We start from the raw sequence: 142,734 nt of genomic DNA, 5'->3' as shown, positions 1-142,734 counted from the left end.
AGTCTCACATGGCTCCCTTTCTGATGTGGTCTTTAGGGGCATTTTGTTTCCCTGACTGGAAAATTCCAAGTATTAGTTGACTATTAATACTTTAGTTTTTGCTTTGAGCATACTGATAATATAACCTCATGGCTTTCTGATAACACCAGTGAGCTCTGATGTCACTTCACAGGAAAAAAATATTGCAAAGTTTGTTGTGCTGGATGCAATCCTATCCTATGTTTTCCTTGAACCACAGATGCAATGCTAAGAACATTGAACAACATAGGTGTCATTAAACTGGCAAAAAGGAAACAGCTGCCTAATGCTATTAATTATCCTTTTCCCTTGTCTTAGGCTAATATTTGATAACTTGTCTTGACTGAAGTCCCCAATAATCTACCTTTTTCCTCGCCTCTAAATCTCCTTTGCTGCTTTAATTGTGTAGGGAGAATATGGGGAGAATTCTATGAATCAGCCCTACTTTATTTTCTTGAGCAGAGTGAAAGCAAAGATAAAAGTTAAGTGGCTCAAGAGAAATATTTATCTGCAACAATTTAGCATGCACTGGGAAGACATCTTTTAGACAGGGAAAATTGAAACAATTTTGAGGGACATACATGAAAGAGTTTCAGACACACTTGTGTGTACCTCATTTAATAAAAATCTTCTGGTAAAAACATCCATGCTGCAGTTGTTTGGAGAAGCTGTTGAGCAGAAAATTTCAGATACATGGCATGGCTTCCCACAAAATTTTTGGTTTATTGCTATAAATATGTACACATAGCATGACAAGAAGAAAGAAGCACTCCCTTGGCTCATTCGTTTTTATGACAAAGCCAAATACTGCAATGTTTAAGCCCAGTAAGTACAAAATTTCAAAAAGTTGCATGTGTTTATATATTGGAAAATAAGTGTAAATTCAACTATTATCACTTCTTTATCTTAGTTATGCTGCTTTATGAAGGCCTCTCTACAAGATAAAAGAAAGCTTCCAAGACAGCATGGGACAACATGGAGTTTCATATTAGGCTTTTTCACCTCCAAATTAACTACAGATTGACAAAAGTGAAAGGGGAAAAGAGTTTGTCCAACTTTTTGTAACATAATCATCAATGTGTTTTACATTGATTATGTTTTGTCACTCATCACAAATACCAGCTCATTTAGGGGAAAGAATAGAGTGCTAGGAAGGAAATAACATTAGTACTTACTGTTCCTCATCCCCAGTATGGATTTTAGGATTCATTTATGACAGAAAAGCCTTAAGAGGTATCATAGGAAGAGAACATAAGTGTAAGAGGAGCAACAACCAAAATGAACCAATGCGCATGCGAAACTCATTTGCCATGGGAGTTTCACAAAGCCTGCATCTGTCCTCCCCTAGTTTAATGAGCCAAGGTTCTACAAGTGCCGCCATTCAACCAAACTGCCTCATTTATCTAACACAACTCTGAGTTCTTGTAGACACACTTGAAGAATTTGAATTCATGTGACCTAACCCAATTAATTATAGTAAACACCATGAATATCTGTAATTTTACTCCAAATATGTACCAAAACCACTTTGGTTTTAGTTATGAGAAGTGATGCAGTATTTTTGGGCTCTAGGTATCAGCCACAGCGTCCCCTCCAGGCTGCTGCTGCTGGAAGCACCTCACTTTCATGGTGTGCCTCTTTGTCCCCTTATCCTTGTGCTGTGCTCATATTGGTGTGTGGGTTGTAAGGTAATTGTGTGAAACTGTAAAAAATATTCATGGGGACAAGGTGAGAAAACAGCCACTCCTGTCCTTTAGTCACCAGAATCTGTCCCTGCCTCACAGGTCATCAGGTTGGTCAGATCAAACTGCCTTTAGTTAAGGAAATTAGGATGTTCCCAATCTTCTTGTACTTGTACATGACTTCCAGGAAGTTTTTCTCTATAACCTTCCTTTGGACCAGAACCCCTCTGTAGCTCCCTGCAGCATCATAAAAGGATAGAGTCCTTTTCCTGCTCATAAGGAACAAAGGAAACTTCAGCAATTATTCACCCACTACCCCAGCAACAAACACATCAGGAATGGGGGTCTGAGCAGCCTGCTCTAGTAAAGGTGCCCCTTTGGAACTGGATGATCTGTAAGGTCTTGTGCTGCTGTAGAGCCTTGATTGGTTGCTCTAAATGTATGGGTGAATGCTCAATTGTGCTCCCTTGCTGCTGTCTTGTTGTTCTCCTTTTTTTCTGTAGCAGCGTTGTCACAGAACAAGATGCCTTGCCTGTCTCTGAAACTCCACCTTACACATGCAGCAGCTCCTCCTGCCAGAGCCACAGGGCCACTCTCAGTTGCATCAGAGGTGGTTTCAAATAAACCAGTCACCTTCAGCTTCTGACCCTGAAGCACTTAAATTTGTCCGTTCTTTAAAAATTGTGATTAATGAAGTAAATTACGGCTTGTTATAAGCACGGGGTGTAAAGCCATCTCTCACCAGATAATCCTCATCTTTTGGAAATAGTTTAGGGATCTGAAACTCTTGGACTTTTGAAACTGGGCTCATCTTTCTCCTCATGACTTTGAACAAGTTCCTAATGCCTTGTATCCTCCTCCTTGCAGTTCAGTGCTGTGGTAGGCATTCAAGAGGATTTGGAGAGGGAAATTGGGCCTTTCAGTCATTTTTCCAAAAATAATGAAGAATTATTCAGCTCCAGGCAGCTGAAGTTACAGGGGAAGTATTTTAAATTATTCTGAACACATTTTCCTTTTTCTTTCAGAAACAAGGTTGAGAGAGATTATTGATTGAATAAATCATTCTTTACTCATCCTTGAAGTAGTCGCAGGTCATCATGACAGGAACTCAACTGAGTTCAGAGAACAGAGAAAGAGGAAGAGAAACAAGTAGAAAGGAGAAAAACTTGCTAAGATTTCACCATGGTAATTTCACAATTGCTGCTTTACAATTCATCTATTGTCCCCAAAATAACTTCCATGTATTTTGCAGTTCACACAGCAAGCGGGGCAAAAATATAATTCCATTGTGATTACTTCCCTTAATCACAATGGAATGAATTGCTGGCTTCTAGATTAAAAGAAAAAGAAACTACAGACTCTAAAACACACTTGGGAAGGAAGTGACCTTCAGGAATACTGGAGATGGCATTCAAGTAATATGTTACATTTAATCAAGTAAGATCCAAATGTTCCAATCAAACTCAAGTCTTTTTTGTGTAAAGAGCTGAGAAAATGCAGACAAAGAGACAGGGCATGGTCTCAGTGGAACACACAGAGGCAGCTCTCATGGGGCTCTGATGCACCAGAGGCAGTGTTGTGAGCCAAGTAATGCACATGGAACTCAGGAAACTGCAGTACGCAAGAGACCATGAATGCAGCAGGAAGTGTCATTGGAAACAACCCATCCATGTTCCCAGCCCATCCCATGATCTTGTGCTCCCTCTGATGGCATTTGTAGTCACACTAAGCCTCATGCCATACCAGTGATCTCCAAAACATGATGCTGCTGCCTACAGACATTTACAGATACCATCTTTTGCAGTTGCCACCCAGCATCAGCTTCTGAAGATTTATATCTTTAGTTTCAGCTGCAGCTACAGGGTAATACACTTCTTTTTTTCAAAAAGAGTACCTAACACTTTTATTGTGTCATGGTTTGACTTTTTGGAGTCTAAGAGAATGCCAAATACAGGATTTCTGATTAAATGGAGGATTAGCAACACAAATACTAAAATAAAAAAGCTTTTCTTTGTACCTCAGTTTATGCATCAGCTGGCACAGTTAATATTTGCTCAAATATTTAAGTTTTCTCATTGCTCAGGGCTGCAATTAAACGTGTTTTAACTATCATTAGCTTAATAACACCTTTCTGCTCTCCAGCCCAAGACAGAACAGACATTAATGTCTCCCTAGAATGGAGTAATAGATGCATAGTATTACATGTCTTTTTACATGGCCTTTTAATACAAATAAGGCATTTTAATACAAATGTTTTTTCTATTTTAGTTTTGTTTGGAAATTAATTTTTTTAAAGCAAATTCTGAATGGGTGCTAAGAGAATTCGGGTACAAGCTGCATGTTAGCACTGAAGTAATGCTAATGAATATTTACTCCTTAAGTAGTAAAATAAAGAAACTCAGCTGGAAAAAACCCAATCTGTATGGAGACAAAACAGCTGTTATACATCCATAAGATACTGTGGGACTACTGCCATCTTCTGGAACATGAAACAAAGGCATGGGAACACTAACTGAAATATTTCTGCGAACCAATGAGGTTTAGGGCTTGAGATACAGAACAAACAAAAATTCTTCAGGGATGATTCATTTGCCTGTTGTTTTTTTTACATATCATATTCCAGTTCTTCACCACTTACATATTTGACTTCTAAAAAGCAGGTCAATATCATTTTATAAGCACAGCAATATAATACTCCTTTAATATAAGTTGTGAGGAAGAGAGATATAAACATTTGTTTTATTCTACTTCCAAGAAGTCTCACAGAATGATCATGGTGGAATAATGCAATTTTTTTCATTTATATCATACTGATTGATATGTCTTGACATGGTTTACTATTAGGGCTTACTGAAGTTATTTTATGCTAACCTATAATTCAGAACATCTATGTTTGTGTGATGCATTTTGTGGTAACCTTCTTGCACATTTCAGGCTTTTTCTTCTTTGGCAATGACGCGAAACCCTGGGAGAGCTGAAGTCATCACAGAGCATCAGACTTCCCAGAGACAGGTTAGACTTTAGGGTCACTGAAAATAAACCATTAATGATAAATAAACAATAAATTAAAATGTAAATAAATAAATAAGACTCTTTATTCTCCCTGACTGGTATAATATATAATATAATGGTTCCTTTCCAAGAAACAGCAACTCCCACTCAACCTTAAAATCTTGAAGAGCCACCTACTGGTAGAGACTTTTGAATGCATACATCTGATTCAGGGAATCCACTTCTCTCTAACCACTGCCTGTGGCATAATTAATCTTAGGGTGTTTTCATTTTTTTTACCAGTTTCTCCCAGTCTCCATCTTATTTCGTGTTGGATGTCTTCCAGCCCAGAATTACGATTGACTCCCGGCTGGTTTTCCACAAAAAAACTTAAACAAACAAACACAAAACATAACCTGCCGGAGACCACTGGCCAATGGGGATGTGTGGCAGGAGCAAAACTGCAGCTCTCTGTCCAGGGAGACACGAGAGATCTCAGGTGGCCTTTGGGACAGGGCTGCCAAACGCCACCGTGTGAGCTCTGCATCCCTGGGCACCCTGCCTTGGCTTTATCTTGGCTGTTAATTCCAGCCATCAATCTTGCTCCTCCCAAGGCTGGCTGCTCAGGAAGGAAACTGCTTTACTTCTTCCCACTCATTGCCACCCACTCATAAAAGACAATTTTCTGCTCTTGGCACAGCTAAGACTACCAGATTCTTGGCTCAGCAGAAATAAGCTCATGCCATGAAAAGGTCCTTCAGGCTTAGGTGAGACCATGGAAGAAAGATGCTGCAGAGTCCTCAGGTAATCTGGACATGAGTTCATGAAAAATGGTAAGTGAAATATGCCACTTTTAAATGACAATTAAAATAAAAATCTTGGACAAGACCTGTGTAACATTTAACTGTTATTAAGATCCAATTTTGTGAAAAATCCTGATAGGTTTCTTCATTTTATCATGTTAATCAAAATGAGATACCACTAGGAAATTCTGAGTGAGTTTATTAGTTACCTAATACTGGTTTTATAATGTGAAATTCATTTATGTTCTTATGTTTTTATGTTCTGGGCTTGCACTGTTCTTTATGAGAAGAATGTAAACATTTATTTACTAGGAAATCAAGAATGAAATGAGATCTGTGTTCCATCTTTTGGCTGGCACCTGATTGAGTATAAATTTGTATAATATTATAATACTGAATTTATGTTACTTGCTCCATTTTTAACTGTGTTGAGTTGGAGTGTTTTAACATGAGAACCTTGGCAAAAGAGGAAAGAAATGTTTTCATCAGTTTTTATCATAAGTACTGGTTTTGCTAGTAGTGAACAGTATTTTGCAGAGCATAGGTTGCATAAAGCTATGAAGACAATCTGTCATCTGTCAGTAAGTGTTATCCAAGTTATGTTGTGTCCCTAGGAAACACAAAATAGTGCTTAAATAAGCATGACAGTGTAAATTAGTGATTGACTCCTTACCCTTGGATCTTATGCAAGACTGTTCTCTACATTCTAGTATTAATGTTTTGAACAGCTACTACGATGTTGGCACCAATGCTGCTTGCAGGGAGGTGGGGGATTTATTGCTTCAGGCTTCTCTTGCCTTTGCAAAGCAAAGTTATTTCTCACTGTGCCTCTGTTTTCAAATGAAGTTGTGCAGTCTCTCAGACCATGCAGACATGACCTTTGAGCTTTTCGTAGGCATGCAGTGCTCAGCACATGTATGCATGAAAATATGCCAGGTCCTGGAAAGTTTCCCGTGTTCCAAAAAATGCTGAGATGCACATTTAATGCACAAGCAGAGAAATGTGTGTGGTCTTCCTTTTATTCACTTTTGTGTAACTGAAAAAAACACTGGAACTGGTAAGTTAAATAATTAAAATTTACTGAATAACTAGCAGTAGCCCAGAAGCAGCAAATCCTCAGGGTGCCTCCCTCTGGTTGTCTGCTGCCCTACAAAAGCAGCTTTACTCGACAAGGATGATCCATGGGATGGAGCCTGGGCTGCTCTTCCAGGAGCGTTTCCCAACAGAGACCCTCCTTGTCACTACTGTACATCCAAGATGGGTCATGCTCAGGGAACACTTTAAGATCTTCACCCACAAATATTGAAGGCAGTGTTCTGTAAACAACTCCTACTTGGTCTACCTGCTTGAAAAAAACAAAAACAAAAACAAAAAGAAAACGAAACCAAAACCAAAAACCCAAAACCAAAAACCAAAACAAAACAAAAAAAAGACAAAAAACAAAAACCCGAATATAAAACCAAAAATTAAAAATAAAAATAAAAATGAAACAAAAAAACCAAAAGCAAACCCAAAAACAAAATCAAAAACAAAACAAAACAAAAAAACCACCAAAAACTAAACCAAATAAAAGTGGAGTGCGGTGGGTAATGAATATAATGGCATTTTTTTCAGATTTGCATACCTGTTAAGCTTAAATGTAAGGTATTTATTTATTAAATGTGGAATATTTTAACTAAATATTACCTAAAGAAGTTCTTTGTAAATTTTGACAATTTCAAAATAAACCTTAATTTAACTTCAGTGTAGTACATTTTTTTAAGTGAAGGAAATTTTGACAACCTCTAATTTCATACTTCTGGGGGAAAAACTTTAATGAGAGTTCATATTCATAAGCCACTGTAAAAATTATCAAAATATAAATGCACTGCCTATTAGATAAGGTGGTAAAAGCTAAAGTGCACATCCACAAAGGAGCATGGAAAAACAACAGCAGCAGCAGGAGGACCCTGAATAATAACTTGCCCTGGCTGGTCCCAGGCCCTTTGCAGAGGCTCTCTTGAAAACATTTTGGGTGATTTGTTTAGAGCACAGATTGTTTACCAGATTGGTTTAACAAATTAAACTCAGTTTTGTGGCTTCCAAGGGCATTGAATGAAGCCATGCTGCTCTTTCTTCAGCAGAGTTCCTCAGCAAGTACCAGGAGGCCTCTCACCCCAAGAACACATTCTTTATTATTAGCAGATCCTGGTTGCACTCCTTTTGTATCCTGCTCATTTCAGCGAAGTTATTGGTGACTGACCCAAACAGGATTTACTGGGACATCTCCCTTTCTTGACCTGTGCAACTGCCTGCACTTGTGTGACTTGCTTGATGACTTCTAGTCATCAATCCTTCCAGTATGGTAGAGAAGAAATCCATTGTCTTTCACTTGCCTGCAAAGACCATAACAGAAAATGACATATAATTTCTGGAGCTGTTGAAGTCTTACCTTTAGTAAATGTATAAATACTACTTACACATTCTGGAAAGTTTAAGTATAATTTGTTATCACAAAGACTGATAACAAAAGAGTGATATCACAAGAGTTGGGAAATGCAGCTGGAGTCTTGTGCCAGAAAGGCTTTTGGCTCGCAGGGAAACTCATTCTGAGCATGTGTCAGGACCCAGGACATTCCTCTGACTGCCCTGGATGATTTGAAACCCTGGCAAGGGGCTCAGAGACCTTGGCACAGAGTCAAAAAGGCATCTCTGCCTTCAATTTTGGCCCATGGAAAAAATTACCAACTTTGTTTGAAGATTTACAAGCCACAAGAGTTAGAGTGGAATAATAGTTAATTTGTCACAGGGTGAAAAAGTAGTATTTTGGGGTTTTAGAATGGGAGTTCAAGAAGCAAGATGGAGGAATCTGGGGGTATCCTGTCTTTCTTCTCCTTCTCCTTCTCCTTCTCCTTCTCCTTCTCCTTCTCCTTCTCCTTCTTCTTCTTCTTCTTGTCCTCGATCTTCTGCTGTGATGGTGGCACTTTTGGGTTGGTTTAGAGTAGAGACAGACTGTCTAACATAGGTGATAGGTATTGGAAAATTATTGTAAATAAAGTACACGTAGTTCTCAGTATGAAAAGCTAACACCACCCCAGGGGCAGGCACTGTGCCACAACCCAACCTGCCGGACAGATCCCCGCAGGTCAGAGAAAGAATGAAATAAATAAGAGAAAATAAACAACCTTAAAAAGCAGAACCGACAAATTTTCAACTTCTTCAGTCATGCGACTGGGAAAAAAGACTTTCTAATACCTCGGGGGTCATCTCAAACACAGAAACCCGAGGAGTATGAACTCATAAGGTCCCTTGGGACATCCACTGGGCTGAAAGAGCTCGATGGAATATGGGAATATTAGGTCCTGGGGAAGTCCAGTGACTGCCACTGTACACCCAGAACAGTCTGACTAGTAAAATCCTAGCCTAGAGGATGGGGATACATTGACATTTGCCCCAGTTGGCAAATTTCTAGCTTTAATATTGTTATAAGTGTATGAAATAGTAATTATGAGCATTTTAGAGTGATCATCAAGAGAAATCTGACCACTGCTTATTGACAGTACATTTATTCATATACGGCATAAACCAATAAATGACACCTATTGCTGCCTTCAAAATCAAGCTGAGCCACACTGAATTGAATACAACTGCAAACACAACTAAAAGAGTAAGTCATGTTACTACTAAATGATCAGGCACTTCATGGTCTGATTCAGAAAGGTATTTAAATCTAATTCTAACTAAAAGCGGCTGCCTTGTTCTATTGCAAACTTACAGATTGTAGTAAAATAGAAGTAAATGAGGCTTTAAAATTACTCTGAAATGAAGTCATTCAGCTGTATTTATGCTCTTGAATATGTAGCCAGTTTTGCAAATAATAGAAAATTGCTCTGAAGATATGGAAGTTGTGTTACATCAATCTGCTAATTTTAAAATACTTTATTTAGAAGAATTATGCAATATCTGATGCAATAAAATCCTCCTGTGGCAATATGCAGCACTTCTCCATTTAAACGATGTATTTTCATATTAACCTTTATATTTGCATGCACCTCATCTTTGTTTTCATTTACAAAGTTTGGCAATTTCTGTCAGGACAGAAAAGGAATTCTTTAAATTTAGCAACAGAAAACTCATTTCTCATTTTTCTAGTGTCGAGCAGCTGCTACAAAATTAGCTAAACCACTATATCACAATTCTTCACCATTGTGATTCTTTAGGTCACCCTCATGGGTCTTCAATTTTATTATGTTCAGAGCTTGGCACCTGGTAATTTTCAGAATCAGAAAATAGAAGGAAGCAATATATTTTTATATCTTCTCTTCTGAGAAGGATTTTTCTTTATTTAAGAAGACAAAGTATCAGTCATCAATTGAAAATATTAAAAACTAGAATAATAGCCACAGCAAGGTCAATGCTGAATTTGTTTATCAAACTTTGGAATGAAAATGTTCTGCATGACAAAGAAACCTTGCCTAACCCTGAGAGAAATTGCCCATGTGCAGGGAAATTTGAATTCCTTGTTCAATAGCCAAAGGAGTTTAAGAAAAAGTTATGATAAGACACCCAGGATTATTGTTCCTTAAAAAGTTCTTACTGCTGCCAGCTTCCATGGGCTTCCATGTTGGCTAAAATGAGAAAAATATTATGTAATTGTCTCTCTATATAAAATGGTTATATAACTTGTGCACCAGTATTAGTGCTATCATCTATCATCTGCTGTTACCTTCCCAGAAAAATCAGATATTCAGAGGAATATTTGTATTAGGAAGCTGGAACAATGCCACCTACAAGCATCATACAGCATAACAAGTCTAAGACTATGTAGGGCAGGGCTGATCTCCTTCAAATTCAAAGCAGATTTAGAATTTTCACACTGTAATAGATTTATGAGTATAAGCTATTTTTTAAAAAAAATGATTCTGTGTTTAGGTTTTGTGCTGATATGAATGGGTGGGCTTCAGTCCTGAATCAGGGATATGATTTCTTAACATGGTTTGAAGAGATTTTCTTAACCCTTCTGGATATTCCCTGTGTCTTTGAGAACCACTCATGTTGGTGTTTGCCTGCAACATACACACACACAGACATTAAACCCCAGCAGTTACTAGTTTGGCACAAAAACAGCACAAAAAGCTGCATGTTATTAGCAGGGTTTTTCAAAGTTGAAATCTGGAAGAAGAAATCCAATCTGTCAGGGGCTAATAGCATGAACTACAGAGATATTCTCCCATTGCAGTTACAATGCTGAATAACTGATTTTCACCACTCTGGGATGTAATAAACCAAGCTTTCAGAATAATTTGTAATTAAGTCTTTATAAAAGAGCTGTCAGTGTGTTTCAAAGATGCTGCTATGTTGACCAGATTTGTAGTCCAAGGGGAAGCTTTAGGAGTAAATATAGCAGGATCTTAATGGCCATTCTGCCAGAAATGTGTAAGTAGTCATTAATGTCAGCAAAACACAGGCTGGGAGATGGCATGGCTGTAGAGAAATGTAGCCATGATCACTACTTCTATGCAACATTTAATTTCAAGAGCCTTGATTTGAAAATCAAGCTGTTAAAAGGCTGCTGTTATTTTGGGTGTCATCTCAGCAAAAGCCCAAGATTTATAGCAAGGCATACCTGCCCCCTTCTTCACTATTCTGCAAGAAATCCTGTAGCTGGTTAGCTGGCTGTCTCAGCTGTGCAAGGGCACAGCTCATGTAAATACCTATCAGATCACTAGATGTCCTCCTCCCACAAAACTTCTTGTCTTTCTCAGCCAGCAAACATTTTCTCTTAGAAAGGACCTACAACCTTGCGCAGCACTAACAGATTGCCGGTGAAATTTTGTGTATTCACAAAAGACCTGAGCCCAGAAAGCAGCCTCAGGGCAGGTCAGAGCCTTCAAGCCCAAAGGCAGGAGCACTGCCCTGGCTGGGAATGGGAAATGGTGCTCACCAGGCCTTCCAGGCAGACTCATGCTTTACCACACCTCTCTTATCATCATTATTTTCAGTGTGTTAAAACAGTGATGGATCTCAAAGGCCCAAGATTGGAATCACCTGTATGCTAGCTATGTAAATGATGAGAATTTTTGACCGGAAAATGTGGAGCAGACCATAAATTTCAATGTGGAAAGTGAAAGTATCAAGATGCATCATTATACCAACAATTAAAGTTTGCATGGTCAAAATTCTGAGTAGCAGAGCCTGGTGTCTTTTCTAGCCTGAGAAATTATGCAATGTGTTAAGCAGAGTGAAGGGTGTACTTTGACATTAGCTGACTATATATTTCACTTTATTGGCTTGCTAGAAGAAAAGCTGTTTTACTTACAGGTCAAAGCTTGCCCTTAATTTTTCCTTTTATTACTATCTACTTCAATGGATGACTGCATCTATGGCAAATGTTGACTCCCTGCCTTGCCTAAAAATCTGAGCTTATTATTAGGTTGTGGGGTTTTTTTCCCTACAAAGCATGATTTCCTTATTTAAACAACTGAGAATGGATGTGATATGAGAACAAGAATATTTGGACTAAATTTTACTGCAATCTTGCAAAGGCATTTGATTCTTTGAAGAATCAAAAAAGTTTTGGCAAGGATGTGGATTTTTCAGTGTATTTTTTTGTTCCGATTTCAGGCTTACAGAAATGCAAAATGTCAGGTTTCTTTCACCCATGGCTGTCAGCATTCCATTCTAAACATTAGGCAACAACTAACACATTGTCTTGAGGCCACTGGGAATATTTTGTTCTGCAGTTTCTGCTACCACAAATCACAGTATCATGAAATGCCAAGGACTGTTTGTGGGTCAAGGTTGGACAAGAGAAATGACTGGGAAGAAGGTAAGTCTCATGGAGCAGTCAGAGAAATCACCCTGAAGAAAGGAACTGAAAACCTTATAAACTGTAATGATCATGTTTAATGAAACAGTCCCACTTCTAATCAAGTAGACTTTCTATTAATGCTTATTAATTGATAAAAATGCAATCCTGTCTTCTCTCCTTTTACTTGCAGATATCTTACACAGCAGGACCACTTTGATCAAATAGCTCCTTTTGCACCTGCACTTGCACAACCAGGAATCATATCACAGAGAGACTGCATAAGGTCTGCCTCATTTTCACTTCAGAATACAGCAATTCAGGGTGTAATTGTCACTTCTCATTGTATTCACCCACATGAAATTGCCATTTGAAACACCAGGGGAGGAACTCAATGACACCAAGGCCATGTTTGCCTCCTTAGTGCACTTTTGTGGATATTGGTGTCCTGCTGGTAAATCTGACCTTGTGAGAAAAAACATTGTTAGAGAAAGACAAACATAAATGTTTCCTTGTAGCATCTTTCCAAAACAGACTAAAGGGGTTAACCTGTGAGAGATAAAGTACCCTTGATTGGGCCATCTGCACAAATAGAGTTTGAATGTTGTTGTCATTTTGCATCTTTCACACTAAACAAAGTTAAATGGAAACATTGTCCTTATTGCTTGCTTCTTCTACAGTCTTTTTCCCCCGTAGCAGCTTTCCCTTCTAATTATAGTAAGTCATGTGCAAATCACAATTCAGCAATATGGTTTTTTAAGCAGCTATTCTGGAGACATTTATGCTTCAGATGTAGGCAATCAGTTCATGAAGCACCTCACAGGTTCGTGGTTTTTTGCTTATCCTAGGCACTAAAGGGCAAAAAGCATAAAAGTAACTTAGATATGCGTTCATTTTTCTGACTTTGTGATTGATTGTATTACAAGGTCTAGGAGCAATACAGAGCTGAATTAGTACCCCCAGTATCTTCTCCTAAATGGACTTGGATGGTGCTTTGTGTGGGATAAAAGTTTACTCCCTTCTCACGTACCAAAAAGAAGAAAATTATGTATATATTGGGCACAGTGAACTACATTTTTAGATGGTTATGAGGTTAACATTGTGTGTGAAAGTGAAGTTGTATCAAACCAAGCATAATCTTCTTTAGGACAGGAGCAGGTACTTCAGACACTTTGACAACTGCCTCGTGAAGGGGCTGTGACACCGAGCTCCCCATGCAGCCTCCCTGCTGCCATGAGAAACCTGAAAAGGAGCTGCAACAGCGCCAATTGGTTCTGAGCTGTTGATAAGAAAACAGTTTTTGAGTTCAGCTGGTCCTGTCATAACACATAAAGGTGCTGCAGCTCACAAAATACAGCACAGGGGACCGTGGCTTTGAAGTCTCACAGCATTTTAGAAGGGTGCTATTTTGCTCTTTCAATATGCATGTAAACTTCAGGTGACAGCTTTCCTTCCAAGCTGACCCAAGTGTGCTCAGAAAAAGCCATGTTGCAGTACAGGTATGAGGAGACAAGGCTGTGGTGAGAATATGAAAGCACTTTTCCAAAAAGCTTTAATTCTCCCGCCTTTTACACTGGCGTCACACCGGCTTCCCCTGAGCATTACAGTGCATTTACACTCGGCCTAGACAAGAGCTCCAGCTGATCCATAGTGGTGCTACATAATTTGTATTATGCATTAAATAATTATGTATTTACCTTCTAAATTTCCAAAACTTTGGCTGAGAAAGTGGTCAAATTAATGGGGACCTCACACAAAAAGTGTTTAATCAAATTTAAGTACAAAACAGGCAGTGGTCATAATTAGATGGTAGAAATCAAAAAAGGTAAAGTTAAACTTACTTCTACTCACCCTCATTTCTTCTCTGTTTAATCACTGATCCCAACGTAATTTTGGGTCAAGATTGTAGCAAGAGGGTTTTTTTTATTTCTAGATTATGCTGTGATAAAAAATCTTAGGTTTTGCTTTCTGGTCAGATAAAAATATGGTGATCAGATAAAAATATATAAAAATATGGGCTGACACTCCTGCTGCACTGTAGGTGAAGTAAAAGCCTATTTTTTTTGGGTTTTTTTTTTTTTTTTTTGGAGCTTGCAGCATCAGCAGTTTCAGGATGAGATGTTTCCTGTCCTGTTAAATGGAAGCCAGTGGTATAAAAATAGACAGTGCTATATATTGAAAGCCTAAGCCTACTGAAGTTTTACAGATTTAGAAAGTTCACTAATCATTACCAATTAAAAGGCTGCTTCATTCTGCATAAATTAATCATAATGATGCACTTAACTGCAGGGCCTGCTGAAAATATTTATTTTGAAAAAGTGGTACCAAATTTAATTCAGAAGTAGTGCTTATAGTAACAGTCAAAGCTTTTAAACTGCTACAATTACAAGTTTTTTTCTGAATACTATATAATTCAGCAAGTCTGTGCTTCCAGTGTCTTTGCATCTGGTAACTATCAAGCAGGTTCTGAAAGGCAAGAACAGAAAAGCAGTACTTACTTTGAGTGTCTGGAGGACTGAGGGTATGTACAGTGTTCCCATTTGACTTTCTTACAGTCAAGATTATGGCTGAGAACAAAAGGATTGATTTCACATTAGTGCGAGAGAGAGTAGCACAGTTCTTACCCACTATCTTCTTCCTGCAAATGCTTGGATATTAGAAGCATACCCTGGGTTAAATTCCCTCTAGGTCTATGCCAGTAGCAAGGATTCTGTTATGTGCTATCGGGTTTATACATACTGTAGTGCTACCATCCAGAATGTTTTCAGGAAGAGAAGTGTCCTTCAGCTCCGTACCAGCAGCAGAAGTTTCACACAGAGCCCTCAAGGTGTGCAGCTCCCTCTTTAAACCTGCAATGTCTGACTCCATGGGTTCCCAAAAACCATTACTGCAAAAGCTTCTTAAAGAGTGTTGGAGGCAGGAGGGTCTGCGTGGTCATCATAGCACGCAGAGTTAAAGCAGAGACAGTGCACAGAGACCTACAAGCTGATCCGGGAAGTCAGAACTCATTAACTTTTACTGGATTTATGACAAAAAATCATCACTCTCTAAAAAAACAGCAACCAGCTGACAAATGGTTGAGAATGAGTTCCCGGGAAGCACAACATGAACAGATGGAATTGTTTTATTCAGTGCAAAATAATACAAACAAATGAAAATATGTGACATACCATGAATATAGCGTGGAATTACTATTATAATAAAATTGATATTTTTATTTCACGAAAAGTATCTTTCCTAGCAATTGTGATAATGAAGCACATGTGGCACATGTTTCTCACTAGCTAAATGTTAAACTAACCATTGTTAAATCATCATTTTTACTCATAAACATTTATTAAGTTTGTAAGTATGTTGTTCTCACTATTCAAATAACCAGTAATCAGTCATCAGCTGGATAGAGTTTCAAGTGGAAGCACCTCAAATCTCTAAGGTCTTCAGCTTTTGTGATATCTCCAAGGTGTACCAAGGGGCAGACAATACTGATGACCTTCCACACATGACAGTGACTAGACAACATCTCATTTTAAAAATTCAGCGCTGTTTCAATGATGTTTTCTTGTAGGCAGTACAACAAAAAATGTATTGAATACTTTCAGTTTATCTGTTTGCACTGTGCCTCATATAAATATGTCGGTAAGTGATGTAAAAATTCTTCTTTTTCTCTCAAATTGCTTTTCTTCAATTCTTTGTAATGAGCATAAAGGTTCTATCAAAGCATAAAGATTCTATCAAGCCAAGTCAAATTAAAAACTCTTATTATGTTTCCATCTTAGCAAAACACACATGCAAGGAAAAGCACCTGCTTACTGACTGAGTCTGGAGCTAGGAAACTTCTGCCTTTATTAGAATGAGGATTTCTCTGTATTAGTCCCACAACATGTGCCATCACTTGCTTATGGTTTTCATAAAATCAAAAGGCAGATCCCACTATCCTTGCATTAGAAGCATTTCCTTGGTTTTCAGTTTAAAGTTTTGCTTTGAGACATATGAAATATCATGAAGAAATATCATGAAGAAATATCATGAAGAAATATCATGTTTGCTGTCAAATGTTTTTATATTCTGTGAAGCTTGTGGATAGCTGGTTTAAGTACACTAAAATAGCTTTTCTTTTCAGTGAGACTCAGAGAAAGCATGTTATTCTCCCATATATTTGAACTGCCTTCCTTGAAATCCATAGACAAAACTGCCTTTAATTTTTTGTCATCAACACCATAAACCAGGTGCTAACCTTAGCAATTGTGCCAAATTAGTAGTGAAGATAAATATTTTGCAATTTTCACCTGAACAGTATAGTATTGTAGCACTTATATGGGATTTGAAAGTACTACTGCACACAGAAATGATACTGTGTTCTGCCCTCTTGTACTGTATGTTGTATTTTATCAAGAGGAACAGAACAAATCAGTACAGGAGAAGACAGGACCACAGCAATTCATTCTAGATTTAGAACAACTTCTACCTCTCTGAGGCAGAAATATGGGTTACTGATTCCATGGTGCTCCATATCTGCAGTGAGATTAATAATTACTGACAGCTGTACCCAGCTGGAAGTTTGTTCAAAGCTACTGGATCCTTTCACTTGAAATGCTCCAGCCAGGGAGTTTTGTGTCCTTTGATGGAGCATGCATTAGAGCATCTCTGCATGTCTAGGGGCTCTTTCCCAATGATCCCACCACAGAATTGATCTCCATTCCCAAATGGCTGCTCTGAGCTGAAGAGCACCAGATTTGTGAATGTGCCGGCCCTGGCTGAGCTGGGGCTCATTTCCCCACAGCAGCCCCACAGAGCTCTGCTGGGCAAGGTGTTGGTAACCCACGTGGGCTTTGGGTGCTGCTGAGCAGGGCTGGCGCAGCATCACCCCTGTCCCTCAACATTCCCACTCACCAGTGGGCTGGGAACAGACCCAAACTGACCAAAAGGATATTCCATACCAAATTAATCCGGTTTGCAAATAAAACAAAGGGTGAGGGTGGGGAGAAGAGAGGGGCATTTGTTATTACAACATTTGTTTTTCAGATCACTATGAGTGCTAAAGCCCTACTCCTTGGGAAGGAGGTAGGCATGACCTGCTGATAGGAAGTAGAGAATAAATCTCTTGTTTTCCTTTGCTTCTGTATGACCTTCATTAAATTGCCTTTATGTTACCCCGCAAGTTTTTTCCCTCTTAGTTTCTCCCCCCACCCCTTGTCCTGCTGAGAACAGGAGTGATAGAGCAGTGTGGTGGGTGCATGGCATCCAGCCCAAGTTGCCCATCACAATTAAAAACTGTATTCCTCAAATTGTCACAGGAAATGACCTGAAAAGTTTACCCAGATACTCTGTGGAAATCCTTCTTCAGTGCACTCTGGTGTCTTAATCTTCTCTCACTCTCACAATTCAACTCCAGAGACTTCAGCTTTGAATCAACCTGCCTGGGTGCATTGTGGATGCACAGTATCCACTAACATACAGTTATCTTTTAACACTATTAACATAAAGGATGTCATTCTGAATATTTGTTTTAAATCCAAATATTAAAAACGCATCATTAATTTTATTCAGGCAAATTGAATTAATTAAACCCACTGACATTGAATTGATAAAAAATACATTGATTTACAGGTTTTCTGACTATCTGGAAATTCACTAAAAGCATTGTATGATCCCCTGTATAACTGATTTATGTAGTCTTTTATTCAATACAATAAATTAGGTACAGATTATTGATAGCTTCCAGCATAAAATAGTGCACACTGGTGCTTTCATTCAATATTGCAGACTACATACCCACTAAGTGCAAAAAGGGATGGTTTCTTCCTAGCAAAATAAGTCAGAAACTGATTTATAGAAATAATACAGAGTAATAAATATTTACATTTTAGTATTTTTACTTAAGATGCTTATTTGTGAAAATCAATTATTCAAAAGACACTCTTTATACACAAAAAGACGTCCATAAAAAAGACATTGTATCTGAAGTATCATGGGTTCATACAGATAACACATTTTTATTTAATGCTTATTTGTAAAATTGACTACAGAAAAGACACTCACTATAAAAAAGACACTGGATCTGAAATATTTTGGGCTCATACAGATAATACATGTAATGAATATTAGTGTCAAAGTTGGTGTTATATTGTTTCTTTCTCTTACTGCACAAAATACCTTAGCACAAATATTTAGTGCAAGACACCAAATTTCTCCAACCACTTATGAAATATTTATGAAAGATTTTTACCACATTAACTGTGCCTTAGAATGATACCTGTATCATAGATGTGAACAGGTTTGGGGCAGCTCTTGAGTAGTCTCAAAACTCACCATCCAATTCTTCTTTCTTTTACCATCCACTCTTTGAAAAGTTAATTAGAACATCACTTGCTGCTATTAAAGGAGAAGGTCATGCCTTTATTTCTATAGTCTAATGATAAAGTAGTAACCTAGCTTTAATTATAAGCCATATAGTAAAATTACAAAAAATAGCAATACCCTGAAGTATTTATCACTAAATAACAGCAGCCCACATAAAATAAGACATTATCTAATTGCATCTGTCAGAACTCTCACACCAAATGACTTTCAGTCTTTCTGCTCCTTGGATCCACTGTTCCACTTCCTCTTTGCTCTTATTCAGTGGCCTGTTTTAAGTTCTGACATTTAATCTCTTTAGGACTATTTAAAAACAAAACGACTAAACAACAAAAAACCCAACAACCAAAAAACCCCCCTATCTGGTATCTCTGCTTGGAGCTTATACCTAGTTTAATAACAATAAACACAAAAACTTCTGTTTCTCTGGGCCAACTTTTCTGAAGAATGCATTGTGGTTAAATAAACAGATAATTTTCGTTCACTAAAAGTGAAATATTAACATGTTAAAAGGGATATTGATACCTGTGGCTTCTCAACACTTTTCATTTCTTACGTAGTTTTTGATTGTCATATGCTTTCAATTTGTACTTATTTAAAAGCTTGCCTCTGTTTGCAACAGAATGAATTTTGGCTTCACTGATTGCCTCAATGTTATCAGTGCTGCCCAGATTTTTCTTTCCAAAACCCACACACTGTTGGTGCTCTTTTATTTCTCTTGGGCTCAGAAAAATAACCAAAATTCAACTGAAAGGATCAGACTAACATCAGTCCATGTTTTTTTGAAGTTGAATGGCATATTTGTTGAAAATTATTCATTTGCTGGCAAAGCTCAACACTGCTAGAGAGACAGGAACAACTTTACTGAATCCTCAGGTCGCTTAGAAGTCTTTACAATATTGTCAAAATTAAGCTTGGAGAAAAGATAAACATGTCTTTTCAAAAATCTCAGTGTTTGCAGAAAAGTATTCTGATGACTAGAAAAGGTAGACTGTGTGTCTCCTGTTGCTGATACATTTCCTATCTGATAAAAGTGAACCTTTTTCTTACTGAAGAGAACCTTTTTCTCACTGAAAAGGGCTGGCTATGCAAGATGGCCTCATCTTATCTTTTTACAGCCATCTCATACAGGTTCTCCAGAGCAGTATCAGTCTCATTGTTACCATAAAGCTGATTGAACAATTCCTTAGGGATTAAACTCTTCTTTTTCTCTAGAAAACTGTGGTGGGAGAGAACATAATACAGAATACAATTCTCTTTTCCCTTGCCTGAGAAGAATGAATAAAAAAATTCCCCAAATGTGACTTTCAGACATTTTGTGATGTATGAGTGCCCTTCAGAGACTGGCACTACACCAGACATATATGTGCATTCTCTGGTTTATTGACAGAAACCTAATATGTTTTCTCCCTTCTACCATTTTTTTAAATAATATATTCACATTTCTTCTCTGGAGATCACTGTTGAAATTTGGACATCTTTTCTGCCTTCCAGTTACTCCTCCAGCTGCCATAAAATGTACTTTTATTTGATCTGAAGACTGTATCATTGTAATTTCAGAAGACATATAATCTGCATTACCAGTTTTGTAGTAGCCCACTGATAGATTTCTGAGCAAGCATGAAAATATTATAATCGTTTTTATGATTGGGCTGGGGGATTTGATAATGTAATTTATGTCATCATTGCATGAAGGAGTGAGGGGTTTTTTTCTCCTTCTTTAGGATATACAAGTAGTAACATTTTTAAAGTCTCTGCTCTGCTCTGCTCTGAAAACCTTTTCTTACAAGGACCATGCACCAACCAAGCCAAAATTGCTGTCTTGTGTATACAGATCCTCACCCCACGTATACTAAGTTGAAGTTACATGACTCAAAGAAAATTGAAAAGAAGAAAAATATCTCTGCTCTGCAAGTCTAAGGTGGAGAAAAATATAAGACCTTTATGTCTTATATCTGGTTTGCCATACACACAGGCTGTTATCTAGAAAGCTAACAGCTCGTAGAGACTTCTCACTTCACAGCCAGCATTGCCTTTGGTAAAATTAACTCAGAAACAAATTTTGGAAGTGCATTGTGCTCAGAGCCCATATAGGATCAGGAATTCAAAGCACCTCTAACTGACCAACATATACATTTGTCACTGGTGTGGTGCAATGAAGATGACCTGATAAAGGTCACACTACGACAAAAATGCAAAATTTTTCTTTTGCATTGGCTGCTGGACAGATAGGAACTGTTTCCTGCGGCCAACTCCCTTCTGCCAGTGATGCAGATAATGGCAATTCCACAGGCAAATCAAACCTACATTTTGTCTTCATTTTCATCTGAAATATGGGTTGGTCTGTTGTACACAAGGCACACATTTACTACTCATTTTCCTTTTTTGATGTTTAGGAGTTGAAGCATAAAGTGTTCCTCAAGTGTAAAGTGAGGCAACAGCTGCAATTGTGACCATGACTACAGCAGCACCACAACCACCTAAATCAAGGTTTCATTCATCTCTGAGCCAGCACAAAGTAGAAAGTATCCTTAAAATGGAGCTCTATTGTACTTATAGAAATGAATTGCTTTGTCTGCATGGGGACTAACGGGGACAAAAGCTGTCCTTAGCAAACAGCAACAGAACAGTAAAGTCCTTCTTACTGATTTGCATTCAAGGGCTTTTCCCCACACCATATCTTGGGAATAATTTGCAACATGGTCTTTTCTACATGCTTTTTAATATTTTTCTCACTGAATTATTACTAACAAAATAAACATAACAAGGTGCTGCTATACACAGCAAGAGGAAAGCCAAGGCACTCAATTTATTTGTAAAATGGTAAAAGACAATTGATAGTGTGGATAAGTATTTTTATATACATGTATTAATTCATAAATTACAGTATTTCTCATCTTTCAACAACAGCTGATGTCTCCATTTTCCTCGGGAAACCCCTGCAGTTCCATTATGAGAAACATAAATAATATGTTTTAATGAGATATGGATTGATAATGTTGGGAAAGCTGACATTTTTATCCATCATTCTAAATGTTGTTTAATGATGGATTACAAGCCTGCAATTCCTCTGATAGGAGATTAAATAAAACATCAGGCTGTTTCAGCAGACTAGTCCAAGGAGATGACAATAAATCTGCTCAATTATCGTATCAACAATCTGCTTTTCACTAATAAGGATATTATTATTTCATTTAGACTTGCTCAGGCATCACAGATTATTTTATTTCAGTCAGTCAATGGGAGCAAGTGCAGTATTTTATTCTCAGAGTTGCAAAGAACCAAGCTTTGAGAGAGTACAGTACATGCAGCTCAGCAGGCTTCAAGCAGACAGAAGAAAGCTACCAATCCCCTTTCAAACCAAAAATACCTTGTGGAAGAACATTTTGTTTTCAACCTAGTTAAGTAATCTGAAAGCCTCAACTGAAGGATACTGTGTGAGAAGCTGATCCATTGAAAACAGAGTTACTGGATCCTCTGTGACTTGTGCTTCATCTTGGTTCTGTTGTATATTTATAATTAAGATCATTCAGACTATCTTTTGGCCTGAAAAATTAGATTGCAAATAACTGCAACAAAAAGAATCCCTCTTTTTTTTTCTTGCTTCATGCTCATCAAGCAGAAATCATGCAAAGTTTATTAGCAGAAGCCTAACACAGAGAGGATTTTTGCCAGCCAGTCCTAATAAACTCCCCCTCCCGGCAATCTAATCAAAAATGTTACATTTCACTCAGCAGCCTTGCTCTCCTCAGAATGTTTTGTAATGGCAGATAATACTTCAATATGGAGCATGTCCAGTGCCCAGCAAGGCCACACGGACATGGGGGAACTTTAAATAGTTGAGAAAGTTTCAATTTTCTACCCCAGACTGCAAACCAGTGGAGCAGGTGGTCCATGGAAAACACATTGTGTGTATCATGTTATACATGGATGATCCTTGCTGCTTTACCAGTTACTCTTCTGAAAAATAAGATAAGATATAAGATATATTAAGATACTGGTTCCCCCACTCTCTAAACACCAGAAATGTGACAGCCTTGCAGTGGTAAGTTATAATCTGTTCCTTGCAGAAGGGAATTTTTCCAACTCTGCTCCAAAACCTATTTCCCAAGTTTTCATGGAACTGACTCCTTCCTCTGCTTGTGGGTATCCCCAGATGTCGATAAAATAGGATTTTTCTCAAAAGCAAAAGCAAAAACACAAGATCGCTTATACTCTAGTTGTGGAAACTCTATACTGAAGTTGCAGGAGTTGGACGAAGAGGAGACAGAGAATTTATTTCTTAGTATTACCACTAGGAGCCAGTGAAGAAATGAAAGCTGCTAGGATGAAATGGAAAACTTGCTCCAGTAAAAAATGTTCTCCCTGGCTCTTTCCTGGCTCATGGACCATCTGATAAGCTTTGACATGATAGACCAAAACAAGGACATGGTACAATCCACAATGGTGTCATCATGAAAGGACAACCACAAACTTCTCTGCAGTGCTGGACTAATTTAACTTTAAGGCAATATGAGGGTGATTCTCATTAGTAGTTAAAAAGGCAAAGATAAATGTAATCTCTTCAGTATACAACTGTTTTGCTTTGTCTTTTTACTTCCCCCCTGATTCCCACCTTACCAATATTTTTTTAACAGTCAGCTGTATGACTTTTCCTGAAGATAGTCAAATCTCCCTTGGTGCAAGCTCTGTAAATATAGAATATGAATCTCTGAACTGTAACTCTGAAATTGTCTGATTGCATTTAAAATAATTTTCATGCTCTGTTATGTCAATTTTTATTCCTCAGTTTCTCTGATTTCCATGGTTAGGCCACAGTTAGGGAGGCTGAACTCTGCTTATTTGATGTAAAAATAATTGTTCTAATAATAACACAAAAAAAGATCAATGAGAGCGTTGTATATTTTTTGATGTTGACCAAGACTGGTCGGTTTTGAAAAGGAAGTGTGTGTAGAGAGAGGAAGCCTGGCTATCTGTCCTTACCAAGGCAGCCCCCTTTCGCCTTCCTGTCAGCACCCAGGGGTGATGTACAGAGCCAGTGAGGGAAGATGATTGCCCTCCAATGCTTTGCATGCTCCTGAGTTCCTAATTTTACTGACTGGAAAAGCATCAGATATAGCTTCAGATTCTTCTGCAGGAAAAAATACTCACTTGGATGCTCAGAGCTAGAGCTTTCTGAGCCATCTGTGCAAGTTTGCAAAGGGCTCCTTGGTGCAGTGCAGGCTGAGGGAGATAAGCCCTCTTCTCATTCTGCCCAGAGGTACCTCCCATCACCTCAGTGAAAGCAGGGGAAAGGATGAAAGCAGCAAATGTCCCTCTTTTCTTTCTCTGCACACCAGCAGCTGGTCCAGTGCCCTTGGCTCTGTCACAAGCAGACTTTCCTTCTCCAGTGAACAAACAGGATGCAGCCAGTCCCATGCAAACACAAAGGCATCAGAGCAAACAGCTCCCAGCTGGGAACACCAGCAGCAGCTCCTGTTGCCCATTCTCTGCCTGTGAACTCCAGAAGTGCCATGAAACTGAGGAGCAGACCGAGAAAGCAGATTACTGCAGAGAGCAGAGGATAAGATGGTATTTTCCTGCTGAGCCACTTCTTGCCTTTCATAACACTGATGAGATAATAGGTTTAATGCTGGTGAACTAATAGGCTGAGTGTGATGTAAGCTATCTAAAGACCATGGAAGCTTTGAAACACAGATCAATGTTGATTCACCTCCAACTCCTTTCCACAGCAGGAGCACTCAGTTGGGCAGACACAAGCCCTGTGAAGCTGCCATGAGCCAGGAGAGGTAACTCACTGCCAGACATCCAGGGGTAGATAGGAGACCTGGCAAGCACCCATTCCATCAACATCAAATGGTCCTTCTGCCACCACTTGGTGCTGGTGGCAGGGAAGCCCTGACTCGAGGCACAGCCTTACTGGGAGGTTTCTCCCATTGCAGGGGGCTGGTGCAGCCCCCTGGGCACCCTGAACCCTGCTCTCCCTGCTCATCTGCCTTGTTCACAAGCCAGCCATCTGCTTGGAGGTGTGGAACATGCACAAGTTTGGTTACCAAACCTTGGTGAGATAGTTTTGTGCCTTTGCAGAAAGACCCTTTTGCCCCACCTTCCATCCTAAATGGAAAAATTCTGACCTGTTTCAGCCCAAGGAAGTATCTGCTAACACCGAAAAGGACAACTGCATTCACCTCCAGGGCATGATGGTTTTTCAATAGTTGGGAGAATTTTTGAAAGCCACAAGAAAGGGAGTTCCCTTTCTTGGACATGTTTGTCCAGCCTCGCCACCTATACTTGCATGCAGTATCTACTTCCAAGTCCAGGTCGAGCTTCTGCCTCAACAAATGATTAGCTCCTCTGTCCCACCAGTAACAGCATCAGGAAAAACTCTAGTGCAAAATTTTATAATGGCATGGTGTAGTCCTTCCTTTTTGTCTTTCATGCAAGTGTTATCACTGCAGAAACAGTGTAACTTTCAATTGTTGTAATGAAGCAGTGTTTCAGCCTCTTGTTTAAGCCTCCTACTTTCTCAAATGTCAGTGTTACACTGAAGACTTCTCAGTCACTGGGAGTCTCTTTCCCCTGAGCTGATGTTACACAACAAACTTGACTCCCTGTATGTTTAACATTTCCTTATTTAATTCTAGGTATATCACTTCTCTTTTAAGTAAGTTCAAGCTTTTTTCATGTAGGACTGTTTAAGACTGGCTGGGTTCTCAGAAGAAATTGCTTCTCTTGATAACTGGATCAAAGAATTAATAAAACTATGCCTCTAATTGTGCATGGTTTCCACAAGTACAGGTTACTGTTGATTATTAACTTTTTCACATTTGCATAACTCCTTTGGGCTGTATAGATGCCATAATATCATGCTACTGAATCAAGAAAATAAATCAAATTACAAATTGCAGGCCAAGAAATGTTTCGTTTGGTTTAACTTTGCTGTTTCTACCCCTTCAAGTTTTAGTTGCTGTATTCAGCAGATATTTTACCTTTTACATCACTGATTAAATTAAGAGGCAAATTAATTTAAAGACTCTGACTGCCCTTGATTGTCAGCAATTTAGATGCTTATTAAGTGGTTTAAAGTACATTTAATTAAAGATGTATTGCTTCACATCCAGTAGTCAGTGAAACATGTAGTGTTTATGTCTTTTTATAAAGTATTACCACTTCTGTAGTTCAAGAATGCTTTCAAAGGATGGATGCATAATTTCCTCATTTTAAAAGAATGACTAACCACTAATTGCACTGAATTGATTCTTCCTCTTACCTACTGTTTATAATTATAATTAAATGAATTGGCCCATACAAATGTTATGTCTTTTCTTGCTCTTATGCCCTCCCTCACTATCTATTCCAAAGGTTAGGAAAGACTGCTGATCAAAGGAGGAATCAGCCAATGCTAGAAAGGGATATGGGGTTTAGGCATCGAGATACATCACACACTACTCTGCTTTTTTTATCCCTGATTCAAAAACCTATTTCAGAACAACAGGAGTCAGCCTCTTTTATGTCTTCCAAAATAGTTCAGAAAGTGCAGCCACATAACCAAAAGCAGCCATAATACAGAAGGCCACATAATCTGGTATTTCTTGATGATGAAACATGAGTTAATTATACTTTTCCCTTCTCAAACATTTTTAGAAGTCAGACTGCCTTGACCTTCCCCGCAAATCCTTTAGCTGGAACAACCAGGGAGGGGGAGGAGGTGTAAGCCCTGACAACAAACCCCATGACATTTCTTCAGAGGCTTAGTAAGGAACAAGACTGTCATGGAGCGAGTCATAATGTGTGATCTGTGCCAGCCCCATTTTAAGCCCAGAAGGAAAAGCCTGGCAGTTGGAAAATCCTGGCAGTTTTGCCTATTTTTCCCTTTCTTATAGAACTATTTATTTTGGAATAGAAAGAAGAGATTATGGGCTCAACATGAGTTCAAAATTGTATCAGTGCTTTCTCCCTCCTTTTTTTTGCAGCTGAGTTATTATAAAATAATGGGATATGTTGAAAGCAATCAAGGATTGGACATCCTTGCCAAAACAGGCTGTTCTCTTTCACCTTTAATAAACGGAATTTGCTGTTTAAAGAAGTGAAAGCAGAACAGGAGATCTCTGCAGCTGATTTCTGTGCATATGAATTAACATCCTGAGGCTTATTTGCTTGTTTAGTAAAGTCACCTGGGGCTCCTGCTGAATGAAAGGAAAACCACATCTACCTTAGGCCTCCCTGTTCCTGTGACAAGAGGAAGAGCTGGTTAACTTATTCAGGAGAGGTTTAGACTGGACATCAGGATGGACATCTTTACTGAAAGAGTGGTCAAACACTTTTACTGGCTGTAAATTTTGTAACAATGTGTGATAATGGGTAAGGCTGGAAGTGAACACCAGCAATCATTTAGCTCCTGGCTCAAACACAGTCAGTCCACTGGAGCACATTAGTAAGGAGTGAGTTTTGAATATCCCCAGTGAGGGAAACTCCACCCCATCTCTGGGCAGCCTGATCCAGAGTCCCTAAACCAAGTCTGTTTTGCCCATGAGGATAATTGGGAAGTGTCTTCATCTCAAACCGTGAGCTTTCCTTTTTTTTTTTTAATTTTGATTTCTTCCTCCCACCTCTTTGGCAAAGGGGATTGAAAGAGTGGCTGGGTGGCAGACTGGCTACCAGGTGGAACCCAGACACCACAGTAGGGCAGCAAAGTACAAGTTGTTTGTAAGTTTTGGGCTCGAGACCAAAGAAAAACAACAACAACAAGAATTTAGGCTGTCAAACTCCATTCACTTCATGGGGTACCTCTCCTTCTTCTCCATGCCTGTGCACTGAAGTTCACATCAGAAAGTTAGGAGGCTTTCCCTATTAAATCAGCATTGCACATCTATAAAACAACAGCTTCTACAAGATTGACTACACAGTTCTTAGAGTAGGAGGCTTAGTTGATCTTCTGCAAAGAAAGTCAGCGGGGCCTTGACCTGTTCAGGTTTTGCCCAGCAGTTTATAAGAGCTCCCTAAAACACAACAAGTCTTAATCTGAACCTCATATCCAAGCTAATAAACACCAAGTAAGATGTATATCATCCCAAGTGAACAACTTCCATGCATCTGCCTATATAATTTTCTTGTCAAATAGAAGGCATATTTTTCTTAAATCTGTTCAACAGTAGTTCAGTTTCTACTTAAGAAATCCTTTAATGAGAAGCTAGTCATTCCTTCCTCAGCTCCTTTACTGTCTTGCCTGAAGGGGCATGTACATTCAACACAAACTTCAGAAGCTGACATAAAACATCCTACAAAAGACAAGGTCATAAAGGATGATGGGAATGGTTACAAAATAAACAATGAAGGCACAATAAAAATAGTCTTAAAATACAAAAAAGCAGCCTTTATTATGAGATCATAATACATGCCAAAATAAAAGTGTCTTTTAAATCACTGTGTATGCTTATGAATTGTATTTACAGGTTTTTCCCACCATTCTAAAACTAGAATTTGTTTGGTTTTGCAGATATTTTCAAAAATAAATATTATAAAACATGATTCAAGAAAAGATGCATACAATAGGAAAAGGGAAACCTGGCTTAAAACAAAGCCATTCCTGCAGAAACCAAGAACAAAGAACGGGTTGAAAACTTAAATATGCCCTACCTTAAACTGAGAGGGTAAAATTTTGTAAAAACAAGAATAAATCACCTAAAAACTGAAGATGTGAGTATTTTTTTTCCTTTTTATAATATAACATCAAAGTTACACAGAATGCCCCAGTGATCACTAGGAAACCTGCCACATTCTAGCTTTTCCAAACCAATCAAGTCCATGCTTCGTGGGATGAAATGCCCCCCTTCCACTGCAGGCCGGAAGTAAATGCGGTCAAACCTCATCTTGCACTTGTAGGCTGCGTTCAGGTTGGTGTTGGACTGCGTGTCCCAAGTGTAGCGGCAGTGCTGGGGCTTGCCCAAAAACTCCCAGGCATCCTTAATGTTGTCAGGCAGATTACCAAGTTTGGTAACCTGAAGGGAGAAGGAGGGAAAAAATTCCACAAGACAGTGAATTCACAAATTCTACCTTAGAAAAATAGAACCGAGTTGTTGCAGCATTGGATTTTTTTCTGCAAAACGTAAGTTGTTAAAAATCAAAGATCTTGGAGATGTTTCTAAACTATGGTATTTCTCCAGATACTTTAACGCACAACCATTTCCTGTAGCACTTTCTAAACCCAAAATATGTTCCAAAATAAATGATCAGCTCTGAAATGTTGAGGTATAGGGGCCAACACCATGTTTCCTAAACGAACGTCATCCCAGTTCACCCCAATGGAATTTCATGACAGGGAGAGGTGAAACTCTGACCTTCTAGTAATAATGCACAAATTTCCCTTTTAGTATCAGCAGCCAAAAACTACTTCTAATTTTGAATGTCTTCACTGCTGGAAATGAAGATCTATTTCTCCAGAGCACCCTCTTCCTTCACTGATTCTGAGAACTGGAGAGTTGAACAAGTAAAGACCAGGTTCTCAAAATGAGAAAATGTTTTTCTAGTCAAAACTTCCATCAAATCTGCCTGCATCTGCTCAGATACAAGTATTGTTCTTAAAGCACTAAGTTATTTGGAAGGGGTCTCCATATATATCACCTCAGCCAAAACAATGCTTACTTCTACTTAGTTACAATTCTACATGTTAAGAATAAGTGTTGACTATCTCTGTTCTGCCTAAGCAGGTGATTTCTCATAAAGACAACAGAAAAGCCTGAGGAGGTTTTGTCAAAATACCTTCTCTAAATAACAAAGTTGCTTATTTCTATTTACCTCGCTGTCTCTGAGGTTTGTATCCCCTCCAAATATAACAGTGGTAGACTCAGACTCCTTCTGCATTTCATTTAACACTATTTGCAGCTGCTTTATCCGTTCCTTGGAGTGATCTTTAGTGCTCTCCAGATGAGAAGTCATAAGGCACAGTTCAATACCAGATATGCTCACCTGTGTGTGAAACAAAGAGGCAGTGTTGCTATCCACATCACGATAAGAAGCTCAAAGACAAAATCTAATCACAAAGCAAGTAACTGAATGTTAGAGCTCTGGTTAATATTAGTTTTACATTGAAGAAAAGGGGCTTACACAAGGACAACAGGCTTTTAGTTTTGTTTTCAGAGGTTATGAGACTTGAAAGCAAAGTATGGTAAGTAACTTGCATACAAGATTTAAGTTTGTCAGTATCAAATGCCACCGGGTTCGTATGCTTGAAGAAGTTTTTCTGCTCTTTGAGACTGTCATACAGAAAAAGCCAGTTCAGTTTTTTCTGGGATTTTCTGTTTGGAAGGCAGAAGTACAGCTGCTCAGTACATCCTGACTCACTCACATGCACAACTAAAAGGTTCCTCTTCATGGCAGTCGTTGGAAAAGGTATTATGTCATGTTTCAGTAGCTTCACTCTCGATTTCTTTAACATTATAGCAGTGAAATACTCATCTATGTTACCTACAGAGGACCAAGCAAAGAAATGTTTGAGGACATGTTAAAGCAGTTAAGGTTCTGAAAGAGACCTTTTTACCACAACCTGAGAGAATATGTTGATTTTTAAGTCATTAGTGAAAAGTTGCATGATAATGGTCTGAATTTTCCAGATTTTTTAAATGCAAATACCTAAAAAAATTACTTATCTATAATACTTTTTGATTACCCTTGGTACCAATCTTTCAAAATGCAGAAAGAAATACAAAGGAAAAGGCCAGAAAAGCAAACTTTTCACATGCATAATTTGCATCAAGCTACACGCTGATACCAAAACACAGAAACATCAAATGCTTCCTTCTTCACTTTACTATCTATATTCTTTAAAATGGCTAGAGGTTTTGGCAAGAGAAACAGAATAAACCCAACCTTTGTTTTCTGGTTTTTGTCTTTAGCACCTGAAGGTATTTTCTTACCTGGAATAATAGTGTAATTGCCTGCTTTCATCTGGAGAAGAGGGAGATGTGGTGGGATGACCTCCTGTAAAAATACAACATCCGGACTGTATCTGAAATCAGCAAGGCAAGAAAAATTTCAATTAATAACTGAGTAGTACTGCAACACTCTGAGGCCAAATGGAACAAAGTCAGGGATTTCAGGGGCACCTTGCCCTCATTTTCCTAGGTTTTGTAAGAATCTACTCTTTAAAAAAGAAAAAGCCATCTGCACTGTGTTTAGCTGCACGTAGACACCACCCTTACTAAAAGGGAGGAAACAATTGCTGTTATGAACGTGAAACCAACACGGTAATAAAATGCATTACTTCCTTCTACCATGAATTTGCAGGTTTCATATACTACATAACATGAGGAATTAATCTTAAGCAGCTGAAAAGTAGCTTTGGGACATGTTTTCCAGAAGATTCTCATGTACTGGCTGCTATTATGAATTATGTTTGTGATGTATGGTAGCAACTTGAACAATATTGCTCATTATTAGACTTTTAAAAGTAGCCATCTGAAAACATTTAACCTCTGGGATGCTGCACAGGTTCACACCTTTTACAGTCAGTATAACAACTCTCAGCTATTTAGGGTTTATAGGGTGATTGATCTGTTGCATCTAACATTAAGATAATTGGGACATGAAGATTTGTAAATTCTTAAATCAAGAAGCCTTTTTGTCACAGTTGAGGCGGTCACGACATAAAGCAGAGACTACAAGCAGTCTCAGTTGGCAACAGTTGGTAACACTTTATTAGTGAAAATGGTTGATTTTTTATATAATTTTTAGTTGTTTTTTTTTTTACTTTAATTATTGGTTATAATAATTTAATATGTTATTGGTGAAAAGTTATTTTGATTTTACTGATTTTACTTAATTTTTTAAAAATTTTTTTTTAGTTGTAGAATTTTTTTTTTTTTTGATCTCTTTGGTTACGGCTTTGGAGAAAGCTCCTTATCAGCCTCTTCTTCTTACTTTTCGCTCTTTTAGCTAACAGGCCCGCTGCTAGCCCCTTCCACACCTTTTTATTTTTCTGCTGAATCCAGGCACCTGACAACACAAGGAGGAGGCTGTACTTACAATGCCAGGTATGTACAGATTCCTCTGGCTCGATCTTTCACATTTCCCAGGTCCAGCCCATCAATGTTCCAGGTGATCAGTGAGAAGTTGCTGTCATCTTCTTTCTGCTGCGAGTCTTCACCATTGACACCAGCAGTACTTGTAGTTGCATCTGCAGTGAGGTCAATGCTAAAAAGAGAGAGAGTATTTGTTTGTTAGCATGCTAATACTGACCTATCTGTGATTGCCTCACTTGTCTGCTAAAGCATGTGTGGCTCTCAACATCATTTAAAAGCACAGTAACTAAAACATGCAGGCACCTGGTACACAGGTGAAGTGGTTTTTTCTCCACCTATGGATGGAAGATAACATTTACCATTCTGATATGAGCTAAACAGATGGTAACCAACAAAATCCAAAGCACTTGAGTAGTTAAACTCTTTCCCCACAATCCTACTCTTTCCCCATGTACTTCAGGAACAGGCTGCTTCCAAGTGGCTCCCCATGGGGTCACAAGTCCTGCCAGCAAACCTGTTCCAACAGGGGCTCCTCTGTCCATGTGCCCACAGGTCCTGCCAGGAGCCTGCTCCAGCGTGGGCTTCCCAAGGGATCAGCCTTCTTCAGGCACCCACCTGCTGCAGTGGGGACTCCTCCCTGGGCTGCAGGTGGATCTCTGTTCCTCTGTGGTTCTCCAGTGGGCGTGCAGGAGCACAGCTGCCTCACCATGCTCTGCACTGCGTGGGGAATCTCTGTCCCTGCCCCCGGAGCACCTCCTGTCCCTCCTTCTTCGCTGACTCTTGGTGTCTGCAGGGTTGTTTTCAGCTCTCTCTTCCGCTGCAGATGCTGTGGTGCAGCAACTTTTTAAGTACATTATCCCAGAGGCACTACCACCATCACTGATGGGCACAGCATTGTTCCACAGCGGGTCTGCCTTGAAGCCAGCTGACCTGGGCTCTGTCAGACACAGAGGAAGCTTCTGGCAGCTTCTCACAAGAGCCATGCCTGTAGCCCCTCACTACCAAAACTTTGCCAAGCAAACCTGGTCAGAATAATGTTGACAACACACTGATATTTTGTTGTTGTTAACTAATGCCTACCTCAAAAGAAGGGCTTTTCAGTTTCCCATGCTCTGCCAGGTGCATAAGAAGCTGGGAAGAAACATGACCAGGCAAGCTGACCTGAACTGGCAAAAGGGATACTCCATACCATAGACCATCACGTTCAGTGAATGAACTCAGAGGGAATTGGCCAGGAGGAGCCAAGTGCTGCTTAGAGATGGGCTGGGCACCAATCAGTGAGTGGTGAGCAACTGTACTGCCTATCACTTATCTTTCTTGGCTTCCATTTCCCTCTGTCTGTTATCTCAAATTTCATTACAATTAATTTTATATTATTATAATTAATTTTATTTCTGCCGTAAAACTGTTTTTACCTCAACCCATGGGTTTTTTTGTTTTTTTGTTTTTTTGTTTTTTTTTAATACTCTTTCCCACCCCATTGAGAGGGTGGTGGTAAGTCAGGGCCTCTGAGTGAGTGGGTGCATACTACTTGGTGTCTGGGGTTAAATATGGAAAAGTTCAATTCCACATGCAGATCAATACACTCAATACCTCCTCCAGGTGTGCTATGAGATGGTGTATGTAAAACACAGATCTTATATCTTAACTTTCACAGGTACATCTAACAAGGTATGCATGTACAAGCCTATTTTATTTATAGAGATAAAAATATGCATACATCCACTATAATACAAATATGCATAATTTACACATATACAAACGCATGTATAGTAAAATCAGCATATGTATCACTGCACAACACAAGAGAAGAAAATATGCCTGTGCCTTCTCCAAAAGGTTCACAATCCACCGGTGCGGAGGATCCACAGAGGGAAAAGGCAGTCCAAAAGACTGAGAGCCTCTCCGTGGGAGAGAAACGTGGGGAAAGGGCGAGAACGGGAGCAGAAAAGGAACGGGAACCACCTGCCCCGCTGCACCTCAGCCGAGGCGCGATGCCCGGCGGGAGGGGAGCGCTGCTCCCCAGGTTACGCCTCGGCCCCGCGATGGCTCTTCTCGGGTATGGGGGCCCCAGCGCCTTCCTGCCAGGGGGAACCTGCCTGCCCCCGGGGAGGCTCCGCTCCCCGACCCGCTCCTCCTGCCGCCTCCCCCGTCCCTGTCACCTACCAGGCGCCGGTGTCCGCGCAGGCCGGGGCCGACCCGCCGGCCGCTGCCTCCGTGTCCCCCGGCGGGTCGAAGTAGGCGTTCAGCGCCCTCTGAAACACAGGGGCGGCTGGCAGCGAGGGGCCGCCGCCGGGCAGCCCCGCGGCCCAGCCGGCCCCGGCCGTACCTCCATGTGCCAGTCGCTGCTGGCCAAGAAGCGGCGCGCCACGGCCTCGTCGCTGCTGGTGATGGCGGCGAACTCGGAGCACAGCACCTTCCTCCGCTTGTCGACGTGGAGCGCCTCATCCTCATCCTCCTGCTCCCGCTTGTGCTCCGCTGGCGGCGGGCTCGGCGCCGCCTCGGCCCGCTCCTCCATGGCTGCGGCGGAAGGCGGGGAGAGGCGCCGCCCGCCGGGGTTGCCGTTCCGGGGCGCGGACGGGCGGGCGGAGGTCGGCGGAGCGGCAGCATGGGGCTCACGATGGAGAGCCTGAAGGAGGCTATGAAGTACATGGTGGAGTCGAAGGGCTTCGACCGGGTGCTCGGCAAGGTACGGGCACTTGGAGGGCAGGGCTCCGGGAGCGCGGCACCGGCGGGACAGCTCGTCTGTACGGCCTTTGTCCCGTCCCGGAATAACCAGCTGGACCAGGATCAGCCGGCGGGGGCTGCGCGGGGCCGAGCCTGGCGGGGCTGCAGGCACGCAGGAGCCCCCCGGTGCAGGCTCGACGGTGTTTCCCCGCATTCCAGGCCTCGCACCCTGGCGTGTGGCCGTGCTGCTAACACGGGGTAGAAAACACAGGTGTTATAATAAGAATAATTACTCAGTTGTTATTCAGTAACTCTCGTTGAACGCTCCCGCTGCCTCCCAGCAGCTCTCTGAAGGTGACAGTACTGAATAACCTTCAGGAGTCATTCAGCAGGTGCCAAGCTTTCCTTCGCAGTACGTGCGAAGCCACTAACTTCAGACACCGTGAAATTGTAAAATAAACTCTTCCCTGTTTAAATTAGAAAGCTGTCTCGTTATGACATCTCCTGAGCCTGAAGTCAGGCTGAAAGGACAACACACACCCCTGTGCTCTCTGAATTTCTACACAAGGCCTTACACTATACCTTCACTGCGCATTCTGGTGCAAGGAAATGTAATTGACTGGTACTGCTGCAGGGTCATGCTACATTATGCTCAAAAAAAAGTTGAAGTTACTGTAGATTTACACTGCAACTTGTGTAGCATGCAGTAGCATCGCTGCTGTGTAGGAAAGTTCTTGTTCTAGAAGCAGTTTCAGTGTTCTCATTAAATTTTCACTTTAATTTTTATTTGGTTGTGTAACTGTGACATGGAGTGATGGAGTAAATATAGCTAAGAAAATCAGCCATGCACAAATGGCTTTGCATTATAGAGGAGCAAATGTTATAATGGAAGCACTGCTTTTGTTGACAGCACCATGATCTGATACACTTAATAGAAACCAACTGTTCACAAGTAATTCTTACAGCCGTGTTTTTCCAAGACATGTTGGTGAGTATAAAGTTTTTTAAAAATGTATAAAGCTTTAAGAAGATAGTTTATATATTTATAGTCCATTTAGTTCTTAGTCACCACTTCACTGTGATAACTTTACGCTCCTTTTAAATACTGATAAGTGGTGAACAAATATTAGCATTTCAGCTTGTAAAGGTAAGTGCCTGGAAGTGAGCCTTGGGAGGCAGGTTTCCAGTCTTCCTGTGGAATTCTTTCAGATTTTTCCTGCAACCTTCTAGAATTAGGATGCTAGGAATCTGATGATAATACCAATAAAAGTACAATTTGAATTAAAAGTAACGGCTGCTTTTCTGCGAGATACCTGAAATCTCTCTTGCCGTAAGTAATGACTCAAGGTTTCTCTTATTCCAGGGAAGTCACATTTAGTCTGAAACCTTTCACCTCAAGCCTCAGACCTAGTTTCTGGTGTAAGTCCGATGTGGTATCTAGCCAGGCTCTAATGGCTGTGTGTTTAAAGCCTGGAAGCTGCAGCAGTGTGCTGTTCCCCAGGCAGACGCGTGGGAGGACAAGCACAGCAGGGCTGGGAGAAGCACACACCAGCAGCTCTAGCTGAGTAGGTCCTGGAAGCGCTCAAGTACTGAGCTATTTTTGTCAAGGAGAGCAGGCATGTCGTGCCAGATCAGAGCCATGACAAATGGGACCAGATGCTTTCCTCACCTCGCTGGTGGGGTGGAGCACCAGTCCCTGATGGGAGCGGAAGCAATCTGCTCCCAGTGTTGAGCATCAGTAAAGTCCTCCTTAGAAATTCTGTCAGAAGCTCAGGCCTCCAGTGCAGTGCAGCATGCCTGATTTAGGACTTGGGGTTTTCATTGACACCGGTGCTATTTCTGTATTAGGATATTGCCTCAGTAATTTCCTCTCTGTTTAATACCAGTTTTTTTCCATTAGAAGACTGTACTACATCATCACGGATCTTATTATCATTTGTCTGCAAAATTTAGATAGATTTTGGTTTATCAGAAAGGCTGAAACTCAGCTCTTACAATGCATTATAAATAAAGAACAATGAAACTGGAAACATTTCAACCTTAATACCTTTTAAAATTAAAAAAATATTTAATCTCAGCTGGTAACAGAATGGAAACATTCAAGTTTAAAAAAGCCCTTGTAAAAAAACCTGAAAATTAGTAAGAAGAAATATAAGAAATATGTCCACGTTTCACTTTTAAGAGTCTATAGGCAAAGTCTTAGTTATACATGTAAATATATGTGGAACTTACCCCAGTTTTGCATCTGCTTTCAGATTTTGAATATAGTGCTACTGACTGAAGAAATTTAAATAGAGATTTTAAAATACTGAGTTGCAGTAGCTTCTTGGTGTCAAAATTCCAGCTTCTTTTGTTAGTTATAGGGGGAAGCATGGTACTATAATTCTGGATTTACTACCTGTGGTCTGGAATAAAACTGTATATACAAATGATGATGCTGTAACATTGTGATACAGTCTTGGATACTTCTACTCATGAATATGAATTTCCAGTCAGAGAGGCAATCTGATTAGTATTTCCAATGCTTATTTCAAAATACTGATTTGTATTGAGGTTGCTCTTATGCAATGATTCATTAATTACTGGTGGTCTCATTACCATATTGTGAGCTAACAAATGCCTTCACAACTATGGTACACACAGATACTTAGAGCAGTTGTGTGTTCCCTCTAATCTGGTCTTTCACTCATGGCTTAAAGCAAAAGGAAAACTGAAGACAGTTTCCTCTTAAGGAATTCATGACAGCGTAACACCTATTGAAGTTCTGTTAAGCTGTCAGTTTAAATATTTGTCTGCATTAGAAGTACAGATTTTTCTAAGGCAACAGACTTCTGCTCAAAATCTCTGGAAATATCTAATGGGACAGTTGAATTACTCTATTTTCCATCTTTTAATTTGTCTCATGAGTCCAGAGTCAGAAAAAATGTACTTTCAATTTGATTGAGGGCAATATTAGGTGTTGGTACTACTGTCACTAAGCTTTTTGTTCCTTTTTTGGTTATACAGATGAAACTTCACTCTGCAACTCCTGGAAAAGTTGTTTGTGAAATGAAGGTAGAGGAGGAGCATACCAACAGAGGGGGCACATTACACGGAGGTTTGACAGCCACCCTTGTGGATGTGGTGTCAACAGCAGCATTGCTGTACACAGAGAGAGGAGCGCCTGGGGTCAGTGTGGACATGAACATCACGTAGGTATCGTCCACTGTGCTACCAAAATGTACTTTTCTTCCCCTGTGGACTCCATTGTACATCTTTGCTGTGGCACTCACTAAAAATGGGTGCTTTCTTTGGTTTCAGAAGTCCTGTTTTGATAAATTAAAGGGGTTGCATGTGTGTTTTTGGAGACTGCCATTCAGTTTCGAATGTTGAGCTGGACCTTCTTAAGCTTTTATTTGTTACATGTGTTTATGAGACAGTGCCCATTCCTTCATAGAATGTAAATGCTGATATGTCAACAATTTTACTCCTAAGAAATTGGTTTGGTTTCAGTTTTTACTTGTGCAGGTATGTTAATGTCTCCTCAAAACCCAAGCTCTAGGGTAAGCAGCTTTCTGTAAACTCTTTTTTAATATTACTCCATAAACCAGAGAAGAAGCAGAGTTTACCGCTGTTGTGTATAGAGGGTGAATTACAGATTAAATCAGAATTTCTCAGTGGAAGAAAAATCCTTTGCTTTAGGTTATTTTAAGGTAGTTTTATACTGAGAATAGTTCTTCCTGTAATGAAAATTCAAAGCACGGTGTCTTAAGAAACCAATTGTTCTGAAACTTTCTTTGATCATGCTATTGTAGCTTGTCAGCTTTGCTTCATTACTTTTAATGAAGACTTTATGACCAACTGGAACTAAAGTAATCCTACTTAGAATAACTAACACAGAGCATTAAAAATCTTAGAAAAGTAACCCCTCATCAAAACTGCCTTAAAAAAAAAAAAGCTTTAAAAGTGCGTGGAGAGTGATCTGTATCTTTATCAGGTTCCCTCCTTTCTCTCCCAGCACCTTCTGATTTCTCCACTAGGCAGATGGGGGATTAAGCATCTGTTTAAGCTTCGTGCTACCACTGTGATGACTAGGATCTCACTGGAAATTAAAACCTAAAATTCTCCTATTGTTATGGGTTTTTTCCTGCAGTAGTATAATAAGAGGCCAACATCTGAATTATTGACAGTATCAGTTATGTTCACCCAATTACATAAGGGCTGAAATCTGAAGAAAGTGCTATCTCTGGAGGTGATCCAAAATTACCTTTAGGCAATGGTACATGAAGCAATATTAATATCTTTTTTTAACTTGGACTACTGCATTCATTGAACAAGTGAGATTGGATATCAAATATTGTTACAAGAACTTTTTTCCTTTTTGGGAAGGAGCTTTTTAAAAAGTTGTCATGAGGAAGCTATTTCAGTAATGGAAAGAACAGAGAGAAACAGAGAAATTTTTTTTTGGTAACCACAAGAGGATCAGCAGTAGCTTCTGGAAATGAGACAGGGCTGAAATGCTGCCCTTGTCAAGCAGTGGAGCTGGTGCTACGTCAGCGTTAGGCGTGGCTGGCATTCTTGTGACATGGAGTCGTGTATAAAAATGGACTCGTTGATGAAATTTATATCAACAAGATTAACATCCAGCAATTCTTCATTTTCCTCTGCAGCTCTAACATTTGAACATTGTTCCCTTACCTCAGATCATGGCTGGATCATGTTCCTCCTAATTTGTTCCAGGGGAATTCTTTGTGCAGAAATTTCTTCCTATTCACTGAAGAGTGTGTTTTAAAAGCACACCCTCCTGCTCATGTAAATAAAATAAAGAGTTTTTAATGAATGGAAACAACATTTGAGGGTGCCCAGATTTCCATGACTTTCCTCTAACCAGGGTATGGGAACAGTTAACCTATGCTTACAGTTCCATACAGAAATGACCTTCTGGAGCCTTTGTGACATTGACATTTTGCAGCTGAAGCAGCCAAACTAGTTTAGAAAGGCTGTAGGAAGCCAGCAGTGGTTGGAACAGGACTTGGATCTGAACTTTTAACTGAAGTCTTGGATACCTCATTGTTTCTGTTCCAAAACAGACTTTTCCTCAGAACCAAGCCAATGGGTTTCTTTCTAGCCTCCATTTTCTCAGAGAACTCTTACACTTACTTACAACTGCCAGTAGTTAGAGGAGCTCAAATCCATTAAGTTGGGATTTGAAAGTAGACAGGCAGACAGAGATGTTGCTTTATTGCCTGCTTCTACTAATTCCTTCATGATAATATAAAATGCAGGAATATTCTTGGATTTATCCTCTCTACAATTGCTTACCTGTTCCTTTTTTTCTTCCTTGAAGATACACTTCTGCTGCTAAGATTGGAGAAGACATACTGATTACAGCTCAGATTTTGAAGCAAGGAAAAACTCTTGCATTTGCCACTGTGGATTTGACAAATAAGGCTACAGGAAAGTTAATTGCACAAGGTAGACATACAAAGTTCTTGGGAAATTAATATGAAAAAGTATTTTAAGTAAGAATGTTGGACTCCAGAAGCCCATTTAGAATTATTTTCTCACGCAATATCATCTGCACAAAGTTGTGATAGTCTCTATCAAGTGAATTTGTCTCACTTCTATAATAAGCGAACAGATTTCTTAATTACCACCAGTATTGCTACAAGCCTGGGTTTGGGATGAACAACAGAGTGTGACAGCACAGGGAGGCACCTGGCTTTTTTTGGTCAAGATAGCAGAAGGGAAGAGCCTTTGGGCCAGCCATATGGTTAACCAGCATGACAGCATTTTAGGAGATCTGCTTTCTCTACCTGTGGCCAAAGCAACCCCGTCTTCAGGTCTGTCACTGTCACCCTCAAACACTAGAAATGCTTCCCAACTGTACTTGTTCCCTGAAGCGGTAGTACAGAGTTCCTGTAACACTGTCCAGAACTGGTTTGAAAGTATGCAAAATGTAATGCAAAACGTAATTTACTGATGCTGTAATAAATTAAGAAGTATTCAATAAAGCTTTCTGAAACTACCTTTTTAAAGATTGTTTCATAGTTTTGTAGCCTCTTTGCACTAAGTAAAAGCTTGTCAGCATGGAGTAGTTGAGAGAGGGTTTGGTGGAACCCTTGTACATAAATTCTACCAACATGCCATCATCTCCCTCTGATCCTGGAACGTGAAAATAGTTGTATCATGTAGGCTTTTCAGCTCTCCCTAGCTGAGGCTGTGGTTATATTTGTTTAAAATCCATCAGCTGCATGTTACAGATGTAAAAAACTAATTTTGGTGAGCTCTTATTCAGGCTAAGGCTGTAGATTATCTGACCTGGCTTAAATGTGGTAGAGTTAAGCTGCTGTTCACCAGCTGAAGCCTGGTCTCCTCTTGCAGTGTTGTGGACAGGCTTAACTGCTTTCTTCAAACTGTTGACAAATGATCCATGGCGAGATTATCAAGCTATAATAAGAACAGCAATGCCACATATACAGTTCATGTTTGTCTCCTCTAGCAAAAAGCTGATCTACGCTAGTAAAGGGCACATGTAAGTCCTGTTCGTTGTGGAAGTTGAGTCATTGTCTTCAGTCATTTGACTTTTGTGATGAGCAGTTAGGGTTTTCTTCTGTGCATTCCTAAACCTAAAGAAGTGATTTTCAATGAGTTAGCTGACCTGTTCATGCAGACTGAATTTCAATACAAACTTGTACAAGTTTACTAAAGTGTCATTAATCTTTCCAAAAGACTTTTAAACAACTAATATGAGCGGATAACTAACCTTTCAGTGGAAGTTCTCTAAAAAAATATCTACAGTGGACTCAAGCTACCAGCATGTATTTTTGCTGCAATTTAGAAGTTTTTCATGGTATATACATTCTCAGAAAAGCTTTTTCTCTGAGGCTGCCTCAGAAGCATACAGGGCTTACATGCCTGTGGCTAGTAGAACTTTTAATAATAGCATCCTCTCTGTAGCAGTACAGTCATGATTGATTTTCCCACAGGACTTGCACTCACTCATACTCAGAATTCGTCCCTGAATCTCATTTAAAGGAACACAATGCTTTGCTGAAACAGTTCTGCAAAGGTGATTACTACAGCAGGAACTTTTTTTGGTTTAAATCTTTGCTCATCAGAGCTAGATGCTGCACTGTACGAAATTCTCACGTCATAGCTCCCTCAGCCTGGAGCACTGTTAGGAGTCTTAAGCATCTCCAGTTCCTCTGCAGTTACTCAGATGAGCAGAGAGGATCCATCAAATCAACTGGATGCACTTCCTGACTTTAGTGATTGCTGCTCTAGTTGCTTCCTATTAACATGTTCTGGCATCTCCAGTTATTTTTTTTCTCATTCTTAAGTTTACCAGTTTTCTTACGTGGATTACTCATGTAAGTAGAATTCAAGAAGATAGTTAAAACCACTCCCCTCCAATTGCTATAAACCCATTCCCCTCACTGGAACACAAGAGTGATTTTGACTGAAATAAAAGGCAGAGGGTGAGAATGAAGGAGGTGCCAAATTCAATATGTGACAAAATACTGAGAACACTCTCAGCTGCATGTTCTGGGGCCACTCTGTCCTTGTTTAACTGTCCCACTGCAACTTAACACGACTTCCTCAATCAGCACTGGCTGCCTCAGGAACCTATCAGAGTTAAGTGGTCCCATTCTATCACTTAGCATTCATCATATCTCCATAATTACAGCTGAAAAGCGTCCAGGCCAATTGAGAGTGGCAAACCTCAACACGGAAACAGCAGTATCCTCCTGTTCCCATTCAAGCCTGGCAAGGACTGTTTCAGCCTGAGAGGGAAACAGAAATAAACCTTCCTGAAATAACAAGTGAATTCTCTTTTCCCTTACAATAGACTATTCAGCACAGTATTTTAGAACTGCCTAATTAATGAGAGGGACATCATTAACATGCAGGCCAGTTATTTCAGAAGCAGTTAATTAAATGGATTATTTTAAGACAACCTTGTCTGTTATCCTTCACCAGCGGCAGTATGTTGACCTCATAATTTATTTCAAAACTGAACTCAGGTGCAGAGATGATCTTAGAAGGAATTGACACCATTGAGCTTGCCTAGCTTTGAGAGTAAACTGTCAAGCATCAGACTTAATACTTGGAAGTGTTCTTTACTGATTTCACTCTAACCTACATGTGGAAAACTCTGTATCTTACCTTAGCTGAATCTCAAAGTAATGGAAACAAATTACTGTAATAAGGACAAGTGGTACATGGCTCCACCTGGCATTAGAACAAACAGACCTCCTGTGGAGCTGACCTGGTTCCATCACTGCAGATTTAGGCATAATTCCCTTACAAGCAAGCAAATAATGATTTCATGAGCTCATCACGTGAGTCTTAGTAGTAAACCAGATTACATATCCAGTAACTGACAGACAACTACAAGTTCCTTCTTAACAGCTAAAAATGAGACCAGCCCTCCCATATTGCAGTTTGTTGTATTTTGGGGTTTTTCTTTTAAATATACCAAACACTAATTATACTTATGTCTAGATGTCTGTTCTTACAGAGGCCACATAAGTGGCCATTTCATGCCACATTTCAGTGGTATGAAATGTTGAGGAACAGTTGTCTCTCTCAGGAAAGTAACTTCAGCTTCCCACTTCATGCAGTACCCTGTCCAGCCAAGTGTTTCATGCAGGTTTCACACCCCAGCTATTGCACAAACGTTTTCAGACTGACACCCACAGGCTTGCACCATGTACAGCTGTGCTTTACAGATGCCTTGAGAAAATAAGGGATCAGAACAGACTTGTTCCCACTGGCATCTGAAACCAGATGCTGATGGGGGTCCAGATGCTGATCAGGGCAGATACAGATCACAGATGAAGATGCAGTGATAAGGGGGTTAGTCATTAAGGATTCCAGCTCTTGAGAAGATGTCAGTGATAAACTAGGGAGAAGATAAGGAAGGGTGTCACTGCTGAAACAAATGTTGAACTATCAGAATTCCTTTTAAGTCTTTTAGGTCAAGGCACCCATCACAGGATTCTCACGCTGAGCTGCTGGTTTACAATTCTCAAATTCACAAACCACCACCTAATAGGGATGGGGCAGGGAGGGCAGGGATGTCAGGTGAATTAGGCTGTTAAGTAACTGTTCTGAACAGCAGTTCAAATCTTTTCAGCTTCATTGACTGGCTCTGAGCCACTGCCAGGGCATATGGAACAATTTCCCACTGCATTATATCATTCACAATTTTAGAATTTCCATCTCCAAAAAAAAAAAATTTTAGGCAGAACTCCCCAAACCTCTTCTTACCTCATTGTCTCCAGGAATAAAAAAAAAACCCACTTACATGCCTATTTTGCTACTTGAGTTCAGGGCCAACATGATGAGAGTTATCACCTTCATGATTCTGCAATGCATTCACTGAACCACTGCTACCACCAGACCAGGATCCCAAGCTGCCATGGCTGTGGGACACAGCAGCACATACAGTTATACAGTTCTCGCTTTAAAGAGAAGAAATTACCTGCCGCCTTTCATCAAGCAAGACACATTTGCTATCCTTCAGGAAAAACACCAAAAACAAAAAAATACCCCTATTTTTGTTTACTAAGACAGTACCTGGGGCTTGTAACTCTAGTGAAATTCTGGATCTTCGATTTCTTTCGCTTAAAAGCAGTAGTTGCTTGAATGGATTTCCAGAGTCCAGAACAGCAATTTTTTCAGTGGGTGCTCTAGCATGCAGTAATTGTGCTTAAATTAAGGGACCTTTCCATATGTAAATCCTTTCCAAGCAGAAGTAGGCCACAGATATCTTCAGCCCTAAAAAGCATTTCAGTCACCCAAGCAGAAGAGAAATTACACTTAGCTTCAGTTAACCTGTAGAGCTGACAGAGCCCTTCCTCTGCAGCATCTGCACTGCCCAGTGAGCCTGGTGAGCTCCCTCCCAGCTGCACGCACAAAGCAGAAAGCAGCACCTACTGCTGCAGACCTGAAGGGTTTAATAATGTTTTGTCTCATTGTTTCACTCCAGAAAGCTGTTCCAGAGTCTGCAGACTTACACAGCTTGTGAATTTACTGCCACAATAAATGCAAAATGAAAAATCTGAGATGATTTTCCAGGCTAATAAAAGTAAGTAACAATTAGGTAAACTCACATGGCATGCCTGTCTGCTTAGTGAATGTAAATGCACTCTACCCATTCTTGACTTCAGCTATCATGCTCAATGGCAGTAACGTTAATGCAATATTAAATGAAGCCTCCAACAGTCCATTAGACTAATCTCACTATTAAGAGGCAAGAAACCCTTCAGTGACTCTTCTCACTGTTCAACCCCCCAGATCCTGATTCAACATAAGCTGGTGTTCAGTAACTGCACGTAACCTAAATGACTCAGCACACAAGTGCAAGAAAAAGCAGAGTTCTCCTGGCAGCAGAACAGGGTGGGAAGGGAAGGAAGCCTGCAGAGCTCACAGGCTGCAAGTATGTGCAATGACCAAGCGTTGATAGCATTTGTGTGATGCTTTAAAGTAATTTCAAAACTAATCCATTGCACCTTATGTGTCAAGGGAAAGATGTGGTCATTCCCAAGGATCACAGCCACTTACTGTAGTGCAGGCTGATCCTCAGGTTTGTATTTTCAAAGTACAATTAAACAGGTCTTTCAGAAATGTCAGTTTTTTTAAAGTCTAGGTCATTTTACAAGTTCCAATTTTCATCTTTCCACCTGCTGTTCTTCTAACAGACTTAACATTTTGCAATGAAAAAAATGAAATTGCAATGAGAGATCAGTACCTTTCAATGCTCAGAGATTAGTAACCAATTTTTTCCTTTTTTTAAGAGAAGCGCTGACTAACCCCAGTGTTTTTACTACCTGATATTAACACTTAACATAAACTTTCATGTTTATAAAATAACACTAAAGCTATAATATAGCTTTTGAGAGGGAATTTGAACTTTGAGACACACATGACAAAGGGCATCAACTGCCAACTAACTACAAGCCTGTTGCATTTTGGCAGTACTTGTAGAGCAGTTCTGTACGAGTTCTCCATCTTACCTTATTTTGCTAACTCTTGCACAGCTGAAGAAGCTTGACAAGTGAAGAGAAGCTTCATAGTCATGTACAGACTATAACATTTAAGAAGCTTCTCATCACCCAGGAAGCACCTGACACAAGCTTCCCTTCACCAGACAATTCACTGAGATGCATTTAATATTTAATGGTCTTCTGTTTACTTATTTTATCCCTGCCCCCCTGGCACTTACCAAGGTCTCATGACAAATCCTTAAGCAACAGCCCAGTTGAACTCCCATACTCAGGTGCAATACTGAGTGTATTTCAATTCTTGGTATTAGTATGACCAAGGGAGCCACACAAGCAGTTGACAATAGGCAGTAACTAAAATTCTTGTTAGAGAGCCTTTCTGTATTTACAAACAGCTCCAAAACTGAGGTGCACACCATCACAAACCGTGATATCTAAGACCTACATTTTGAAAAAAGGCTACCAAAAAAAAGCCATTAAGCTTAGATAAAGAGGGCCTGAAACCAAAAACTAGATGTTATGAACTACTTCCATTCACTTCTGAAGGGCATTTTGCTATAGTAACTTAATGGAAGATTATTTTGAGATTGAACTGCAAGTTCCATTGACAAAGAGTGGAACAAGAATTTAAACTCTTCCCTCAAAAGCTGTCCTGTTTAAGGGGAGAGAAACTCTTCAAAGATGCCAAATGATACAAGAACAAACTCACACATCCCCCCACATTCTCAGCTCTGAAACCTGTTGATCCCTTATCTTTTTTCCCCACTACTTAGACAATGCAGATGGTTTTCAACTCACTTTGATAGTACTTTGATAGCTCACTTTGATAGTACAGCAAAAGAATAAGGTTTGCTAGCTGGGTAGTATAGACCACATTTAACAAAATTAATTTTCCAATTTTTTGCTTCCTCTAATCCTGTGCTCTCCCAAGGAAGCACAGTATGGTTTGTCATGAGGAACAAATGAGCAGCCTGTCTTACAGACTCTGTACAGAACGAAAAAAGGAATCAAACAGAACCAGTTGTTTCCTGTAATACAGAGAATAAAGTTAAAATCTGTATGATTGCTGACACTTGGAAAGCAGTGTACACAGCCACTCAAACCAACATCTTGAGGCTTTTTCTAAGAGAGACCGGACTGAAGAAAACCCAAATACCTAATGCAAGAACTGTCATTTGTTTGCTAACCAAGGTAACTACGACCCTACTCTCACTGTGGTGAGATGATGTCCAAAATGACAAATTAGGAACAAAGGATAGCACTTACTAAACAAATTCTAAAATTCAGAAACTTAAATGTTCCTATGAAACTTAGCTCAAGCTTCATGTGGACATTTTGCATTATGTCTAACAGATCATTCAAAGAAGAGCCACTTAAAGCTGAGAAATTTTCAGTACTATTAGCAGGTATGGTGGTTACTAAGTATTTTAGAAAGTCTTAGCATTATTTCTTTGTAAGTTAAGACAACTATGAAAGTGAAGTTGGAACTTTCAGGTGGCGTTTTTGTAGGGTGTTTTGTATTAATCTGTAGGAACTTAAACCTTGGAAGTAAAAATACTTATGTACCAATACAGTAAGATACTAGTAATGCCATTATTTCTGACCAGTACTTTTCAAAGCATATGGCCCACATTTGCAAGAACACCTCTGCCACTGATCTTTGCTAATCTTAGCATTTTACAGTCTGTACATTTTCAGTGTTCGTAGTGGGTGACACTCTTAAGATGCAAGATGCAACTAAGATTCAATTAATAGGATTTCCATAAATAAAACCAGCCATCTTTTACCTAATTTATTTAATTTTCAGTTTTTTCCAATTCCAAACGAAAGCTAAATACAAGTTTTAAACAGGTAAGCACTAGTTTTATCCAAAGGGAGTAGGCTTATGACGTTTTACTCCGGTAAAGTACTCAACCCTTAAGCAGAGCCTTCTTTGTCATCAAAACTATACAGTAGTCTTCCTTTTATCATTGCACAATCTTAAAATGTTCTGTCAGAACCAACTTTTGACACTCCAAACACTATTTTACATTGGTTTATAATGTCTATTCCAAAAGAAAGAAAAAAAAACAACCTCAATGGGTTTTCTGTAAGAAATGTTTTAGAAACCAGTATTTCCTGCACAGTTCACCTGCAAGTTTACAAGTCTCAACTCTCAAGAAAAAATAATCCTCTACCAACATTGTTTCTGCAGCTATTATTTTACCTTTTTGGAGCTGCTTTAGCAACTTCAGACTCCAGGTCTGCCTCATCTGTATAAATGCATAAGAAAGAATACCTTCATACAGTTATACAGCAACTTGGGGAAAGAGATCCAAAACAAAAGTGCCAGTAAACTTAAGACATGGCCCAGCAAAATAAAAGAGGCAAAAAATGCCTATACATTAAATGAGATGCTTTTTTTTTTTTTTAGGAAGATTTCTTTCCCACACTTACTTGCTATTGTAATAGCCACTTCTTCGTTCATTAGAATGAATGATAGTGCTCGTCTATACAATCATGAACAGCAAAGCTATAAGGCTTTTATACCCGTTACATTCACTTCTCACCCTCAAATACTGATGGTTAACATTAGAGATGTTAGGGGGCATGACCAGCACAAATGGGAACACCACCACAAATGATCACCTTGTGCTTTCAGATACATTTGTTTCAATGTACAGTCCCTTCATTTCACATATCAGTAAGATGCTGATGCAGTGCAGAAGTGTGCAGAGCATCCTCTCTTTCACAAGGTCCATGCAGAAAACATCTAAAAAAAAATTGCAAAGTTCTGAGATACAAATGATTAAAAAAATCCAGGATGATCAAGTTTCACAATGTATAGTGTTCTGAACATGAGTCCATTTTCTTCTAAATTCTGAAAGAATGAAGTGGTGAGGAAAGTGAAAATCCACTGCTGCATTCTGTGATCTTCCCCATTTTGCTGGCCAGTACCTTACTCTGGCATGTAGGGACGGAGGTGATCCTCTATGGTACCAACCGTCCAGTGAGTGAGCTGCTCCTGTGGCAGGTACAGGCAGATGCTGCATAACTTGAAGATTGTAGCTTTGTTTTTTGGAGTCTAGAGGCAAAGAAAACACAAAGAAAAGGTATTAAGCCTATAAGTTAACTCAGGACTAGTAGGCAGATCCCCAAAGACATTTAAAATTCACTACTTCATACACAAAAACAGAGCTTAAAATTAGTCTGCAAATTCTAATGCATAAGATGTTTTCACTATTTTTCACTTGAATTATTTCCATATTGTCACCCAAACCAAACCAATGCTTTAATTTTTCTTAAACACAGGTCTATTTCAGAACTTCTTAGATTTTTAATACAAGAACATTATGTGTTCTTGTTCTATGTGAACACGTGTGTCCCATAGTTAGTTTTTGCACGTGTGAGTCCTATTTATAGCGGAAGTTTCCCCCGAAACTGCCAAAATGCAATCATGAACGCATGATCAGTTTTTCTACTTGAGTACCTTGCAGCAAAATCACTGATGTTCCCAAGAAGAAAAAGCTTTTTGTGATTAAAATACACCTGTTAAAACAAGGACAAAAGAAGCTCACCTGCAAGTGCTGTCTGTCAATGAAGAGAAACACTGACTGGTTAGGGTTGTTGACAACAATTCCAGTCTTGTCCTTTCGGCTCAGAACATGCAGAAACTGTTTTTCATAGTCACCATGATGAAATTCAAATTTGGCCTACATGGTGTGAGGGAGGGAAATAAAATATTTTTCAAGACAAAGCTCACATGTAACCCATTAATCTTCTTCAGTCTGGGGCTTTACAACCACTTTTTCTTTCCTTTTCTGACCTATTCTGAAAAGAAGAAACTGAGGACCATGGCAGTGTCTTGACACAATTTAAAGAATCCTCAAATTTCATTCTGTCAACAATGACATCAGCCATTGCAATGACATATTAACAACCCAAAGGTACAACTTTATCTGCAGCATATATAAAACACAATTTACCTTCCTATGGCAGAAGATCCCTGTGCAACAATTTATAATGCGAAGGTTCCATCCATCTCACTCTTCCATCTAATCAAATACAGCAACTTGGAATACTGACAAAACCTTAACAACACTATCACATTTAGACGAAGACTGGATGGTACTAAGAGGCACATCTAATCCACTCCTACAAACACAAACACACTGAATGCATTTATACATACGTGTCATTTGCAAAGGCCCTTTGGAAACTTACATTTTGGAAGGGCTAATATGACAGTGCATAAAGACAGGAGTCAGAATTTGGCATTCAGAACACTGAGTGCTTTATAAATAAAAGCAGACAGCATATTTTTCTAACATCCACAGAACTTGCATACCTTATCAACTTAGTGGTTAAAGAGGACACTCCCTCCAGGAACAAGTTAGTTACTGAAGTCAAAACCCAAAACCAAATACCTGAACAGGCCTAAAGGGTTCCTCAGACCCCTTCCACCGGGAGAACAGGAGACAGACTATCTTCTCAATATCATTACGAGGCCATAGAATGAAGTCCATCTCCTGGGTACAGCCGATTACATCCTGTAAGCAACAAAGTTCTTTAGTTACATTCCCTCCAACTGTCAAAGATACAGATAAGCAACTTATCTATACAGGCACATACTTGAGAGGTGATACTTGTACAACATTTGTTTGATTTTCCATTTGCATTACTCATACCACAGCTGAAGTCTTTCTTGCATGTCACTGAATTTAGTATCATTACCCACTTAATATAAACTACACCTGTAAGAAAACATTAGCAAAGACTGTCTGTCTTCCAACATTCATAAAGCAACATCCCTTAGATACACAGCAGGAGCTGTTTCAAGAACTATTAACACATGCCTTCCAAAGGACAAAGACAGCAGGATGATACAATTCCCATGGCACATTTCTGAATGAAACAAATGAAAGGTAAAATTTAAGAACTACATATTTAAACAGTCAAACCAGACCACATAAACACAGGCCCACAGAGCCCTCATGCAGCAAATGAGAAAACAAAAAGGCAGGATTAGCCTTAGGATTCCCAAGGAAAAGCACAACTCAGCGAGGATAAAAAGGAGCCTTACCCTGCGCATGGACTGGTAGCGGGGTGCATGGAGCTGTACTACATCCTTCTGCAGTAGCTCTAAGGAACTTTCCAAAGAATAGCTGGAATCCCGCACACCTTTCAGGATATTTTCTTCATAGTTATTGGTCATGACTGGTATCACTTCAGACACTTCAAAAAGCGCTGACTTCTTCTTCTAAAAAAAGCACAGATTACATTAAGATTACAATCCTTTTTAGGAAATCATAGGTAACAGTCTATTTCAGGATTTGTGATTTTCTGTAAAATGTATAAAATACACATCACACAGACTAGGACTTTGACATAAATCACTCTAAAATTCACATGCAAAAAAGTTCATAAATTAAACAGAATCAGACTGACAACTTCTATAAAAGCTGAACAGATTTTTGTAGTCTCCAAAAATGCAGATTTACATATCAATCTTAAAAACACTAAGATTCTATATAAACATTAACAGAATTACTCCTTTAAGTAGAATATACAACTCTGGGATGACCAAGAACTTCTGCAAGCTTCTCTCTGAAAATCAGGTAACACCTTTTTTCTCCTTTTCAATTTTTGACAGTTTGCCTTTTATGAAAAGTGAAATCTTTCAATGCCACATTTGGTGACAGCAGGTGACTGAGATCCCATCTGAAGTTAGCTATAATCTTCTCAAAGGAGAACTATTTTCATTTGCTATGTAACTTTTATACTCACTACAAATGTTTCAGCATCTCTCAAGCAAGGCCAAAACATTATGAGAATGTAAAATCTCTAAAGTTTATGTCTGTTTCTAACAGCTTTCTTACAGTGCACTGGAAGTCCTGACCTACTTGAGAGACAAAGTGCAGCTCACCAAATAATGCTCCCCTTCCCTTCCCCCCTATCAGAACACAGGTAACTATTTGCTGACCATGCTGACTTGAGCAATTCTCCTACTTTAAGCAAAATGGTATGGGATGGACATCTTCATTTCACTGAGATGTAAGCAAATATAACAGGATTTAAAACAGGCATTTGCCATGAATTTTCTACCAAAAAGTAGTATCAATGTCCAACTAAAAGAGTTACAGCTGTGTCATCTAAGAAAAATCTAATTGTTGCCACTGTTTAAACATTCATTTTTGTTACTATTACACAGCACCCAGAAATTATACCCCAATAAAAACAATCCCTGCTTGCACTAGAACTGACAAGAGCAAACTGAATTCAGAAATTTTAAAGAAGCTTTTCAAGGAAAAGCGAAATCTATACATTTGAAGAGATTAAACAATTTCAGAGCTCATCTACATGCATTGTGTACTCTGTTGCCATTTGCTTCTACCTTAACTTCCTCATCATGTGTTCAGCATACTCAATTCCTCCCTCTAAGTACCCACTTCCCTTGACGTTCTGTGGATAAAAACTCTCCCACAACTGCGGGTCTATAGCTGGCTTTAGAAAGACGCAGCTCCCCACCCAGATGTGCGGAACTCAGCAGCAGAGGCGGCAGCCAAGCAAATGAAGATTTTCTCTCTGCCCTCCCCACTCCCTTTCAAGATGACAGCAGCAGTCCCTGCGCACATGTGCCTGCGCACTTGGGCCATTTCCACATCCCATCCTGCGACTCCTCCCTTCAGCTTTCACCAGATAAACACACTCGGCCATGGCCCCAGCCAGACTGCCTGCACAGCCCAACTGCTCAGAGCCAGCAATGGGGCAGGACAGACCCCAACTAGGCTCAACGATTCAGTGTTAACTTTGAAAAACATCTACCCAATACAGGAGTTACTAAGTAACCATTTAAAGAGGCACTGGAACCCTCCTTCTGCCTTACAAAACCCCAAGAGCCAAAATGACAAATATGAACTGAGTATGACAGCAATTTAAAATAAAATCAAGGGACTCTGTTAAGGATAAAACATTTGATGCAATCAGGCAGTAAGACTTTGCACAGAACACTTAAAACGCAACAAACACACAGACACACTTTAAAACCAAGTTACCTTGTCTTTGAACACAAAGGCAATGTACATCTTGAAGTCAAACTGGTCAGCTAAAGATTCTTTTTTCTTTCTAAGCTGAGCACGAAGTCTGTTCAGAGCTTGTTTCTTCCGGGAGTTTGGGTCCCCCATTTTGTAATATAGGTGGTACTAAAGCCTTTGGAAACTGTCGCTAAACTATGGGCACCTTTTCGTAAGACTTAAGTACAACAGAAACAAGTCGTTTGATTCCTGCTAATACAACTGAATAGATCAAACGCTAATGTAACCCAGAACCGCACCTCAGGCAATATTTTACGAGAATGTCATATTCGAGGGGTCAAGAAACAAAGAAAGTAGTTGTCCAGCCATGGCTGGACAAGAGGTTTTACAATGAATCAAGAAAAAAACCCCAAAGAATTTCGAAGAGAAAAATTTGAACAGTTTAGCTGCAGGAATAAGTGGGAAAGAATGAAGGAGAAAAAAAAAGAAAACAAACCCCAAACAAATCTTATCACAATTTATGTGTACAATAAAAAGCAACTGGCACAAGCCCAATCCATGGGGGGGTACTTTTGCTCTGCTTACAAAAAAAAAACCCGAAGCTGAAATTACAAACTGCGTTCTACCCCAGCCAGATTCATGACTCTACTGATTATTATTCTCAGCCTTCCACTATTGCTATGTTGCCTGTCTTTTTCTTTAGAATTATTACACTTGGTGGAGAGCAGAGAAAAGGGTGCAAAGGAGGAGTGCACAACCCGGGAAGTATGACATTTCTCTGCCGCCAACAACAACAAAATCAACTACAGACAACACAGCGCTGGTTTGCAGGGGAGCAAAGAGAAAAGACAGCGGAGTCATTTCTAACTTCATCCTGCTCATCACTACCCTGAGGCTACTGCTGCCCAAGAGGAGAGGGATCATGATGGCCATTGACAAGGGGCGGGCAGGGATTCTGAAGGACAGTATTATCTCACCGAGAGACTTAAAACCTGAATCAGTGCCCCAAGCCCGGGCTTGCTCCCCAGCAGTGGGAGCGCCCTACATCCCCCGACGCCTCATACACTCCCTGGGCTGCTGATCCCCCGGGGATCCTTCCCTTTCTCTCTCTCTCTGCTGCGAGCACGGTCAGCCGAGGCCGTGCATGGCCGGCGCTCTTGGATTCCCTTCGGCTTCTCAGTGCGCGCAGGGCGGCCGCGCCCGGGGCAGCGGGACACCCACAGCAGCACCGCCTCTCTCCCCTCTCACTTCATGGCCACGACTCGGAAAACATGGAGTGCGTTCCGCTCCTGCTTTTCGGTGACTGATTTTTTTGCGAGGTTTCTGTTTGCTTTTTTTTTTTTTCTAATTGCAACCTAGGTTGCAATTATAAACCTCTAAATCACCCTCCCCCGAAAAAAAAAAGCAAATCCCCAATTATCAGGTTATTTTCTTCCTCTCTCCAGGCATTTTTCCCCCTCGCCAGGTGTTTGATTAGTCGGGGTTAAAAAGTTTTTAAAAAGTTAAAAATTCGTCGGACCGGGTTAAGAAGAGGAGAGGGCAAAAAAGTATTTCTCCTCTTCTCTCCCTGGAGAGAAAGGAACAAAAAACCAAAGGAAAACAAAAACAAACAAAAAAAAGAAACCCCTCCCAAAGCTTCCCCCCGAGTTAAGCAAGAGACTGAGAGGCTCCGACGAGAGCCCGGGACCGTGGCCCGCTCGCTACCCGCAGCCGGCGGGCGCAGGAGGAGCAGTGGCGGAGGAGGTGGCGGCGGTGCTGGCAGCACGGAGAGGAGCCATGTCAAGATAAAGCCACGAAGCCGCGGAGCCCCCCCATCCCTGCCGCAGGGGACACGGTGACCGGGCCGCCCGCTCTGCCGCTGCTCGGCCCCGACCTGGTCCCCATAGTCTAGCTCAGCGCCCCGGGGCCGGGGAGTGGGGAAATGGTGGCGGAGAGAGAAGGAGAAGGAAGAGGCGACGGCGGCGGAAGGAGGAGGAGGAGGAAGAGGACGCTGTCCCTGCGCTAGCGGCTCCTACGGAGGAGGGCGGCGGGCATAGAGAGATCCCGGAGCGGCGTCGGAACAGGACCGGGACGGCCGGGAAGAATGATGAGAGGGCTGAGGAGAGCCTCTTTTCGCCCAGGCGGTCCCGGGACGTCCTCGAAGGCGACGGCAGGAGCGGGCAGGAGGGAGCGGGAGTGCCTGTGCCTCGGCACGGAGCGAGCGCGGAGTGCAGCTGCGCAGCCACCACGGACCCCTCAAAATGGCAGCGCCTGAGTCACACAGGCACCGCCCTACCCGCACCGCCGGCGCGTACCAAGCTCTCGCGCCTCTGGGGGGGCGAGGCACTTTGTGACTGAGGCAGTAAAGCTCAATCTCGGTAACCACTGTGGACACGCCTTGTCGAGAATGGCAGGAAGCAAAGTACAACAGCGGCTTGGAGCGCCTCCGAGCTCTCACCGCGCCAGGAATCCGCACTGCCCTGCACTTTCTTCCCCTCCACCCCCCGCGGTCACGCCTCGTGTAACTGCCCGCTCGCCCCGCGTCGTGCCCGCGGGACATGGACCCGGATGGGGCTGCTCAACGCCGTTCTCGGGGGGGGTGGGGGGGGTGGGGAGAACGACGACGGGCAGGGTGCGAGGCGAAGGGGAGGGAAGAGCCATGCCCCACCCCCCCTCCGCCCGCCCGTGGTGGTATGTGCCTGGGGCAGCTCCCCTCCGTCCCATCCGAACAACGCTTGATCTCCAAATTCTGTCACCTTGCGGGAATAGTTAAACTTAAGTACTTGTTTGCCTATAACATCATCAGCCTTAAGCGTGGTGATGTGATAGCTAAACAAGGCTTGCAGTGGCATATTTTGTGTAATTTGGTCCGTCGCGGTTTGTATTCAGCCGGTCCCACGTATGCAAAGTAAAACTGTAAATAAAACAACAATTAAAGTCCAACATGTATTCAAAGCTGACATGGCGAAGGGCGTGTCTGCACCGCTGATCTCGCCACAGCAGCCAGTGTGACAGTCCGCGTCCCTCCGTGGCGGCCGCAGCGCTTCCCGAGGAGGCTGGCTAAGTTTGATAAATAAGTAATTGCTGTTCCAGAGACACAAACCTAATCCTTGGAGAGAAGTAAGCGGTTTTATTTCTACACTACAAGGACAGGCTAATGCCCCCCTTCCCTTCCCTTCCCTTCCCTTCCCTTCCCTTCCCTTCCCTTCCCTTCCCTTCCCTTCCCTTCCCTTCCCTTCCCTTCCCTTCCCTTCCCTTCCCTTCCCTTCCCTTCCCTTCCCTTCCCTTCCCTTCCCTTCCCTTCCCTTCCCTTCCCTTCCCTTCCCTTCCCTTCCCTTCCCTTCCCTTCCCTTCCCTTCCCTTCCCTTCCCTTCCCTTCCCTTCCCTTCCCTTCCCTTCCCTTCCCGTTCTCTGGAAGGAAGGAGGAATGGCATGGAAGCAATGGACGCCAAGCGAGGACACGGCCTGCTGTTGGGCGCTCTCCCTGTGGGAAGGCCCAGGGCGAGTAGGAGGAATCGCCATTCCCAGCACCGGGCCCGGTCGTTTGCTGGGCCATCGCTGCGTACCAGGGAAACCTCCTCGCTGTCCGACGTGCCCCGGCCCGGGGCTGCTCCCGAGGCAGCGCAGGTTCGCAGTGCCGGGAGCCGAGGGGTGCTGAGGGGCTGGTGTGTGCCTCAGCACGGCCCGAGCTGCCCGGCTGGGTGAGCGCCGCGCTCCCGCCTTTCCCTGGAAGCTGGCGCCTGTGACTCCACGGAACAGCGGCGATGTTACAGAGATTACAGGCAGAAGACAAGTGCGGGCACCGTCTCTCTCACTTGATCGTGTTTCAAAGCCCATGCAGCATGCCAATGGCACTCTTCAGTAATTCCACATTTCAGTGTTTGGTCCCCCGGTCTCTTAATTGTCCCAGCCGATACCCCTTGTTCTCTCCTGACCCTCAAATAAGTTATTTTCCTTTAGCATTGCCTTTACATACTTTCCCTCGGACCTGTCTCTCCTGCCTGTCTTGTAGGCAGGAGCTGTGTTCAGCCTTTGGACCTCGTTATCTTCCCTGAGTGTTATCCCGACCCTCCGCTGCGAACAGTCCTCTTGCCTTCCCTGACATGGGCATTGCCCAGAACATTCTTCTGTTGTTTGAACAAGAACAGAGCAGAACATAATTTTTACCTACTTAGAGATTGCTGTTCAGTCCTAATGGGCAAGGCAATGCCGATGGAAAATATCTTTATTTGGTGTAAAAAGCAAGGCAGGTAAATAGGAGGATTACATTAGCTCCGCACTTCTGTGGCTATTTCAGACTGCCATGAGTTTTTTAACAACATCAGGCTGTCCTTCAGGAGAGCAGTGTTTAGATAACAGCTCTTCCAGCCAGTTCGGTCCAGTTTTGTTTTCCACGCTGCCCTGTGCGACATTTTGTGCCGCAGTCTTGCGCCCGCTGCTATTTTAAGGCATGACTCACGCTTGGCCTGTGACCCTCTTTGTGCCAGCACAGCGAGAGCTCGGCAGCGCCTGACGAGGGGATTGCCCGGCACAGGGGCCCGCGGGGGAACTGGCGCCCTGCCCACCTGCGGAGGGGAATGGAAGGCGTTTTCTGCCAGCCCAGGGACTCCAGCTGCCCTTTTGGGTGTGGGGATGCAGTCACGAGGGATCGGGCAGCTGCCCAGCCCCAGGCTGAGGAATGCACCCAAAAAATTTTGTCAAATGTAGTGCTGGTGTAAGAGCACTTTTTCTTCTGGACGGCTTTATAGTAGAGCTATGAGGAGAGGAATATATATACTTAGATGAAATATACATATATAGATGTGTGTCTGTGTGTAAATGAAAAGGGAGATCAAGTACAAAGTATTTATTACGTGTTAAGCAGCCACCACCTGTCTTCTGCAAACTCAGGCTGCTCAAATCCTTTCAGAAAGGGATGGGGAGCTGGAATCACTCCAGGTTCCTTCTGTAAAGACTGGTGCTCCTCCTTATACAGACAACTTCCTTTCTTTAGCAAGCTCAGAGATTTTTTCCCCTTTTGCTCATTGTCTAGTAAAGGTACCCTGACAACATTTACACAAATGAGTCAATTAACCAACCCAGGTATGTTTATTATACATTTACATGCAGAAATTTTGCACTATTAAATTCATGAGTACTGGCTGAGTCTTGTCCTACTTTTATATAGTTGTGCTTCTGTTTCTCCATCATGAAGAAGCTTATAGGGTAGAAAAATCTCATCATGTAAGTTAAAATATATATCAAAAAGTAACATCTCTTAATGAAGGGAGAGTTAAGACTTAGCAAAATAAATACATGTATGCTATTGATCCATAATTCTCTTGACTACATAATTGCATATTATTGTTATGCTTCATACTGATTATGCAATGTTGCATCATTTATCAAAGAAGCTTGTGGCCCTGGAAGCTGGGTGTGTATTTTGCAATTATAACACTTGATCCAATGACAGACTGCACCTCTTCAAATCTAATTTAAAACAATGGAAGGTTTATCACTGAGAAGAAAGGAATGTGCATGTTATACAAAACAAACCTGACAAGTAGGTTGTGGCATTATATGCGGTAATAGTTCTCTTTTTTTAGGCTTAAATCCCATCAACACAGCAAAAATAGTGGTTTTTGTGCATGATAAATCCAGGCTGAGTAAAACAGCCAGCAGAGTGGGTCAGCCTCTGCTTGGTTAGCACAGCACAGACAAAGCTGGTGTCCTTGAGGCTTTCCCACAGAGTGAGGGGACTGTGTACACCAGCACAAAGCTGCAGTCCTGTACCCTTGGAGGAGCCAGGTGCACACAGACCCCTCTGAGGGCTGGGGTCACAGCATCAGGGCTGCCATCCTGCAGAAATACAGAATCCAGCAGCATGGAAATGGCCCGTGTGAAGGTAGTCATGTACTCTACTTGTCTCAAAAATATATTCCTTGGGAGAGAAAGTGAGTCATGGAATTTTGAGAAGCAGAAGTTTAAAATATCTGTTTGACCAAAGTTTTGAAAGTTTAAAATATCTGGTTGCTGGCTATACTTCTCTGAAAACCTGGTATTTTCGAGTCACCATGCTATCATATCCTCACTATTTTCAGTGAAACCAAGCACTCCTTTGCATAATAACTTGTGCTTTTTCTGTAAATTAGAAACCATTGATAACTTTATAGACACACCTTGTTGTTTTGGGTTTATTTTCCCTAAAATTTCTGTAATTTCAGAGTCTAATTCCTGTTTTCAAAATAGCATGTTTACTCATAAGCATGTGGGCAAGATTGTACTCTAATGCCTCTGCTCTTAATTTCCAGCTTAATGATTAGTTACTTAAAAATTAATAATTTCATGTTAATAATTAGTTTTTAATAAATTGTCAGAAATTGATATATGTTATAGACATATTTAGGAAGAGATTAGATGGATTCTGTTATCTTTCTTCTGTAAATTCCACACATACTGTACTGTATGTTAGAAGCAGAATCAGCCCTGAAGCTACTTGCTTCAAAAACAGAACTATGATTAATTCAGTGCCAAATATTTATGCATCAGACAAAAATAAATTCAAATTCTTTGTAAATTCAAACAAGACAAATTAGGTGGTAATTAAAGCTCTTTCATATACTTCAGAACATACTGATTCACTCCTTTCTACATTCAAAGAAAACAGTCTCTAAGGCGTAAGAGGAATGCTTTTGTGCAGAGAAATGTCAGTGTTTACTGAGTACAACATTCCTTATATTGTGTTCTGGACCCAGTTAGAATCACAGAATCATAGAATGACTTTGGTTGTCCACCACTGCCTACTTCTTCTTGTGATGGATGGCAGTGGACAGAAGAAAATTAACTCTACCCCTGCCAAAACCAGCACACCACTGCACACCTGTTGCTACAATATTAACCTTCATTTGGCACTTCCTTATGTCCCACCTCTTAGTTTCAGTGGGCTGTGGTCACAAAATGAGACATAAGTTCTTGGGCATGTGAGACACTGGTTTTAAATAATGTAGGTTTTGTGTTTTAGTCAGCAGATGCTTGCAAGAATAAGGGTAGAATTAAAAAAAACTTGTTTTATTTGTTCAGTCTGTAAATAATATTCTAAATACTTGCAGTCATCAGCAGCTTTAGCTTATTATTAATTTGTAGCTTTTATAGAGCATGTTTAATTTTTAAATCTTAAAGCACTTTTATAAATTTTTTTTGAAGCTGTGGGTTAGGACCTCACAGTATCTTAAAGGATGTCTTAGCGGCTCACGCAGTACACAACTAGGGAAAAAAATAACCAGGTGAGATGCAGATTTTTCTTTTAACTTTTCACCTCTGAGGCACTCAGGATCACGGTTCACAGGACAATCTTTTGTTCTGATGCATGAAATTTGTGTACTCTCTGGAGAGATCTAATTATTAACAGTGGCCATTACCAAAACCCAGTCGGCCTTATGAATTATACCTGGATTGTGCCGTGTACATAACCCACGAGTTTCACTAGCATGCAGCCTTCCGTGCCGATTAACGCAGGGAAAAGAAGACAAACCGTGAATTTCTGGTCGGTAACACACGAAGCACGACGGAAAAGCCAGAGGCGGAGGGAGGGGAAGCGCGATGCCACGCTGCCACCTACTGTCACCTTGCGGACTGCGGGGAGCCTTTTCATCCCTGGAATAAATATCGGACAGGAGGGTCAGGAGAACATCAGCGAGGGACCCCGAGAGCCACGGGTCTTAACTGGGTCGGGGATTCCACAGGCGGCCTCGGGGCTTCCTTCCCGAGCCCTTTGCAGGGCTGCGGCCAGGGCAGGACTGCGGTGAGACATTCCCTGGCCCTCTCCCAGGGTGCTCCTCTGCATCCCAAACACACACAGTTGTTTTTACAGTAAACATGAACAAAGAGAAGCTCTTTTATGATATTTATGTAATAACATAGTGCACAAAATTTTTAAAAATCACAGTGAGGTTTACCTGTACTTAATGTGGCAGGGGGAAATAAAGAGTCCTTAGGCAGCCCAGAGCTGGATCATTATCTGCAGAGAACAGAAAGGGCCTTGACAAAAGGCACGGTGTGACTGTCAAGTACAAATTCGTCCTTGCCAGCACTTCATTCAGATGGCCAAGTCCAGACTGTCCCTCTGCAAGGCTTAGGAAGTTTCCACACACTGGCATGTCAGCAATACAGGACTCCCAAGCTGCTGGAGACCCAACTATTCCCACGTTCTCAGGCACATGAAGTCCTCCAAGTTGTCATTTGCTGTAAAAACTGATAACATTTATCAACAGCAATGGAATACAAAAGCTCTAGAAAGTACACATTCTCTGCTGCTGTGAATAATCTAAGAAATTGGCTGAGTTCTATGGGAAACCTCGGCATGTTTGCTTAGGCTCACTTGAAGTGCAAATAGTCATAAGTATTCATGACAAAGGGTTTTATTTTTTTCATGAAACAAACAAGCTGAAATGCATTATATTGCACTCAGTTTGAAGAAAAATGTATTCTGCTAGCATCGGGTTGACAGATTTTTTGCATGTAAAAATGTCCTAATCCCTGTTCAAATTAAAACGTTGAAACTTTGGCTACAAAAGGGGAATTATTACAGTAAAATAACCTGGAAGCTTTTTTTTTTTAGTTTTTTTTTTTTGTTTTGGTGAGGTTTTTATATCATTATACTGGTTTCCCATAATTAAGGTTATGAATAAGCTTCTACTAATAAAGTCTCAGTGTTCTTTCTGAGATGGTGATGGCGTTCTTTACAAACCTTTCTGAACTGAAAAGACTGAACTCTGGGACATGGTGGTTTGTAAGAGGACACGTTCTTCAGCTGGATAAATTGAAGGAGTGGCAGCTTTGTAATAAACCTCCAGACTGTATGCCTCCAGCAAGGAACAAATTAAAAGGAAAAACAAACAAGACTGTCACATCAGAACCATCTTCCATTACCTTGGACCCTTCCAATTACAATATCTCCAAAAGCAGTTATGCCACTTCTGAACTGTAAATCCACCTGAATTTTTTTTAATGAATTAAACCTGAATTTTGAGAAGGTAATGTCTGAGAAAGTTTCATTTGAAAACATAGTATTTACAAGACATCCAATTTATATATCGCAGTCATAAAATGCACACAGTGCCTCTTAAGTATGATTTATGATATAAATTGATGCATGCATCTAATTTAAATGTTTAGTGTAGTTTTTATTGGATTTTTAAATTTCTGTACAAGAAAACATAAAATGTAAAAATAGGAATGTTTTTATGTTGTGCTCATATAGGCACTACCAGTATCAAGATTTTTCTGAAAGGACATTCAAGCTAGTAGGATTTGTGTGCATATATAACCAGTTATGCATACCTGCTGGTGTTTTGAAACCTGGAAATTTCAAATTTCCTTCCAGAATCAACAAGAATTAAACTAACCTAAGAGCATTAACCTTTTTTTTTTTTTAGTAGTGTAACAGGACAACGTTACTTTAGATTACATTTCTGCATGTGTTATTTTCATTTGATGTATAGAAGACAAAGTTTACTGAGGTGACAGCTTGCTTATGACAATGTATTATTCAAGATAACAAGAAGGGAACTGACTGAAAAACTGCAGAAGGACATTATGGCATCGAGTGATGGGCAAACACAGCAATGAAATTCAATGCAGATAAACATCAAAGAATATGCATAAGAAAATATATCTTAATTTCACACGTTGAATGAAAAACTTTGAACTGGCCATCACTCAAGAATAAGATCTCAGAGTCATGGTAGATTTTTCTACCGAAATGCCAGCCCAGTGTTCAGCAGTGGCAAATCAAATGCCATCCAGTTCACAAAAGAGCAGGAAGATGGAACAGCTTTCATGTCTGGCATGGCCAAGTATGCCTGGGAAAGAGAACTGGAGAGCAGTCAGTGTAACAGTGGCCCAGATGAGAGCAGGTTGTTTGTTGTCCCTTCCAGTACAAGGACTGGGGACATCAAGTGACAATATCAGAATCAGATTCAAAGAAGAAAAAAAAAAAAAGATGGTGTTCTTTAGACCAAAGATTATTTGAGCTCTACAGGTACTTGCCAAAGGATATTGTGGACAATGAAAATTTCAATGGGTCAATGAGACACTGAACAAGAGAGATTAGCTTTATTTCCTGATCCTTGTTTAAAGATTTCTTAATACATCCTTTTTCTATGTTCTGCCTTTCTTGCTTTCATCGGACCATGACATTCTACTTAAAACATTCTCATAAGTGCCACAGAATTTATTTCCAAACAGGAGACCGACAGAATGGCAGGATAAATAAATGTTTCTCTCTGTAATTATCCTAATTTCTATTAGCTCCATCATATTGCCTGGGAAAAATGTTGATAGCTGTTCTGTGAGACCTTGATTGTAAGGAATGTGTCCCTAACTCGACAAACTGTTTATTCACAAGTCAGTAGAAGATACCATTAGTATAAATAAAAGATAAATGTGCAAATATTTGCAAGAATTTAACTGTTAAGTGGCTTCTAACAAATTGACCAGCACGCCTGAGGCATAATTAATATAAGCTGTTGTCTATATCATGCGCAAAATTAGTATTGTGTAGCAGTTATTGTGGCTTAACACTGCTAATTTCCTTCCCCGGTTCAGCAGGTTGTACCGTGTTTAGGCAGGAGCGATGAGAATAAGGGGAGACGTGATTAAATCTGATCTGGCACAACTCCTTTATCAGTAAAACAAAACAAAAAAACAAACCCAAAAGCCAGAAGCAGCCAAACCCCGCAGGACAGCGCGGAGCGGCGCGCGCCCCCTCAGCGCCGGCAGCGGCTCGCGGGGCGGGGGGAGCGCGGCCCGCCATTGGCTCGGAGAGTGCCCCGGCCTCACGTGACCGACGGCGCGCTCCTTATAGCCGCGCGCGAGAACGTGGCTGTGTGTGCGAGCGCGCGCTGCGGGGTCCGCGCGGGAGCGGCTGCCGGTGAGCGGGGCCTTGGGATTGGGAGAGGGGCGGGAAGGGGCCGCTCTCCGTCTCGGCTGAGCCGTCGCCACCGGCGGCGGGTTGGGGCCGCGGGGTTCCGTGGCCGAGTTTGGGTATTGGCGGGCTCCTGCGCCGCTATTCCCTATTGGCCGCGGCGACGCGCGGGGAGGGAGGGGCCCTGCGAGCGCCTGGCGGGAGCGGGACCGGGGGATGGTGTGGGTGAGTGCCCCGTTCCCCACAGCCATTGCGGGTGTGCGCCTGGGACAGCCCCGCCAGCACTGCGAGCTCCGGGCGGTAGCGGGGCGGGAGGATAGTGTGAGTGAGTGCCCCGTTCCCCCCTCAGCCGCTCCGGGTGTGCGCCCGGGACAGCCCCGCCAGCCCTGCGGGTTCCTGGTGGGATCGGGACCGGGGGATGGTGTGGGTGAGTGCCCCGTTCCCCACAGCCGTTCCCGGTGTGCCCGGGACACCCCGCCGGCCCTGCGGGCAGGCCGCTCCGCGCTGTGCGCTCCCGCCGCTCGTGTCCCGGTGCAGCCTCCCCCGGGAAGGGGCTCTGCAGGGGCCCGCTGACCGCGCCGGACATGGCTGACTGCTCAAGGCAGCCGTGAAGGCCGATAATCCGGAATGATAATGGTCTCCAACTGGTGTTCCCCGAACTTCAGGAGTAGAGGGATGTGTTAATTTTAGTGTTTTTCTCTTGCAGTTGATCTCATGAGTTCCAAAATGAAACAGAAGTTGACCGCGGAGAAGTCCTCAGGATCTTTGCAGGTATGGGCTTTAAAGCCTTGAAGCTAGTACCTCTCTGTGACACAAGCTTCTGTGTCCACTGAAGGAATATAAAGGGATCTGTTGCAATGTGCTTCCGCCTGGCTTATGTCCATTTGGCTTGAGTAACCTCCTGGCAGATATTGTGGCTTGGGAACATGCTGTCCTGCTTGGGTCTATGTGCTTATGACTACTTTTTTTCCTATTGCTCAGCAAGTCCTTTTTACTTTGACACTGAGCTTACTGTCTCTCCGTTTAGTTTTTCAGGGTTGGTTTGGTTTGTTTGTCCTGACTATGTGCCTTTGCTTACTGAATCTGTCTGGCTTATGCTTAGGGGTTGTTAGGTAGGTTTTGTAGGCTGTTCTTTATGGGTGGGAACGTCTGAAGAGTTCTGTCTGCCTTGTGTTGGACGTATTTTAACTGAGGTATTCAAGCAGGCAATTCACTTTCTAAAGTCACCTTTGTGAATAATAGTTGCCTTGGAATTGGTAGGAATGCTTAAACAATTTAGGTTTTTAAGAGCTAACTGATTAGGTACAAACTTTAGTAACTTTTCTTGGTAAGTCTTTTAATGTAGGCCCTAATCAGAATGGTACAAAAGTGTATAAAATAGAGACTAGTGGCTCTTGTATGATGACCCATAGTGACTGGAATGGAAGCTCCAGGTATTAGTGAAAATTGCTGATTGATAGGTCTGATTTATGGTGCTCTTGTCCCATATTGTCTCTAGGGTGTGAATTGCTCGGTGTGGCTTTTTGCACTTTCAGTGGGTTCACTTGAGTATTGGCCAGTAATTTCTTGGCAGAGTATAGCTAACTCTAATCCTAAGTAACAGCAAGCAGTGTCTGCCCCACGGGGTGATTCCTGTTCCCACAGCAGTTAATGTTTGTCCTTTGGTGGAACAGTAGGATAATTGGTGGCAGGAATTACCGTGGGAAAGGCGAGCTCTTGTCCCGTGAAGCACGGTGTGAATCGGTGACTTTCTCACGCTGGCGTGGCATTGTGTCCTGCCTGCCCTCGCTTGGTTGTCTGCCATTGTTTGCTATCCCATGGTGGCAGTGTAACCAACCCAGTCAGAAAGCTTTGATGCAGGAAAGAGGCATTTATGCATGATAGCAAGGGTGATAAACATACTGGTTAGACAAAACAATAGCCTCTCTGGATCGTAGCAAGGAAACTTTTGATCCATTTTAATGGATAATCAAAGTAACACGTCTATTTAAATGAACACTGTTTGCTGGTGTGTTCACAGGTTACAAAAACAGCTGCTGGCTGATGTGCCTTTGCCACCTAACCGTGCAACTGCAATCACTTTTGTCCCTGTCCCCAAGGGTCTGAGACTGCTGCTCTCAAACTCAAAGTTTGAGAGGTCCAGCTAAAGTCACTGGCCTTGAAATCTAATCAGATTTCTGCTGAAGTTCTTTTATGAAAGGTAATGTTTCCTAAGAGACAGGGATTGGTTATAGCTTCATGTGATTAACATCTATCTCTGGTAGAAATAATTAAATCCCTTCCTTACAAAAGCCTTAATATAGGCTGCAGTGTCTTTTTTTTTTTGTCTTGAAAAGATGAATTGTGTTACCTTAATGGAAGCATGATGGATTCCTAATTTTCAGTTGATGTAAAGAAGAGTGGCTGCTGTCTGACCCATTTCTGTCTTTTCAGAAGTACCTCACAGACAGCACATGCAGTGCTGCCCGAAGACCGACTCTTAAAATGATCCAGCCTTCAGCAGCTGGTAACCTGGTTGGCAGGCATAATGAGGTATAAACTAAAAGATAATTTGGAAATATGGAATTATTTCTGGTCGTAGTGAAGTGCTTTTGAGCTGTTAACTGAAAACTAATATATTTGAAAAAATATAATGTGCTAACTAGAGTGACACAAGCTTACTATTGTTCTAGTGATAAACATTATTAAAACCTAGCAATTTCTGAGTTCTTTGGGTATTAAGGAAGATGTTTAAACTAGAACTATAATTTAAAGAAAGCAGGACTTGGAGGTTTACTTGCAGCCATGAGTATGCAGCCTTAGAAGTTTGTATTTTTGTGTAGGCTGAGATGTTCCTCTAAACTTAAACCTGCCCATGTTTTATGCAGAAGAAATCTTCAGTCAGAAGGAACCTCTGGAATAACAAATTTGCCTCAAAGGCTTCTAAAGCTGAGGTGTCTGTGGACAAGGAGCAAGAGAATGAGAATGATGTCATTCAAGCTGAAGATCTCATGATGAAAGGTATGTGGTAATTCCTGAAATGTTTTCTTGCACTTTAAATGCTATGCTGCTGTTGGAGTGCTACTTGAAACATATTTCCTTTGTCATTTAGATAAGGGCTTTGTGGCTTTTTCGTGATGTCTAGCAAGAGTTGCTGATACTTATCCTTGATATTAAATAACGTATAGATGTCTAGTATTTAAGAAGGAGTTCATGATAACCAGAAGCTGAGAAGCATTGTGTGCAGCAGTGTTAAGGAGTCTTGTAGTTTGTTATTTTGGCTGGGCTATAAGTTTTCCAGTGACTAATAATTAAGTTGAAATGAAAGCCTGTTCTGCCACAGCGTGTTGTTTGTGCAGTTTCTCAGAACAGTGTGGACGGTGACTTGGAAGTAACACTTCTGTCTCCCACAAAGTGCACATTGAGAGCAGCATTTGCAGATGTGGCCATCTTGCAGAGCCTGCTGCCATGCTTGAGGCAGCTTCCTGAAGGCACTGTGCAGCCATTAATGCAGTGTAGGCCCTGTTCCCTGTAAGCTTGTGTCACTGGTTGTAGTTCTGCAACTAATGTTTGAAAACACTGTACAGAGTGAGTGCTTAGTATCACTGCTCATAGAACACTTTTATACCTGTATACAAGTTGGATATCTTAAGGTGCTCTTAAAAAGTCAGTCTTACCACAGACTTAATGTAGCCTCTTAAATTCAGGAGATCCTTCATCTCGGTATTGGAAAGAAGTGGCTGAAGAGAGGAGGAAGGCTCTGTATGAAGTGCTTCAAGAAAATGAAAAGGTAGCTACTCAAAGATGCCTAACTGCTAAGGTTACCTGGCTGTTGTCTTCCTCTTCTAACATTTTGTTATTTGAACTCAGTTGCACAAGGAAATCGAGCAGAAGGATGGTGAAATTGCCCGACTAAAAGAAGAAAATGAAGAGCTGATGTCCCTTGCTGAGCATGTGCATTATATGACCAGTGTGATTGAGGTACTCAAAGTAATTGCCAGTTAATGTTGTGGAACAAACCAGTGAGAAACCAGCCAAAGTATTTATAATGAATCATGACTTCTGTTATATGTGCTCACATGACTTTTCATTTTAAATTGCTCTCTGACCTGTTTACTGCAGGATAGCTCTAATTCTAGAGTCATAAAGCCCCTTCTAGGGGATGAATTTTTTCCCATCTTAGAACCTAGGAGTAGTGAGAATACTAAGATGGATGTTTTCTGAAGGAGGAATTCAACCTATTCTCAATAGAATTAGGATTTGCATGTTGGAGATTGTGATAAGGGAAGTAAGAGTTGATTTTTCACTTTTTTTGGGATTACTTAAATTCATGTGCTTAATAGGTTGGTACTGGCTGTGTCCTTGGAGAAACTGAACTTGAAACAGAGTCACAAAATAGAACAGTGAGAGGCATTCTCTTTGAGGTCAAGGTTTTCTTGTCAAGGCACAGTGCCAGTTTCACTGCCCAAAAAGGGCTGTACACAGAGTCTCTAGGGTTCATAAACTCAAATTTCCTAACAGCTCCCTCTGAGAGTTCCTTGGGGTGAGTAGTTGTCACTAATTCCATGGCTTCTTCAGTGGGAGAGGATTGTTTGTAAGAGCCTCTGAAGCTGTGATAAATACATAGATAGGTGTGGAACCTTGATGTTGTGGCTTTCAGGTTGTTTTTTTTGCAGGAATTAAGCTCTCATTAAGCTGGGATGTGAAGCTGGGTGCCTGGCAAATACTTTGAGTCTGTGATGGCTAGACTGAGAGGTGGAAACAAAATGCAATATTATTGCAAGTAACTTGTGTAATCAAGAATTAAATTTCATCAAGTTACTTTTCAGATAGTGCAGTTATTTAGCTCATCCTTGAAAGACTGCTTTGCTACACTTGAATTTTTTTGGGGTTTGGGGAGTACTGCTTGTTAGTGATAAACTTGCTGGCAGAAATTACATTACTTGAGGAACTGGACTAATATAGTTGGGAACTTCTCTACTGTTTCTGAAAAGTTAGGATTGTTTTTTAATTGTAAGCCGCTTCCTTCTGAGGCTTAAATGAGCCTTAAGGGATCCATCAAACAACCAGAAGCTTCAAAACCAGCCTCTTCACAGTCCTGTTTATCTTCCTTAGGTTGGGTTAGGTGAGGAACTTCTAGGTTGATCAAGTGCTAGATACCTCTGGATCTTAAAGCTCGTCTCAATGTAGCTTTATCATCTCTAACTAAAAATGGGATAAATTGGTTGTACAGTAAGTTTTCTAAAATTAAACCTATAGGGTACTATAGTAAATACTTAACTTGGGAACCAGTTTCCCATGTTTTGGATTGCATGAGATGAAACCTGTCCTACTGAAGAACCTAAGAAAAACTGAACAAGCAAATGTGGTTTGCAAGTTAAGAGGTAGTAATTTGAGTTGAACTTGTATCCTAAGATTTTTGTAACTGAGGAATGTTTTGATTATATCAACAACCTCCCAGTGAAGGTAATTAGTTGGCTTAATTTCATATGCAGAATCTTATTTCACTATTTCATAGTTATTAAGTAGAAAAATATTAAATTTGCTGTCTTCTGTTTCTTTGTAGAGGCTAACTGGGCAAGCACCTGACAATCTTGAGACACTGGAGAGTCTGGCTCTAGAGGAATCCAGACAGGAAAATGAAGAGCACAACTGTGGAGATGAGGCAGACTGCCCTTCTGAAGAAGAGCCATCACAAGTATTGTCTGGTTTAAGGGAGAATAGATCAGATCTTCCTTCAAAGGAAGCAAGCCATTTGCAACTGGAATGACAACCTTTAAATAGGCTTTTGTATGTGGCTTTTAATTGCAGACTTCCTCTTGAAAGGATATACTAAACCTCAGGTACAGAAACTCTTGTGGGAACATGACAGATGTTGGTATTTTTAACTGGAATTATGTGGCAGTGGCAGTGGGAGGAGTATCTGAATACTGCATGGAAAATTTACTACAGGCTGCATGTAGTTGCCTGTAGGAAACGCAAATACTGTGTATTTCAACTGTTGTGTAAATATCTTTCTTATCAGTTGGTCTGACATGATGCATGAAAATTGATAAATAAATCTTTACATTACCAAAATAGTGTCTTAATTGACAGGGGAATGGTTAATCCTTGGTACAAATCAATTATGACTCCTGTAGATGGAAGCTTTCAAGTTTTTAGGGGGAATGCCTGGGCAGGTTTTAGTTCTTTTTAGATTTGCAGAATTCTGGAGAACAAAATTGCTTTTTTTTTTTGTGGATAGAGGTGGGGGGGGGGGAGTAAAAATTTGTGTGCTGTTGGTGAGGTTTCAGAAAATCTTCCTGGGTAATGAGAGTCAAAATCTAAAGGTCAGTTAGATTTATGATTTTCACGTTTTTTAAAATTATTTTCCTCTGCCTGCTAAGGAAACATTTTGCAATCTGTGTAATGAGAGCTCTTAAGTAGGAAATATTAGACCATTTAATTTAGTAATACTTTAATTGGCTTATGAAGAGAAGGTGATATGTTCTTGGTCCCAGTAGCAGCTGTACTGAAAACTAGGTGGAGACAAAGCAGCCTATACTTCAGAGCTGTTCTGAAAGAAACTCGGTGTTTTCAAGGTACTGCTCTGGTATTTACCAAGAGATGAGACACCCTTTTACCAAGGTACTTCGGTTCTAAAAGGTTTGCAGGAGTAGAAAAGGTCTTTAAAACTTTGAGCACCTTATCTGGTGTCTGCATGGGCTGTGACGGAGTAGGAAAGTTGGATACAGATTTTCCATTACTGAGGGGTCTCCAGGCAGCTGTTCTGTAACAAGGCTTTAACGATGGGGGCTGGTGCCATATCTTGGGAGGAGCTTAAAGCTGAGTGACCTTCAGGAGGCAGAAGTGAACAGAAGCATCCTGAGTTGTGGATCTCTCTGGCCTTGCCAAAGATGGTTGCTGCAGGGTATGTGTGAATGACTCTGGAGCTATCAGATTGGCACCTTTATATTCCTTCTGTTTTACTTCCTGTGGCTGTTGATCAGTTAACAGATGTTTTACAAGTGATTTCTGTTATGACATCCAGGAAATGTCAGAAGCCACTGAAGGAGGTAATACTCCTGGCTGCCGTTTTACCTCACGCATGCTAACTAGAAAATCAGGCATCACAATTTCTTGTGGACTTGGTAAGCACGAGATTGTATCTTCCAGTGTGTGCTCCGGGGGCTGCTTAGACATATTCCTTTCCATCACAGGATGAAGAGGTGAGAAAGGTGTGTCCTTTATCTTGCACTGATGCTGTCTTGAAGAAGATACAAAACTGGGTGCTGGGCAAATGCCTTGTAGAGTAACCTTGGATTTCTGTTAAGGAGAAGTGGATAATGCTTGTCAAGTGACTTAGACCTCTCCTATCTCACATTCTAAGCAACTCTCTTAACAAAGTAATTCCACATTAGTAAATAAGGAAACATAAATTTCATTTTGATGTAATTGTTTTTTGCAGTTCAATTTAGTTTAAGTTATTGATTGTTAACTCTAATTTTTAGAGGTGGCTTTATTTTTAAACATCAGGCATATTGTATTTGCAGAGGCTGTAGAAGGGAAGAAAGGTCTGTGGCATGACTAGCAGACCAAAACGAGACAGCAAGTGCAACTTTCCATTATTTGACTTCCTGCTGTGTCAACTGCTGTAGTACAGGTGCTGTTGTTGGAACAGAACTGCCAGAAAGAGACAAATCCAGAATTTATGTGCAGTATCTGCCTGTGTTTCTTACTTTCAGGCTGATCAAGAAGAATGCTTTAGGTTTAAATCTTATGCTTTTTCTGGATTGATTTTATTTAAATAAAAAAGTGACAGTCTGATATGCTGGATCCTTCTGTTGTGGATTGATTTTATTTAAATAAAAAGATGTGACAGTCTGATATGCTGGATCCTTCTGTTGAAATAGACTGTGTACAAATAAATCATGGAAGTTCTGCCAGTAGGCTGATGGATGTATTGCAGCATTTGGCCCACCTCTAACAGAGTAAATTTTTACATCAAAAAGGCATGTGCCACTTAGTCATACATACTAATGCTTTAAACTATGACTATTATGGTTTTATTAAGTGCAGTTTGTTAGCAGATAGCTTGCTGTATAATTTGAAAAAAAAACCTGATGTCCCAGAAGGTTAGGTGTGAGAGCTGAACTGCCACAGTAATAAAACCTCTACACATGCTTTGTCACAGATGCACTGAATCTTGACCAAACACTGACTGTACCTATTCTATCAGACATTAATGTATGGAAATGTTCTCAGCAGTTTTTGGATGCTGCAATAACTGCTGTTTAAAGAGTTCTAAAAGGATTGAGTTTGTTCTGAAAGTTCTTGAGTGCTTTTATGAACATGCATGCAGTAGCACTGGGCTACATATTAAGTCTAGGAACTTGGTATTTATGTGCTCACAGCTTGTCAAAGGTGTAGAAATTATACAGAGATTTGTTTGTGATTAGTTCTCTTAAAATCTGACATTTTAAGTATATAGGGAAACTCATTTATCCCTAGAACACAGCTCTGTAGCAGCTGAAAATTGGCATCACTAAAGACAGCCTGTATATCCAGCTAAGTTACAGAGAGAGCATTTTATCTAGCACAATAAAAGGGTCAGTTTTGGAACCTAACTACAGAATGTGATTCTTTCCAAGAAATCCAATGCATGTGTGCTACCAGCAAAAGGAGTCACCACTCTTTCACTGCAGAGGATAGACACAATCTTGTCTTTCACTGAGGCAGGCTCAGGCTCTGTGGAAGTGGGATGTATCTGCAGTGTGCTTGCACTTCTGCCATAAAATGTGCATGTCTGAGCAGGGCTGAATTTCAGCCATGCAGGAGCAAAGGGGAGGTGAGTCATTTGAAGGTGTCATGTGTTTCAAGAATGAGCAGCTATGGCAGCAACAAGCAAACCATGGGGCCGGTGGGTTGTTTGTATGAGGAAGAACTCATAATTGGTTTACACTAAAAATTGTTATTTTTGCTAAGCACCCATTGTACTTAAGACTATGTGCGGAGAAATTAATTAGACCACAATAGCTCCTTGTTGGGGCAGCTGAAACTCCCTTGGTGTTTGGCATGGGATTGCTTATGTGAGGGCTGCAGCATTGTCCTGTGCTGCAGCTTATGGTGTGGCCTCTGCATAAGTCATGATGTTAGGCATAGGTTATTTTTTGTTAAGAACATGTGATGCATGTTCATTTACTTTTCCTCAAGGGCCATCTCAGGTTGTTTTCAGAATTGGATTTAAGAATTTAAGAAGATGATGTGCAAACTTTGTCAAGGCTGTGCTTTTCCAGCACTCCAACTTCTTAAGACTCCAATTTCTTAAGACTGAGTTGCATTGTCATCAATGTTTTTTTTTCAGCATTTATTGTTTATTGTGCTATTCATTTATCTTTCCATTCTTGTAATAAGACAAAACAGCTTAGCAGCTGATAATAGTGTTATGAGGAACTGTAATGTGCTGCTGGCTGTTGAACTGCTGGCAGATACCTGTAATGAAATGTGATCAGTTGTGAGGACACATCTATCCTACCCTCAGGGACACTGCTGCCATTTGAACCTGGATGCTGTGGATCCTCTCCTCAGGACAATCCCCCTGCAAAGCAGGAGCCATACTTAAGATACGTCTGGCAGTTGCTGACTCCTAATTTTGAAGTCCACATTAGTGATAAGCATTTATAAAGTATAATTTATGAAGTATATATTACCGGCTGCAGGACAGGGTGAAGCTATAGAGGATAACTTTTCTGAAGGCCTGATGGACACAACAGCCTTGCCAGTAACAGTGTGAAACTGGGCAGCCTAACATGTTGCTGCTGTGGCTACAGTAGTATAGGGGTGCTACAGGTTTCTATTTATGGGGCCACATGCTGAGACAGTGACAGCATGGCAGGGGTAGTAAAAACCACCACAGCATAAGGTAAGGATACCTTTACCACCAGATCAACAAACACCTTTCCCAAGTGCACTTCTAGCGAGCTGCCTGTCTCTTCCATCTGCACTGCTGCTGAGCTACTTTGTATGGGAACTTTTTCCTAACACACTTTCCTGGGGTAGCCCTGACCTTTGAATTTGTCCAAGTAAGCCTGCTGCAGCCTTAAGAGCTTTTGTAATTACTGCCTGCTGCTTCCTTCTTTACTGTTGGTAAGCATGAGCCTTGTGATGCTCACCTCTGTGCATCTGGTTTTTCCTACTCTGCTAAGGAGTGTGTTAATGTGCCAGGAAAAGGCAGCATTGTCAGCTCTGCAAGCAAAGAAATGTACAAGCTTGGAGACAAAGAAATGGTTTGGTCATTTTTATTTGCCTTCAGGTTTTGGAAGCTTTGTCACAGCTGTCATGAATCCTGGCTGCAATGGTGTAGCAGATCAGCTTTAGGCTAATAAACTTCTCCAAGCTATAATGGGATGGGATACACCCTCCATTTGGTGCAGGACCTCTGTATGTGAGCTGCTCCCTGTTCTTTCTAGCTTTGGCTGCTCCACAGGCAGCTCTACATTCCCCAAGGTGTGTCAGCCTGAATGTTTGAAAAGGGAAAATGAATGGAAGGAATGTCTTCTGTCTGAGGAGAGTCTGTCTGCATAGAAGGGAGGAGTAATTAGTGCAAGTTGGGTAACAATCCTGGAGCCTCTCCAGCACATTTTCTGGTAGTCCCTGTGGAGCCTTCCTTGGTATCTTGAGTGATACACAGAACTGGCTTGCTCTGAACTTAAACTATGAGCCTGACAGTGAAGAGGCTGCTCATGGAAAGGGTGACTGTACATATGGACTGATGTGCTTAGTAATTAAAAATAATCTTTATTATAACTTAAATGTGATAGGAAATATGGTGAGTACAAATGCCACAAAACTAAAAGAAAAAAATTAAAAAAAAAAAAAGTAGTAGATACAAAAGAACACCTTGAAAGAATTCAACTGATGGGACATGTGTAGTATAAAAACCATAACATGGCTATTCCACCTTCTGCAAAAAGAGTTTATATTCCTCAGTAAACAAGTAAACATTTTGCAGTGTACAAAATGTACTTCTTTAATTAAAGGAAGAATATATATATTTATAAATATACAGATATGTACATTCTTGTAACATTCACAGTAAAAAAAACCAAAACAAATGACCCCTGCCTGCCAAAGTGTTTGGCTCACAAGGTTTCCTCTTGATGTGAACTGTTTGCAATATTTTCTATGTTGTCTATGCAAATTTGGATACTTCAATTGACATCTAAATAGCATTTCATGCATAATGAACACAGTACAGGAACACTCTTCTGTTAAATTCTGTTCACCTCCTCTGTTACCTTAAGGCTCGTAATCAACAGTTTGAAGCACTCGCTGTCTTTCAGCCTTGCAGTGCAGGGAGGGAGCTGCATTCACTTCCCCCTCTGTTTATTACTGCCTCCGAGGTCCACTTGAGTTTGTTCTGTTCTTTATATGGAAATTGCTCTATAGAAACTACGCTCCTCTAATTAGAAGGTACAAAATCCAATCCTGCCTGCAACTGCAGGACAAAATGGTTCTGGGGACTTGTGCAATTAGCGGTATTCACTCCTCCTGCTCAGAATAAATAAATGCTCTTTACCTTTTCATTTAGTTTTCAGAAACCTACATGATTGTTTGATCTCCTTCAGAAATTGCTGGGTTAATGATGGTTTGCTGCTGGAGGGCAAGAGAAGGGAATAAAAGACCAGTGGAGGCATTTAGAATGAGTCACCAAAGTGATGCCTCCCAGGGTTTACATCACGCTGTTTCTCAAGGCAAAACTTGTAGAACTTTCCTGTATTTCAATTCCAAGACACAACTGAGAAAGCTGAGCAGCGTTTCCTGCCGCTGGAGTGTTGCTGGGGACACTGCATGGCAGCAGACACTTCATTTGGGATTCAAGGGAAAACTTTGCATGCCTGTTCAGGTGGCCTTCTGATTGTCCTTGATAGATACGGTATCACACATCTCAAGCTTTCACAACAACTTCAAGGAAGTAAATATAATAGGAAAATATATGGAGATGCCAAATTCTAAAAACCTCACAGAAGTCTGTTGAGGCTGAATAACTGCAATTATATCATTTGTTTAGAATCAGTCAAGAAAGTATTGTTCCTCAGCATCCAACTGTTCCATCGTGAGCTGCAACGAGGAGCCAATAGGAATCCTTAAGCTGGATTTTAGATTTTGCTTTTCTTGAAGAAGTCTGTAAATTGCTACATTTTGGAACATTCTCATAGCATTCTTTAATGTCTTCCTTTTGTTCCCCACACTGAAGTGCAGCTCCATCCTACTTTAATGCCTGTTAAATATTAGCAGGTTCTTTTCCACCTAAAAAGCTGTGGCAGCTTCAGTTCCACGGCGGCTTCCAACTTTAACAAATTCCCGGGGAAATTTGTCCAGCTGTTCGTATGCCAGTCTCCCATCTTCACCTGAATGCAAAATGATAAAGCTTAATAATGCCTTATGTCATTCCCCTAGAACATTTAAATACTGTTAGAAGGTACTTATTGGCCAGTAACTTCTACCCCTTCTTAAACTTTATCTTGTTAGAAGCAATTTCAGAAATTATTTGGAAAAGTTAAACATGCTCTGAATGTTCAAACTATTTTTTTTAACTTCCCATGTAACTTGTTTGGTTATCTAAAGCCAGACAGAAGCAGATGTGGCTTATATGATGAGTTGACAGTATCTTGCACACTTGTACTGAATGACCTATTGTGCTTCTCAAGGTCTCAGCTGCTGCTGTGATGTACTTGAGGTAAATGTTTATCCACTTCAACCTTGGAAAATATAAAGTTTATCCACCTCCCACTTCCTGGCACTTTAAAGAAGTGAGTCTATCTACAATGTTACTTCTATACTGCTGAAAATGAGGAAGCAGTATGTTTGCTAAATGTTATTGTGTCTTTCAACCCCTTTTTCCTTAGCTACTGCCATCTATATGCACTTCCACTAAGACAGCATTGAGCCTAACGTGTTGAACTGGCAATAATCAACCAAAAATGGTCTCTGTATGTTGTCCAGAAGAATGGCAGAACAATCAGTTTTCAAGTGTCCTTGGGCTAGTTGTTTTATAATCTGAGCAATAACACGTCCAACAGCAGACTGAATTCCTGCTGAAGTGGTGAATGGAAGAGAGCATATTTGAAGGGTTTGCATAATTAAAATAACACAAGGACACCTCCCCCATGGAGTAGAAATTCATGCCTAGCTGAAAGGCCAGAAAAACACAATTTTTCCGTGCCACTGAAGTACTGGTGCCCAGAAACTGTGCAGATTAATTATCAGTTCTTTCTGTTTCTCCTTTGCTATCCTTCCTTTTGCTACTTCCCCCTCCAGACTCACACAATTCAATTTCTCTTTTTAGCTCATTTTCAAAATGAATGATTTTTAAGAATGTGTATTTTCTAACTTGTTTAAGTCACTCTGTAAAGTTCTATTTCAATTTACAGTCTCACATTGACATAGCTCAGATGTCTTACATGCTGCTCTGTTCAAAAATAAAATTAAATATTGCTCTAAACCAGGCAACTCACCAAGGGAGAGCAGGGTTTCGGACGCCACTTTTCTGATCTCTTCATTGTCAGACTGGCAGAGCGTGACCAGCATTTTAATGCTCTCAGTAGCCTGGGAAGTGCAAAGAGAACTGCATCAGCACCACACAGGACACTCTGGGGTTTTTCCACAACCTTGCATGTAAATAGGAACCATCCTCTGCACTGCCCTTCCCACTGCAAGCAAAGGGCTTTGGTGGAGACAGGAGGAATGGGGTTTCCCTGAGGGGAAGCATTTGGAGGAGGTGTATTTTCTGCTGCTGGTGTGGAGCCTTCCTAATTTTCTACCCTATGCACTTCATACATAAATCTGACAGACCACCTATGTCTGCCACTTCTGACTGTAGGATAGGTAATGGGCTGTGGACCAAGGCCATAAAATGCCAAGGTAGGGGTACAGCAGGGAAATGAACAGGAGACAGGGGTCTAGCAAATGGGTTTCCTATAAGGCATGTAAGCCTGTGCTCACGAGTATTTGCAGACTTCTGCCTTGCCTCTGCTATTTTTGGGAAGAAAGCAAGGAATAATCCTGTTCTGTGATACAAAAATGTCAGGTCTTTGGGGAGAGCAGCTGTCATAGCGTCTCTGGCTGGCTCTTTAATACTACAAGAGAGATGAGTGAAAGGAAGGGCAGGTGCTGTCCCAGTGTGACACACGGAAGAGGCAGTGAGGCACAGAGTCAGCATTTGTATGAGCCCTGTCGATCCAAGGGGCACAAGGCCTGGGCTGCATGCTCTGAATGAGGGCTTTGCTGCCACAGCCATTACACCTCACCCCCTTGCCTTCAGTGTGGCCACTCGTGTGTGACTCGGGTGAGGCTGCACTGCTGACTACAGCTCAAATGCCTGAGAGTGATGGGGCACAGCCACACAGAGCTTGCTGCCATCTGAAAAAAACCTCAGAGATTCACTGGGCCCTTTGCTTAATCCACAACCAATTGTGGATTAAACTGCCCTGGGTTACCCCATCCACAGCCACATATCCATTGTAGCATTTCCATCTCCGAAGTAATAACTTCCAGCTTCAGCTTTTGCTTTGAAGATTCCAAATGACGATACTTTCCCTCAGCAGCTTTTTTGCTCAGCCATTCTCACTATTCAAGACTCACTGGAGCCACACTGCTCAAGTTAAACTTGCCTACCTCCAGTTCCCACCACTGGCTCCTAGTCTGAGTTTTCCTGAGCAATCAAAAACCCCACTGCACCTGCATGCAGCAGAGATGTAATGTCCCTCAGCATTGCCTCTCAGGGATGCCTGCTAGCTTCTCCTTTAAGGGAAAGGTTTTTTCATATTTAAACAATATTGGATTATGTGTTGAATGGCATCAGTTGTGACTGGGATGAAGCTACAGTTTAGAACTGCCTTCCAGGGGACAGACTAGAGGGAGAAATAGTCAGTCCAAAGTGCATCAGTCTCATGGAACATATTTTTAGCCCCAGCAGCCACCCATACCAGCCAGGCTTGGGTGGCTGCTGTCTCCCATGGCTCTATACAACCAAAACAAAAGTGCATTTTCCCATCCTGTCACAGGCTGGAGTACAAAGATGGTACCAGATGCTAGCTGAAGCTGCAGTGCCCAGATATTATGACCAGTTATTTGTCACAAAACAAGCTGTGATCTCTCTTCTCTACTACTGCAGCCCACATGCATTAGAGCTCATTTTATCCTGGGAAAGCATTTTTTTATCCTTCTCAGTCAGTACTTTACGGATTAACATTTTTTTTTCTTTGTGATGTGGAACTGAGTCTCCTGAAGTCAGTATGAGAGGGAGGAAAAGATGATATGCAAAAGATAAAACTTTGCCAAGGTCACAGAACCCAAGTGTTTGTGGTTTAGAAGGTTCTAAACAATTCCCTTTATCTGAAAAAGGATGGAGCACAGCAACAAAACAAAAACACTACTGCTGCTGTTATTGAAATTTCTGTTTTGTTGTTTGTACCTATCAGATGTCCTTTCAAAAACAAAGCCAAGCACCACAGTGTATTCCTTGTCTCTTACCTTGAGGTATCTTAGAGCCAAGCAAGCTGCTTTCTGCAGCTGGAGGTTGGGCTGGGTTAGTGCTTCACAGTAGTAAATCAATGCCTGAAAACAGATAAAGAAGAACAGCAATGAAAATGTCTGTGCTTCCACAGAGAAGGGTGGAGCATGGAGGTATTGCTACCCTGTTAAAGGACAGCAATTGCAGCCTGCCTCCCTGGCAGGGAGCATGTGGGATGGCACAGGTGGGATAATTCCCTACAGCAGATCCAGGCCAGACCACCAGTCATAGATGAGCAGTCTCAGGGCAGCTTTTGGTGAGGAGAAGTTCATATTAAAGTGAGATGCACAATCTGGCACCTTTGAAGGCCTTTCACCATACATCACCAAAGAGCTTCGAATGGGCTTTGGAGTCTAATATCTCAAGAGGTGGCCCTTGGGATGGTCTCTTTAATGTAGGGATAATAATGAACTAGTAGGTATAGACCCTAGGGAGACTTAACATAATTATTACAATGTCAGCATGAGCTGCTAGACCAGTTTACTGCTTGACCCTAGAAATTAGCAGCTACTACTGAGCAGCAAATCTCAGCAGCACTCGGCTGTACAGTGAATCCATCTGCAGCATAATTCATAAAGCTGCATAATACCCTCACAGAAGCCACTCTGTGGTCCTTCCTGCAGGCAGTGGACCAGGTATCAGCTACACATGTCTGTTCCAGGAGAAGGTTATATCTGCCCTGAGATGCTGCCTCTAGGAAGCTGGGGATGGGAGAAGGATGGTATGAAATACCAAGAGGCTGCAAAAATGGAAGTTGAAGTGGGAGGGCAAGCACAGAGGGGACAAGAAAAGCAAAGACTTTTTCTCTTCCCTTTGCCTTCCTTCTGCCACTCTTCCTCTTCCAGCTGCCTTTTCTGTTGCTCTTTCCTGACAGAGAGCAAGATGGATAGTAGGGAAAGGTCTGCCATGAAAGGGTAGGAGCCAATCCCTAATTTCTTCTTACTCCTCCTTATACCCTCTATTTAATTTCTGTGCTTAATCTGGCCCTGCTTGTTGCATTTGGTATCAGAGATAGACTCAAATCTTAGGTCTCACAGCTGAGCTGTGTTTGTCCAAGGCAGTCCGTCCCCTCTGGAAATGCTGGGAAGTTCCATAGATGACAGACTCCTCTGGAAAAAAAAATCTGAGACCTACATCTTTGCATGTGGTGGGGACTGTTACCTTGAAGCCTTGGACTGAAGGCAAGTCTGAGACAGGGCAGCAGGAATGCTGAAGTGTGGAAGACAGCTGGAGTGCACAGCACTCAGTAAGTATTTGCAGTTTTGGTTGGTACCTGTTTAGCGTAATGACAGGTACAAGCAGACTGGCATAAAGACAGAAACAGACCTTCACATGTGCAGAAAAATTAGACAGGATATCCCTCTGGATCAGTTTAAATCAAGCTTGGATCAGTTATTTTAAACGCACAGATATTTGAGACATGCAGGTAGAAAAAGTCATGATGACACAGGTCAGTCATGTGACAGGTGATTTTCTGCCACTTACCTTCTCCCTGAAGTGCCTGTTTTCTGCAGTTGCTGTCAGAAGTGATGCCACAGTCTCACTGACTTCATTTTTATTTTCATTGAGAAGTAAAGCCAAAGCTCTTAAAACTTCCTGCTGTGGTGGAAGGTTATTGGAGTTTATTTTGGACACGTTGTGCTGCAGTTTTCCGTCTTTCACTGACTGCAGCACCTGAACCACAGATGCTGGAAGTGCAAGAAAAAGGTCTGTGTTACTTTGTCCTCTCAGCACTTTGGATTGATCCTTTCCTCACTAGCAATCCTTGATTTATACTACACACACTGAGGATACAAAAATATTCCCATCTGAGCAACTGCAGCATGGCAGTGTGTCTGCATGGGGAATTGTCTGGGCTTTAAGCTGGGCCAGTTTCTCAGACCTTCTTCAAGTGAGGAGGAGATGACTAGATGGGCCCAAGTGCAGCACTTAGGCCTACCCAGAGCTACAAGCAGCCCTGTCAAATCTTTGCTTTCTGCTGGAAGATGTCAATTCTCACTCTAACAATTGAGACTAAATATCCTTGCCAGGGTATTGACTTTCAGAGCATCTTTATGAGAGCTTTTCCTGGAGAGATTCATGTCTGCCAACAAGAGCTAGGGCTAATATGTTTCAGAGGTGAGTTGAAATGTCATTTTGCTTCCAGGCTTTTGAGCAAAAGCTCCCTCATATGCCCAAATAAAAAGGAAAACTAGGCAAGGTTCCTCAAACTCCCTCTCAAACAGAGAAGACAACTTGGCTTGCCAGGGACTGCTGTTCAGCACACTTTGTGCAGCATCTGCTTCTCTCTTTAGCTCTTGGTGGCAGGGGCTGCAAAACTCTGAGGTGCTGTGATCCCTGAGAATTGCTCAGCACTTCTGGAGTTGTCTCCATAACAGGTGGTGAAAGACCAAGACATCATCTGTCACACACATATTTCATGAAAAATCCTTTTGCTAGGATTTTTTTCTCCTGAGAAGCTGAGGCCTCAGGAACAAAATGCAAACAATGATTATCTGCTGCTGAGGAATGCAACAGGTGCATCTTTGATTGGTCCATGTTGGTTGTTTCTAATTAATGGCCAATCACAGTCAGCTGGCTCGGACTCTCTGGTCAGTCACAAGATTTTATTATCATTCTACTCCTTTCCTTTCAAGCCTTCTGATGAAATCCTTTCTTCTATTCTTTTAGTATAGTTTTAATATATAATTTTATTTTAATAGAATATATATAATAAAATAATAAATCAGCCTTCTGAAACATGGAGTCAAGATTCTCGTCTCCATCCTGGGACCCCTGTGAACACCACCACAATCATCCAAGGTGTGGGCACAGAAAACTTCCCAGACCTTGGGCTCAGCCCACCACGTCAGCCATTCCCTGAAAAACAGTGCTTTCAAAACAGTTTTTTTCCCATTTGAATATGGAAATAGGATTGACTGAGGGTCTATCTGCATCAGCTCCTTTCCCTTGACATGCACAACAGTTCACATGCATTCACCTAATAGCCAGGACACTTCTTTGTCTCTTTTCTCTCCTCCGTTTGTAAAGCCAGCCTCAGGGCTGGACTGCCTTGTGTTGAGCTCAGAAGGACAGGGGTGTACTCCCTAAGCAGCCAGCAGAATTTACAACCCTACCTTCTTTGGCGAGCTGCAGCAAATAGCTCCCAAGGTCACTGACGCTGTGGCTGGCAAAGTAGCTGTAATACTGAAAGACAGTGATGGTCTCGGAGGACATGCTGGAGTAGAGCACGGGCTCCGTCCGGTCCAGGATCTGAGACACCAGGATCCTGAAGACTGCAGGAAGCCATGGATAAAGGCACAGGTTAGTGAGAGCAAAAGCTGCTGGCAAAATTACACAATCCATTTCAAAACTGGAAAGAAAGAACCTCATCTGCAAGGCCAGATATGTGATGTTTCTAAGTGATGTTCCCAATGTTTCTAAGCTCAGCTGTGGTTAGGTTAGAAGCTGGACAGGCCTTCTCCCTGTCTGGGTCTCATTGCCAGAGAATTTCTTTGTAAGGACAAACCTCTGCCAGTTTACAGATGGCTAGTGCAGCTCCCTGGGCAATCAACAGAGCATCATTTCTAGCTGAACAATATCCTGCATCATAACCCCCTCTCCACATGCACTGCCTGTACATCCCCACAGTGCCTCTGAGGCAGGATTTGGCTTTGCTATTTTTCATGTTCCTGTACTAGTGTGGCATGCAGAAAGCTAGTCTGAGGCACTGCCTGTGAGAGCTGTAGCATGGAGCAGGAAGGAGAACACTGCCCTGTGTAGGCACCCACACCTGGGCAAATCAGCCTCCATCCCCATTCTGTCCAAGTGAGAGCTTGGTATATATAGCTGGAATTTGAGGTGTGGCACATCCCCCACCAGACAAGAACCTGTGCTCAGACAAACTCACTTGAATGTGGATTAATTTCAATCCCAGTGCATTGTAATGGGTGTGGGAATTATACACAAAATTAAGTCCAAGGATTCCTGATTTACTGAATCACTTACAAACCTGTATGTTGGAATAGACTTTCTTTCTGGTCAGCTCATAAACCTTAAAACAGTATTTTCTTTTCTGTTAACCTCACTTTTTTTTATTATTTGGGGCCAAACTGTTTCAAGAGTTGTAGCAATAGTTTTCAAATGAGATCTTGGAACTATGGCCAAACAGATCTCCGAGGGGTTGGAAAACAAAGCTCAGTAAACAACTGTTCTCCATTTTGACACATTTTTTTGCAGTAGTTTGTACCTGTTTCTGCAAGTCCTGGACACTCCTCATTCACAGTGGTGGCAAAATTGATATCCAACTGCTTCATCATCTTGTCTGCAGAGGTGTGATACACTCCTGCAGGGCCAGTACACTTCATCCAGAAAGCCAGCAGTGACAGCTTCTTGTGGAACTCTGGAATTGCTGGGGAAGACAAAATGAATAATGAAACAAAGCCATGCTATAAACATCAGCTTTGAAAAAAGAAGGTAAGAATAAAGGACATCTCACCCAATCCCACTGATAAACAGTTACTGTTTGCTGGGTCTCCCTGAGCCATTACCTTCATGAGCATGACCAGGTGCTCACCCCAGGTTTGTAACATGTTTTTTCTGTTTCCCATGGCAATGTGAGAAAATTTGCTCCTGATCCAGTTCTTGGCATTGATGTCCCTTCCTCTTAAATAGCACAAAATACTAGGGGAACACCACAAATGGTCTGGACAAGTTTGGTCCCTGTCCTAGCACTAGACATGGCTTGAAGTAAGTCACTCAGTTTTTGCCCCAATTTTCTGATATAGCAAATACTCATTGTAGTATTTACCCATCCTGCCAGAGCGTAACTATGTGTTTGTCAAACTCTTCCATGTATTAAAATAGATGCAAAAAGAAAAATAACTTAGAAGTTCTCCATAGAGACGACTAAAAATGAAAATGTTCAGGAAGTTGTATTACGCCTTTGATATTGTAATGCAAATTGTGCCTTTCCTCAGGAAAAAAAGGTGGAAGAAGAATTTGGGTCTTCAGAGGTGGAAGTATCCCTACCCCATAGCACCAATGACATCTGTCAATTTTCTGCACATCAGGTTGGATAAGTGCTTTCTCTTCTCACTTGCATTTCAGCACTGAGGACAGATGCAGGTGACACCTGCCTTGCCTGCTGTGTCTCCTGGTGACCCTGAGCCAGCCCTTACTACAGTGGCCCCTCCTGCACTGCTGGTGAGCTCTGCACAGTGATTATTTCAGCAGACACACATGCCCAGGCAAATCCTTGTCAGAAGGAAAGCCCCTAAGCTGTTTCTTACCATCAGTAAGAGAGGTGATGTTTCCCAAGTTCTCAGTGCTGATCTCGGCAATATTCTCCACCACGAGGATCTGCCTGGACAGCTTATCCAGGAGGTCTCTTGTCACAAATGGTGTTTTACTGGAGAACACAATTTGCTGGTGAAGACAAATGGGAAGAGGCAAAAAGGAGTCATTGAACCAAAAAGAAACCCAGCCTCAGAAAAAACAAAAAAATTCCAAAACACCTGAAGTGCAACAACAAATTCATTGCCTGGAACTACAGGATCTCCTTAACTTAAAAAAAAATTTTGTTGTTGGGATATTTTTTGGTCCTAGTTGATATGCATCACTGCTTGTACCTTCAACATCTACATCCACATCCAGACACCTGAGAATCCAAGTAGCCATTTGTGAAAGTAATTTCTGATTTACACACTCCACAAAGCTAAAGAAACCCATCACCACGAGACTTAAAGCCAGGCAAGAACATTAGTCTGACTTTCACACAACGTGGGCCATAGACTTTCAGGACAACCCTGTACAGGGGAAGACCACAAGTTGCTCTTTCTCTATTCCATTTCAGCTTTGATCAATTACTTAGGTGCCTTTATTAATTTTATTAATTAATTAATCCTTGCTAATACTCCCTGCTGCTGCTATCTACATCTTCTTCAGCAGTTTATGTAAATAATATTCATATCAGATCTGCTGTGTGTGTGGATGTGGTTCAAGTTCACCTTGCTCACCTGCATATTTACTGTATACTCTTGTATTGAAACCAAAAAACCTCCCTTTTCCTCATAGTGTGAGTCAGTAGAGTTTCCGGCTCAGCACTAAGGGTGCTGGAATCAGGCTCATGCTCTCCTGCTTCAATGAGCTTTTGGGAAAATAAAGCTAATTATAAATAAGATGGAGGAGTAAAATAATTGTGACAAGGAAGTTGCAGCATGTTTTGATTTGTCAGGAAAATCCTGATAACCTCACTTACTGAATGTTTAAATTTGCATTTGCTGTGCATGAGCTCTGAAAAAAAAAATCTACAGAAAAGCCCCTCTAGTTGTGAGCACGAACTGACAATTTTGATGTCCCAGAGGAGCTGTCTCATGCTGCCTTCACCGTGCCTATTGCAGACAGAATCTCTCTGCACCATGTGCAAAAATTCATCTCTGCTCTTGAACGCTGCAGGCTCATCTGGGGCTCAGTTAAACAGTGGAGATGGGGTTCCTGTTTTACCCCTGAAGACACAGGTTGCTTTAACTGGGAACTGACTTCACTCCCAGCAAAGCCAGCAGGAGTATGTAACCCAGAGCAGGGGATGCCCCTGTCCCCACTGCCCTGCCCCTCAGCCCTCCTGGGCAGCTCGTGCCAAGCCCCCCTTAGTTCACAGGTCAGGTCTGCTCCAAAACCAGCCAGGATGGAAACGATGGAGGCACCTCTGGCTGGGGTCAGGGTGTCACCATCCAACCCCAGCATGGTGTCTGTGCCAGCCCTGAGCTCCCACTGCCTCGCAGGAGCAGCGCTGACCTTGCCAGCCTGCAGGCAGGAAGGATTTAAACTAAATGCCCAAATGAGGCTGGGCTGGTACCTGAATGAGCTGGGTGCAGTACTGCAAGTGCTTAACTATGGTTATATCCAGGCTGTCGTTGCCTGTGGTCAGGGGCAGAGGGCTGCCAGCCACGCTGGTGCCCACGCCCGTGTCCTCGGTGAGAGCTTCGCTCAGGTGGCCTCTGGCTTCTGGGTGCTCCGTCCTGTAACTGGGGAGGAGGCAGGGAGGAAGAGGAGGTCAGTGCAGGGCCAGCAGCTGCCACAGCAGACACACACCCGCACCCACAGCCCCACTCACACACAAGGGGATGAGCAAAGAGCACGGCAGAAGAGCTGAAAGTGCACAGAAACCTGGTGATGGGCACATCATATCACAAAGGAGCAGGGCTGCCCTGCCTGGGAACAGGAGGGACATGCCCATCCAGGGGACAGACCTGTCCCCTGACTGGCCTGCCCTGAGTGATGTGATGTCCTCAACAGCAAGGTTTGTCGTGGTTACTGTCCCTTGGTGGTGACAGCTTTCTCCCATCTGTGACGAATCACCTGCCCAGTCACTCTGGATTAAGAACCATGACAATTTGTACCTTCCCAAGCACTGAGCTGCTAAGAACAGCTCTGTGCTTGCAGAATCCTCCTGCTGTCAAATTTAAGGTTCATTGCAGAAGGAAAGGAAAACCACTGCTGAAGTAAGAGACATGATGTTTTCATATGCAGTTTTAGACACAATGTGTACAGCTTACTTTGCAAATTGTTTCTGCAAGAGCGTTGAGCTAGTCTTACTGTGTTTTAAATCATTATTTCCAATATTGTGTTGCTGCACAAATGATCCTCCCCATGTTTAAATGCAAAGCCTGAGGTCAGTCCCCAGATGGCAAGTGTGTTTGGCTGCAAGTTCAGAAGTTTCAACACTTGCAGTCTTTACACTGAGTCACACACTTACACATCTAAAAATGGAAGCGGGAATCTGCACTGTCTGGGGATGAGCCAGAGGGGAAAAAAAGAAATTTTAATTTCTATTTTAACGGGTTGAAGCTAGATCCTTAAATCAGCACAGACTGGACTGAGGTCAGGGTGCCAGTTCAGCAAGCAACACAATTTCCCAAATTTTTTTTCCCACCAAGTCTTATTCTGGAATGGGGACATGATGGGAACAGCACGGTGGTTGCTCACTGCACTCAAACTGCTTTAAGCAAGCTGTGAGTAGTACAGCTCCCTGGCTGGAGAGCACAGGCAGGGAGGGAACCGTGTTCCCTTCTCTTTTTCCAGCTCTAGTGCCGCTTACGTGCCTGCTGGGCATCGTGTCAGCTCAAAGGAGGCAAACATGCTTTCAAGATCTAATGATTGAAGCACAGCATCTTAAAGTCACACAACAATGGCAGGCCACGGCACAACACCACAGCTTTTTTTGTTTTCTCTTTTTTTGCCTTTTTTTTTTTTTTTTTTTTTTCTCAGAAAGACCAAAAGTGATGAAAGAAGGGCAGGTGACACGCAGGGCCATGAACAGAGTACCAGTCATCACTCTTACATTCCAAAGGCAACCTACATCATGCTGCTTAAATCTGGCCCTGTGTTATTGTTACTGACAAGCTTAATCCACTGCAAAGACTCATTCGGCTAGAGAGAAAAGACAAAGGGAGGGGGGAAAAACCACAGAGGAATTAGTAATTACATTCAAGGAAAGCCAGGTCCAAACCTATGTCAAGGAAGAGGCTCTGCCAGTATTGATGTCAGCCTAATTTAATTTACCCTTCTCCTCTGGAGGACAGATTGCATATATTTCAACAGAGGAAAAAAAATGGTCCTGGAAACTAAAGATTTTGTATGCAGCATCCATGGGGAGCCCTCTGACCCTAAAACTCATCAAGGATTAGTCAGTCTTCCTTGAATAAATTGTGCACCAGGATCCCCTGTTAGTGACAAAGAGCCAGGGTGTCAGTTTGGCGTAAGCACAGCTGGCAGGTACTACAAACTTACCTATTCTTCTCAATCTCAGTATCTGAAAATACCGAGTCTGCACCTCCTCCACCATTACAAACCTCCACACCACCACCATCCTCATCATCAAAGTCAGAGGTGTTCAGGAAATCAAAGCTTTCTAAAGCACTTTCAACTGTTAGACTTAAACTGGAGGACCTGCTTCGGCTTACTGCTGGCTTGCACTGCAAAGGCAGAACGAACCAATGAAAACCCCAGGTATTAGCTACTACAAGAAAGATAAGAAAAAAATTGATAAAGCTTAAAACTTCAAATTCTTCATTTTATTTTTAAAACTTCATTTTATTGGGTGTTTCATTTCAAGCCTTCATATTCATAGCATATACAATCAAAGCCTGAGAACGGGAGAAAGCCTTTCATTCCTCCTCCCCTCCTCATGCTACCCACTCTCTTCCCCAAAGGAAAACCCTCAAAGGCAAAATTCAACATGTTTTATAGAAATGAGAAGAACTTCTTGAATCCAAGTTTCTCAGCTCTTGGCATTTTGCAAAAGGAATGAAGGGAATTAATGCAATGGAAGTTGAAAGGGGAAGGCACATTCCTTAATTGCTGTTCTAGCTACAGAAGCCAATTTATACATATCCAATGGCACTACCTGATTTATTCCAGACGTAACTCTAACAGACCTTAGCCAGGAATGAATTTCATCCCATAGCTGCACATTTATTAATGGAATGAAAGGAGTTTTGTGGCCTTTGAAGCCAAATGGATTATCAAGGAAAAGCCAATAAGGTATCAGATTCCTAGGTGACAGAGAAAGGCAGTATTGTAACTCATAAATTAACAGTGCTAGAGAGAGGGGGGAAACCATCCCCACCTCACTGCAGGGAAGAAACGCAAAGGAACCTTGCTGTTGCTGTAGGAAGTATGAAATACCCTGGCCCCATGTGGCATTTCATCCACATGTGCCCTCAGAATTTCTTCCAGGGTTATCCTGAAGAGTCAGATGTAACTTGAGGGATCATCTCCATTGGTTGGTGAAATGACTTCAACATCTTTCATACCATGTGATTATTTATCAGAAACAGTCATGAGCCACTGGTGTCATTACACAGGCCACATCCTCCAGTCCCAAGCAGGAGCCATGACTTTGTCTCAGCTCACAGAAAAATGCACTGGCCTCTGAGGAATTCAGATCCAGCACCAGCTGCTCTAGAGCTGAAGGGAGCTGGAGTTCCATTTGTAATTCATTTGCACACAATACTAATGGTAATACACTTGCACTTAGGATGTCTGAGTCCTTAAACTGACTGTACAGTCAATAGCTGATCAGACACAATTCCCAACACATCTGTGATGAGGATGAGTGCTGTATCCTGCTTCTTGTGCAGCACCAATGGTTTCAGCTTCCATTTCCTTCAGGGCTTGGTAGTGCAGCTTCTTCAAGCAGACAGGAGCAGCAACATGTGGGCCATTTTCTCTGCTCATCCAATATGGCCAGGAGAGGTTTCTTCAGCCACAGCTGGAATCCAGCTCAACCCTTCTGCATGAGGAGCCCTTTTCTGCATGGCTGCTGGTGATGCTGAGTGCCAGTCTGTGAGCTGATCAACAGGTGACACCCAGACTTCCACAGGTCTGAAGAGGCGTCCATCTCGAGTGTGCAGGAATCCTGTCTGCACACATCCATCCTCTCACCCCCATCCCATGTCTGTCTGTTTGTAACTTCTGATCAAAGCAGCCTAAATAGAGTGTCTCTCTGCCCTTTGGATAGTCATCCTCTTGTACCAAGTTAGAAAATAATAGTAATGGTACCTTTGCCTGCTCAAACCTCTCTAGGAATAAATAATGCAAGGAATGGAGGCTGCAGGCTGTCAAAAAAAGATGCTTAATTTGGAAAAGTACCATGCAATGGAAATAAGGGGTTTAACAAAGTTTCTTTTAAAAAGACAATGCAGAAGAATAAATGATTCCCTGCTGCTTCCTCAGCCATATTTTTGAATAATGAGGCTTAAATGACTAGCAGACCAACTTGCATATGAATATGAAGCATTTGAAATGATTATTTCCCATATAATACTGTTTGCAGAGTAACGTGTCACGAGTTGTTATTCACAGGGGAGATACAAGTAACAGTGACCTGCAGTAAACATATTAACAACACACATGCAAACCACTTTTCTTCTGATTTTTAACATTATTCTCTGCATCTTGATGTGATGACAGGATGTCTTTCATTATGAAAATGGATGAGGGGAAAAAGGAAAAGGCCATGCCGAGGTGACATGGGGGACAGCAACCTTCAGTGACACTTGTGCTTCTAAATCCCTTTGGCAATTTAGAAAATTCAGCTTGTATGGCTACAAGGCCTGATCCTCAGCTGGTGCAGTTTTGCACAGCTCCATGCAGTTCAGGGGCAGTATGCTAAAGTACACCCACTGAGGATGTGACTCATGGATTTCAAAGGCAGAAGTTTGGCTATATTTGATCCCCAGTATGGCACAAGCAATGGGTTCACAAGAGGTGATTCACAATGGTTCACAAGGCATTCAGGGAAGGGTATAATTTAATTACCCTTCTGTCACAGCACCTTTTTCTCTTTCCCCCAGGTTTTGATAAAAGTTCTGTTGCTTGAGGACACAAGGCTATGACAAGCACATTGCTGACAAAAGTTTAAAAATGCAACATTGTGAAAGGATGCTCCAAGCAGGAGCAAATCTATTGCTACCAGGGAATTCTACTATTCTCCAGAAAGCCTACTTTGATGTTTGCGAGGCAGGCAAGGAGTTTGTACCTGCTCAGATTTTCTTTAGGGTAGCATTTTCTGAAATTGTACTCACTTTTAGGATGTCATCTAGATGCATCACTTCTTGATCCAGGTCCTGAAACTCTTTATACTGCTCTTTATGTGGCTCAAGAGCTAAGAGAAGCCCTTGCAAGGCTTCCTCAATGCTTCCATCGAGATAAGACTTATATCCTTCTGATTCCCCACTAATGGATCCCTCACAAGGCAGCCTCTCTGGGGTCAGGGGTGTCTCTGCTGATGTAAGCCTTTTGACCAGCTGCTTTGTGATGTTGCCCTCATAGGTATCCAGCTCCACAGGCTTGAGTTCTGAGCCTTCATCCGTGTCCTGCAGGAGAGACACCGGGACGCTCGTTTCCACAAAGATATGATCGCTCCCAGCATCAGAGACCTTTTGGCAAACTTCAGGAGCTGCCCTGGGGGTGTTCTTGCTCTCAGCCACCGCTCCCTCTCCGTGGGACAGCAGGTCCTTTGGCTCAGCAACAGAGTCTCTGCGGGAGTCGCTGCTGCTACAGTCTAGGCTGGAGCTCTGGGAGGACCCCAGGGCTCGGTGCTGGCTGGGGGTGGCAGCGATGTCAGGGCTGGAGCTGACGTGAGCACAGGAGGACTCTGCTGAGTTGGCAGGGGGCACAGCATCTTCATAAGGCAGGTCACCAAAAGTGAAGGAGAGAGGCCGCTTCTCAGTGGCCGCTGTGCCATTTTCAAAGACTTCATCTGGCAAATTAGACTGAAAAGATAATAGGGAGAAAGTGTTTATCAATCAGCATTTGAAAGAGGAAAAACATAACAGCATGTGCCCAGGAAAGAAAAAGGCAAGGCAAAAGATTAAAGAAGCATTCAAGACTTGAGAGATGGAAAGAATATTTCAAATCAAACTTCTGCTTTCATCTGGCACAGGTCCTCAATTTCAGCAAGAAAACTTCTGGAAAACCTGGGCTCTGCCATGCCTCTGCTAAAAAGAGAGCTCTAGGAAATGATCTCCAGAGAGTCATGAAATCTGCTCACCCTACTATATCCTCTCAAACTGCATTTCCAGTGCACTGCTCTAGTTCCTGTATCATGGCTCTTTTTAATAAGATTGTACATAAACCACCTTGTCTGCATTTTCCTACTCATTACAGATTTCTGTTCTACTTATTTTCTGACTTCTAAAGTAGTAATTCGTAAAATGTAACACAGTTTGCTCCAAGTTTCTCTAGTGTCATGGTGGTTAAATGGTGATAGTACTGTGCTATTTCCTTTTATTCAGTGTCCTGCATGTGGCATGGATGTCTGTAACAATTGTTGAACCAGAGTTATACAGGAGTTCTCTCCAACATGAGTTTCTGTTGAAATGAGTCAGACAAATTGGTGGTGTTTCATTAAAGAAGCAAAACCAGCCTATGCAGACTCCAGACTTATCAGGGCGCATATAGATATAGATACATATGCTCATCTCTGACACATGGGGAAAAATCACTATAGGAGTCACAACCTGCCTATCTAACCTACAAACCCTGCTTTGTTATGTGGCCAGCTCATGGAAATGCATGGCACAGATGGAAGGCAACTACTATTTTGCTGACAATTTGCTGGAAAGAACTGTAGGCATCCACATGTTGTTAAGCTTAAGGGTGAAGTGTCCAAAACTTGAAATTTTTTTCTAGTATTATTAGCAGCTTTTTTCCCTAAACATAATCATAGCCAAAGGTTTATTTCTTCTTTTCTTTGACATGGGTGTGCTTTTAGCTTCTGAAAGTCATGTTACTAGGCAAATGTAGAGCGTCAATCAGTGTAGCAGGTGATCTTTAAGAACACTGGTGGCTTGTACTCCTGCCCACAGACAGTTGACTTCTGATCATTATCTCTGTAGAAACCAAGAGGAATTTTGATTTAATGGGAACTGCATGGGCTCACAGTTATGCCCTGCCCTCTAATCAGTCAGCAAAATGAGCAAGTTGCAACAGAGAGCGACACACAAAGCATGCGTGGGAACAGAAATGCCACACAGGAACTGAAAAAATCCTTCACCAAACAAAAACCAGGACTCACATATAGCTCTAGCCCTGCTTTTGGGCTTAGCCTGAGCGATGGCAGGTCACTAAAAGAGCGACTGCGGCGAAGCTTGTCAAAGAAAGTGTCTTGAAGAGCATCTAAGATTGTCAACTTTGGCCTGTCTTGCAGGGGATGCAGCCATTTCTTCAACAGTTAAAGCAAAGAGGGTGTGAGGAAGGGCAAGTTAAATGAATGCTTTGCAGCAGAGTACTAAGTTACAGGCATGGGATGCAGCACTTGCAAAGTTAATCTCTGTACAGATGGCCTGATTAAGCATTCAGAATTCGATTCATGCAAAATGTAGGAACACCCTGTGAATATCTTCAGTACAGGGGCAAATTTTATCATTGGATACTTAAAAATACTTGTGCTATAATAGTTGCTTAACTACTGTTGCAAAATGAAAACACATTTTTTAAAGATTATTCAAGCATCACAGCAGTCAGGCAGGAAGGATAGGTATGCATTAATTGGCCACATAGTTTCAAAGATGCCAGGATCATAGTCACCTTTTTTTAGGATTAGCAGCTAGGAATGCACTTGCTTTATAAGTATTTGTAAGGGTAACCTGCTGGAACCAGGGCAAAAAAAGCTTAGACATGTAAAGCAGTGAAATGTTTGCAGTGTTTGAACTGCTCTAAGGTTTCTCATTACATAAACACGAGGCCAAACAGAGCTTACAAAGAATGAGTGGTCCTTGAAGGTTGGTGTTTCAGGAGTGCCTTGGCTGTACATGGACATTCTCCTCTGGAGAGCAGATGCCTTGCTCACATTTCCTGTGGATGGGGTCAAATCTTCAACATCAAAGGGGCTACGGATACACAAGCAAGAGGGGAGAAAATAAAAGGTTGTTAGGCTGAGCAAGAGGGACTTTCAGGTCCATAGAAAGCATTTTTGAAAGGGTGGTTTATTAGCACATCAAAACCCAGAGGTAGCAAGTTTTTAAACTGAAGTGTTTAAAGAAAATGTTGTTAATTAGACAGCAGTCTCAGAAGTGTGGTTTTCGGTTCTGATAAAAGTGTTCCCTCAGAAATAATTTCTGTAGTGTAGGGTGATGTTATTCTTCTCACATGAAAAGTATTCTTGAATTTGAGTTGCCAAGTGTCACACATACTAATGAGACAGGTGCTCAACTATTAATAGAGCTGTTGCATTGTAAAGGAAACCAGGAGCTGTTATTGCTGGCTTCATGTTTACTGCATTACAAGAAACAGCACACATGATTGTAAAAAGTTAAATGCATCAATGCTTCTTCAGAAATGACATTTACTTATTTCATTAAAATGCAGTGAGAACTGGGTTTGTATCCTAAGGCTACCAGCTCACCTATGCTGACCAATGTGAATAGAAAACACCAAGACACTTACCATCACTCTTGTGGTGTATGAAGCCCTTAAAATCCAGCTTTTCAAGATGGGCAAGCTCCTAAACTTTGCTATGCTAGTGTGAATCCATAATCCATAAAATGATTTAAAAAATATATATATATATGAGGACTCAGTTATATCCAATTTTTAAGCTTTGAAGTAAGCTTTGGGCAATTCTGAGATCTATCATCACTAAGCAGTTCCCATACCTTGTAATGTCAGTTCTTACCAAACCTAATTTAACAGCTGAAACTAGGCACAACCCTTTTCATTTTCACCACAGGAAAAGCAGGCAAACTGTGGCTGACCATGAACTATTTCTCATACACCAAACTTGGGCCACAGTTCCTTCACAATCTTCCTCGGCAGGGAAAAATATCGAGAGAACTACCCACTTGGATGAACCATTTTTCTTTGATTGAAGTTTTACAGCTGATTGATTGATTGATTGATTGAGTGACCAAGGAGTTCTACTTACTACCAGGTGATCTCAAGGTTCAGCTTTACTGTGCCAAGGTCATTAATGTCTACTGCAACCACCTGAGGCCGGGCTGCAAACAGGTCTTTTGTCTCACAGGTTACACTTCCCACAAGGATATGAGTAGCAAGTCCTTTAACTTCTGTGACCTGTAAGAGATGAGAACAGGATATTTAGGACCACAAAAGGCATTGCAACCCCTAATCCCAAAATAAGTTTTGATTGTCTGGCCTGGCCTCCTTGCCAAAGAGCTTCTAAAATATGATTGTCTGTTGCATTACTTAAGGAAAAAAATCTGGGTTTGGTGGTGGTTTTGTTTTGGTTTATTTTTAGGAAATGCACAGTTGCATATGATCATGATTCCATGTTTTCTTTATGTTTTTTATAGGAGTTAGAAGAGGACAACCATACTGGCTCAGACCAAGGGGCTGTCTAGTCTTGTATTTGATCTTTTGCACTAATGATAACCAGAGCCCAAGGGAGGAGTGAGAACAGGGAGGCCATAGAGTGTCTCAGCAGCTGACAAATTCCTGACTGGGAATCTCCTGATGTAACTTGCCTAATTAATAATTCCCAAGGGAGCTCTCTTCTAGGTATTTCACTCTTGTAATTGTTTGCACCAAGGATGGCCTTTGGTGAGGACTTCTACAGATCTACTGTTGAGGAACAACCTCTGTGTATGTTGTTACAGTAGGAGTAGAGCACTATTCATATTTAGAGATATATTTGCCTGGGAATTCAGAGTGACAGTTCCATATGCAGCTCCTACACAAATCAGCCTTTGGCTGTTTGCTTGAAAGTCAGTTCTTGAGCCTTTTAAGTGAAAGTGTTTGGACAGAGTCCAAAAAGGGAAGAGAATATACACATTAACCTTAATAATACTGGGATTCTTGTGTACTATAAAAAGGGGTTCTCTCCTAACTTTCCACCTTAAACTTATGTGTTAGATTGAGGAGAGTGACTCACCATGTGTCACAACTTGCCTTTCATTGAAAACCTACTGTCTCATGCATCTGGGATTATTTTGGTAGTGGGTTTTGTAATCACCTGCCTGTTTTTTCATAAAGTCTTTGCAGTGTCTAAGAGGGCCATTTCCCCTAAGATTTTCAAGACATTCTTCTGTTTAAACTTCCTAACCAGGGACATCTGGAATGGTTTCTAGGAGCAATTTCTAGACAGGGATGAGAGAATGGGTATCTCTAGGTTGAAGGCTTATGGAAAAGAAAGCATATGGACTTCCAGTCAGGAGAAAACCATGTTGGGACGCTGAAGGCAATGAAGATATGGAACAGTGATGAAAAGACTCCAGTTTGGGAAGAAAATCTCTCCCACAGCTCTCACAAATGCATTAGTCTTGTAAGTATCTAAACTGGACAATACTACAGCACTTTAGTAGGTGTGTCAGAAATACTAATTATGGCTCGTTTCTAAAGAGTTTAATGATCTGCATTTGTGTTTTTGCTGATGGTGCATGAGAAGGCAGGCTCTTGACTCCTGCCTTGCTTGCAGGCAAAGGAGTCAGCATGCATACCTTAATGGAGATCAGTCCAACAATGAGAGGAAGGAAAACCATCTCTTCTCCATCCCAACTTTGCTTGCCATTCACTTCTATCTTGCCTTTCAGTTTCCAGCGCTGGCGACCGTAACGCATGAAAATCTGAAAAAGAAAAATCCCCTCATTTTCTTGAGAAATCTGTTCTCATGATGCACAAATATCAGAAACAGAACTGGGGAAAGAGTCTGAGAAAGGCTGAAAGAGTTAGGTGGCGTAGGTGCTGCCCTTCCACTTCCCATCGAGTCAGAAGGAAAAATCTACTGGAGGATCTCTATCTCCCAGCTCTCCTAATTGCTCCTTTCGGTAGTGAACCCCTCACCCAAGTTTTTAACTTCATGTAACTTGATGACTCTAACAAAGCTGCAAGGCATTTAATTCCACTTACAGGGAAAGTGGCAGGGCAAAGCAGATTTAGGAGGGCAGGATGAAAGCACCAGTGGTCTATCCTAACATCTACAGCTTGTTGGAGCATCTGCCTTTCCAGCAGGTAAGCTTTTTGCCAGTCCCCATCAGAGATCTCCCAGCTGTGAGGTTTTGGCTGTCTGATGACAGAAATGAATGACATCCCTAGTGCAGTAACCCACTTTGAAGCATCAAGAGCAGGAAGACCACTTTGGGCCAGCTGGGAGACACCTGCACCAACTAATTGACCCCACAGAGGAAGCAGGAGTCATTTGTCACAGGGAATGAGAGTGGGAACAAAAGAATCTATGATTGAGGCAGCTAGGAAGTACTCTACTGGTTGGAGGGATTCACTATCAATCCACTACAAATTTCTTGCAAGGTTAGTTCTGTTCTGGTAGAGCTTTTATTTTAATCCATCTCTAATGAACACACTCCTGATGATCTCTATTGAAACACTGCAATGACCAAAGATCCTGATGCAGCCTCACAGCAGGTAACACCTGGGTCTTGAGAAATGGTTATTGTGTCTTTCTGCCACTGAGCTCTATGATGAAGTAGAGCCTATGCATTCAGTAAAGGATGCTTGCAAGGATGTGTTCCATTTGCCCTACGTGTATGGGATGGGGCATATGATTTTTTCCAGGGGAATTTGAAACTTTTGTCAAAAATAAGATTTTTAAAAGTAAAAAAAAAAAAAAAAGCTCAAAGTTCTTCTAAGAGCTATCACTCAGTTCTCTGAATGTAAAATCCAGGTCTTCTGACAGATGACCTGACAAAAGCAGACATACAGAGAAGGCAAGGTTTTTCAGAGCATATATGGGAAAAATAATAGCTGTTCATTGAGGTGCTGATGTGAAAAGGTTTTATCCATTGTGACATAAAGAGCAGCAGAGTTATGCCTTCCTTTTGATTCTTTTGCTATTTAATAAACAAACCGATGCAGACATACCTCGTATTGATCTCCTGGGCAGAGCCGAGCGAAGCCAGCCAGACCTGAGAAGGAAAGACACAGAGGGGATGTGGGAGGGCTTGGGCTGCCAAGTGTGGCTGAGCCCAGAAGTGGGGTGCAGTGGGGTGCCCAGGGCCACCAGTGCCACACTTGGACAGAAGAGAGCAACACTCTCCTGCAGCCCCCCAGCTGATGTTTATATTCCCCTCTTACTGCTGCCTGTGCACCCTCCAAGACAACCCACCATCTTAATTTTCTATTTTCTTGTTTAATTTGTATAAAATTCATTGGGCTGTGGTTTCTTGCACATGAAAGATTTATACCTTCCATCTTTTTTCCCTATTAGAGCCTGAAGTTTCCTTTCATATAGTAACAACAGAAAAAGGAGAAACACCTTCCTGACATCATCTGGCTTCAGACCCTCAGCTGAGGTGCAGGCGAGCTGCTGATCCCCCTGCAGTGCTGCTCAACGCTGTCTGACCGAGCTCCACACTTCAACACAGATCCCTTTTTAGCACATCCTCAGAGAGGCACAGCAAGCAACAGGGCCTCCTTCTGCTTAGTGTTTCCATAACATTATCATTCCCATAATAGCTGAGTGTCTTTCAATAGTAAGTGCATCACAAAATATGACTGGCATCTGTAATACCAGATTAATCCCATTTTTCCCCAGAGTGGGAGAAGTAGCACAGCAAAGCACTTGTGATCTATGTTTGGTTTTGGGGTTTTTTAAGGTAGGACATAACAATGCTATTTTTATATCAGCACTATGCATATGAAATGAAAGTTTCCTGAGGCTCCACACTGAAATCCAAGGGGAATTACCACTCCTCTCCTGGCCTGCTGACCTGCTTTTCTACAGGATTCAACTGGTTGTTTTTCCCACAGAGGGAGCTTCTCCTTTCCCACAGATTCCCCTCAGTATGCAGCCATTGCACTTGTTTTGGTATAAAAACTTCCCCAGCTTTGCCTATGTGAGCCTAAATCTATGCCTCTAGTGTTGCAGTGCCCAAAGAAAGCGTCTTGAGGCCACATACAAAGCCTGTGGCAGAGAAAGGGATGCCCCAACAGAACACACTGGGGTGTGTTAAAATCAAGGCGAGTATGAGGAGCCCTAGGAGTCCTGGCTGTATTTGCAGGGATGAATTAGTCCTGCTAGCTGTACTGTAGGAGCAACTCAATCCCTGCATGCAGTCATGGGCTGTCCCTGCTCATCTGCCTCTTCCATTTCTTTGACCAGAAAATAGTTTTCTTTGCTCATCTTAGTGTTCAGAGAGGCCCTTGCACAGAGCTCATATTACCAATTCCTTTCTAATTTATTTACTGTTAATAAATAATTTAGGATTACTAGCACTCCACCACTGCTTCTCTCTCCCCAGGCACGCTTTTATAAGTGAATTTGATCTCTCCTGGGACACATCATCGAAAGCATCTGAGGAAAATAAAAGGGTTTTTTTTTTTTTGCCCAGTGTATGGGGAGGGTGGGTGAGGAAACTCCAGCTTAAAACTCCATATGGATGTTGAAGTCGGTAAGCTGTGACTGGCCCAACCAGGCTGGCCAAGTCTTTTCAGAATGATGAAGAGGAGGCTAAATGCTGACTTGACAATAGGCCATAAGTACTTTCGTAGGAAACAACAGGGGACAGGGTGATCACGGGGCTGTGGGAAGGAGGCAGGGCCACCTGGAGCTCATGCAGCACATGCAGCTCTGCTGGTGGACAGGATGCTGGACTCCTGGCTGCTGGTGGTGGGCTCTGTGTAGCAGAGCCACTGGTGAGTCCGGCCAGCAAATTGTTCTCTCTTTAGTGAAACAGCTGGGCTCTTCACCTCCTGCTGTCCTGGCTCTTCAAACAGCTATAAGGGCACTTTCCTGTACATCACAACAGGACAAGCAGATTCCATACAGGAATTTCCACACTCGCTTTCCCTGGTAAATTTCAACAACTGATTAATTCTGATCAGTTAGCTAAGCCTGCTGGCACATTCATTATCTTGATTCTGCAAAATGATTAGGCTTTTATTTTTCTATAAATATAAGTCATAAAAGCTCTGTGCAGCTCCCCTGCTTCCTGACAGCATTGTGTAGGTTGGCTTGCTTTCAGTGTAAGTGACAGAGGGCACAAAATAAAAATAACTTTCACTGGAATGGCTAGGAACAGATAAGCTTTGGGGAGAGGAATGCTTTGATTTTAAATTAGATCCTAAAGTTAGCTGGATATGCTGCAGTATAACTTGAGGGGGAAACTTGCTGTGTGATTTGCAGGCTTTTTTGCCAGAGCTGCTGCAAGCCTTAGCAATAGCAATGGCTATATTGTCCTATAGGATTCCTATTCCTAGGGAAAACTATCTAGATAGAAATCTCAGATGCCCTAATTACAGAATACTTAGTATGGCTTTTCTCTTTGCTGTTTTCTAATTTGGGCTTCTTTATGTGATGCAAACTGTGTTCAGCAGCAGCTGCTGCTTGTGCTCTGTTCCCACATGTGAGTATAGTACCTGCCTTCTCCAGAGCCCTTGAGTTCTGCCAGAGGATTTGGCATCCAAAAGAGAAGGGTCCAGATCTCTTCAGACAAGACATTTATGACACTGTGACACCTTCTGCAACAAGTCCCACTGCCAGGAACTGTGCATTGCATTTACAGCAAGTAAAGAAATGCCCCAAGGGAACTGGAAAATCCCTTTACACACTCTGTGACATTGCTTCATTCAACATGTCCGTGCTGTGGATCTGCTGTGGGTTCTTGTACAGAAGTATCTGTCTCTGTGTGTTCATCTAAAACCTGAGTTCTCCTGAGCTAGGAGAACTCCAACATCTGCTGCAATTGTTTTCTCTAATATGAGAGCGCAGAGTAGCTATTTTAATTTAATCTAAGATTAATCTTAATCTCATGCAATGCAATCATAGGAAACAACTGTGACAAGACAGGCAGAATAAAAACCTTGTATGAGATTTCTGAGCTCTCAAAACTCTACCAGCAATACTGTGGATGTTTTTAATTGCAAGATACCAAGTGAAGAATTAAGATTTCATGAATATTTAGATGCTGACTTTGTTTTATAGAACTATTCTCATGCCAGTAACTGAAGATCCAAAAAAGATACCCACTCCTAGTATCTTCTTTAAGACATTGAGTCTTAAAGGGATAACAGCATTAGCAATACCTGATGATCCACTGAGGCTTCAAGTAAAATTTATTTCAGTGTATTCAAATCCATAAACTCTCCTGTCATATAGACAAGGAATAAAACGGAAAAGTGGATGCCATCACAGAGTTAGCCAGGAAAACTATCCCCAGCTTTTTGCTTTTTTTACATTTGGTCAAAAATAGTATTGGTCACAATTAGTAAAGGAGTTAGAAATAGCTGATGTCAAATTAAAAAGCTATTTTAAATTTTGAGTTCAGCTCCATGGAAATTCAGATAATTTCCCAGTCACCTTCTCAAAGAATTACTGAAAATAGAGGCAAAAATGACAGCAGTCTTCAAAACTGAATTGCTTTGGCTGTTGGGAGGAGTCTTTGTGGGAGGTAATTAGTCTAGAAAACAAAAAGCAGAACCTCAGAAAGCCTGTAAGCATTGGTGTTTCTGTTTCTGTAATCCTTTCCAGTGGGCAGGGGTGTGAATAGGGGGTTTGAAGGCCCAGCAATGGGTGAGAAACCCCATCTGTCATAAATGCATGTCACACAGCACGTCTCAATTCCTCACCAATGTGTGCAGCAACTGCTACAGTTTCTGAGAAAGAAGGGAAAGGTGAAAAGGCACTTACCTTTCATCTTGATGCAGAACTCCCCCAATAGGTTTTCCAGCTCTGCTTCTATGGTACACATGTTCTGTGTTGGAAAAGAGAACAGTGAGGGCAGACAAAACTTTTCTGGGGTTTATTTTTTAAGGTCTGTTTGTAAGGATAGATTCAAGATATTTTGCAATAAAATCAATCTCAGAGTCATCCTTCTTGTTTACCTAGGGGTGGCCCTAAAAATGGCAGCTATGCCTGCTTTTTTTGACACTGCAACCCTGTGCTTGCCTGCTGCTGCATGCTAATCCTCAAGATGGCAAAAGGGAAACTTTGGCCCTTGGAGTGTAACCTGTTCACTTTTCTGGTCCTCTCCAGCCAGGACTTGTGCCAACAGCAGCAGCTCTATGGTGAAGTGTCTCCCAGCATGATTTAATCTCTCAAGAAACGTGGACTACATTAAGAAAGAAGGCTGTGAGAGATGGATATTAGACCCTCTCCAGTTCTTCCTTCAGGTTTTGGAAGGTTGTCACAGCTTGTGTGCTGGGAAGTCTGCAGCACTGTTAGACTTGTTCACCATCTCCTGCCTGTTTAATAAAATAGATTTTGATCACAGCAAGTACAACACACAGAATGCCTATGTCTGTAGGCACATCATTTCCAGTCAAGCTGCCATCCCTACATCTGCAGGTGGGAAGGAGGTAGTTGGAGTTTAAGTAGGTTTGGGGCAGATTGATGCTTTTGCTTTTATGCTGCAGTTCCTAGGTATAACCCTGCTCTTATAGAGTCTAAACTGTTATTTCAAGGAACTCTTTGGGCTCATGTAACCTGTCTTTGTCAGTCATCAGGTATTCACCTGAAGAAAAAGAAATACTAATTCCTCTTTGATGAGTTTTCTTTTATTTCTGGATGAAACTCTTCCTGAAATTAGTGGCAAAGTTCCCATGGCTTTCAAACAGTGTGAGTGTGAAAAGAATGAACTGATGAGGATGTACCTCTGTGTACTCCTTGTAGCTCCTGTTGATTTCAGTCAAACTCTCTCGAGCTGCTTTGCTGGCAGGAGACATTGCAAAAGCTTGCTTCATTTTGCTGGCACCATCACAGAGACGTCTTTGGATACAATAGGCTTCATAAAGCTCATCCACCTAGTGGGAACAAGGGAAGTTTACTGAAAAAACCCCAGAAACCCCAGCAAAATAAAGCCAACACAATGAAGTAATTTGCATTAAAAGAAAACTCAGCCAAACCATTATACCCAATGGAGGAGCTGAGGAAATGAAGCTGTGATAGTGTTACAGTCTGTGGAAAAGGAACACAAGATGAAAGTAACTTCCACTGTAAAAATCTCAATAGAGCAACAGTAGATGCCAGCAATTCACCTGCTTGCCCTGCATGCCTCTAAGCATTGTTACTTGTGTTCTCCCCATCGTACCAGTGGGCAGGAATGCTGCCAGCTTCCCAAACATCTCGCTGTGGAAGAGCTCTTTAAAAGGCAACTGCAATGTCCACACTGCCAAATGCAACTGGAAGTGGTAAATGACACATTAGCAGGGCCAGCAGTGGCTCTGGTTCCTTAATATCAGCCATGGATCAAAGCTGTTGCAATATCAAACCTGTTCCAATACTACTAATAGGTAGTATTGGAAGCTGGGAGTGATATTTTGAACTTTTACTGTCCATGCTCCAGAAATTGGAGTCATACTAGGAGTCAGCACAAGTAAAGGGCTTACAAACAGCTGATGTCAAATTTTAAAAGTATTTTGAACTTCAAGTCCCCTAGACACTTACATCTAGTAATCTTCTTACACTCCCTTGACATAACTTAGGGACCCAACATATTGTCAATGCCCTGAAGTTTTGCAAAGCACAGTCACAGTCTGAAGTCACACCTGGATCTAGCTTCAGAGGAGCAATGGATTTACACACCTTGTGCTTTTCCCTCTAATCCCTGTACTGAATGCACACATTTACTACAACTGAGTAATATATGTACATATATACACAAGCTATATATAGTGGTTTTTTATTTTTATAAACTAAATCTGCCAGATACAGAAGATGTGGGTTTTCTAATCTGACTATCAGGGTAAGGAGAAGGACAGGAATGAAAGAAGCTGTCTCTTCTTTCTGCTTCTAGCATCACTCCTAAAACAGGATGATATTTGGGTTTTGCCAAAAAATTGTGAAATCAAGAGGTCACTCTGGGTCCCACAGTGCTCCTCCTCAGCAATGGATTTTCATGGCAGAATTTCTCTCTATGAAAGCATCCAGCACCTTGGCTTCATCAGTCTGTGACTTTGTGTGCTGCATTAGAGATGGGACTGATGTGACAATCCTGGCATGTTTCCGATCCCACTTTCCGAGCCTGCTTAACCTCTAACAAGAAGTGCTGTTGCTAATTTGTTTGGAACAGGACTTGTCTTCCTGATGGCTTCAAAGCCTCGGGTCAATTTTTACAAGGCTATCTTGGATAACTGGTGGCTGAAGCCTCTGACCTGAGGGCACTCCACCCAAAACAGGGATGCTTTGCAAAGTGAAAGAGTTCAGCATAAATTAATGAAGGCAAGGTAACATTTTACCATTTTGAAGTTACAAAAAAAGCTTTCTGCACTCATACTCACTCCTGTTTCTCTTGCTAGCCAGCAAGCTAAAGACAGCTACTATAAATAGATGTCACTTGGTATTTACCTCTGACATTGGAGTGGAGCCTTGGTCTGGGATTGATATCCTGCTCCTGCCCATGTGAATGTAGCTAGGACATGCTCAACTGCTCCCCAAGTATGTGGGATCTGCTGCGGTGCACCCCATCTTCCTTGGTTTGCTTCCTTTACAGAGCAGTGGCAGGTAAAAGACAGAGGGCACCTCTGTGTCCCTGATTAAATACTGCTGGAAAAACCTTTTCTGTCATTAGAAACAAAGATGTTTCTCCACCTGCCCAAGCCTGTGGGCTTTAATGCCACACACTGGTTCCTTTTGTCTCTGTTGCCATGGGTTACAGAGAGTGAACTCATGCAGTTGGCAAGCCTGAGTAACACTGACCAGCGTTACCTCTCGCGTTTGGTGCTTTTCACTCTTATTCTAAACCCAGAAACCATTAGCTCTGAGCAGGCCGAAGTGGGAAGGATTTGAATGGAAATGTTCCTTAAGTACTAATTTTTGCCATTCATGTTGCCAGCAAGGGAGTAGGTGGCTTGGGGAACAAAATCTCAGTCTATCACCTCATGATTTATATTTTTATTTTCAGCTCCAAGAGTAAGAGGACTGAAATTAAAAGGTTTGGATAGGTTGTCATAATTAGAGGACTTGAAGCTGCACAAATGCTTTTTAAATGACTCTCAAAGGACATTTCATCTGTCAAAAATAATTCATTCCTTTGTCAGGCTTAAAAAAGCAACTAATCACTAGCAGATATGTTTATAAGTAAGAGAATACACGCCATGGATTTCATCCAGCTCTAAAACGTATTAGTGTAAATCACAAGTACCTGCACCAATATTCTTACCAATGCATTCAAATGGATGTGGGCCCCAAACCATGCAGCAAAAGCATTAGCAGTGAAATCCAGGAATAAATCCAAACTAGCTGCTGTGTGTGCTAGAGATAACTGCTGAATTAAATTGCTTTCAGATGCAACTCTCCTTTTACCTCAAGTCTGACAATAAGCATGCTGTGAGATAGATTTTCCCCAGCAGGTCTCCAACCCAATGTTCTCTCTGTACCTAAAAGTATGTGGGAGTGTCTTGGGGCATGGCTGGACCTTGGGATCTATGTGGAAACCCTTTCTTTGGCTCTGACCACCAGCCTATCATGGAAAAACCAGCCAGTCCGGGAGCGGCCTCCCCAGCACAAAGGGGTAGCAGGAGGCCAAGGGTTTGTTTCCTCAATGATATAGGAACAGATGCAGAAGAAAGATGATAGGAGAGAGCTCATTACCTTGCTAATGTGGAACTCCAGCCTTCTCATGTATCTCTCAACTGCTTTGATTTGCTGAAAGAAAGAAAAAGGCAGAGGTGAGGCACCTTTAAATAAATCAGTAAGCCACTGCCATGCTAGCTGTGCTAGTCCCCATGGGTCCAAGATATTCCTCCTTAAAACACACAGGATTTCCATGACCATGAATCCAGAATCAGTTGTCCCACCCTACTACTGTTAAGCTGCTGCTGACAATGAAGTTTCTTCATTCCTTTACCTAATGCATATTTTTAAATTACATTTTCTAATTATTTTTTAAATTATAAAAAAAACCCAAAAAAACAAAAAAACCCCAAACAAACAAAAAAAAAAAAAAAAAGAAAAAAAAAGAAAAGAAAGCAGAGCTTTTTTTTAGGTTAAAAATAACGTTTTCAGTACTTTGAAATCCCATATTGATTTTGATCAGGCTTTGCATTTCAAGATCCATTGTCTTCCTTAGCAAGCTGGTTTTGAGAATAAACTCAAACTTGGCATTTTGACTGAAAAAAAAGTCAGACTTTTTCAGGAAATGTTTTTGCAAGATTTCTTTCACCCAAATTTTCCTGCAGGCAAAATATATTTTCAGTTTTTCTTTCTTCAGAACTCACAGGAGCAGGAATGAACTGGGGCTTGACCTGGATCCCCCCCAGCCCTCTGTGCACTGCTATCAGCCCCCATCTGACTGGGGGCTGGCTAAGAGAATTTGCACAAGGGAATGGATTTAATGGCTGTCAGCTGACAGAAGAAGGAAGTCTCTCCTCTGTTTCCTTCTTTGCTTGCCTGGCAGGGGTCTGTCTCTCTGTCTGTGCCATCCCAGAGCCAGTCTGACCTGGCAGACCTCAGAAAAAGGGTTGGTGGGGCACGTTTGACACCAGATCAGTGAGCACACTGTGTTTGATGCTGCATTAGTGGGCAATGCCAGAGCCCCTGGGAAGAGGAGGGGAGTGGGACTTCTTCCTTTGAAATGCAGGTGTTGGCATGGCCAGCAGATCCCTCTGAGAAAGGTTTCCATGTACATTGTAAGGATATTAATGCTTTCTTGCAAAGTGAGTGTTGAAGGGAGTAGCATACCTTATCTAAATCGTACAGGACTCCCTGCAACAGAGAACACAAAACTGATTAATTTTGCAACACAACAGCACCATGAGAAAATAGTGTTTGACACTCAGAAATCACAAACGAGACAATGACTAGAAGGGAAGAAGAGCACCAGTGCAAATTCCCTGTATCCCACACCCATCCCTTGGCTGCTCCAGCACCTCAAGAAGGCCACTGCGCACCTACACATGGAAAAGCATGGCACGTACCAGGCGGGAGTTTCTTTTCATGTCTTTTAACTGAGTAGTCAGCTTATCCAGCTCTGTCTGGTGAACTTCCAGATACTCACTGCAAACACAAACCAGAGAACGATGCATGAGCTCTGCAGCACATACCAAGCTGGCTGATGACCATCCTAAAAGAAAATCTACCTGACAAATGGCTTTCCTCACGGGATGTGTTTACAGACAAAAACTCATTTACATTGATCTGTCCTAAAAGCAGCTCCCTGATGCCTTTTTGGGAATAAATAGGAGCCCACTTATTTAACTGTGTAAGAGCTTGGTGCTCTCTTTACACTGAACAACCAGTTTCAAGTAAGCTAATCTGCTGCTCAGTTTATGGGCTGGTGCCTTCCAGTCGCTACGCCTGTATCTGGCTGATTAAAGCCCTGTTATCATCTGGGATGTTATCTGAAAGGCAATACAAGCCTTTGATAGGACTCTAGGAAACTCAGGGGAAAAAAAAATCTGATGCTGAAATCCCAGACTGGGAGCTTTTCTCAAAATGTGAATGGAAATGGGATTCTGCCTCCTGTATTCCTGTTTCCCATACAAATATTTTAGATACTAAGTGTCACAATCCAGACTTCCTCTTATGAGGAAGGATCCCTGCTTTTGTTTCTCTAAAATGTCACAGAAAGCTTCAGTCACCAAGCAGGATAAAAGCTCTTACTCCAGGCCACTCTTCAGGGCTCGGTAGACCTCTTCCATCCTTTTAGGCTGGGGTTCTTTGGGCGTGGTGCTGTTCTTATGGCCCAAATTATGCATTTTCTTCACCTTTGCTTGGGGCTTCTTGAGTGCTGAGGAATTTTCAATAAAGGAGTTACACCTGCAAAATGAACATCAAAGAAGAAGAAATCCCTATAAATCATAGAAATCTCAAAGGAGTTTAGCTTGAAGAAATCTTGTGATATTATCTCTGCTAGCAAAAAATGAATCTGCTTCTGTGCCTGCCCATTAAAGGTCTGCATTTCTTTATGGGTTAAGAATCTGAGCAGCCTGGGATATGTGCTTCCCAAGATATAACTGCTTATCTGGAAATGCAAGGCCGAGTCTGAGGCTCATCAGACATTTCTCTGTCTTACATTATGCCTGTCCTAACTCACATTAGAGAGTCCATGAGAGAGCTGAGCCACATCCAGGTGCTAAAAAGAAAGGGGAGCCCAGATAATCTCAGGTATAAAGCCTGCAGATCCTAAGGAAGATTGGGATTTGATTGAGTTTCTGGAGAACAGCATCACAGGTCTTGAGTATGCAGGGCATGGCAAAGTGAGGACGGTTGGGCTGCATACAGGTGCCTCTTTTGGGGGCTTTGGTTTGCCAGCATCTAACAACCACCATTGACTTGGGCTGACAATGGGAAGCCCTTTGCCTACTGTTACTCCTCAGTTGCTAACTGGTGGTCTGGCACTGGGAGACTACACAAGTTAAAATCAATTGTAAAGTAGCCTCTGGGAGCATCCAGGACTGCATGGCTTGGGCATGCCTGATTCAAAGCCCTAAGTCCTGTGTAGCTAAGTGGCAGTGCACAGAAAGGCTCCAAGCCAAGCTCAGGGAAACAGCTTTGTTTTGGATTCGTGGTGGTGCTGCAGCGAGACAACTATCTTTTAGGCAGCAGTGGTCTTAAACAGGAGGTGATGGCAAGTGTATATGTGCAGTGTTCCTGCACATTTCACATGTTGAAAAGATCACTGCATAAGTTAAAACTGTTCTCTGAAATTCTCTCACAGCTCTGAGGCATGTGAGGAAGCCCTGCATTAATGGGGGAGAGGCAAACAGGCCAAGGGTAACGCCTTAGTTATACAAAAAATATAGACACATTTTAGCCTAGGACATTTTATTTGGCAGAGAGTCAGAAAGATAGAAGTCCTCTCTCACCTCCTTTCCCCCTTTCATCCCCTAAAGCCCAGAAGTCCCTTACAGCCCGATTTTGAAATTCCCCTTAGAGAGCAAGGGCACTTGCCTGGACCGTCTTTCCTGAAGCCCGCTGAAGCCAGCGAAAGACTGACTTCTAATAATCCCATTAGGACCTCCTGGGGAGAATGAATGTGATCCTATTGACATGATGTCAGAGAGCCTTGGAGATATTCCTGAAAAACAACAGAAAGCATGTCAGTGAGGGTGGAATTACAGTAAAAGGCAGGCAGTGAGGCCAGACAGCCTGGTGTCCATCCCTGACATTAAGGGGTACCTGAACCCCACGAAGGGCTGCAAGCCAGGGCACAAATCTGTGTGCATTTCCAAATCATGCCCACTCAAAACCAAAACAATCCTATTCAAACTTCTGACTTCCAGCCCAGAGTCTACTGAAAAATGCATCAGAAACACAAAGAGGGTCTGGATGTGGGTCTAGAAACCAGATACTTCAATGCGATAATCCCAATGCCATCTCCAATTTCTGACAGGCCAGGCATGCTTCACCCCCAGCCCCAGCATCCTGATCTGTCCTGGGAATTATTATGGGAGCGTGGAGAGCTCTTGGAGGTGCTCACCATCACTGCAAAGTGTGATTATACACAGTAATAATTTTTAAAAGGATTGATACATCATGAATGCCCTGCAGCTCCCCTTTGATCCTTGCTCCCATGGCTGCTCAGCCCAGGGGCTGCTGAGAAGGAAGACACAGTGGCTGTGTGTGCAGCCATGACATGCCGTGATGAGAGGGATGCCCTCCACTGTGAAGAGAGAGGAGTAAACAAGCTCCAGGCACTGTATGCTCTGCATTTCATGTGTCTGGCTGGGGGGAGCTCAGCAGGGAGGAAGCCCTTGCCCTCTGTGTGCTCATTTCCAATGCCCAGCTTGGCATCTGCACTAAACTAGGATGATTTCAATCCATCCACAAATAAATAGCAGAGAAGTGCTACGGTTCACAGCAGCTCTGTCTGCTGCCACAAGGGAAAATGGGGACACCTTTGTCTTCCTTTTCTCCTTAATCCACTGTTTTTCTTGTCTCTGCCCTTGGCAGACAATTAAATTGATTTTTCTGCTGGCTTGGTTTTGTGCTGCTCTGGTAAGAGGAGTGGCCCCACCAATTTGTGAGGAGCACCAAGGCCAACACAGGCCAGGCAGCAGGAGGAAAATGGGGATGCTGGAGAAGAGGGAGTTGGTCAGCGGGTGCTGCCAGACATGGCTCCCCCATCCTGCAGGACCCATCCTCTCACTGCCTCCATCCTTCCTGGGATGTCAGTTCAGCTGATGACACCACTGTGCTGTGAAACGGACTGAGAAACTAGGCCAGCTTAAAAATAACCTGACAGAAAATGAAGAAGAGGGGTTTTAGCAGTTCTTTTCCATCTATTTTAAAAGCTGGACCCAGCCTGCCCCATGGCTCCAGTTCATTTCACTCCAGTAGCTGGGCTGAGGGATGAGCTTGGTAATGAAGCAGGATGGCATGGCAGGGGCTGGAGCTGCCTGCAGGCAGTGGAGCTGATGTTCTGTGAAACTCTGACCTACAGGGCTGAGGGGGTGACAGCAAGTCTAAATCGCTCTCTCATCCCCACAGGTCAGGAACGACTGAGAGTGCCCAATAAAACAGCCATTTGTGAAAGCCAGACATCTACACTGTGAGCCTTCACAACTGAACATATTTATTAATGATAAGCACCAGAGCTACGTGCTGCTTGCATGGCAAACATTCACTGCAGAAAGCAAATACGTGGGGAAACATTGTGCACTGCTCAGTTATATTTAATTTGGAGCATTAAACTGGGCAAATATTCTTTAGGGTGGCAGTGGGTGCCATGGCAAACTACTGTTTCTCTTTGGAGGAGACTGCATTGCCCAAGGAGCAGCTTTGTCAGGAATATTTCTGCAAGAACATTGCCAGAAACACTTCTTCCAATCCTAGCATTGCCAGCACTACTGCTAATGAGACATTTTCTCTATTGCACAACCCAACCAGAGTACATCTTCCTGTTTTGGAAGTGAGGGCTGTCCCCCTGACTGAACAGCTACAGAGATACCACATGGGGTGCAGTGAAAGACAGCTTTCTCCCTCCCTGTGGTCAGCAGGCAATGGTACTTCACCATTCATGTCCCTGCCTAGCCCAGATGCAGCCCACTAAGCTCAGAGAGTTTAACCACAGCAAGGATGAATCCCTGGGACACAGAAGCTGCTTTCAGGCAGAGCAGGACCATGAGCACCTGTGTTGGGCACAAACCCACGGAAAGGGGAGAGCATGGAGGAGCAGAGAGGCTCTGGAGCTGCTGCTCCTCACCAACTCAGAAGATACCAGAAAATTCTCAGAAGATACTTTGGCTAACTTACACAGGGATAAACATGCTCCAGCCACAGCTGGAGGTACTTGAGTCTTTGCTCACTGAGAGCCCAAATTTGGCTCTGTACTCACCCCTACATGCATGAGGCTCTCTGCACACCTCTGCAGGGCTGAGCTGTGCTCAGGTTTGCAGATACCTGGCACAGCACTTGCCAGAAGGCATTTTGCAGCTTCCAGGGTCAAACCTCACATCCCTATAGACTGTAGAGAGTTTCCCTCTCCCAGATTATGCCTAACAGTTCAAACTGCACAGAGAGCCACCTCCTGCGAGACAGAGCGGAAACCACCCGACCACAGCATTCTGGGGGCTGCACAGCAAGCTCCCTTTGGGTGTGCAAATAACCTTTAGACAATTAGGCTGCAATCTGCATGCTACCATACAAGGATTTGCATCAAAATTCTGGTCCAGAGTGCCAAGGAGCAGAAAGAAAATCCCTTGCAAGTGTTCAGTACTTGCACGGCTTGACAGGATGATTAACACACACACCCTGACAACATCTGGAGACCTAGGAGGAGCTAAACAACACTGACAGTCAGAGGAGATTTAGCAGCCTAAACACCAACAATTCCTCAAAAAATAAGAGAGATAAAACAAAACTTGAACTTGGGTGCTAATCACAACCACACTGACTATGAAAAGGGCTTTAGATTCAAAACTGTTGTGAAAATGCTAGCATCTTCTGCATGATGTCTCTTCTCTATTAACATGATCAGAACACTAATGGCTTTCACTCTGAACAGAATCTTAAGTGTCCAAATCTGACTGTGCAGAAACACTGGAACTGTTTTGATTTTCTTTTCCTTTGGGCAAACTTAAAAAATAAATAATCTTGGAAAAGGAATGTACTTATTTATTTTCTTTATTTTGCTCAAGCACTCAGATGGCTTTAAAAGGCTTTAGTAGCTAAGACTATCCCCAAGATACTAGAAAAATGTGCAAGAAGTGCAATTGAAATGCAAATTGAAGACCTGCCTGGAGCTACTTTTGCTTTGCTTCTGCATAAAATGGTCAGAACCCATAGCCCAGATAGGCTTGTGGCCTCTCCCTATATATTATATATAATCTTGGTGAATAATGTATGTTTAATTTCTGTACAGAAGAAAACTGAGATAAAAGGAGGTAGCAGTAGGAACTGGTGAAATCCCCCAGTTCTGTTCAGTTATTTTCCATTGGTCAGGTAAAAGGTTGACTCTATTGTACCAACACCATCTGTTCTTAAGATTTAGACTAATATTCATAATATGACATCTCAGACACTTCCAACCAACCTCAGAAAATTGCAGACCCTGCATCAGCCCCTTGGCCCAGATTCCCAGAGACAATGGCTGCATATGGGCTCTGCATCGATGGATTATTAATGATACCCATCTTGCAAATACACTTTGAGTGATGAGTATCTGTCATGTTGTTGTGATACCCTCTGCTGAGAGGCGTTTCTCTTCCTGCCTCTTAAACCATTCACAGGTCTCTCTGCTATCAACTACATAAACCTACCTCTGAATTTAATAGTACAGCTGTATCCTGATGATCTGCATGACTGCAGTTGCTAGTATAATTTCAGCAAGGCTCAGCCCCTGAGGGCTCACCCAGCTCTCTTACTGACCTGATGGGTATCCCCACAGCTGAACACTGCTAAGGGCATTCTGGTGCTATGCCAAGGGAGCGATCGAGTTTCTCAGTCTACATTTAGCACTTATATGATATAATGCTACTGTCTTCTACATGCAATATAAATATTGCTCTCAATATAATGCAAGTTGCACATCTAAAATGATATTAAATGCTTCTGTGATTTGAGAGGTCCCCTTCAGCAGTGGATATAATGACTACACTTACACTTTTAAATCTATATAGTTAATGAACCAGGGATGTTTCATTTTAAAAAGACAGCAGTCTCCTTACTGCTAATATAAGCATGCCCTGTGTAGAAGTATAATTAATATAATTAGTACTGCCCATACTAAGTGCACAGCAGTTGAATGATGAGCCCATCAGTGAGTCAAGGGATAAGGTGAAATCCTATCAGTACTCCTCTGCCCTATTCGCTGACAGCTTGCAGCACAGAATGGCAGACAATTGATGATGTCTCTGTCCCCAGGGAAATAAAAGTCCCCTCTCTCAGCTCTTCTTTCAGTCTGGAAATGGGGAAGCAGCTGAGCCTGAGCTAATGAGTGGGGAAAGGACAATCACTTTCACAGGGCTGCCCTCTCTTCATCACCCTCAGCATAGGCCTCTACCTCCCACAGTGCCAAAATATTTGATAAACAGTACTTGATTCAAACTAAGAGGGAAAATTCAGGCTGAAACATATTTGCTAAATCTAGTTTAACTTTTGCACAGCCTTTTTTTCTTTGCTTCTTTCCCATGACCAGTTTGGAGATGGCATTTTTTGCTCACCACATGACAAGGGGAAGTTGGTTTTGCTAGACATGTTCTAACAGCCATGTAAAGCTGCAATATACAGTGGTGAGGGTGCCCTTAATTCCTCCTGTTCTGTGTAGCAGCTACAGTTATGGCTCCAGGTCTAGAATTTGCTGTAATTTGTAAGGGAGCTGTCAGCAGCTGAGGCTTCGAGAACACTTCAGAATTACGTATAATTGCTGATTAAATGGGAATGTGGGATAGGGCTGAATGACTGAAAGCATCCATGATCATCCTTTCTTCCTATATTATTTTCTTGTGTGACACATGGTTCAAGGTCCATACTGGACCTAAGGAGAGGTAGTCCCTGCAGTGAGGTGGTTTCTATGTTGATCTATGATGGTCTGCAGGCTGCCTGTTAAAAATCAAGTGATAATTATCTAGGTTAGGGTGAGCTGAGGGGGCCCACTAACTAACATGAGTGAATGGCTACAAAAGGCAACCAATTCTGTTTGCTGTGCTAGGAACATTTCTTACCTGCAAACCCGGGGTATGTCTGACAAAAGAGCAGATATCTTTGTGACTAATGAAAGAAAAGAACATTTTCCTCTCTCATCTATGCCAAGGTCTATATGCTGCTTAGTGGGCTGGCTGGCCTACAAAGGAGACAAACTTTTGAATGCAATGAGATCACAATTAGGACCATGCATCTCTCCAAAAGACAACCACAATAAGGGAAGGAACTGTTATGCCCTAGTAGTCATGTCATACTCCAAAACAGCCAAATCTTTCTGCTTTGCACTCGTAAGCCCAAAGAGCAAAATGAAATTCTAAACTAACACACGTTCACAGTGCCAAGCTCATTCAGTGCACCTTCAATTCATGCTCCTTGCTTTTGTAGCCTGAGTCTAGTAATTTTTAATATTTATTTTCCAACTTCCTTCTGATTTAGCTGAATCACTTTGGCAATACAAGGCCAGCATGGCCAGTAGCCCAAATAACCACCTGGAATTTATGATTTTCATGCTTCCTAGCCTCCCAGAAGGTACAGAGGCATGCGTCTTGGATGAGAAAATAGACATCATTAAAAACATTTGGGTTTTTAAACATAAAAATTTGACAGTGCTAAGTGGATAAGAGTACTCAGGAGCACTATAAAAACTTTCACAAGAAATTTAATTCTTGCACAAGACTTTTTACACTTTCAGGACAAAAACTCTTAAGCATGAGTGAGCAGGCTCACAATTTCTGTATGTGTCAAGAAGATTTCTGTGGGGTGAGGGACTCCTGGAAGCACCTGTAGAAAGGTGTCTTCTGTTGGTCACTCAATCACACAAATTACAACCTTCATGGCACTTTATCCTCCCTTGTGCAGGGCAGCATTTGCTAGAACTGCACAGACATGTGAGCTCCATCTGAAGAACTATTCTTGGTTGCCAGAATAAAATCATGTGCATTTGTTCCACCCAAGCCCAAGGCTTAGAGATATTCCTAAATAGTAGCATATGGCTGCACCGACAGCACACTTCCCGAGCCTACATCAGCCGGTGAAAGGCCAGCACACCCGTGAGCTCCACGCGTTAATTTTAGTGCACAGAACGAGCCACGTGGGCTTCCCCACACGGCTGAAGAGCAGTGCTGCACAGAGAAGGAGCTGCAGCTGAGATGGAGCCCCCTCCTTCAAACAAGACATGTGGGAGCACATGGGACACGCTTGGGTGGGCATCAAAGCCATTGGCAGCCACAGCACAGGAAGGGAAACTTCTGCCCCGCCTCTTGCAGCAGCAAGAATCTCAGCTGAGCCCACTGCAGCTCATCCTGCTCTCCCTGAGGTGGTCTCTTCCATGTCTCACCATGGACATCCTCAGCACTGACTGTCCTGCAGGATCTCTCTGAAGGTTTGAGCACACTTCTCACTGATGACTTTATGTCCATCAGAGACACCCACAGTGATTCTTGTATTAGCTGTATTTCAATACCTTCAATTCAGGTGGATTCTGTTCTTGCAATGCACAAAGAAATGTTTATGCAGCTGATGCATCTTTTATAGCTCTTAAGCCCACAGCTGGGAGCTTTACTTTTTCATGCAGAAATCCCCGCAAGTGAGCACAAGCCGCCATTACCCGTTTCTAATAAATGAAAATGTATTTCAGTACCAAATTTCAGCTTTTGTTGCAAATTGTAACAAGCCTTAGGAAAAAGGCTTGTACTTTATGGCTTGATTTCTGTAAGAGCATTTTAAATGTTGCATGTAAGGGCATTTTCAATTCAAATGCTAGCTCATCACTAGACATCCTGACCAGAAATACAAATTGTCTACCATCTGGAACAGCCCATGCTGTTCTTCTGCTCCTCCTACCCAAACTAGATGATGTACATGAACCTTTTTATTGCATAAAAAGCAACAGAATAGTAAGAAGAAAGCTACCAGTCCAGGTCAAGAGCAAAATGGTAAAGTAGATATGGCTGTAAGTGCATAGAACCTGAATAGCTGATGCTCCCACTGCAATATATTAGCTGCATATATTCAGTAAGTCATCTCTCACACCAGTCTAGGTACCAAAGTACATGTGAGGACTTTGCATTTCATTTTATGTTTCTTGTAAAACATGCCTTTGCCTCTAATTCCCATTACCTCACAGAACACAGAAATAAGGATTGGCAGTGGCTAAGGTGAAAGCAGCACTCTTTTTGTTTCATACCACACACAGTCAGCCTTCTTCCTCCCCTTTTTGCAGCTACTCCCCCAGAGCTCTCAGTGCAATGCCCCCATTCCTCTGTTTTTGTTGCCAGGGAGCCTCTGCTTAACCTTCCTTCAGAGAAAGACCCACACTGCACCTTCCCCTTGGTATAGCTGAAAACCCAAGGAGAGGGAAATGCAAATGAGTTATTTCACTGTAATAAACCCAAGGAAAATAAACTTGATCCTAAATGGCTCCGCACACAACAGATGGGTTCATGGCAGCTGACCTCCTTTTTTTTTTTTCAGTTCCAACATTTATTTCACACTGGTGGCTGGGGTGAGCATGCGCAGGAGCCCACATGGAGCCCTCCCTAATCTTGCTCCCTACATCATTAGAGACATGGGGCAATCGTATTCAGCTTGCATTAGCATAAATAAGCAAAATTTGGTGTTGTACTTATGAGTGTGGCTGAGGGATCAGAATCTGACCATCTAATTACATTTGACATTCATTTATCTCAAACCCACCCCAGTATGCAGAATTATCTTTGATTAGAAGTCAACTCCAATTCTACTCATCACTGATAATTCTTTGTGTCAATGTAAGATTTAATTAAAAACGAAGTCCTACTGCCATTCAAGTGCTGGCAAATAATCTAAAGAAAAAGCACTGCTAAAACCCAACTGAGAACAATCCTCTCGTGCTTTAAATCCACCTTGCACAAAATCCCTAACAAGCGGTTCAGCAGAGTGGCCTGAGCACACAATTAACCACACTGTCATTGGGGCAGCACTGCACAGTCATAAAGGTGCAAGACTCTGGGCAGCTCTGTTATCTACCCCTGCATCAGGAGATAAACTACAAGGAGCAACCTTGTGAGCAGTAAGACTAGCAGGATGAAAAACAGGTTGTGGGAACTCCTCCAGCCAGGAGCAGCCTGACTACTTCTCTACCTCTTTTAGCATAGGTCTGGTTGGCCACAGATGTTGGGTGGAATTTTAATTTCTTAGCTCAGACCACAAGAAGTGACCAACTGATTACCCATTTTGGCAAGCACTAGCATTAGGGGAGGCCTAGGAACCGGTGAGTGCTGCGGGTGGTCTCCCTTCACCCTTACTGACTAACAGGAACATCTGGAGTAACAGGCCCAGGAGTCCAACTAAGCACAAGTGGAGTAAGACAGCCCTGATGTCAACAGATACAGCTCCAGTGGGAGTCCTTTGGCAAAATCCATGATGAATCTGAGCAGTGACCTACATTTGCATGTCAAGTGTAAGCAGCACAGAGTGGCTTCACTTTCTCAGACTGTGCAAGGAATGAATACAAAAATCTTCTCCATGACAGGAGAAAAAAAGCAATGGCTAGGAAAGTTGTCCTTGAGAATGCTGATTTCTTTAATTACTTTGTACCAATATTTTTGCTGCTTTACAACCCTCATTTAATGCAGATGGCAGCAGCAGAGGCAAGGACAGCGAGCTGAGGTTACCATTTCTTTGCATCTGCAGGAATGTAAAGGCATCAAGTAAACACATGCAGAATGGTTTGGGTAACCAGTGGGCTGCTCTAGAGATTATTTGTTTTCCCTCAGCCAAGACAGACAAACTGGCTGTTCTCAGTATCCACTCCAGGTACGCTCTAATATAAGCATGAGTGAGCTAAATTAAACAAGTACGCCAGGCTTTTCATCCCTGAAAGGAAAGTAAAACATCATTGTTGTCAAATCCCTTCAGCCACTAATGAGATACAAACGCTTTGCTGCTCCTCTTTAAATACATGGGATTAGGGTGACTTAAAACTCCGTGGATGTTTATACGATCATTCTATTTCCAGAAGTGTCGTAATGGCACACTGCTCCCTAAAATACTGTGAAAGATACACTGTTACATGTCCTAGGATGAAGATCTTTAAAGCTGGATGTTCTTCTTCCAGACATGAGCATTGCAGAAATGGATTTATTTAATCTTTTTGACACCTTACAAGTGTGGCCCCTTAAAGAGCATTGCCATAAAAGTCCTGTGTTACTTCATTTACATTTGGTTATAGCATCTGTCTGAAGCTCTCTTGCAGTACATCAGGTAGCTGAACACTGTCCATGCACAACCAAGAACGGCTGTCTGCTCTGATGCAACTCGCTTGTCTCTTGGCTTCAGCTCATTTTAAAATTCAAAACTTCAGTCTTCTCACATACATGACTTTATGGAATTTTATTTAAAGTTATGGCAGAGTTTATTATTCTCTTGGCTACAGTATTTTAAGCTTAAAAAACCTCTTCAAGGGACAGGATATAAGAGTACATATCTAATACCATCAAATAGCCTAAACTTCTCCCAAAACACCATCATTTTCTCTGGTCAGGATCATTAAAGGATTTGTAAGAAGCATCTGAAAGAGCATAATGGGGTACGGGTCTATGCCAGGGTCCCTCTTGGGAAAAGCTTGTGTTTGTGACACTGGAAAAAGAGGGCTGATGACCAACAGGGCAGCTGAGCAAAACAGAAAAGGAGATTGCTATGTGCAGACTGCCAGAAGACACAGCTATCCTAACCCTGTCCCACACAGTTATCTTATACCAGGTATCCACAAAAAGAGCAGAACAGCTTTATAAACACGCAAGTGTTTACAGGAACCACATCTAGAGTTTTAGGCAGACCTTCTCTCCTTGCCACCACTTTGTGAAACCACATTTCATTTCAACACTTATCAAGATGACTCAACAATGTGCAACTGGAGCCCAGAAAGCCAGCAATATTCTGTGCTGCATCAAAAGCAACATGGGCAGCAGGGTGAGGGACACTGCCCCTCCGCTCTGGTGAGACCCCATGTCAAGTACTGCATCCACATCTGGGGCCCTCAGCACAGGAAAGACATGGACATGCTGGAGTGAGTCCTGAGGAGGGCACAGACAGGATCAGAGGGATGGAGCACCTCTCTTACAAAGACAGGCTGAGAGAGGTGGCAAAGAGAAGGCTCCAGAGAGACTGGATTGTAGCCTTTCAGTACTTGAAGGAGGCTCATAAGAAAGGTCAAACTCCTCAGCAGGCCCTGTAGTAACAGGACAAGGGGCAATCTTTTATAACTAAAAGAGGGTAGGTTTAGACTAGATAAAAAGAAGAAATTTTTTACAATGAGGGTGTTGAAACACTGGAAAATCTACAACAGAGTAGCTGCAGATGCTCCATTCCTGGAAACATTTGAGGTTGACTTGGACTCTACATTGAACAAACCTGGTCTACTGGAAGGTGCTCATGATAGGGGCAGGATTGGAACAAGATGGCCCTTAAAGGGCCCTTCCAACACAAACCATTCTTCAACTCTGAGTTTCTCAGCACAGAAAAGCTGTTCCATCTTGTCTCTGCAATGGCTTGGCAAAGGAGGTTACGTTGAACAGTCACTGGCACAGTTCTGGTTTGGGCCAGACAGGGCTTTCTTACACAACTACTGTGCATATTTTGGGAAGCATGGACCAAAGATCATTCCCAAAGCAGTGCTGATGTACTTTCCTCCTCTGAAAGGCAGGGGAGCTTAATGCCATAGATACAGGCTGGTCTGTGCCTGCTGCTGTTTCTGCCCAAAAACATTCACAAACACCTGTAGTTTGCTGTCACAGACAAAACCAATACAAACCCGATGAAACCCTTAAATCTACAGCAGGTATTTCTAGTCAGGGTTAATTAATAAATTTAATTTGTAGTGGACATTAAACAAAATCAAATCCCGAGTTTAAAATGCCATATCCTGCAGCTATGCTATAGGATTAGTTACCATTTGAGTTTTCTAGACACAGAGACATTACAGATAAATCGAGCATGAACCAAAAAGATCTGACAGGGCTTTTGTCACTGAACTACAAGGTAATTATCTTGTGTAACTTTTCATTACACAAATTAAGGCAGTGCATCTTGGCACATCCCTGCTATTCCACAGTATGCCATTTAAAAGAAAGATCTACTGGGGCCATTGCAGGTTAATGACAAGCTTTTAGGAATGACCCCATGGCTTGTCCTCTGCTGCCCTTCCTTTCTTCTTTCCTTCTCTGTTGATTTCTGCATTTTCCTATTCATGTCATATTAACAGACCATCATTAAGGATATAAGAAAAGGATATCATGGCTTTTCATGAGGATGGAAAATTATTTTGCCCCTTTGCCAATGGAGGCAATTGTCTTCCTCAGCTGGTGGCAGCACGGCATGCCCACAAGAAATACAGAGCCTGGAAGAACCTTGCGTACAGGGTTCAGTTTAAGATAGGAGTTGCTACACTGGATCCACTGCCACCACCTTCTCTACTAGGAAGGAAGATTGTTTTCTTTTTAAGGGTAGAGCTAGGAGAGAATGGGAAAAAAGCAACCCTTTGCTAGTTAACTGCATATGAAAAGCCATCTAACATTCAGAGAACTTCTGTTTTCAGTGTAGGGCATGGAAATCAAATGTATTGAAAGCACTTCCAGTCCAGCACCTGCATGATGGAACAAGTCTTTGTGGTCCAGCTGTCCTCTGGGGAGATGATGACAACATTTCCCTCTGATTTCGAAGAAAGCAAAGCCCTAGTTTATGCAGGCAGAATTTTAAGCTGATTATTCTCTGGCCTCAGCTGAGTCTTAGCATTTTTAATATAGCTTTTGTTTGGTTTCGTGTAGCACAGATGACTTACTGCAGTGAGCAACTCCAGCTCCCGGCTTTATTAATCTGAACATCTAAAAAACTAAACATTCTTCTCTGTTTATTTTAGCAAAGATCTCTTCTTATACACAAGATTTTATGTATATCTAAGTACATGTGATCTGCAAGTGTCACACTGAATTCAAGAAAAAGCCTTGTGAATCAAAGAGCACCTCACAGCCAACTCTTCCAATGCCACCAGCACCTCTTTGTGAAAACTCAAGTCCTTCTTTGAACTAACAGAACACTGTCTTGTGGCTGTACTGAATGAGACAAGGAAAGGGCAGTCAGTCATGCAGGGCAACACATTACACACTTAACTGAGCATTGGCAACAGCACTGTCACCCACTGACGTGCCTCTGTGGTTGGGAAAGTGCACAGGTTGCTGCCATGATCCAGCAATGCTTACGGGGTGACCAGAGAAAAAGGTGCGTCCATACCCATGGAGACTCACTGGCCAAAGGCTACTAGCAGGGATATTATGGCACAGAGCTGTAACATACCCTACTACTTCTGTACCACAGTTGAAAAGTTTTAAAACCAAACACTTTAAAATTAAATACTAACTGAGGATGTTAAGCTGCTTAATTATGGAAAATACATTTTCCTTCATGTTATGCAACAAGAAAATGCCTATTAGACTTTGAATACAGAGTGACACTGTCTGCCCTACCTGCCTGCAGCAGTATCACAGACCACTGTCACCATCTCAACCCCAAGCACAAGCCCTGATCCTCAAGGCATCCTCAAGGGGTGCATTCGCTACAAGCAAAAATTTTATTCCTCTGTTCAGATTCAGACTTCTAGCAGATGCAAGACAAATCTGACAATGAAGAAGACACCTCACAGAGGCACAAATCAAGCAGTTTTGGCTGGTCAGACAGCAAGATGGTTATTTGGGAAAAGGGAAGTTCTGGTGTTCAACCTTGCATGGTCTGTTGAAATATGAACTTTCTGCCACTATTAACAGATGCTTATTTGCCTGTCTCTTACAGATTTCACTGAAAAGGAGATCCTTTTTTTGGTCAGCTCAAATACAAATGTATAAATAGTAAAAGATAAGGTTGGTCTAGACTGGTGTTTTGCAGAGGCAAAGGCACAAGCTAAAACCAGAACCTTGGTGATGACCAGATAGATTTTCTCTGCTGCAACTGCTTTTTGGAGTTAATGGATGACTAGAAGCTTTCCTGTTGATAAGGCTCTTCAGGACAAAATCATCTACGACAAATCTCTGGGCGTTGCAGCTAGATGAGGTTTTTTGATTAAAAAAAAAAAGCTAATTACAGAAGGGATTATTTGAAACAGTTCTGGTGTTACTGAAGGGTTACCAGCAGGCTGCACAACCTGGAAAGCAATAGCTGCTGCTGCAGCTAATCAGGCTGTTTGAGGGCCAGGACAGAGGGCAGGCTGTGAGCAGTGGGACAGCAGTAATGAGATGGTTGGCTCTGCCAGCCAAGGTCAGCTTACTGGAGGCATCAGAGACCAGAGAGCTTCTGATGCTCTAAAAGGGCTGGAAGATAAAATGTATTATTGTGACTACTTCATGTGTTGCACTGGTTCCAGGGAACTGTCAGCTTCAATTTGTTCCTCCCATTGAAAAGAAGAAAGATGCTCGCATACTTCTGCGCTAATCCGTCATTTCTTTTGTGCTGCTCGGGAAGTAAAAATTACAGGATACCCTTGCAACATAAAAAGACACAAGAAAAAGATAACTTTAGGAAAAAAAGGCCAGTAACTTCTTGTGTCATGCTTAGAGGACTCACTTCTTGAGCCCACTACAGGGTGCAGAGCCTGTATGCAAAGAAAAAGGAAAGGTCTGTACTTGTGGCTACCAAAAAGCAATTCAAGTACACCATAAACCTGCCCTTCTCCACATCTCCCAAATCCCATGGGGCAGCATGTATTGGGACTGTAATTTTTTATCATGGCTTGGTTCCTGGCAGCTCCCTAATTAACATGGATGGGACTGGGGAGGTGGAATCTTCTTCCAAACAACACCAGACCCAGCAGCAAAAACACTTCAAAGCTAGAGCTGAAGAGCAAAAATTCAAGAGATTTAATCCAAATCCCCTGGATGCAGGCTTGTAGTGATAGGAGAAGGGGTAATGGTTTTAAACTATAAGAGGGCAGATTTAAGCAGGATATGAGAATTTTTCTTTTTACAATTAGGGTGGTGAAACACTGGCACAGGTTGCCCAGAGAGGTGGTAGATGCCCCATCTCTGGAAACATTTAAGGTCAGGTTGGACAGGTCTCTGAGGAACCTGATCTAGTTGAAGATGTACCTGCTCAATGCAGGGAGCTTGGACTAGATGGCCTTTAAAAGTCTCTTCCAACCTAAGCCATTCTATGATTCTGCGAAGGCTGAGATAAAATTGGTGCCCACTTGTGGTAAAACAAGAGCTGAAGGTTGTCTGTCCCTAGGCTGCCAGATGGGGATAACAACAGCTCCCAGAGAAGATTACCTGGTACCCACTGCTTCCTTTCCCCTTGAAATACCTGCCTGGAGGTATTCCAGGTGCCAGAGCACCAGCTTTATGGGAAGGGACAGGACAGGATTAATCCCCAGGCCAGCCACACAGCCTACGTGGCTGCAGATAAGTGAAGGCATGAGCAGCATTTGCACTGAGAAACAGAAATAAAGCTGCAGAAGAGCTGTGAGCAAGAAAATGCAGTTTCTGCTTTGATTTGGGGCATGTAGGGAAGGACAGTCAGGGAGCTCAAACTGAGCTGACTGCCCAGCCTTGGCTAAGCCATTCCTGACATTAGGCAGAGAGCTATAATATGATCCAGTTTATTACACCCAGGGTTGGCTTTTGCTGCCAACCTCCCTCCAGCTCTCTCATGGGGAGCTGGCAAAGCCCATCAGGCCATTCCTCCTCCAGCCCTGCTCACAGACTGCCCTTTGCCCTGGTGTAACTGAACGAAGGACAGCATTGGAAACAAAGATGTTGGCAACTTAAGTTCTCATAGACTCTGTGATATGTTTAACGTGCAGCCACCATGATTTGTAAGTCTCCCAGGGCAAAATTGATTGTGCTCTCAAAAGACTTCACATTTGACTTTAAATTCCAAGTGGGCCTAGTTCTTTCTCTCTGCTTGCTAAAAGGGGCAAGCACATCTTGGAGCCAATGCAACAATCAGTTGCAAAACTAGTGGAGGGAAAAAAAAAAAATCAGTGTGTGTTCTTCCTGATTAATTTTGAGAATCTTTTAATAAGAAACTCCTCTAGCAACCTTCCTTTCAGAAAATCAGCAGGCAGTGCAAGCTGAGTGAACAAAACAATGACCTCTAAGCTCCTGCTAAGTGAGAAAATAACCATTTTTCCCCCTCCCATTTTGTTAATAGAGTCATCCAGGAACCACACAGCTTCAAAGCGATGTGACAGGCCCCTATCTGATACTAATTCACAACCCAGCCCTCTCCAACATGCCCGTGCCAGGAGCGTGCGTTCAGGCATTGCTGTCCTCACTTCCTTCCCAGTCTGCTTTCAGCTGATGCTCTGTGCAGGCTGAATGGCCACAGACACAAGCTGTCTATCTCCCAGCTGCTCCCAGCCTAGCTTGCCTGATGAAAACTACCCCGGTTAAGTGGGTTGTCTGGGAGCAGCTTGTCACTGCCACATGTATAGCATCAGGAAAAAAAAAGTGTCAAACCAGCCATCCCTTTTTTGGAAAAAGCCAATGCTGCTTATAGCTCTCACTCCCACTTCTCCCAGCAGGAAAGCAAGGCGGCTTCCCCAGACCTCTTCCAGCATTGCACTTTGTGTGGAAGTTACCTTTCAGGCTGTTTGGGTTTAAAAATATCAAAGAGCAAAAGGTAACCCTGCATGGCAGGTAAGCATGCCATGGTGAGCTTTGAGGCCGTGCTTGGTACCACTCATAGCCCAAGTGTTTGCTCTGTGATACAGGTGAATAAAATGGTCATGTGCCTTGAGAGCACAAGGGAAGAAAAGCACCTTTTTCACTTACAGATGCTCCTTCACAAACCACACACTCTTCCACTTACACGTTCCCAAGCATTTAAGAAATATTAATTCTGCAGCAGAAAAATCTCTAAGGTATAACTGTAGTGTCATTCTAGAGAGGAGTAGCAACATGCCAAAGCTAAGTGCTCTGTTTCTTGTGCAGGATCCTGGAAAGAAATTCAACATGCTGCTTTTAAAAAACAATACAAAACAAAGAAAACTCCCAAAGCCTACACTTTGTCAAGGAAATGCTGCTTGGATGCCAAAAATTAAACCAGCATCGGGTTATGAATGCTGGGATTGTCAAAGTCCACTTTGCACAAGTGCTTATCTGTACTTGCAAGCAGCACAGACACCATCTTAAGTGACTGTCCTAATCTTCAGTTACTAGCTTAGAAAACACTGGATTTATGGGAAAAAAAGAAACTTTGCTTCCTTTAGACTCCCGCTGTGCAACATACATACCCACCCACACTCATTTAAACGCGGAACAATCTGTCACATTTGCCCATTTTGGTAATAAAGCAGGGCTCTGAATCCATCCCAGTGGATACCTTTCTGGGTCTGGCCGCACAAACCACATCACGTCGTGTCTCTTCCCACTGTGTGAAGACCTCCAAGACAGCTGCGCAACCAGCACAGGAATCTTTCAGGAAATAGACCTTCCTCCTGTCTCCTTCCTTAAGCTCTCTGTTTGGGTATGCTCCTGCTTTTGTTTATGCAGGAGAGGGATACTTGTGAAACCTAATTAACCACCGGAGAAGATGATGTTTCTGTTTGGGAGCGTGTTCCCTGCCCCGGGCTCCAGCTGCGTGACAGCAGCTCAAACACGGTAATTAAAATGAGCGTGGCTGAATGCATGGCCAGATTAATGAATGCTGAAATTACACTGGGAATACACTCAGCTCTTCCCAGAGAGACGGATGAAAGGGTGCAAAGGCAGCATGGCCACAAGCACACAATTTCCAGAAAGCGTTTTGAAACTTTGAATGACAGCAAAATGCTCGGCTAACACAGCAATAGAAAGACCAGTCACAGGATTAGGGTGACCTTTTGTAACCAGGGCATTTAAAGGTAAACTGAAGAGCAATGCCAGTGTGTAATGGGTTTGCATCAGTCCTTGGGAACGAGCCAGAGGACTGTAAAGGGAACTTAAGAGGGTCTAAGCTCTCCTCTAACCAGTAATACCATAAAAGCCCTCTGGAAATAGAAAGACAAGACCTAAGGAAACGCCGAGACTTTTTTATGGAAACAGGGCTAAGCACTTCCACGCTATGTGAGAATATATTAAGCTAGTTTCATGCCCCTCAGCGAACAACCACGATCAAGATTTTCTTCACAATCACAGCCTAACACCATGCCCGAGACACCCCAAAACAGCACCTCTGCCCTTCTCAAAACCTTGCAGCGGCCGCCGGCAGCTGAGCGGGGTCGGGACCCGCTCCCGTGAGCGCGGCTCTCCAGCCCCGCAGCCCCGGAGATGCGCCCGGCCACGTCCCCGCTCGGCAGCGCCCCTTTCCTTCCCTCGTTCCTTCCTGCCTTCCCCCGCGGGCTCGGGCCCCGCACCCCGCGGGAGCCCGGCCGGTACCTGTTGCTGCCGCGGCTCACAGCCCGCTCCGGGACGCCGCTCGCCCGCCGCCGCCCAGAGCTCCTCGGGCACCGCGGTGCCCCATCCCGGGCGGCAGCGCCCGCAGCTGCGAAACTAACAAACACCGAATAATAATTTCTAAAAACAAAAAGGATAAAATTAAAGCTTTAAAATGAAATTAAAAATCTAAAACGAAGAGAAGCGAGGACAGCTCGCCTCCCGTGGCCGCGCACCGCCGCTCTGGCAGGGAGCGGAGCCGCGGCCGGCTTTTCCTTGCGGAGCCGCGGCGGGCGGGAGGCGGGGGCGGAGGAGGCGGCGGAGGCGGTGCCGCTGCCGCCCGCCCCCAGCCCCAGCCGCGGGCAGTGCGGGGGTGCGGAGCCCCCGGGCCCGGCCCCGCGGGATACGGCGCTCCGGTGCCCCCGTACCTTTCTGGGAGACGCGGCCGTGCTGCTCTTCCTTTTTTTCGCCCGATGCGTCTGGCCGCTCGGGCCGTTTGTCCCAAAGGCGGAACATGTGCAGAATCCCTGTGACCCTTCGTGCCTGGAATGGGGCAGGGAGCGGGCTGCCGCCGCCTGCCTTCCCCGCGGCCGGTGGACCACTCGCTGCAGCCTCCGCTGCCGTCAGGAGTGTGCATGAAAGCTCTAAATTTGGATGTTGGGCGGGCTGAAGACAGCAGTTAAAGGCGAATATAAATGAAAGAACAATGCAATGAATGGACCTTGCGTTTCCTCCTTTAAGCATCTTTTCTGTTACCCCAAGGAAAAAAAGGCTGTATTTTCCCAGAGACTGTGAGCTATTTTCTTCAAATTTAGTGTTCCTTCCAAAATACACAGTCCTATTTACTATCAATATATCTCTCTAGAGGTATGGATTTTGCATATATTTGTTGCCACCCTTAGGACTTCTTAATTTCTCTTTTGTGACTTTAATACTGGACTTCACATCAGCCAACAGAAGTACCAAACACACGTTGTATTTTCTATATGATTTGCTGTTCTTCTGCCAGCATTTAAAGCTGTTGTAGGGTCCTTCAAACAAGCTCTCCCTTGTGCCTCTTAAACAGCTGCAAGTGGTTCTTTTTTGGGGGAGGGAGTAAGGGGCAGGGGGAATCCCTGGCAAATCTATGGGGTTCATAAACAGACACAATTTGCAAGGAGGCTTGAGAAGTCAATGCTGATACTCTCCCCATATCCCTGTATCTTTCCCCATTTGGGTCAGGATAGGTAGAATCACCACTTTGTTTTCATTGAGTACACTGACCTGTCACACAGAGGCTGATATTGTATGAAGAAGTTAAGCAAATGACAAGGAAGACAGAGCTAGGTTTTGCAGAGCATTGTGCAATCCCCAAAACTGTCCCCGAATAAAAAATCCAAGCTGCCAATTCCAGATGACCTATCATCTTAAGTAATTTTTAGCAGGAACAATGAATATGAGTTATTTATATTGTATGCTGAAAATAAACCCTGCAGCCTTAGAAATAGAAATGAGACAAAATTGCTCCAGATTTAGTAAAAGCAGAGAAGCATGCTCTTCACACTGGTGTGGGGACCTCTGGGGTCTAGAGGCCGTTTCCAAGGTTTCTGAGTTCAGATGGACTTTACAGCAATCACGGCTGTGGTATTTCCAGAGGCACCCATTTCTCCACTAGAAAAAGTGTAGGGGCTGGTGCCAACACAGTGTCACTGCTGTAGCTCCAAGGCAAAATTTTAAGGGTGACCTTTCTACATCTCTGACTGAATCAACTGTTCCCCCATTTCATGTGTGTCACACAGGATGTGAACTCTGAGGCAAAGGCAGAGGAATCGCTTTCTGGAAAAAGCAGCTGTGCACTTTGGGCTATGGAATGCCAGGGAAAGAGGAGAGGAAATATTTGTGGCAACGCTGAAAGCTATAAATGTCTCATCATGCACACTTAATATGTGTTTGAGTCCATTTCAGCCTTTTAGGGGGTGGCAGCTCTCACTGTGGAAGCCTGGTTATCTGTTAAAGGTTTTCAGTGCCACAGACTAATTGCAACATCCTACTTCAACCTGGAGCTTCCTACAGTTCTGGTCAATTGTTACCAATTCCCTCTGGCCTTTTTGATCTTATCTTGCAGAAGATTTTTAGAACTTAAGGTTGCAGATGCAAATTACCTCATTCATATTGCAGCCTCCTCTTTCAAGGAAATATCCTCTATCCTATGCAAATACATGTGGTAGGGATGTATGAGCTGTTTCTCTTGATTTCTCAATATTTAGCATAGCAAATGCAGAAGGGTACTCTCCTCCTCCCCATCACACCAAGCCCTACACACACTCCCACTTCTCTGCCCCCAGTGCTTGTTGAAACAGCTGAGAGACTGAGTAGGTTGATGGATGCTCTAGATAAAATCTTTGCCCCACTTAGTCCTTCTGGACATGTATTCATCCTGACACACATGCTTTTGAAAGGCTGGGACAGTCATTCCACGTGTGTCTTGTTTTGCTAATTCAGTGGAAATTGCCAGAGAGCTCTGTCTCCCTCCATCATCTGGCAGGAACTGAAGCTGCCATTGTATTGTGGCTGTGATCATGCTACTATGCCTATAAATTATTCACGGTATTGCAGCGTAATCTTCTGTTATGTTAAAAATAGGTCATCATGAGTGTCCCCAGTGAAATTCTAAGTGACAACAGCTGATTTTAGCTTTGTCTTCAGAAAACAGTGACCTTTTCAAAGCAGTAATTGACAATTATGGTCTACTTCTGTCTCTGAGACATCTCCAGTGCACCTTCACAAACATTAATTCTCAGCACTGGTAACCCCACATTATACTTGAAACAATTAAACCAGAGCTACTAAATTACCTGCTGAGTTTTGCCAAAGCACTTTGCTTTCTATTAGCCTTTGCTTCCAGGCCAAAGAGTAAATCAGGATTATCAGAGAAGAGATTATAGTCTGAGAATACCTAAATGCTCTGCTCCTCCCAAGCACTGAAAGCTTCTTGAAAGGGCTGAGCAGGATTTTCTGGCTGATATGCATCAGTTACACATCCCTCTGGGGGGGTGGATATATTGAAAAGTACTTCACTTTTCCTATTGCCACACAGACTCCAGGCCACTGAATCCCCTGAATCAAGAGAGCCAGAGGCTTTCAGGTCCATTTCAGACTAGACAAACCTGGAAAGGGGGAGCACAACCCAGCAGTCTGGACAGAGGTCCAGGGGAAACTCTCTTTTCCCCATAAGATACTGTGTGGGAGGGCTCTGTGTGGAAAAAGTGGGATATTGTTGAAATTTCCCTGCTGGCTGTGGGGATATGTGTCTGTTATGCAGATACAAAGACTTAGGCCTGGGTGACTTCATTCACCTGAAAGCAAGGACTGGTGGTGGGTGGCAATGCTCGCTGGGCAGGCCTTGCAGACAGAAATTTGCATGGAGCTCTCTTGTTAGCATGTTCAGAGCAGCAGAAGGCCAAAGGATGTGGGGAGATGGTTGGGCAAGACCACAGCTTTGAGCTCTGGATGTCTGAGGTAGATCAGGCCTGCCCTAGCCTTTAAGGAAGACAATTTATACCTGGTTTTTTCTGATGTAACTTGTCTTTGCTGTGTTTCTGTGTAACTCCCATGCTCAGAAGGGATGCGCAAGGCATCTTCATATTGCTGAGGGACACCCAACAGGACATCTCCAGCAGGTATCACACCCAGGGAAGTCTTCTGTGGGAAGACAGGGTGCAAACCTGACTGCTCTTACCTGGGGATCTTGGTCCAAAAATATAGGTAAATTACCATATTTGAGAGTGGGGAACATGGCAGGTGCTGGAACCATCACTTGGGAAAGCTTTTAGGGGAGAAGTAAACGACAAGACCCTGACCCCTTCTATGAGCAATTTGAGCAAGATGTGAGCTTTAACATTCTGACTGTATGCAAGTTTGCCATTACTCTTTCCAACTACACATATTAAAGTGTAGCCACAATTCTCCTACTGCACCCTGCCCATGCTGTTTTTTGGATTGACTCCATTCCTGTACTTAGACCTTCTCTGTCCAGTTTGTTGCACATTCATTGTCATCCTGTAACACTTCTTGCTCTCTTTCCAGAAGAGTTTGATACCCACTTGTTTTTCTCTCTTCTAACCACTGTGCAACCATTTCCCCCCTTTTACTTCCCATCACTATTTTGCTGCTCCACCCTCAAGTTCCTCATTTCTCATGATGGTGCTTTTGCAAGTCTTTCCACTTGCTGCTCTGGGGCACTGTGGGGAAAAGCTACTAGTGTTGATTCTGCAATGATTTGGGAACAAATTCCATTTGGGACTGTTGGCCAGATGCTCAGCACAGCTGGATCTTTGGGAATGACTGAATCATAATGCAGAGGTTGTGTCCTGTGGCATGGAGGTCAGGACATACTTGGTATGTCAAGGAACAGCTATGGATACAGAGGGAAAGGGCCAAGGACAGAGAGAGGAGTCACCTTTAGCTTTTGATGTACCACAGAGACAACACTTTCTCTAGGTAATCCTTCTTTTATCTGTTCTTTGTCCCACCTGGATGCATTTGTGGTGGTCTGAGATAGCTGCCTTCAGATCAAGAACACCTCCCACAATGGCCTGTGCATCTGGCAGCATTTGATGTTTGGGAGGTGTATGCACAAGCATACATCCTACCTATCCTCACATATATAACTTGGGGAGCAGCACAAAGGAGCCATCAATTGCATTTTTTTCCCCAGAACCTGTTTCAAAATCAGCACTGATGCCTCTTCTGGGCAGGTTTTATGTGGCAATGTTCATGTAGGGTTGGAGGGAGCAGCACATTCCAGTTTCTCAGACTGCTTAGCAACCAGGGCTGGCTGAGCTGCTCTTACGTGCACACCAAGTCTGTGGATGATGTGTCTAGTACTGCAGCTCTATCCTTAATTTTCCCCTGTCTTTTGTTTTTGGAAATCATTCCTTGTTTTCTAGTAAAGGCACTTGAAAAAATGCTGTAAACTAATTTTTGCTTTCCTGGACAGCTGGAAGTCAGGTATACTATGAGATGATCAAAGCTATTATAGGAGGGATTGGAGACCTGGAGAGACAGGTGTGGCACTATCAAGCCTGCTTTTTGGGAGTATGACTGCAGGACAGTGTCATCCATGCTGCTGGTAATGAGCTGGCTTGAAGTCCTGCTGCTGGACAGCCATGAAACCAACCTGCCCAGAGGAGTGCAGGCAGTGGAACACATTGCTTTCCATGGGTCTGCAGCATGTGAGATTCCTGCTCAGGGCTACCAACATGCTTAAGATCAAGAAGACCCTGTTGGACCATTTCCAGGAACAGTTTCAGCTTTGTAGACAGAAAGTCAATATGTTCCTAGCTTTCTTGCTGGGATCCTCTTGAATCATTGGGTAATCTCTTATGCCTCTTGTTTCTTGGCTCTCAAATGCCCAGACCAGTCTCCCTGCCACAACCTTCACCACCCATCATGACAGCAGGCTGAGATTCTGAATCTGTTTGGGGCTCTCTTAGGAACTTTGCCCATCTCTTCCCATGTTATCAAGCAGTAATACCTGCTTCTGAAATTTGCTGCTGACATCAGGACTACAGTTAAAATGTGACCCCAGCCCATGTTCACCTCCATACTCCCCTTGCACCCTCACCTGCATTTGAGAAACACATTTTGGGTAAGCTCTAAAGCACAGAGGAGGAGAAAACCTTTCTTTATACATGCACAGGCACTCTGGTTCTTCTCCACTCCGTGATATGAAGCAGACAACTGGCCTGGAAAGACCAAGGATTATATATTATATTATATGTATTACATGGGCGAGACACTATAGGACATGTTAGCAAACATCAAAGGTATCCTCAGTCCATGACTGAAAGAGCAAGTCAGGAGCACCCAGGACTTTGGCCTGCCTTGCTGCGACCCTCAGCAGCAGCATAGAGAACGGGCCCTGCCTTCCTACTGCTCTGTGAGCCCCACAGGTCATGGCAAGAAGGGGAGGAGCTGCAGGGATGATGAGCATGGTCTGGGGAAAATGATGGTCAGGTAGAAGGAGGCTGCAAAGGCTGGGGTGGAAGCAGGAAGCAAAGGAGCAAATAATGCCAGACATTTAAAAATCTAGTTCCATGTATGAATTCTGCAGTGCTGCATGCAGGTCTTCCTGCATGTCCCTAACAAGGCAGTTTCATAACAGAAACCCAGAAGGAGTCCTCAGGTGCAAAGGCTCCAAGCAATTTCCATCCTTACTTACGTTAGTGTAACACCAGGGCTGCCTTGTAATCATTCCCAGAAAAACTGCAGTACAGTGACCTGTCGAGGTCCTTGGTGCAGAGACCATGTTCCTCTTTCCTTCTTGTGAGCCAAAATTCTGCACAGAGGACTGCAGCTTTGAGAAATTATTTTCATTTCTTCCCTGCCTCCAAGATACCACCACTTCCCTCTTTTCCTCCCCAGCGCATATTTCTGTGGCTTAAATATAGCAAACACAAAACAAGTGCAGCACACACAGAATGCCATTCGGGGGAGCGCAGTGAACATGCTGCCTCTGTAATGTAATGAGCCCCAAGTGCATCTGCCAAATATTTGGACTGAGATTCCAAGGGAGAGAGGGTGGTCTGTAGCACAGAGAAGCTCTGACCAAACCCTCAGACCAGCACCCCCAGGCATCTCTTGGGGGATACACGTTCCTTGTTGGTCCAGCCTGCCTTCACCTGGAGGTGATTGACCATTCACAGCAGTTATTTCCTCTAGGAACAGTGAAGAGCAGCTTTGTGTGAGTGGATTTAAAATTCATAAAGAATAAGTAAAGCAAATAAGAAGTGTTTCTTTAGGGGTGTGTTCTGGCTTTGTGGCTGAGGTTAAATGACACCAGTGAAACCATGCCAGTTTTTGAACATCTGACCCTGTGTACTATTTTCAGTGCAGTGATTTTTGAAGTGATTAATGACAACAACTTGGCACTACTCAGAGGCTGGTGTTGCTGATTAAGCTAACTCTTCCTTGGCTCACAACAGGCATCAGGAATGGAGTGGGCAGGAAGCTCCCCAGAGTGACAGAAGAGGCAGAGCACATCAGGACGTCCTGAGCTGCCTGTGTTTCAATGGGGAAATTAGAAAAAAAAAACTACTGACATCCAACTCCACAGCTGAGCTCAGCAGTGCTGGACTGCTCTGCTCCTCCTGTGGCTTTCTTTTTCTTTAAGAATATTTTGTATGGATTCTTTTCAACATTCCCACCCCTCTCAATTAAAAAAAAAAAATAAAGAGCCTCGCTTGTTAAGTGTGCACTGGGATTGCTATGTGGCATTCCTAGCATCTGTTTGGAGGAGGATCTCAGAGATGCTGTCTGGTTTCAAATCTATCTACATCTATAAAGTATCTCTCTTCTCCAAGACCCTCAAGAAAAGGAAATCTGTTAATTCAGAGTGAAGGCAGTGAGCAGGACTCCAAAACTTACAGGAGCTCTCAGGTGGCAAACTGCACTTCTACCCAGTCACAACCAACTGCTAAAAAGAGCACAGTGCCTTATAGACAATATCCACGTTCACAACAGAGCTCTTCCACTGCTCTGAGCTACCATGAAATGAGAAGGATGTGAACAAAGCTCCAGTTATGCCATGGAGCCTGAATGCTGGCCGGCCTTGTTAGCTACTGGCATCTTAATCACAAATTTGAGAAAACTGTGGGGCTCATGTGTGAGATTTTATAATCTCATCTCCCTGAGGTCCTGCAGGAGTCCTTGAAAATTTAATGACTATGTTAATGACATATATTGAATATATTCACAGAGCTTTTAGCCATTCTGCCAAGCCCCTCAGAGAGGCTGTCCCTCTCTCTTCTGCCACAGGTGACTGTGACATCCCTCCAGGGAACCTCCTGGATACCACTCAGCTGCTGCCATACCTGAACCACAGGTGCACTCCCTGGGGAGTGAGGTGGGATGGGGGCTTTTCACCCTGGTGTTACACAGCATGAAGAGAGGATCAGTTGCACAAAAGCTCATCATTGCAGGTCACTTCCCCTAGGGCTGGGCACAGGGAGGGCAGGAAGGCAGGGCTGGCCTGGGGAACAGCTTGCTGTGATGAAAGGGGAGCTTTTGCAAGCCCTTGTATGCACTGTTATAGTCACCTCAGAGAGCTCTGTCTGAGTTTTTGGGGAAGTTTTGGGGTTTCCTTCCCAGGGTGGTCATTTCACATGGGATTTTGGGCTGGAGCATTTATTTTGCTGGACAATTTTGAGTGTCTTTTCTTTTCTGTGGAATGGATTGTGGTTAATTTAGGCAGGCTCACACAATGCCGTGACATGGGCAGTAAATCCAGGGCAGGGCTCTGGTTAGTGAAGCTGCAGGAGCAGCCTGGGTGCTGAGCTCCCCCATCACAGTGCAACAGAGCAGCAGCAAGTGCAGGCAGTTTTCTCAGTGGGGCATGACTAAAAGCATCACTGTGCACTGGCCCAGGCCCATGTGGGCATTACCTTAGCTACTGGATCCTGGTTAGAGGCAAAGCTCAAGTAAATATCACTTTAATGGTAAGCAGCTCCTGCAGGGCTTCCTCCTTGAACCTGCTATCACAAAGATGAGTCTGCCCCACTGCTGCAGTGGATCTGCCTCCTGTTGCCCTGTGGGTGGGAATGCTGGGCTCTGGACCCTGACAGGCACCAGCCACACTTGTGCCCACTGCTGCCAAGCTAGCACCAGGGGACTGCCATGGTCAGCAAAAGAGCCCAGGTCTCCCAGCAGGGAAGGATCCCTATTTCCATGCCCTGAACTGGCACCTGGAGGGGCTTCTTGTTTCCACCCTTGCTCTCCCTCCTTCTTGAACACTCTCATTATTGACTAAGAGGAACATAAAGTAACCAGTTTAAGGAGCTAGAACATTAAATCTCAGAGAAGGCTGGAATAGAGGTCATTGAAACTGCCCCAGTTTGGGTGCAGCCAGATGTGTTTATCCACTGTGTTTATCTCTTCAGACAAGGGCTGGTCACAGCAGGCTTTTCCCCAAAATACCAGTGTTTTTTCTCTCTCTCCATGGCTTCATATCTTTCTACTTTACTTCTCGTCTTCCAAGCTTTTTATCAATTATTAGAACTCAAGTTATCATTTCCAAGCTCTGCATCTCTGAACTTTCCAACTCCCAGACTACCTGCAATTAAACTAGAGAAAGCCAATGCCAGCCCCCATTAAGTTATGCAGATTGAAGCTTTTTATGCTCAGGACTTCCATAGCACTTTTGCTTCAACGGTTTTCCAGTTGCCAAAGACACAGGAATATCAGGGACTCTTTCACAGCATAAACCCCTGCTTCAAACCATTTCCCTGCTCCTGGATGCCAGATCAACAACACACTGCTTAAAATTCTGTGTGGCCTGACAACACCCCTCACTCCCACAAGCAATGCTGAGATATAGGAGAGATCCTACTATTGGGATGGGAAATCTTCCCACCATCAACTTTTTAGGGCCTCTGTGACATTGTCAAGTGCTTGACTACTCTCTCCCTCTCTCTCCCCCCTCCATCCATACACACAGACTGTTTTCACTGCTCGCCTTTTAACTCTGCACTTCCTGACCCGCTTGTTTTGTGCCTGTCACACCCATGGCGCACCGACTGCAAGGCTTTGGTTCAGCATCCAGGCAGGCGGAAGCTCATTTCACAGGCGGCTGAGCTGTGCCTCGAATTATTAAAGGGGTGAAGTTGTTTACGCCACCCACTCGTGTTGGCCAAGACACGTTTATTTTGTGAATTTAATGACGGGACCGAGCGACAAAAAGCTCGTGTTTCTTGGAACTTTGTAAGGATGCTCTGTAAAATCAGGAGGGGGAAAATGTGTGGAAAAAAAAGGCAGCTTTGCTGCAGCCTTTGGTGTGACACTTGTTTTGCAAGCTTAGAAGGCGCCCCAAGCACACCTGATCAGTGGTTTCTCTCTGGCTTGTACATACCTTCCTCTTTTCTCTGAGGGCTGGTTAAATGCCACTTGTTTATTTGGCCCGGATTTTCCCCTCACTGTTGTTATTATTAGTGATCTAGAAATATCATCAACAGATATGAACAAAAAAAGCTGCCTTCCAGAAATGGAGAAGGAAGCACTGAAAAGATCAAAAGTTTTAATTAAAAAATCAGGAGAAAACAAAGCAGAAAGGGTCTCTCATTTCAATCTTTTTTTTAATTTTTTTTTTTTATTTGGGGGATCATGGGCTCAAACTTTTCTGCTTCATATATGGAGTGCAATGCCCTGTTAAAAATAATCCTCCAGCTGCCCAGGACAGCTGGAAGTTCCAGAGCACTGCGGGTGGGTCAGTGTGGGGGCGCCTGGGGTGGGGATGGGCGTCTCACACAGACTCCTCTGACCACAAAAAGCTCTCGCCCCCGTCTGCATAACTGAGTCCACCCATGGACCACAACCAGAATGAAGCAGCTGTGAGAAGCAGGTGAGTGGAGCATTCAGTGTAAACAGGAATAACAAAAATGCTCCATAAGGCAGCACCCTTTTTTCCTTGCCATCCTTGTCCTGTGTGTTAAAATAGGTCTGATCATGCTCTGCAGAAAGGTGCTTCAATCTGAGTTTTCAGGCCAAATATCTCACGACAATCCATCTATCTGGATGAAGCAGACACTGTTGCCTTGGTGATGGGACTTCTCATCCTCTTGGCTGCAGCAAGTACAGCACTCACTTTCTCCAGGAATGTGAGATAAGCCAAAAGGACAAGTAGGGCTGCTGGGACCTGTAAATGTTTTCAGGACACTGATCTGCAGTCTCCCAGCAGTCAGGAAGGAGAAGCTCCCATGCTTGATACATTGCAAGGCTGCTCATCCTTACAACAGCCTCCTGAAGTATTGGGAACTGGTATGCTGGATAAAAAGCAGCCGTGTCAAACTCTCTGGGGTGAAAACATAGGAAAAAAATTATCTCTGTATATCCCTGAGGTGGGCCTCTGCTGGAATACCATACTGATATGAACACATGAGAATCATTAGAAAACAATTCTCCTGAAGTTACACCCCTTTGATGTACTCTGTGGGGAGGGGTCATACCTGAGGGGTCTCACCAAAGCAGGGCCAGATACAGCATGGAAAGAAAACTGGTCCCATGGGTCACAGACAAGCTGTGACATGGATGGCCCCATGTGACATTTGACAAGCCACTGCAGTTGTATGTCCAAGAAAAGCACAGTGTCTAGTGTTGCTTCACGGAAAGAGAAAAGTTGCTTAACCTGAATTGCTGCTGAATAAAGAGTCTCAACTATAAGTTAACATCCAAGGCTTTATCCTCAGTTTTCTCTAACATCTCTAACCTCACTATGTGCAGGCAGTGCACATAATCATGTACAGCAGCTACCTTTCATTTCAGCTAAGCCTCAGAGCTGGTCCCAAACCCCAGAACTAAAGCTCTTTTCTCTCTTGTAAAGGACAGGCAGGCTTTACAAGGATGCAAAGGCATCTGCTGCATTTTTGAAGCGCACCTTAAACATTTGATGCAGTTCTGTTCTCAAGGAGCCTTGATGGGCAGCAGTGCTGGAATGTATCTGTATGCCAGAAGGAGCATGTCAGTCCTGGGCAAGGAAAGGGCCCTGGGACTCTGACTCTGTGCAGTGCACCATCTAAAATGGGGCTCTGGTCTACTGAACTGCAGTACACCCTTAATGAATGTAATGAAAAAGACAGTGTTGGTTTCTCTACTCCATTATTTGGAAACACTGATAGGATTTTGTGTGGGCTTTGACCTGACAGGGAGGTTATGGTTACCCCATGTACAACCAGAGGGTATACACAGGAAGTGGAAAATGGAGGTGTGAGGAGAGGTCAGTGTAGAGCAGCTGCATGAAAAGATCTGCAATAAATCACAGCTTAATTTCTACTTTTCCTGTGCATTCTCAGTGTGGATAGGGTGCTAACAAAATATTTGGACCTAATTCTTGAAGGAATACCAAGCAAGTTTGCCAACAACACTAAATTGAGTGGAGCTGTTGACTCCCTTAAGGGCAGACAGGCCCTGCAGAGAGACCCTGACAAATCAGAGGAGTGGGCAATCACCAACTGTAAGAAGTTCAACAAAGGCAAGTGCTGGATTCTGGACCCTGGATGGCGCAACCCTAGTTGTGTGTATAGACTAGAGAACAAGAGGCTGGAGAGAAGCACTGTGTGGGAAGGAACCTGGTTGATGGCAAGCTGAACCTGAGTCAGCAGTGCCCTGGCAGCCAGGAGGGCCAGGGGTGTCCTGGGGGGCACCAGGCACAGCAACACCAGCCAAGCAAGGGAGGGGATTGTCCTGCTCTGCTCTGAGCTGGGGCAGCCTCACCTCCAGTGCTGGGGGCAGTTTTGGGTGCCACAATATAAAAAAGATATTAAACTGTTGGAGAATGTCCAAAGGAGGACTACGAAGATGGTGAAGGGCCTTGAGGGGAAGCCATGAGAGGAGCACCTGAGGTCACTTGGTCTGTTCAGCCTGGAGAAAAGGAGACTGAAGGGAGACCTCATTGCAGTCACAACTTCCTTGTGAGGGAAAGAGGAGGGCCAGACACTGATCTCTTCTCTGTGGTGATAAGTGACAGAACCCAAGGAAACTTCATGAAGTAGAGTCAGGAGAGGTTTAGGCAGGATATCAAGAAAAGGTTCTTCACCCAGAAGGTGGTTGGGCACTGGAACAGGCTCCCCAGGGAAGTGGTCACAGCACCAGCCTGACAGGGTTCAAGAAGCATTTGAACAATGCTCTTGGGCACTTGAGTCATACTCAAGGTATGACTCTTGGAGCTATCACGTACAGGGCCAGGAGCTGGACTCGATGATCCTGATGGATCCCTTCCAACTCAGCATATCCTATGATTCCGTGATGTGCTGGCCATGTTTGCTGACTGCTTGCAAATTCTGCTCATGGATGTGTCTGCTTGATCCAGGAGCTCCTGCTGTGCTGAGCCTCTGGTCCCAGCCAGAGGCTGTGCTGGTGCAGTGTGTGAGCCCTCAGCTCTCCTCCCAGGGAAACCAGGGTCTGCCAAGAGAGGTAACTTGTGCTCAAATGCCCCTCACTCTCTGGGCTTGGCTCCTCATCTTAGACAGAGCCAGGGGAAATCCACACCATCACTGCAGGCTGCAGTGAGGAGGGGAAGCCTAGTGCTAGTGGAAGGGATTTCTTTTTAATGAAATATAACTTCAGAATCCCAGGCACTTGGAGTCACTAAAAATTAAACAGCATTTTGCCCAAAGTGGGTATTTGACCTAACAAAATTGTAAAAGTAACTGAAGGCACTTGCTTTGAGTTAACAGAGTGAGTAGGGCTTAAAAGGAATTAAACATATCACTCCTTGTGCTTTCAAAAGGCTAAAATAATTTATTTTTTAAACTTTTCCATATTACAGCTGTGCCCTGTTCAACACTGACCACGTTGCAGAGGAGAGGGAGTTCTTCACTGAACATAAGCACAGTCACTTGCAAAATCTCTGCAAAACCTCTGAAGGAGAGAGCACCATGTCAATGCAAGGCACTATTATTACAAAACAAGGGAAAGAGCTAACAAAGTTTCTTTGAGGTTGAACATTTTGAAGCTTTGAATGCCTGTTGCATTTTTGTGAGGATAGTTCTAGCCTATTTTGTCACATCCAGCTTTGTGACTTGCAATTTCAAGGTATAATAAGGAAAAGCAATGCCTACTGAAGGACAAGTAAAAATTGTGGCATTATGGATTATGCTGAAGAAAACCCAGAAGTTTTCAACAAATGTTTTGTTTTGCATGTGGGAAAACATCAGTGCCATCTGACAGTCTATATCAATGGGAAAATATTTCCCCCTTGATCTTTCCCAGAAGACAGTTTAAAACTGTAATTTTGAGAATTATCCTAGGAACTTCTTGTTGACATTTCAGAAAACTTGCAACACCACAGTAATTCCAGGGAGCTGTAAATAATGTTGTGTTACTAATAATGTGATAGGCTGGCAGTGGTCTTGGCCTCGTCAAGGAATAGCTGATGTTGAAGTCATATAAGCAAAATTAAAGGAGATGGAGTACAATCAGTGGCAATCATTAGGATTTTGGAGAAAATAATTGTATTGATAGTGTATTCAGACTTTAGTAAGAAACAGAATTTGGTACTGCATGAGATCTTTACACACATAACCCAGCTGAGAAATCATCAAAGATGCCAGTTTCTAAAGAGGACATACAAAGATTGGTTCTCCTCCATGGGACTGAACTATTTTTATGTCAGTGATCTGAAAGGGAACTTTAAACAGTGATTGACTGAGTATGGCACAGATGGCACAATGTCTGGAGAAGTGGAAAACAGGCTACTTGAGGAAGTGAGGTGAATAATCTGGTTTTAGTATGGGCATAGCTGGGAGCAAGGGAGATAAGCCATCCTGACAGGATAACATTGACTTTGTCCTGAGAAATTTGAATCTGAAAGACTTGAGGATTAAAGAGAAAAATCTGAGAAGAGCAAACCCTCATGTGATGCTGCAACCTGAAAGGACTTCAGCAGATCCTTGAACTGATCCTGATATATTATATATATACTTAAGAAGTATGAGTAAACACATCATGTAACTTCTGGATTTGTCCCTGGTCTGACAGTTTTGGAGCACTGGGCTCCATGGTGGTGTCCACATCTCTCCAAGGGACTGGTCTCAAGAACCATGAAAATGCTTAACAGATTAAGACTTTATAAGGAAACAGTCATTGATAACAGTCTGCTTGGCAAAAGATGAGAGTGGTCTGAATATTGCCTGTAGAGAGTTATATGAGATTTTTATATGCACAAGCAATAGTGAGATCTTGGCTCTCCTGGACAGGAGGGAAACTAACTCCAAAAAAGTAGAGACAGATCAGTGCTAGAAGATTTAAAATGTAGCTGTCTTTAACTGTGATGGTAGCTAAGCCTTGGGATGAGTTAAAAAGGTGGACAGAGATTTGCCATCATCACTTTCCAAATCAAGGTGGATGTGGAAAATAATAAAAAATAGGTCAAGCCCTAAGAGCTGAGGTCTGCACTGAGCTGGGAGTTCAGTGCCTGACAAGTGCCTCCATCTGGCCCGAAAATGTGCGACTGAGTTTTGGCTGTGACTAAATTTTGGCTGGCGCCCGAGGCTGCAGCGGAGCGGGGCGGGGCGGCCCCGGGACCCAAAGGGGCCCCGCTGCTCCCGCCCGGATCCCGCCCAGCCCCAGGGAGCGCTCCGGGCTGTCCGGGGTCAGCAGCGCTCCACAAATAGCAGCCAGAAAGTTAATGCTTCCTTGCTAACCCATTCAAGAGCGAGGAGAGGGGACTGAAGGGGAAGTCTAGCACTGTGCCTGTGTTGTTTGGGCTCTCCAGCTGGCAGGTTTGGGAGCCAACAATCCCTGTGTCTGAGAGAGCAGCTGGGATACAACTGTTCCCAGTTACACGTAGGTGAGTTGAAGAGGATGTCACCAACTCATAGACTCGAAGGATATCTTAGGTGGGTGGGACCTCAGAAAATCATCTATTCCAACCTCCTGCTCCAAGAAGGGTCATGGAAAGGTTTTTAAAATGTTCCTGCCTTTGAAAAAGCAGAGCCTCCTCTAGCTGTTTCTGGATCAGCCCTGCCAGAAACAACTTAGCTGAGAGGCTGGAACAGATTTTTGAAGTGGTGTATCATTCCCTTCAGATAACACAATATATATGTCGACTAACCTGCCCACATTTCTCTCCTTCCCTTCCAAATTTCTGATCAAGAACATGAGCTAAAGGTTTCAGAAACAGCAAAGAAGCTTAAAAACCCACTGGCTCTTCAGAGCAATTGCAAATGTCCATATCAAGTCAGAGCACGTGGATGATTATCCTGGGAAGCAGCATCCACTTGTGTTGAATGCAGGATACAGCAAATGCAATGGAGTACTTTCAGTGCCAGTTGATTTGCCCACTGGCATGAGGTGTTTCCTGGACTACTAGGATTTCTTCCACAATGCAAATGCACTGACCTCTCCTGTCAGCAAATTCATTGCCCTTCTGAGCCCAGACTGGGATACAGGGTGAGAAGTGGGGGCATAGAGACGTGAGAAATGTATTTGAGTATGGAGAGAACATCATTGAGACTGCTTTCTTTTCTGAGCTGATGCCTTTCACTGGGGCTCAGATAACTTGATTTGGCACTATTCACTGCTAAGTTTTCCATACCAACCGCAGCTGAGCTTTGTTTAAATGAGGTTTGCTGAAGCTGTGCTGAAAGTGAGTTTAAAGGTTCACGGTCTTTGGAGTGGATCCAGGCAGCCCTTTGTGCCTTCAACTCCCTTAGAAACTGTGGAGGGCTGGGGGCCGGGAGAAGATTTGCATGAGCAAGTTCTCCCCCTGGCTCAAGTGCAAAGGGGAGCAGTGAGCAACGGCAGAAATTGAACACCATGGGCCAGATTCTTCCTCCTCCTCCTCTGGGCCCTCTTATCTGTGTTTCTGCTATTTTGACTTGATAGTACTCAATATACATGTAAACGATGGTACAGAATGCAAGCAACAGGAATCAAGCACGAGCAGAAGCAGTTTTAGGATAAGAAGTTATGACACTGGCTTTGTACCTCAGGTTGTGGCAGTTGGAGAGGAGGATGCTAATTCTGCTCAGTTAATTTAAGTAGCAAGTCACCCTTAGCCCCATAAAGAGCTGCTACCACTTTAACCACAGCTGCACCTGTGCTGTTGAATGCCCAATGTGCTACTTTGCACAGTGCAGCCACTGTAGAGAATACACTGGGTGTCCCCCCGGCTTTCTTCTGCAGTAACTTCCTAGAAGCTGCTGAACCAGTGTGAAAGTATTTTTATTGTATCTATGGTCCCTTTGTTCTCCATTCTCTAAGGAGAAAAAGAGTCTGGTCACCCTGTGACCTTGAAGCCCACAGACAACTTCAGATTTACACAAGAAATACCACCCAGGCTAGTAACCGGTCTCTAGTCTGAGTAGGAGAAGGATTAGTTTAATAAAAGATGACTTTACCTTCCCCAAAGGAATCATCTTCTTCTCCAAGTGCAGTCAAATCTTCTTGGGAGTTCTGCATCGTGGCAAGGACACAGCTCAGGGCGCAGCCAGAGCCGAGTGCTTGAACCTGTTCCTGTGCTACAGCTCGACTGTTTCCTTTCACCAGTTTCCTAAATATTTTGGTGGTAACAGCTTCCGCATCTGCACTTACGAAAACTATCTCATTCATAGAAATGACGCCTCCTGTTTTTACAGTCAGCCTTTGAGATGAGCTTTGAGGTGGGGTGT

The 142,734-nt window shown here is 42.7% G+C and overlaps 5 protein-coding genes across 8 annotated transcripts; 2 read left to right on the top strand and 3 right to left on the bottom strand.

Annotated features, from left to right (window-relative positions):
• Positions 1-27,995: 27,995 nt before the first annotated feature.
• TDP2 (tyrosyl-DNA phosphodiesterase 2) lies at positions 27,996-34,176 on the bottom strand. The gene is made up of 7 exons (XM_058034109.1): positions 33,984-34,176; positions 33,821-33,909; positions 31,659-31,826; positions 30,551-30,642; positions 29,983-30,101; positions 29,433-29,603; positions 27,996-28,636 (listed from the first exon to the last, which is right to left on the bottom strand). Exons 1-7 carry the CDS (start codon positions 34,170-34,172, stop codon positions 28,355-28,357), a joined length of 1,110 nt encoding a protein of 369 aa, XP_057890092.1. The 5' UTR covers positions 34,173-34,176; the 3' UTR covers positions 27,996-28,354.
• Positions 34,177-34,215: 39 nt separating this feature from the next.
• On the top strand, positions 34,216-40,328 carry ACOT13 (acyl-CoA thioesterase 13). Its single transcript, XM_058034096.1, has 3 exons — positions 34,216-34,343; positions 37,328-37,512; positions 39,648-40,328. Exons 1-3 carry the CDS (start codon positions 34,263-34,265, stop codon positions 39,802-39,804), a joined length of 423 nt encoding a protein of 140 aa, XP_057890079.1. The 5' UTR covers positions 34,216-34,262; the 3' UTR covers positions 39,805-40,328.
• A 6,761-nt stretch (positions 40,329-47,089) lies between these two features.
• On the bottom strand, positions 47,090-54,560 carry C1H6orf62 (chromosome 1 C6orf62 homolog). The gene is made up of 5 exons (XM_058034855.1): positions 52,347-54,560; positions 50,375-50,551; positions 49,719-49,841; positions 48,870-49,004; positions 47,090-48,376 (listed from the first exon to the last, which is right to left on the bottom strand). Exons 1-5 carry the CDS (start codon positions 52,473-52,475, stop codon positions 48,251-48,253), a joined length of 690 nt encoding a protein of 229 aa, XP_057890838.1. The 5' UTR covers positions 52,476-54,560; the 3' UTR covers positions 47,090-48,250.
• Positions 54,561-63,148: 8,588 nt separating this feature from the next.
• On the top strand, positions 63,149-69,264 carry GMNN (geminin DNA replication inhibitor). 2 transcript variants are annotated; one of them, XM_058028637.1, is made up of 7 exons: positions 63,149-63,213; positions 63,914-63,978; positions 65,641-65,739; positions 66,075-66,207; positions 66,894-66,976; positions 67,057-67,167; positions 68,753-69,264. In XM_058028637.1, the coding sequence occupies exons 2-7, from the start codon at positions 63,922-63,924 to the stop codon at positions 68,954-68,956; spliced, it is 687 nt and encodes a 228-aa protein (XP_057884620.1). In that variant the 5' UTR covers positions 63,149-63,213; positions 63,914-63,921; the 3' UTR covers positions 68,957-69,264. The 2 variants fall into 2 exon arrangements, with proteins under 2 accessions (XP_057884620.1, XP_057884629.1); XM_058028646.1 differs by lacking the exon at positions 63,149-63,213 and adding an exon at positions 63,431-63,528.
• Positions 69,265-74,006: 4,742 nt separating this feature from the next.
• On the bottom strand, positions 74,007-126,210 carry RIPOR2 (RHO family interacting cell polarization regulator 2). 3 transcript variants are annotated; one of them, XM_058028312.1, is made up of 23 exons: positions 126,022-126,210; positions 108,024-108,150; positions 106,734-106,889; positions 106,049-106,127; positions 105,813-105,836; positions 104,724-104,777; positions 101,786-101,935; positions 100,824-100,887; positions 97,058-97,101; positions 95,680-95,805; positions 94,149-94,297; positions 92,985-93,114; positions 92,301-92,447; positions 90,307-90,996; positions 87,509-87,693; positions 85,575-85,743; positions 84,010-84,145; positions 82,968-83,129; positions 81,856-82,014; positions 80,225-80,427; positions 78,700-78,783; positions 76,683-76,773; positions 74,007-75,575 (listed from the first exon to the last, which is right to left on the bottom strand). In XM_058028312.1, the coding sequence occupies exons 1-23, from the start codon at positions 126,107-126,109 to the stop codon at positions 75,475-75,477; spliced, it is 3,318 nt and encodes a 1,105-aa protein (XP_057884295.1). In that variant the 5' UTR covers positions 126,110-126,210; the 3' UTR covers positions 74,007-75,474. The 3 variants fall into 3 exon arrangements, with proteins under 3 accessions (XP_057884295.1, XP_057884303.1, XP_057884311.1); XM_058028320.1 differs by lacking the exon at positions 126,022-126,210 and adding an exon at positions 125,597-125,845; XM_058028328.1 differs by lacking the exon at positions 92,301-92,447.
• Positions 126,211-142,734: the final 16,524 nt, after the last annotated feature.

This window comes from Melospiza georgiana, chromosome 1, assembly GCF_028018845.1.
Source record: "Melospiza georgiana isolate bMelGeo1 chromosome 1, bMelGeo1.pri, whole genome shotgun sequence".
Lineage (NCBI taxonomy): Eukaryota > Metazoa > Chordata > Aves > Passeriformes > Passerellidae > Melospiza > Melospiza georgiana.
This window is presented reverse-complemented; position numbering and strand designations above follow the sequence as displayed.

What these genes read in the sequence shown, in the direction of transcription:
- TDP2 (XM_058034109.1), bottom strand. Translation starts at nt 34,172, where the DNA reads ATGGAGGAGCGGGCCGAGGCGGCGCCGAGCCCGCCGCCAGCGGAGCAC. An exon ending in GCAGCGACTGGCACATGGAG is followed by an intron (nt 33,910 to 33,983) that starts GTACGGCCGGGG and finishes CCTGTGTTTCAG; the next exon opens with AGGGCGCTGAACGCCTACTT. An exon ending in ATCTGTACATACCTGGCATT is followed by an intron (nt 30,643 to 31,658) that starts GTAAGTACAGCC and finishes TGCTGATTTCAG; the next exon opens with ATACAGTCCGGATGTTGTAT.
- ACOT13 (XM_058034096.1), top strand. Translation starts at nt 34,263, where the DNA reads ATGGGGCTCACGATGGAGAGCCTGAAGGAGGCTATGAAGTACATGGTG. An exon ending in TCGACCGGGTGCTCGGCAAG is followed by an intron (nt 34,344 to 37,327) that starts GTACGGGCACTT and finishes TTGGTTATACAG; the next exon opens with ATGAAACTTCACTCTGCAAC. An exon ending in AGTGTGGACATGAACATCAC is followed by an intron (nt 37,513 to 39,647) that starts GTAGGTATCGTC and finishes TCTTCCTTGAAG; the next exon opens with ATACACTTCTGCTGCTAAGA.
- C1H6orf62 (XM_058034855.1), bottom strand. Translation starts at nt 52,475, where the DNA reads ATGGGGGACCCAAACTCCCGGAAGAAACAAGCTCTGAACAGACTTCGT. An exon ending in CCTTTGTGTTCAAAGACAAG is followed by an intron (nt 50,552 to 52,346) that starts GTAACTTGGTTT and finishes TGCTTTTTTTAG; the next exon opens with AAGAAGAAGTCAGCGCTTTT. An exon ending in TTGACAGACAGCACTTGCAG is followed by an intron (nt 48,377 to 48,869) that starts GTGAGCTTCTTT and finishes CTTTGCCTCTAG; the next exon opens with ACTCCAAAAAACAAAGCTAC.
- GMNN (XM_058028637.1), top strand. Translation starts at nt 63,922, where the DNA reads ATGAGTTCCAAAATGAAACAGAAGTTGACCGCGGAGAAGTCCTCAGGA. An exon ending in AGTCCTCAGGATCTTTGCAG is followed by an intron (nt 63,979 to 65,640) that starts GTATGGGCTTTA and finishes CTGTCTTTTCAG; the next exon opens with AAGTACCTCACAGACAGCAC. An exon ending in ATATGACCAGTGTGATTGAG is followed by an intron (nt 67,168 to 68,752) that starts GTACTCAAAGTA and finishes GTTTCTTTGTAG; the next exon opens with AGGCTAACTGGGCAAGCACC.
- RIPOR2 (XM_058028312.1), bottom strand. Translation starts at nt 126,109, where the DNA reads ATGTTCCGCCTTTGGGACAAACGGCCCGAGCGGCCAGACGCATCGGGC. An exon ending in CTTCAGGAAAGACGGTCCAG is followed by an intron (nt 106,890 to 108,023) that starts GCAAGTGCCCTT and finishes TTCATTTTGCAG; the next exon opens with GTGTAACTCCTTTATTGAAA. An exon ending in TGGAGTTCCACATTAGCAAG is followed by an intron (nt 101,936 to 104,723) that starts GTAATGAGCTCT and finishes TGTTCCCACTAG; the next exon opens with GTGGATGAGCTTTATGAAGC.